The 101,621-nt window shown below is 38.6% G+C and overlaps 5 protein-coding genes and 1 long non-coding RNA gene across 10 annotated transcripts; 2 read left to right on the top strand and 4 right to left on the bottom strand.

The window, feature by feature from the left end:
• Positions 1 to 326: 326 nt before the first annotated feature.
• On the bottom strand, positions 327 to 4,275 carry gpr184 (G protein-coupled receptor 184). 2 transcript variants are annotated; one of them, XM_041993882.1, is made up of 2 exons: positions 3,975 to 4,275; positions 327 to 2,304 (listed from the first exon to the last, which is right to left on the bottom strand). In XM_041993882.1, exon 2 carries the CDS (start codon positions 2,263 to 2,265, stop codon positions 1,240 to 1,242), a length of 1,026 nt encoding a protein of 341 aa, XP_041849816.1. In that variant the 5' UTR covers positions 2,266 to 2,304; positions 3,975 to 4,275; the 3' UTR covers positions 327 to 1,239. The 2 variants fall into 2 exon arrangements, with proteins under 2 accessions (XP_041849816.1, XP_041849817.1); XM_041993883.1 differs by having other exon boundaries at positions 3,980 to 4,275.
• Positions 4,276 to 14,297: 10,022 nt separating this feature from the next.
• prkd2 (protein kinase D2) lies at positions 14,298 to 49,888 on the bottom strand. 3 transcript variants are annotated; one of them, XM_041994953.1, is made up of 19 exons: positions 48,912 to 49,887; positions 24,431 to 24,569; positions 23,939 to 24,070; positions 23,568 to 23,767; positions 22,311 to 22,494; positions 22,142 to 22,213; positions 21,966 to 21,983; positions 21,626 to 21,785; positions 21,110 to 21,221; positions 20,333 to 20,410; positions 19,916 to 20,234; positions 19,699 to 19,751; positions 19,539 to 19,611; positions 19,281 to 19,387; positions 18,210 to 18,371; positions 17,851 to 17,949; positions 16,851 to 17,118; positions 16,086 to 16,171; positions 14,298 to 15,845 (listed from the first exon to the last, which is right to left on the bottom strand). In XM_041994953.1, exons 1-19 carry the CDS (start codon positions 49,236 to 49,238, stop codon positions 15,621 to 15,623), a joined length of 2,814 nt encoding a protein of 937 aa, XP_041850887.1. In that variant the 5' UTR covers positions 49,239 to 49,887; the 3' UTR covers positions 14,298 to 15,620. The 3 variants fall into 3 exon arrangements, with proteins under 3 accessions (XP_041850887.1, XP_041850889.1, XP_041850888.1); XM_041994955.1 differs by lacking the exon at positions 48,912 to 49,887 and adding an exon at positions 24,958 to 24,977; XM_041994954.1 differs by lacking the exon at positions 21,966 to 21,983 and having other exon boundaries at positions 48,912 to 49,888.
• On the top strand, positions 33,197 to 33,698 carry LOC121646072. Its single transcript, XR_006011553.1, has 2 exons — positions 33,197 to 33,244; positions 33,637 to 33,698. It is a non-coding gene; the product is annotated as an uncharacterized LOC121646072 (long non-coding RNA).
• Positions 49,889 to 51,762: 1,874 nt separating the features above from the next.
• Positions 51,763 to 73,720, bottom strand: strn4 (striatin, calmodulin binding protein 4). 2 transcript variants are annotated; one of them, XM_041994785.1, is made up of 18 exons: positions 73,249 to 73,720; positions 61,897 to 62,000; positions 61,658 to 61,734; positions 61,407 to 61,485; positions 61,097 to 61,279; positions 60,154 to 60,331; positions 59,897 to 60,053; positions 59,220 to 59,315; positions 58,809 to 58,927; positions 58,538 to 58,713; positions 58,304 to 58,351; positions 58,102 to 58,223; positions 57,827 to 57,994; positions 56,941 to 57,081; positions 56,696 to 56,794; positions 56,299 to 56,385; positions 55,907 to 56,095; positions 51,763 to 54,871 (listed from the first exon to the last, which is right to left on the bottom strand). In XM_041994785.1, the coding sequence occupies exons 1-17, from the start codon at positions 73,558 to 73,560 to the stop codon at positions 55,926 to 55,928; spliced, it is 2,316 nt and encodes a 771-aa protein (XP_041850719.1). In that variant the 5' UTR covers positions 73,561 to 73,720; the 3' UTR covers positions 51,763 to 54,871; positions 55,907 to 55,925. The 2 variants fall into 2 exon arrangements, with proteins under 2 accessions (XP_041850719.1, XP_041850720.1); XM_041994786.1 differs by having other exon boundaries at positions 59,978 to 60,053.
• A 941-nt stretch (positions 73,721 to 74,661) lies between these two features.
• On the top strand, positions 74,662 to 77,388 carry LOC121646725 (fukutin related protein). The gene is made up of 2 exons (XM_041995893.1): positions 74,662 to 74,849; positions 75,248 to 77,388. Exon 2 carries the CDS (start codon positions 75,362 to 75,364, stop codon positions 76,961 to 76,963), a length of 1,602 nt encoding a protein of 533 aa, XP_041851827.1. The 5' UTR covers positions 74,662 to 74,849; positions 75,248 to 75,361; the 3' UTR covers positions 76,964 to 77,388.
• Positions 77,389 to 79,051: 1,663 nt separating this feature from the next.
• On the bottom strand, positions 79,052 to 88,113 carry slc1a5 (solute carrier family 1 member 5). The gene is made up of 8 exons (XM_041995253.1): positions 87,433 to 88,113; positions 83,954 to 83,996; positions 83,762 to 83,830; positions 83,471 to 83,637; positions 83,129 to 83,362; positions 82,768 to 82,962; positions 82,473 to 82,607; positions 79,052 to 82,316 (listed from the first exon to the last, which is right to left on the bottom strand). The coding sequence occupies exons 1-8, from the start codon at positions 87,963 to 87,965 to the stop codon at positions 82,079 to 82,081; spliced, it is 1,614 nt and encodes a 537-aa protein (XP_041851187.1). The 5' UTR covers positions 87,966 to 88,113; the 3' UTR covers positions 79,052 to 82,078.
• Between the last annotated feature and the right edge of the window lie 13,508 nt (positions 88,114 to 101,621).

The raw sequence follows: 101,621 nt of genomic DNA, 5'->3' as shown, positions 1-101,621 counted from the left end.
TTTTGGTGTTGTTATTGTGTAATAATAAAATTACTTATAAGCTTATGTTACTTTCATATGGTGTGACATTGGCTGTGTAGACAGATGCAAAAAGCACAAAACAAGCTTAAGGTAAACATTTGGCTTGTTTACATGTGCATATTACAGAAGTATTTCATTTCTGAGTAAAATAGCCAATGTTCAGAAACACTGAGATCACATGTATCATATAGCTACTGCTATTTCTTTTTACTGCATTTTGTCAGTAGACATCACAAGAGGAACAAGGAGTTGACAAAAAAAACAACCAAAAAACAACAATACTTATACACAATGATAAGACAAAGGTATTTTAAAATTATCTTTATTCTTTTTTACATCCCTACACAAAAACAGAGTGGGAGGGGGGGGTCTCATTGTGCCCTTCTCTGTCACATGCAACTTCAATATGAACAGAACAGGAAAATGAACTTCCCAACTCAAGTAACTATTCACAAGTCTAAAGAAATGTTTATTTCCAGGATGGTAAACTTCTTTTACTTTTTTAAACCATGAGTAATTTCCTAAAGCAGCTGGATGCTCTAGGCTTTATTGTAGACAGACAATGTTTAGATTGTCTGTCTGAAAAAAACAAGAAAAGCAAGTCATTGTATGAATAAAAGACAAAAGAAAAGCTGTAATGTTACTGATTCATGTTCCCTTTTTTGTAGGTTTTCTTTCTTTTCATATTTTATGTACCTTATTTAAAATGTGCATATATTTACAGAATCTCAACTTTATTTTTTCTCATTCATCTCTTTTCAGATGGGAAAAAAATTATCTCTCCATCACATTCAGTCTGACACCAAGAACTCAGGACTACTTCCTCACCCAATGCATGCATGCACCCAATGACTCAGTTTTTCGAACCTTGAGAAAACAAACAGATATGCAGTAATCAGGTTCTCAAACGATTCTAGCTGTCCATACAAAAAAGTTTTTATGGGATATAAATAAATCTTGTACTTGCTGAGTTAATTCAGGTATAGATAATGGATGGACACCCTGTAAGGGTCACAGGGAAGTTGGAGCCTAAACCAGCAGTTAGCAGGTGAGAGGTCACCTGCACAGGTAACTAGATTAACCACTTAAGCTAACATGCATGTTTCCGGATTGTGGGAGGAAACCCCTCCAGCAGAGGAACAAACCAGTGACCTTATTGCTGTGAGGCCGATGTGCTAAATACCACACCACAAAGCAGCCTACAGATATATTTATCTTTCATATTAAGCTGCTACGAACATGTTTTTCTCCAATTTGTGAGAGTACAGCAGAGCCCTCCGTGGGCTTCCATCCGCATCCTCCGCAGCACAGTTTAAGTTTATCTTTTACTCCATTAGTGACCAGCACATACAGCACAGGATCCACCACGCTGTTCAGACCGGACAGTGCCAGCGTGCATGAAAAGTAGAAGTGTATGCCTTGTTCAAATTGGCAGTAACTTCCTTTAGATGAGTGATCATTGCTGTTGAGAAAGACTACTGAGCGAATGAGTAAAAGAATGTGATATGGAGCAAAGCAAATTGAGAAAATAATAATCACCCCATAGCAAAGCAGACGTACTTTCCTCTGAGCCTGGGCACTCATTCCAGGACTTTGGCCCACAGTAGCCATTACCCTCCAGTAGCTCACTGCCAAAACTAGAAGGGGCAGCAGGAAGCCAAGAACTACCCTGACTAGATTAAATTTGGCCACAGGTGCTTCCATAGGGTAGGTCTCATAGCAAGTGTCCTTTTTCTCATCATGGGCATCTGTGAGATTGTCATTGTCCAGCACAATGATGTGCAACACCGCCACTCCAACATAAATAATTCCACACTGTAACCAGGCATAGAGAGATGTTCGGTGGGTCTTGAAGCGCAGTGGGTAGCAGACCACCAGGCAGCGATCCACAGAGATGCAGCAGAGCAAGTAGATGCTGATATACATGTTGGAGTAGTAGAAGAAGCCAATTACATTGCAGGACATAACATTTAGCTCCCACTTGTGGTCATTTCTGTAATAATGAATCCAAAGGGGCATGGTAGCAATGAAAAGCAAGTCCGAGATAGACAAGCAGAGCAGGAAAACTCCCAAAACATTTTGCTGCTTCACTTGTTTCAAAATGGGGAAAATAGTCAGCACGTTGAAGATCAAACCAAAGATAAAATTAAAGATGTATGCTGACATCAAAATGTGGCTGATGGCACTTTTTTCAATTTTAACACAAGTTTCATTTTCGAATCCTGTCAATGTCTTATTCATCATCACTTCAGTCTTCTCTCTCTTTTCCGGTTAGAAATTTACCTGCAAGAGGAATTTAAGAAAAAAATAAATACAAGTAGAGTGATTATTTTAGAGTTGAACAAGTTTAAGACAAAAAATAAATAAATAAATAAAAATTCATACAGTTGTCCTGATGTTTCCAAAAGCAAGGTAATGTGGTTCTGGACTACATTACCCTAAATCTAAGTAATAGATCAGGGTAGCAACGACTAAACTGAGAGTGAGCAATTACATGTAGCAGCAATCACTGCTTAATGCAGTGCAAATACAATTTTTCTGCAAAATAAGAATTTGTGATTCTGTGGAGACTAACCAAAATTAAAATTTATCCCCAGCGACAGCTTGATACTGTCTAGCTTAAATCTAACGTGATGACGATCATACTTGATAGATGCAGGTGTTGCCGTTGTTTTGAAAATGAGTAATGTAAGTGTCTAGCATGTTATGAGTAACAAATTATTCTCACCCTGATTTAAATGCATCATTAGAACACAGAGGGAAGGGATGGGCTGATAGTTTAAAAGCTGCACTGACAAACAAGCAGCCTGAGTTCACCTCTTGGACATCTTTGTTATTAATTAGAATTGCTGATGTGATCCATTCATGTTCAGTAGACATGTATTTTTGTTTTTTTTGCCTACTATGCTAAATTTCCAACTCTTAGAACAGCACAGAAAAACTGCTACAACAGAAAAAAGTCACCACAAAATGGAAAACAGCTACCACCATGCTTTTAGCTGAGATCCTGTTAATCATATCAGCATTAATATAATATAATAGTAATTTAGTCTCATATGTTTAAAACGGAAGATTTTCTGTGGTGTTATTTTATATTTGTCTCCTGTCTATGGTTGGTTCCATCTGGCTCAGCTCCGTGTTTTATGGGCTCAGAAAGCATCTAAATGCAATTAACCTTGGGAAAATTCAATAATGAGGCAGCCATCCAAAGTCAGAGCATCTTAAGTGAACGATAATGTGGAGCTTTACAAGTATGCATCTGTGTGTGCTGGTGTTTTTTTTATGTAATAGATTACTTGTTATTTAGTCATAAATAAATAGGAAATGTGCATGACAAAACTATGGTTATATTGGAAAGTTTTAGTAATTCTTACATAAGAGATTTTTTTCAAAACCTTCATAGGCTGCGTCACTATTAGTCTGTATTATATGATGAACAACATTTTGGGATTCCTCTTTTGGTCCTGTCTGTAACTAGTCCATGCACATTTTTTTATTTGTTTAAAAGAGCCAGCTATGTGTTTGTTTATGATATATGCAAACATAAAGTGAGTTTGTACTGACTTTGTCTTACTCTCTATGTGTTTCATGCTAGATTTCCTTTCCCTACCAAACTGAAAAATGCTGCACTTCATGTTTTAAACTTAGCCCCCTGATACCAGAGCAATGTGTTAAAAGTGATATAATCCAACTATAAATTTCCACAATTATTCCTTATCAAGCAGCTTTCTAATGGACTCTCAAAGGTGCTATAGTGCCCACCACTGGGAAAACAGCTGATAAACATTCACCAATGCAGAGAATCAACATTTCAACCTAATTTCTTTGAAACATTTGCTCAATCTCAAGTATGATCTGTTTCCCCTTGGCAGTAACTAACTTAGGGTTTGAAAAAACTAAGCAACTGATGTTTGTTTTAAAAAGAAAGTGTTGTACTAATTAAAAAACATTACCTCACATTTGTTGCTTCCAAGAGGCAAAGAGTTTCAGACAAATTCCACAGCTGCTTCAGCTTCAGTCCAGGCAGCTCAGAAAACACGTTTCAGGAAAGAAGACCTCCAGAGCTGCTCTTCAGAGCAAAAAGACAAGCAGACAAACAACCCGCTCAAACGATCGCCCAGGAAAGTTAATCGTCTGTGCTAGAATCTGCAGACAGCTCCGATTTCTCCCTCTGTGTGTTAATTTTGTTTTGGCTGAGATGGTTTCCTGTTGACAGCAACAGCTGAAATGTCAGTACAAATCCTACACAGGCAATGAGACACAGTACAGGAAGGGAAGAAAATATGTACAGCAGGAGGAGAGTAGTTTCATTTTGCACACGTATAAGACAGGAAGGACTGAGGTGTGGACCAACTGAAGCCCATGATGAAATATAGTGCATACATGCTTCTACTTTACATACACGATAACAGAAATGAGTTACAATAATGCCCTGAAAGACAAAGGAAAAAGCCACATATTATAATGAAACTTTGTGGGCAGACAGCTGTATACATGTTTTATGGCTCATAACAATGTAAAATAAAAGGGCAAGTTTTTTGCAGAATAACCTAAACATAGAGCAGAGCTATTAACTTAGTTTTTATCTTTTTTTATCATTTTTTTTTATATTTCTTCAGTCTAATTTTATTTGACACAGAGTGTGGCTGATCACTCTCAGTATGAAGCTGCATCAGAAAACTAAAGCATCTATTGTGTCAATGCAGACTGAAAATGTGATAAAGAGATGGGCTGAGACTGATTTACATGCAAGGGGTTCAGTACCAGGGGGTATGTACCTTGAGTGGGGTGTTTAACACCCTTGCCAGCTATGAATACTTTGTATTTTCTTATTAGCAAGATCACATTAAGCTATACCACTGAGAAGCAGAACCACAGAAAAAGAATGATTCATTTTGGAAAATGTTCAACTTCTTTTTGATATGATGTAAAATTATCCAAACTGGACTTCCCCACTATTTACAAGAAGCTTCACTTACCACATGGTTCTTTCAGAATACAGATTACCATCTGTATTACAGCTGATACTGGAGATTACTTCCTTCATTTCAGAAGTCTTCAAAAAGCATTCAAAAGACATTTTTGCTCTGAAAAATGATTTTCTTACAAATAAAGTAAAATATTCCCAACCTTGGTATGACTTTGGAGAGTGAGGCATTAAGAATAATAAATAAAGGCATACAAATAACACTAAGATATATGCTGCTATCATTCTGAAGTGATTCTGATTTGTATAAAAGCTTTTCTATTTACTTTGCACTCAGCTCATAGTGTTATATTTAGTTAGTTTTACAACCTTCCAGAGTGACTAAAACTACATAAACTTGCAAAACCACAGTTTTATCTTGTCTCTATTGTATAGTCAATAATTGGTCCCAAATTCTAATTTCTTGTTAAAGATAAGAGCAAAACACATTACATTTAGACAGTTTTAAAAGCAATGCTATTGCTCTGAAATGGTCTGTGGTTTAACACCCTGTGCGTACCAATGTCATTAACTGAAAGTTTTTCCAGGAAATTGGTTGACTTCTTAAAGCATCCGTTTGTGCTGTGTAAAATTATATAAAATATATATATATTTCATATAAATTATATAAAAGGTGAAATTTGGAATATAGCAGGGCTAATTGTTACCTATGACATTCTTGTTATTACTCCTACATGAAATGCAGACATGTAGAGAATAGAATGTTTTGCAAAATTTAGGAAAAGAACTAAACAAAGCATTTTGTTGCATCCCATTTTCTAATAGCAATGTATCTCAAACATGACATTTGAGCTTGTCACCCATTGACAAAAAACATAAAATATCATGTTTCAAGTTTTCATTGCATTTGTATGTGAACATTATCTAACAGGTAAGAATTGTTTTGGTTTACTCTATTTCTGGTGAGTTCCTGTCTGCCTGTTTCCGTGGTGCAGCGTATAAGATAAAAAAAAAAACTGACATAATCAGAAAAAACACAAGTAAGCCATGGGTGTTGTTATAAGTTATGATGATGTATGGTTCTTCAATGAAAATTCTTCACATTCATTCAGGTCAGGTCTGGAGAACACTTTCCTTTTATTTCTCTGCACAACATGTACAAACAGGTTGAACACACGAGGGAACATGCTAAGAGGCTGGGCAGACTAATACACAGGTTTCAGACTGTAACAAGTACAAAGCAATGACATTAAGAACAAAGTGTCATCATTTTATTGGATAATTTTCAAAGCAATTATCATTTTCCAATTTTATATATATATATACATATCTATGTGTGTGTGTGTGTGTGTGTGTGTGTGTGTGTGTGTGTGTGTGTGTGTGTGTGTGTGTGTGTGTGTGTAAAATTCTTTTTTTTCTGTTTTCTACTATTTCATCAAATAAAGATACAATATAAATTTACTTCAACACTAATTCTTAAATTATGTTCTTTTACTGAATCGTATTAATTTTCAAAAGTTCTCTACATGAGTCAATAGTTCTACACGTGGGTCAAGCCACATATGCTGTCGGGTGCATATAATGCGTAGGTAGACATGTGTAAGATGGAAAAAAAAAATGGGTAGTTCACATTTGTAGTTCTACATTTGGCTCACATGTCACATAGAATGTGATTCATTGTTTCCTGCCACCATGAGGGAAGCACATAGAAAATTCTACGTTTTAAATGCATAAGATGAAAAATTACGCAACTTCCTGCAAGCCATTTAGAGATCTCCCACCATGACGGAGAGTGATTTCTGAGGAAATGTGTGAGAAAACACCTAAAATTCTGCCACACAATCCCCATCACACTACATCTGTAGAGGTGTGAAACTTATAAAAAAAATCCAAGCAGCTGTTTCCATGAAACCGAAACCTTTTGTTAAATTACACAAAAGGAGCTGAATGGAACAGCACGACTGTTCAACTCAGTCAAACTGGACTAAATAGCTTATTATATAGTTTACATACTAAACATTTGCTTCCGCTCAACGATTCACTGATACTGCTAATCTATGCATCCAGCACAGAGAACAAGCAACCGCCACACAGATAAGCCTCAGCTGCTGTTCAAAGAGTGTTGCTATAAAGCAACAGCGCTGACCACCACACCACCATCCTCGCTGATATTGATAGCAATGCAAAAACACCATCATCATGGTTATGTCAGTTTATGGTACTAGAGATGGTGTAAACCAAACACTGTGGTTTAGTAGGCACTTTTTGCACCTATACTGCAGCTACGTTTTTGTTCTTCAGTTTCCAACCACAGTACAGTTCTTATAAAGCCAATAATGCCATTTCCGCTTCTGCTATGGAGGATAATGCTACTTACTGGAAAAATGGGTGCCACTGTTGACTAAGACAGAATTTTGTGGAAGGAAGAAGTAGAGGTTGGTGAAGTGCATTAAACCTGTGTCCACCAAACCAAAGTTCAAGTTCAATCATCTAGGCAAATTATTTCCACAGTTTTGACGGCCCTGCCGTCACTTGTCTTTTTTTTTTTTTTTTTTTTTTAACGTTGGTTTGCAAGAGCTGTGTAAGCTCATTAGTGGCATAACCAACACCTGGGCTCTGCCCGTTTAAGATCCTCACCTGCCTGCAATTGGGGTGCATTCCAGGTTGTACTGGAAAATTATCTTGGCTCTGGCATGTTTGCTGTATTGTGCTCTACACACATTTCCATGCATACATTCACAACCTACAAGACTGATACTGACCTGTACACATTTTCATGGTTTTTGTAAGTATATTTATGCTTTTCTAAGAAAGCACCTCTGGCCTCCTTTCTATTTTGTTGTAGCTTTGCGCCAGGCTGTAACACTTTCTACTTCAACTGTACTTACAGAATACTTACTTTTCTACTTTGCTCCAAAACTGTGAATGTTGCAAACAGCCCTACATAACATGACTGTAAACACACAAAATCAACATGAATTGAAATATTGGAGTCCCACATGATTCCTAACCCTTTTTAAGTATGGAATGTAACACAGCAACATTTTAGACATGTAGACAAATGTTACCATTTAATAGTTTTTGCTCAGACTAAGCTGTTTTGCATTATATCCTGTTACCTGTATCTTCTAGATAGAAGAACCCCAGAGTAATAAAAAGTAGGAAATAAATCAACAGCCCTTAACATCTCCAACCAGAGATTGTTGCTAAAACTGCTTATGTCCATTCTATGAAACGTGCTGCGAAGCTACAGGAGGAGACATATGTTAGACATTGTTTTTTTTTTTTTGTTTTTTTTTTATTTGTTTGTTTTTCATTTTTGCTATATATCCAAACATTACATATGTGGCATTAATCTGTAGAAGGGTGACAGTTTACAGTCTATGAGAACAAGATTTTAAAATGAGCAAAAACCTGAAAAAAATTAATTGCTGCACCTTTTTCCTTTTACTAAAAACTGAAAAACCAGTTGAACTGAAACAAACACAAGGGGAAATTAACAAAAATTTATAGCCATTCTTTATGGGTCAAAGCTGTAAAAAGCTATTTTAGAATTTTAGTACATAATATACACTATTAGTCAATAGTTTGGACACTTTCCTATTAGAGTTAATGGGAAAGTGTGTCCAAATATTTGACTGTTACTGTACACCTCATAATGATAAGTATTTCATACCTCCTTCCAATTTTAAATAAAGTTATAGTTTTGTCTTTACCTGACTCTTTGTATTTCTTTTAACACAGCATCTATCTGATAACTACTGCTGCGTTGCAATTTTCTATAATTTTGTAAAGTGTTTTACACAGTTGATCTGTTCTATTTTAAAATGCATCATGCCGCTTTGGTCTCTTAATGCACTTGATGGACAAACAGCAGGTCACTGGTTCTGTTGCCAGCTGCTGCTGATGAGAGTGCAGTCAAAATGTATGTTACACAACCATGGACGTGACTTAGCCAGAGCTAACGAGGTTTTTGTTTGTTTTGTCTTTTACTTGATGGCTATCTTAGGAAGCATTTCCCAGCTGACCTGAGTTGATGACATGAAAGGAATAAAACCACAACATTGTTTACTTTAGTCCACATTACAAATTAGGGAGGTTCTTTCTCTGAGAGCCAGGAAACTCCATTTCTCCAGAAAGAAAATGGCATGCGATGCTAAACCTATTCAAGTTGCAGTTGTGTAATGAAAATGGGCCTAAAGTGCAGACTCTCAGCTTCTACATCTTAACTGTAGAAGGCATTTAGTATTTCAGGATGTTAGAGTAAGCAGAAGTTGACAGTTTACAGTTTCTCCCTTAAGCTTGGGTAATGATTTGTGGTCTCACCTGCTCTGCACAGGACAGGATGTGGTGATCACAGCTCTGTGTGATAAGGGTCATGAAGTGATGTATGCTGATGTGTTTTCCTGTTTGAACTTTGCTTGCTCTACTGAAGTGCGAAATCTGCTCAATAAAGAGGCTGCGCTGGGGTTGAGACTTCAGAGTTGACACCAGACACTCTCTGAGTGCTGAACCACCGTCTCTCCCCATCGCGATGAAGCTGACTTCACTCTGAGTTCTTTGTGTCTTATTTTATGATAGAAAAATACCCATCACAGGACTTTATGTTTAATTTGACAAATTAACATGTAAATGTTAGCTGTTAAATCTTTGTTGATCCATTGCAGACCAAGACTCTCTGGAGCCCATGAGCATTTTCTTTGTTGTGCCTCTCTGCCAGACATTTATAGTGGTATACTGCAGCAGTTTGTTTGTTGTAAGATTATGAATCTGTCTGTCTTTAATCTCCTTAGTTTGACTTACATTAGAGATTCTGCAGCTTTTGGGGGTTAGAAGGAACCAATAAATAGAAATTATTCCTGTCCAACAGCTGTGTTCTGAAGAAGTTCTCAGATGACTGTGATTGTTGGACTGATCACTGAGGATGACGACGTGGAATACAGAGGACTGACGCAGAACTTTGTGGACTGGTGTCAGCAAAACCTCCTCCTAATCAATACAGGGAAAACCAAGGAGATGGTGGTGGATTTCGCAGACACCAGTCTGTTGTCCCCTCCCTGGTGAACATCTAGGGAATGGACATTGAGAGAGTGGACTCTTCTACCTGGGTGGTCACCTAAACAATAAACCGGACTGGACTCACAACACGGACACACTGTATAGGAAGGGTCAGAGCCTGCTGTATCTTCTGAGGAGACTGTGGTCTTTTGGAGTCTAAAGACCTCCTATGACTCTTTGGTGGAATCTGCAGCATCACAGAGAGGGAGAGGAAGAAGCTGGACAAAGTCATCAGGAAGTCCAGCTCTGTCCTGGGCTGTTCTCTGGTGTAGGAGGTAGGTGGCAAAATGGTCCTGGTAAAATGACATCCATGCTGGCTCATGAGTCCTACCCCCTGCAGGACGCCCTGTCTGCTCTGGAGAGCAGCTTCAGGGACACACTGATCCATCCTCGCTGTGTGAAGGAGAGATACTGCAGGTCTTTCCTCCCTGCTATTTGTCAGACTTTACAATGAACACATATAAACTGTGTTTATATATTATTTATATACATGTTTATGTACAAATTTATATACTTTACATATTCACCTGTCAGACCATATACTGTACATATTATTACTTATTGTGTGTGTTCTTTTTACATCACCTGCATGCTTCTGCTTATTGCACCTGTTCTGTACTGTTACTTATTCTTATTATTATTATTATATACATATATTATATGATGTGTATATATATATATATATATATATATTATATATATATATAAATATAATTTTAATTTAAATAAACAAAATCTCTTCTGACACCATCAAAAGGCAGTGTAAGTCTTCAACAAGTTCCAGAATTTAGTTATGGTGCAGACAACCAAATATGTGATATGAGATGTATAAAGAAAGTAGGTGTCAGGAAGTTAATGTTGTCTTCTATGGCTATAATACATCTTAGTCAGTGAAGAATGGGCGGTCACTGAGCCATTGCAGAATATTGCAATTTTTTGCCATTAAAACATCTGGACTGTGTGGCATTGTTCATCTGTGCTGTGATGTCCCAACAAATCCACTCTGCTGCACAAAATAAAGAAAAGAATATATACATATACATACAGTACCAGTCAAATGTCTGTACACTTTTTTCCATTAGATTTAATATACTGTAAATAAATTGTTATGTGCAGCCAGTATATCCCCACATGCCTCAAAGTTTTAATTAATCAAACTGCTTCTGACTTTGGTCATGTCATCAATTAACTCTAACAACCCAGTGGCATTTGAAGCCATGCACTGTAATCACATTGTCTCCACCTTATGCAACAGCGTTTTTTCATCCATCCATCCACTGTCTACACACTTACTCAATTGCAGGACAGGACACCCTGGACAGGTTGCTATTTCATTACAGAGCCAGCACAGACAGACCAACAACCAAAATTCCAATTAACAGTTTGTTTTTTTTTATTCTGAAAAAAACGCTTACATCAATGACATACAAAGACAAAATAAACATCTTTGAGTTACCTGAAGCTGGTGTTCTCTTAAAGATTTCATGCATGCTCTGGAGGAACATGCAAACTTCCTTAAGAAATGCCCCAGATGAAGTTTGAATCATGAACTTTCTCTGTTATAATTTTTACAAAGTCAAAAACCAGCCAATGCCATTTGAATGTCCAGTGTAATCTAGCTGGGGTATATAAAACAGCAATATGTATAAATAAATTCAAAGGGTGATGTGAAAGTTTTGTCTTTTCCCAAACTATCTGAAGGGAGTGTGAGACTTTGAAAACCCCTGTTTTAGAGCCATCTGACAACCTTCCTGCCTGTGCTTCTTGATGTTTCAATGTTGGACTTTGTAACCCAAAAGTTGGTTTAAGTATGTGTAAAAATATATAAATAAATAAAACAAAACAAAAAACAAAATTACATAAGTTACCAATTAACATGAACTGATTTTGTATTCTGAAAACGTATCATGGCAGGATATTTTTGGAGATGGATTATCTAACGATGAACTGTTCTGAATCTTTTCAATGCCAGCCTGTTTCTGTTGTTCACAGTTTTAATTATCATAGTCTTGGGTCATATGTCTCCTTCAAGGAGTCTGGTCTTCAGGAGGCCAACTAGCCTATGTATGCCAGCAACTCTGCAGCTCGATCATGCAACTCCAAAAAATGATGACCAGTCACATTAAAAGATGAAGCAAAATAAACTATGCTTCATAATGCTGCCAGTGGGCAGTACTGTTTATCTCAGCAATGTTCAGCAAGCAGAAATGTTTTTATATTTTTTTTATCTTAAGCACAGCTTCATCTGCACACATGGACAATGACTCTAAGTAAGCACTGCAGATGACATTTTATGTGCAGCTCTGGTTTTCTATATATTAAGAAGTGATGACAAATCTAATGTTGCTGCAAAGGATTCTTAAATAAGCTTTAGTATATGATGGGTTGGGAATGAAAAACTATAGGATAAACAACTAAGATAAAAAAATTCAAGGACTCAGCTTTAAAACTGAACAGGGCTTTGAATGGTCTTGCAGATCAGTGCTTTGCATAGCAAGTCTAAATTAATTTTAAAAAACAACATCTGAAACCTTTCGTAGTAATTAAGGAATTAACTAAGGTAAAGAAAGTATTTACCATTTAAGACATGCACTTTTGGTGTCATTCGAGTTAAATGATAGTCCTGAAACCCACAATAACCTCTTGAGCACATAGGCAATTGACTTTTGATGAAAATACCTCTTTCCCACAGACTTTATTGAAATAGCCTCTTAACAAAACCCAACACAACATTGAATTGCTCCTGCTGGAAATAATCAATTTGCATGCAACATGCTGTGTGCATGTGTATGGCTTTTCATCCCAGGCAGAGCTACAGAAAACACTAGACTTAAATGAAGCTGACAATAAATGAGCATGGGGAGGTCTCAAAGGTTAAGAGGACCAGAAATAGGCTACAGTACAAAGAAATTGCAGTACTGCCTGTCTGGAAGCTTCACAAATTTAGTAAATGCCAAAATGAGCACTTCAGTTCAAAGAAGCATCTTTAAAAGGATCATATTGATAATGTATTTTTCTTTAGAAGCGTATGTGTAAGTTTAGAAAGGAAGTTATTTTCCTTCCATTCTAACCACCATTTTATGGTGGTTTCACCCTGCAATACTTGTGCTTTGTTACTTCCATTTTCCCACACTGACAATCTAATCCTTAATCTTTGTAACTTAAATATAACAAAAGAAAAGAAGGCAGAAAAATATTAACAATCCAATAAGCAATAAGCTCAGGTTGATGTGTTAATTTATTATCATCTACACAGACAGAGTACAAAGAACCCCCAACAAATGCATTAATTTGATACAATAAAAATTCTTTATGCTGATGACTATCAGGTATGCCTCTTTTCATTATTTCCCATTAAAATTATAGTCAATTGCATTTGCTCCAGCAGATGAGATATATTTTCATAAAAGAATTACCTTTCGTAACTGAAGATAAATCAAACCAGACCAATACAATGGCACTTTTAGCAGAAAGCATTCATTTGTCATCATTGGATTGAATGACATTTCTTTTTAGTAAATTAATTGAGGCAAAATAGAAACTTTAATTCTGGTTTCAGGTAGAAGATTTGGTTCCATTTATTTTGCTGACTACGTGGCAGGTCTTCCCTGGCATTGTGAAGGTAATGGCCAAGAAAAGTGTATTCCATCGCAGAGAGATATAACTGCCATCAACTGACAGCGATAAAAGCAGAAACCGTGTATCATTTGGCCATGATGATGGACATGGTAAAGGAGGAAAAAGTATGCATTTTCGCCTGAAGTGTGCCCATCATAGAATAGAAAAACCTTTGCCTCTGTACTCACAGGGTCTTCTTCACTCAGTTTTTGTTAAAAAATAAATACCTGTCCATGGACAGCTTTTTTTTTTGTCTGGGCACACAAATTCCTAAATTCATCTCGTCTTTAAGTCCATGTCAGGTCCATAGAGCTGTGCTGCGGCACTGATATCAGTAAATTTGAACAGAAATTACTAGTGGCACATCTAGAATAATTTGCTCTCCTTCAGTGAGAGAAAAACAACTGTCACTCAGTGAAGTAAGAAGTAATTTATTGCTGCAGTGCAAATGCTCCCTCTCTCCTTTGTTATGTTCTTTTCAAAGCATCCTATCCATTATAGAAACCCTGAGTGACAGTTATTTTTTAATATAATGCTGAAAAAAGCAATTGCCTGAATTTGGCTCAGAAGATTTTTATTTGTAGATCTGTACACGCTCAGGTTTGTGCATGTTTTCTCTTGCGAATGCTGAAAATGTGTACAGATAGTAAAATGATACAAGACAAAAAGAACACTGTTGAAGGTTTGTATTTGTTAGGAACGCCAGGATCATCATTCAAACATGTTGTACACAGCCTAAACATATTAGACAGCTACATTAACTTCAGGTTACACATTTCTATACTAGACCATCATAGCTACAGAATGTTCAATGACATATCTAAATAATTCTACTTCACAGAAACATGCAAAATATAGACAAGAAAGGTAGTCAATAAATGATCTAAATACTCATAAAACCTAGTTTAGGGACCCAAAATCTAGCATTTTTTATCCAAAATCAAGAAACTTGTCTGCTTCTGCTGTAGTCCAATTATCTGCTTGTTACTTACAGTAAAACACAGATGTGACAGTGTGTTAGTCATCATTACAATGAGCTGCTTTGATTTAAAAGATTAATTACAGTCAGTATTTTGTCACAATGGGAGCATTTTCAACACTCACCAGCAACTAGTGAAGTTGCATAATCTGTTGGCTGGAGGTAGAGCAATTTCTTTGAAAAAATGGTAATTGGAAGTAACATACAGCCCAGCTGCAGAGTCCATTTAAACCTCAGATGTCATTTGTAATTATATATATTTTTAAAGGAATATACTGTGGCTCAAAACTAGCGGAAATTACTAGAAGATTCATATCAGTACTTCCAGTCTGATATGAATTTACTGCAGGATATGAATGTATGAGTGCATTTGAAAGTAAGAATGACTTTAATGCATGCATTCACTTAGGTAATTACTAGAACAGAGGAAGTCTTTTGTCACTGTAAAGGGCCCCATCACTGATACTATTAATAGTATTTTATTGAAGGCATACATTAAGAATGTCTGAAATTAATATCAGCCTGCAAGCTGGTTTATTTGTATTCGACTGTAAAGAAAAACACCTGCAGTTCTTGGTTTATGGTGTGCCTCACCTTGAGGACTGTGGCAGCATGAGAGAAAAAAAACATACTGCTATTTATTTCTGTGAAAGATTCAGGTTTAAAGTTTGACTCTGATATTATCTGTAAAGATTTGCCATGCTATACAAGGAGAGAATGTGAAACAGAGTCAGACAGTCTCCATGATAAAGAGTTCAGTAATTCAAAAGATGATAGAACTCTAATAAAAGCAAGGGTAAAGGATTAAAAAGGAGTCTCGAGGACCCCTGGCTGGAAGAGATTTTCTTGCAGAAAAACTGGCACACAGCAGATTCTGAGCATGGAGAGTCGAAACAGCTGGACATTTTTCTTCTTAGAAGCCTATGATTTTCTGCAAAGTGGTGTCTGTTCAGAGTCTGTGTGTAAACCACAATCATTTCTGTCTCCCATGTAAATGAGTCCCATGTCTCTCTGTGGTCAGAGAATGCTGACCCTCTCAGTGAGGCCTTGCAGATCCGCATCCTCCCCACCATCCTCATCATCAGAACCTGTTGCGGGGGGAGGGGGCACAAGGTGAGCGGGGTATGACAGGGTGTGCTCACGAGCAAACATTTGCCAGCGGCTGTCATCACTCTCGTGGGTGATGTAACGTTGGCCAAGTTTATTCTCCAGCTCTCGCAAGTCCAACCACGTCTGGTAGTCCTGAGAAATGATGAATAAACACAAGGATGAAATTTGTCATAGTTTTAGGGACCTGGTAGTTAGATTGTATCCCAAAGGGTTGTTATGGATTTGATGGGATTAGCATAGTGTCTCTGGAAAGGTTGCTACATCTCTACATCGACAACTAATATTTATTAGTGGAGTTCAACCTCCTTCTTCATAGGTATGAAAGAACAGTGCTCGTGTTTGAGTGCAAGTGAGCTGTAGTTTTTGTTCTACCTGTAAATATGTGTGGCTCAGACTTTTGTCCACACTGTAACGTTTCCTCATCTTCACTTGCAGCAGATTGTTGATCAAGTCAATTGCTGGAAACAGAAAAAGTATTCACACCATTGACAAATACTTCTTAAGAATACCTCTTACTCTTTATGCCCTCCTCAAACATTTGTGTTCATATTTCTCAACTATTTTGTCTACACGCTACAGCTTGTGGCATGGACTTTTGCAAGCACTTCTCCTTTTAGTCTATTTTCAAAATCTAATGTCTTTAACTCTTACATGTCTTTTTAACACTATTCCAGCGATGAGCAGGCGAGAGGCAGCTGGACAGGTCGCCAATCCACTTTAAATATGTTTGTGTCAGAACGTAAACACTCACAAAAAATAAAAATAAAAAAATGCTATCAAACCAACATCAATCAATATTTCTTTCAGATATCACTCAAACAACTTCAGACTTGATCAAAGTACCAAATATTTAATCATTCATTTCCAACAGGATGTATTACCATTAATTGCTAATTTCATTATTTAACTATTCATTGCTAAGTGAAAAAAGAAGAAAAAAACTATATTCTGTATAATAAATAATTATTATTATTTATATAATGTACGATACTGACTGACTACTGACTGTGCATGTGAAAGTTCTTCTTGATTTCAAGTCTTTCCTCATTTACAATGACTTTACATTTTACCAGTAACAAGTAAAGTTAGGTTCCTATGATGTTTTGTGACAATTATGCCAATAATTTGTAGCATTACCATCGTTTGAGATCTGCCTCCAAGGGTTGGGAGGGTACATGAAGGCTGCATTGTGGATCTGATCGTTGATATCCTCATCCTCATTGAAGGGGAATGTCCCACTGAGGCTGACATACATGATGACACCAACTGACCACATATCCAGCGACCGGTTATAGCCCTGGTTCAGCAGAACCTCTGGGGCCAGATAGGCAGGTGTGCCAACCACAGAGCGACGGAAAGACTTCTCACCGATGATACGAGCAAAGCCAAAGTCGCACAGCTTCACCTGAGAGAGGAAACCAGCCAGGAGCAGGGAATGAGGCAATATTACAGGACATAAAGATGAAAAATGGAAATGTCACCACCAATGTGCTGACATTGCAGCCTTGTTGGGGACATCCAGAACACCATCCATCTAGACCATCCAGTGTAGCAGAGCATATATCAAAGAATATCAGCTTGGCCAAAACACATCCTTATGCACAACTGCAGGCCTTTCGGGTATCATGCATGGAAGAGATCTGGGATTCCAGAGACACCAGCAGCTTCAAATACCTGCTTGTTGCTCGTAAGCAGCCTTTAAAAGCTGCTCTCTTAATGTGATGTCTGAGGCCTAACTGAGACTTCCCTTGACATGCATTTTATTTTAACCCAACCCATTTACTCTGAATCACACACACTTTTTTTACAGTACAATGATCTGACTTAAGTTTTCATGAAATGGAAACTCTGACTTGCTTTATAATGTAGAACAACCATTTTAAATAGTTTCCCTTTAATTAAATTCACCTGGGAAACTATTTAATAAACCAGTCTGAGATTATTATCAGTGATCTAAACAGATAGGGGAAACAACACAAGCAACATCTTCCACAGAAAAACCATACGCAGATGTATAACATGGTGTAGATGAAAAAAAAAAGGTGCTGCACACAAACTCCTCTAACGTCATCATATGACAACCAGAGTTGTCACTTTGGTGTTGAAGTGTACAAATGAGTGGTTTTTTTGTGTGTACCTGTGGAAATGGATCAGCAGAGGCAAGAAGCACATTCTCTGGTTTCAGATCACAGTGAACGATGTTCTTGAAGTGCAGATGTCTGAGAGCTGCAAGAATCTGCACACAGACATGCATGCACACATGTGTAACCACCAAGGTATAAACAGGATATGGCTGAGTCACGAGAACCAGCAAAAACACTTTTTCATATTAATATTTCATCATGAAGCAAGGTCCCATATTATCAAAATATCTCACCATTCTTGCAGCATACACTACCAGTCATAACTTTCCTATTAAATCCAATAGTAAAGTTCCCTAAAACCGGTAGAGTATATGTAAAGCTAATTCCTCATTTGCTGGGAGTGCATACACACCTGCGTGATGAGGAATTTTGTGAGCCTCTCTGGCAATCTGCCTTTCTCACTGGAGAGGATCATCTCCAGCATGTCACCATGCAGCTTCTCCATCACCACAAATACTTTCTCTGGTGTTTCAAACATGCACTCCAAGTTGACAATACCAAGGTGGCGTAAACTCTGAGAAATTTCACACAAGAGGATAGGTGTGAGAAAGAGGAATTGTGAAAAATTTTAAAGAAGATCAACATTCAGTGACAGGGAAGTCAGAGACAGTAAACCACATAAGAGTGGATGTGAAACAGGGAAGAACATTTATCAGTAATAAAGTTATGCTCCAAAATATTCCATAAATGGACATTGCAAGTCTCATATTTATCAGAAAAGCTTCATTTCTAGGACATATTTTACTTGAATGGTGAATATTAAAGACCATCTTAAACTATAAGGTTAGCTGACTGAAATGAGTCACCACTTGTGACTCACGTCTGTAAACAAGTTTAAAGAACAAACAGACTTCTGCCACCATCTGCTGGGGTATAATGTTATGTACAGGTCTTCCTGTTGGGACATTTTTAATTGTTAAGATAACTCATGCACTTTGATTTAAAAAGACTTATAAGCCATATCCTGTTTGTTTAAAAAAAAGGTGTTTTGCTCATCATAACAAGCAAAATAAAGTGAATTTGAAGTTCTGCAACTTTGAGAATTTCATGTGCCTGACAGCAAATAAATAATCACTGTGTCAAGTACAGTGTAGACAGTATGTCTTATAAATATTAGCATGAAATTGTAAATATTGAAAATTTATCAGCAGAAAAAAAATATGAGTAGCTGAAAAGAGTTTTTAGACACTTCTCATCTTTGCAATGTGACTTTTTAGATTGTGTATTGAGAACACTGTCAAAACAACTTTGATTAAAAAATATTTATTTAAAATAGTGAGATTTCTTTTCCTTTAAAGAATTCTCTACAAGTTGTACTTTTACCTTAAAATCACTCATTCACCAGAAAGATTTTTTTGTTGTTTCTTTGTTTTGTTTTTTACCTTCTGTTAAGATGAAGAAAAGTGAAATTGTGTTTGTTTACCTGCAGGATGGCCACTTCATTCCTCAGCTGGCTCTCTTGCTTGGTGGGAAACCTAAGTTTGTCTATGACTTTGACTGCAACGTCTCTCCCCGTCTTCCTGTGCTTTCCTGAAGAAATGCGGTGTTAGTAATGGACAAGATTGTGAGCTGAACACACCTTCATGATGTTCTTATAAGTTGGAATTATGTTTTAAAAATACATAATCTGGTCCCTGCATTACTCCTGCCCATATTATCATCATTAACCAAGTCTACATACCTCCATAAACTACTCCAAATTGCCCAGATCCCAGGACTTCATCAGCAAAAATCTGGTACACTGTACCAATATCCTGTAAGAAAGTAGTACTCTGTTTTGTCAACATCACACTTGATGTACAGTACAAGATTAAAGGACATTGCTGAAATGAATGTCATACCACATTTTCTTGGATTTGACTGTTGGACACAGAAATGCTGATAGATGCTTGTCCTACAAAAACAATAAAAGGGACAGGTTATTCAGGATTATGGTAACTTCTGAGTCATGTTTTTTTTTATAATAACTGAATGTCTCTAATCATTATCTTACATGCACTTTGTCCTAGGAACTTTGAGGTGTCTGCTCTTTATTTAAGCAGCACTTTCTCTACTTACTGTGAGGTGTATTCCCTTCAGCCGGTGGTGCATCCTGAAAGATGACTGGCATGAGTGCCTGACGAATGGCGCACTCCCATGCCTTTGCCACCTCACGCCCGATGCCACTGTTGGGCGCCACCTGACTTGGGGAAGGAGGTGTCTGAGGGAGGGTCTGGGGGTTGCTGGGGGACACAGAAGGGAGGGTGTTGGGGTCCTCCCCTACAAAGTAGCACATAGTGCCTGTGATGAGCTCAAAGCAGTGAGGATTGGTGCCTTGTGGGACAAGAGTGAAGTTGCTAGCAGGACGGAGCTCCAGAATCTCAGAGAGTGGGATCTCCTGCAACAGCATGAATGGATTAGTTAGGAAAAATATAATTGCATATTTCCTATGTATATATTTGGATCACAGTATATCCTAGAATAAATTAAGCTTACCTTATAGTATTTGTTGGAGGTGTTATTCTGGAAAAGGATGATGCACTTACAGTCTAGACGCCAGTAGTGCCTTTTTCTCTGTTTGGGAGTAGGGTGGGATAGGAGGGGATAATAAATATAAGACAGGACAATAAGGAGTGTGACGTACAGAGGACAGAGAATGAGGGACTGGATAATGATGACCAACAAAATTCATGGATCAGTAGGAAAAGCCAGATGTGGCCAGATGAGATGAAAACAAGTAAGAGTATAAGCTACAAGATGCAAGGGGGGGAATAAGGAAAATGGGAAATGAGACAAAGGTAAAAGAAGGAAGAAAAAGAGTGTTAGTGTAGCCAGAAAGGAAAAAGTATCAAGAAGAATACAGAAGCAAACACATTTCTTTAAAGGTAAAATACAGACTTTAAACAGAAGGTAAGAGCAGAAAATTGTTTTTTTAAACCAAATATCTGCTGAGTGCTATTAAGCTGACAACTCTGTCATCAATCCCCAGCTTTTCATACTCCATACATGCAAATACAAACACACATTCCCACTTTCACACCAAAATAAAGAAAAAAGAAAACGGAAGGAATGAAGGCAGAGACCAAAGAATTGAAGTTGAAACTGCTGCAAGAAAAGCTGTTGGACAGAAAACATAGATCAATGATTTTTTCAGGTTTCAAGTGTCTGGAATTAAATGAAAAAAGAAGGAAAGGAAGTTCATCCATGCATTTGAAGTGATTTAGACTGGGATTTACAGGGAAACTCATGTGGGAATTATAAATGGTATTTTACCAGTGTGTCTTTGTTACTGTAGTGAACCATCCAGCCTTCCTTGATAGCTGTGCTGGATCGTCGGGTTGTCTGCCTCACTGACTGGACCACTCTCATTAAAGGGATGTAAACACTGAAAAAAGAAGAAGAGAATTCAGAAGGACAGAAAGTGAAATGTGTGCTTGAATTTCTTTTTGCATCACTTCGTAAACTGGTGTCTGTTGGTGTTAGGGTCTGGGGCTTTGAGTTAAAACTGAGGTCATGACCAGAGCCTGGGGTGGTCACAAATCCGTCACAGAGCATACAAAGATCAAAGACAAACATCATACACAAACTTGCGCCTACAGTCAGCTCTGAATCACTGGTTAACCTAACATGTATGTTAGAATCCATACTTGCACAAAGACATGTGAGCTACACACAGAAAGGCTTCAGATGAGATTAGAACCAATGATCTTCTTCATATGGCGTGACAGTGCTGAACACACCACCGTGCAGGTGCAGTAATTTATCCAGATATTTAAAATCTTGTCATACCTTTGGTCTCCACTGGTTCCATCCTGGTTATTTTCAGGAGAAAAGGACCCAGGGATACTGCAGGCCTCATCCGAGTCATCCATTGAAGATCTGTCTGAAGAGTCATACTCAGTGCTGTAGTCCATGGGTACCTCAGGGTCCGTACTGGGACTCAACATGTCTGAGGTAAAAGCAAAGGATGTAAGGGGCTAAGTGTGACCTTAATTAAAGGTGACTGTGTTTAATGTGATGTGAAAAGTACCACTACTTCCTAATGCAATAAAAACTACTACAACCAGCTATTGTGTAAAGAGAGAGTGCAATTTGGTATGCGTCAGTACGAAGTACTAATAATACTTACCAGAGTTACTTCTGTTGTCTGAGAAGATAAAAAGATTAGTGCCAGTGAGGTTTTTTTTTTTTTTTTTTGTTAGACAATGACTTATTATGAAAGCATGCACATGAGAAATTTTATCAAATATATGCACACTTAAGGAGTTCCCCAACATTAAGAAAGCGGTTCATATGTCCTCTCACCTCCAATGGTCTCCCCGAGGCAGTCATTAGGAACCTTGTATGCACAGCGTTTATGGCAGTTAAACTTGCAGTCTGGGAATAATGCAACAAAGTTAAATATGAATAGATTAGCTAATATTCTGCATTACCTTAGACATACAGAAATAAATGTGTCATTTTATAAACTTACCTTTGCACTGTAGACCTTGCCTGAAAAGTCCTCTAAGAAGCCTCTTGCAATACTGACACACTGTCGGTCGTGTGTATGAGTGAACGGCAAATGTGTGAGGCACCTTCACTTTGCTCATCAGCATTTTGTCCAGATGAACTGGTCGGCCTGTATAGAAGCGTCGCGTCTCACTGGGAGTCCGTGGCTAACAGAACAGAGAGGACATCAAGAATATCAGTTCAACCGAAGGTGAAAAACTACTAAACTGATTATGAAACATATAATTATTGTTTATTTAAAAGGTCGCAATCAGGATTTATAATTTTTAAGTTGAAAATTAAAATTTAAAGTCTTAAATATGTTCATTAACTAGTATTTACAGCAACCCTCAAGTTTGACACTGTCTAAACAAGTTTAATTTCCTCAAAGTTGCCCTTGTTATACACATATAGTAAGAGCTATTTATTTATAGAAATAAATTATCCAAATTTGACTACAGTCAACCTATCTCCCACTTATTGCTTAATAATATTTTTTATAAAATAATGAAATAGCTATTTTTTAATAATAGTTTCCTGACAAAAGAAACAAAGTATGGGAATAAGAGGAGCTTATAGAGAAAAGAGCAGATGTAAAGGACTGGAAAAAAACAGAGCTTACATAACACAAATCAATTTAATGAACATTTTACCAAACAGGTGGTTTGTTTAGAGTTCTGTTTTGCCCACTCAATCTCATTCAACTGTTTTTGGTCTCTGCTTGTTGCAAAGTAACTATTACCCAAGCATTATTCAAATTCCTTCCCTTGGCCCTTCCACTTTGTTGTGTAAAGTTAAACTGTCTCTTTTCTTTTATGCACCAAGGAATAGGGCCACCTAGCAATCCAAGTGAACCACAGAGCCCCAGATGTTGTTGTTTTTCAGGACTTCGCATGAACTGCAATGGCTATAAAAACACCTACAGTGGAATGCAGTCCTACACGCTGTTTTATTGGTTTTAAGATGGCTATCAGAAAACCTCCACAACTACATGTGTTTAGAAATAGTTTTATAAGGGCCTGAACAAAGATGTCTGTGTTCCTTAAAAAAAAAACAAACAAAATAAATAATAATAACTGTGTTATTACAGTGTGTCCAAACCATTTGAAAACTCTAAAATTCTGGCTAACGTGAGTAAAGCTGGTTTACACATTTTGCAACATTATGTAAAAACATAAATGCTCTCCACCAGATGGCTCACTTGGTGACTACAGCATTGTGTGAAAGAGTTAAGGAATACCATTTGAGTGTGAGAGCGAATAAGACTGGTGTCTTCAGCACAGGTGGAGGCCGTCCCCACACTGTACACCGACTCTGTGGTGGAGAGACGCAGGGACTGGTTGCTGCTCAGAGAGGTGGTGGACAGACGTCGCTTGCGAGCTCCGCTGCAGTTGTTTGGGATGCTGAATGCACAGCGCTTGTGGTAGTTTAGACCACATCCTACAGGGGGCAGCATCGATCAAAGAGTCAGCGAACAGGACATCAGTCAACCAGCCAAGTGCAAGAAAGTGAGCATATTTTAATGAGTGTTAAAGTTAATTTCACAGAGAAATTCTCATAATCGTCAAAGAGTATTTTCTAATTCACACTTAATCTTCCTCTCTTTCTCACCGTCACACTTGAGTCCTTGTCTAACCAGTCCAAACAGCATCTCTCCACAGTGATCGCAGAAGGCCGGGGCCCGGTACGAGTGAACATTGAGTGCGTGGGGCCGAATCTTGAAATCTTCAAATGTGGCTGCCGCTAAATGAGATAACAGGGGCACAATGTGGTTACAGTGGGTGTTAAGATCCAATCATGCATGTATAATTTGTCAAAACACGACTAGATGGATAAGATGGAACCAGGATGTGAAAATAGATTGAGTTCTTTCTGATGAAGGAACAGTGTGGTTTGAAACAATGAAAGGAGAGATAAACCTTGTGGGAGAAACAGTCTGTAGTAAAATTAGCTGATGAGGACTGATCTGCAATAGTAGACAAAAGAAAAACAAAGGAAGGAAGGAGGAAGGCCATTTAGATTTTGATATGACCATTTTCCACTACAAAGGGACGTGACAGTCATAAGAGATGAGAAGAGAAAAGATGAGAAGAGATTTCTTACCAGAGAGCACCACCTCTACCAGATCTCCCTCCTGAATGTCACTTGCCCCTTTAACAAGTTGCAGGATGTTGTTAGTGGATGTGTCATGCTTGAACAGCAAAATCTTGTCATAGATGCCATAAAAGCCACACTCTGGGAACTAGAGCATACAACAAAGAAAAAAGGATTTATTAGCATAATAATAAAAATCATTAAACAGGAGGCATTCTCTTTCAACTTCTTCACCTACACAGATGTTGCTATGGCATTATACATTATCAAGCAAGTACAATACAATGGGGGCTGGATCCTTGCCTTGGATCCTTCCTCACTAAGTGAAACCCATTGTTACTTATTGTTACCCCATGGTAAATTTGTCTATTGAAACTGCAAAACTACAGACAAAGAAATAAATTCAAAATCCACATAACATCTATTGCTTTTTTATCAACTACAACAGCATCACTGTTGCTTTCACTCCCAGAAGCTTTTTAACCTCTTCCTTCAGCCCTTTTTCAAGGATTTAGCATTACTTCTCCTTTATTTACCGTGTTTATTGCTACATCCATCACTAGTGCCCTCTTGTGTAGCTTGCTGATTACCATGACGTCCGATTGGTAAGCCATCACCAACTTATGAGTCTGGATCTAGAAACAAGCACCACAAGATCTTAACTCTTCCAATCTCTACTGACTTTGGTGGCATCTTCCACCTTGACCCTAGTCCTTCCAGCCTAAATGCGGTACATATTTTACTGTATACTGTTCCAGCTACTAGGTTTGAAACTCCATGTATGCCTTACCTGCCTGCATCTTACAACTTGCTACTACAGTATGCGTTGGACTGTCTCATTGGCTTCTTTGCACAGCCTGAACCACAGGTCCTGTCTAGTGAGGTAGACCTCAGCCTAGTTTTTGTTCCTGTGCAGCCATGATCAGTGCCCATCCAGTATGGCTTAATTTTTTAAGGGTGCTGGAAGTTGCCACGACTGGGAATAATATGCATGCCCAGACCAATGGCAAATCCACTGAAAACCTCCTGCTACTTTTTAAAATTGCAAGTGACATTTTTTTTAAGTATTTTTTAGTATATTCAGTCAGGTCAACTTCCAGCAATCTCAGGAATGAAGCCATACACTTTGTTCCCAGTTGTTGTCCCCACAAATACAGTAAAACTAGCCCGTGCAAGCATACAAAGGTAACCACTGATATGTAAGGAGCACTGGCTTAATTCCACATATCAAGCAACTCGATCAATGTGGAAGGCAAGACAAAAGAGAAACTTTATCCTATCTTCCTATTAGTCATACAGTAGTACACACACACGCACATACACACTTAGATGTTTCCATGAAGCTCTTCCCCAGATATGAGAGATGAGAGTGTCAGTCAGAAGTCAGTAGAGCGAGGGAGGCTGTGATAGGGAAACCCTGCTCTCCTGAATAGTTAATACCGTCTGGTTTCCTACAGTGGCCTTAACACACAAGACACCACCACACGCACACACACAGACGTTTACACAAAGTAATACTTTCAGAAGCTTCTAAATCAAATCATTTTTAGTGAGTACAAGAGAGACCAGAACAAGGAAGAGAAAAATACTTTAGGCTTTACAATTGAGAAATTTACCCTAATGCTCACATAAACAAAGTAGTCCTCACTGCGCTCTTGTTGTTTTTACCCTAAGGGAGTCAAGATTCATCATTTCACCCTGCTATAAAAACGTGCCGGAAGGGGGGAACCTAGTCTCCACCTTGGAATGATACAATGATACATACACACACTTCATCGCTTAACAACAGACACACTTTCCTAAACTGCAAAACACACCCTGTCTTTCCCTGTTTCTCCTCTTTTTCCTCAGCACATACACAGCCTGTCTCAGTTTTCCAACAGACTCTCCACACCACATCTGAAGAAGAAAAAAAAAAAAAAACAGGCCTGGCTTGTGCTGCTGCCAAGCTACACAGTGACTCCACCACTCCCCAGCTGTGGGCTACTGCTGCTGACCACAGTCGACAACAAGACACAAAAAGGCAATAAGGCACTTTTTCCTTGTTTTTTTGCTTCAAAATCTAGACACTCCTTTAGCTAACTTAAAGAATGCATCCGGATATGCTAGACTAGGACACACGCAGGACTTAATGACAACAGGACATACGATTTAATGAAATCTGAAGGTCGTATCAAATCAGTGGCATGCAACCAACTAAATAATGCCATTTTTGTAAGTTAGTTTGTTTTTCTGGAAATAAATGTTTTCATGTTTGCACAAAGCACTGATGAGAAGTACTGTAAAGTCACAGATCATAAAATAATGCTAATGTTCTAAAACCGAGTAAAATTTAAAGGGACACTGTGTAAGAATTACTGCCATCTAACGCTGGAATTGTGTATCACATTCTAACATGCAGTGCATTCTAGGGGCTCACTTTCTCAAACACATATTGCAACAACGGTAGCCGGCGTGTCTCAAAAAGCCTTGACAAAACTGATGAAAGCGATTCATCCAATAGTTCATAGAGTGTTCACTCAAGTGAAGAGGTTTGTGATTTCATAAATCTTGCAGACTGCATACCATCAAACTGTCAGTCATTCCTCTTTGTTTAGAAGGAAGAATGGTTCTCACGGGGGGAGGGGGGTGGATCTTGACGGGGAAACTGGCATCGACACAGTTCCGGCTTTTTGTCACAGTAAAAGCTAGCTTATAAAGTCTTCCCACCGGCTTTTAGTTCAGATTTACCGTGACTAAAAGGTGGCGTTTCCCATGACTATGAAAGCGACTGAAACTATGTAAACATACAAACAAACATACACTTCAGAGGACGTTATATTTTAGCAGAAACTGCTACTGTTATGCTGTCCATAGTAACGAGCAACACTGTCTACCCAAACTAAATGAAAAAAAACTAGCTTTGGGCTAATTTGGGTAATATGAAGCTGGAAACTTTAGCATCCCTTTTAAAATCTTTCTCCTTCTTGAGTTCCTTCCACCTGGGGAAGGCTAGTGCGATGTTGATCCTTCAAGTCTGGTCTCGCTTTCAGTCACTGTGCTCTGGCTCGCGTTGGTGCTATATGTCCCTTGTCAGCAGCTGTAGTTTTAAGATAGCAGACCGTCATGGCACTTCCTTATCAGCTTACCCGTCATATGTATGAACAAATCTAAAGTTCTTCATGTGTCGGATCATTAGTGGAGGTCATAATACACCATTGATAGTATATTTATATATATACACTACCGTTCAAAAGTTTGGGATCACTTTGCCATGGGATTCAATAGGGAAGTGACCCCAAACTTTTGAACAGTAGTGTATACACATGCAGACATTTTTTTTTTTTCAAATTCAAGAAGACATAAATTACACTGTAATACAAAATACTCATTAGCTTCTTTAGAGAACAATGGCTTTGTTTACCTCTAGTAGATATAAAGGTTTCAAGTTGTGCTCATAGCTGTGGCTTCTCAGCTCATGAGATATCCATCTCTGGCTTTTCATTGTTGACATGTTCTCTGAAAAAGTGGATTTTCCACTTGCAACAGAAGCTACGTGTGAACTACTGTTTTCACTACTGTGAAAACAATACAAAATAATATAATCCCAAGCACAAAAATCTTAAAATAAAAAAGAATACCAAACTAGGCCTGTCACGATAACAAATTTAGCTGTACGATAAATTTTCTCAGAAATTATCGGGATAAACGATAATATTGCGCAAAGCGCTAATGTGTCATTTTGAGACCATTCTCAACTAATATAATGACATATGCCATAATAATGCAAGTACACATTTTCAAAGATCAATAAACTAAATAAATAAAAGCGCCTTTTCACATACGCCGGGACGCCGGCCCAAAAGTAATGCGGCCCACTGGGAATCCTCCCAAACCTCTCGATTAGCCGGCATTGCTCTTAATGTGTATTTTGTCAAATACGCTAGTATATAGGCTGACTCTATTTGCGTAATGTGCCTGCGGATTACAGGGGTTATTACGGTAGACCAGGAAGTGGGGGCTTTGTACTGACGTCGTAAGCTAGAATGTGTGTGTTCTGCTTACATGTGGGGAGCAGCGAAATGATAAAAGAGGAGGTGCTTGCATCTATTATTTCTCCATTCGACTAATGTGCCTGCGGATTACAGGGGTTATTACGGTAGACCAGGAAGTGGGGGCTTTGTACTGACGTTGTAAGCTAGAATGTGTGTGTTCTGCTTACATGTGGGGAGCAGCGAAATGATAAAAGAGGAGGTGCTTGCATCTATTATTTCTCCATTCGACTTATTTACATATTTCAGCATGAGAATCGGAGGTTTAGCGCAAGAGCGTGAGAAGCCACTTAAATACGCAAGTCTCACGGCCATTGCGTGTTGGCAGCCCTGCAAAACAAATGCGGCTTACCGGCTCGTGCTGCAACATGCTGCTGTCAAGTATGACACCAGAGAGATCACTCCGCAAGAAACCAGAGCGTTTAGTCGAAATACTCCATAGTGAAACCTATTGTCATACACAGTCTATGGTAAAGGGGGGACTAATAAAAATTATCGCGGCCGGCAAACTTATCGTGCTCTTATTTTCTTATCGTTCAATTAATTGACTTATTGCTTATCGCGACAGGCCTATACCAAACAACAAATGGTGTAAATGGTGGTTGTGTATCTTACCGGCATTTTCATTAAATCAATGTTTCATATCACTTTATGGGCTTAGTAGTGTAGTAGGACCTCCAAGCTGTTTTATCTTAGGGTATTTTACCTAAATTGGGGACCTTGCATCGATTAGCTACATGGTCCTCAGATGGATGTGGGGCCTCAAAGGCAGCAGAATGCTAGTCACTACTGTATACAGAGCTTTGTCATGGCTTGGTGAAGCAAATTTTTAGCAAGAGAGCTCATATAAAATGGATTATATGTTAAGTGCACTGAATAAATCCCAGGAATCAAGGGTCTGATAATGTCATTTGTCATAGCGAAGCTCCAAGCTCAGCAAAGCAGGATCGGGTGTAAGTAGTAAAGAGTGAGGTCTATTGCTGCCAGTGGCTCATCCTCTAGGGGGAGTGGTAGATGATGCGGCTGGAATATTGGGGTGGGTGCTGGCCCACGCCGGGTGGTTGTCTGGAAGGCCTGGTCCTCCTGGGCATAGTGCGGGCCCTCTCCATGGGTTGGAGGGGGGTTCCTTTGTACTATTGGGGCTCTCTGCCCTTTGCTCTGGCCTCCCTGGATGGCGGGTTAGCGCCTGCCGATCTTGGTCCGTTGACCACGGGGGGCTCTGGCTGGGGCCTTCCACTGCTGCCCTCGGGGTGGGTCCAGGGTAGTCTTTGTGGTGGGGTGGCTTGGGTTTTTGCTCAGGGATTGCTACTGATCGCCCCAGGTCTCAGGGCCACCCTAGTCTGCTTTTAGCCTCCGTAGAGGCGTGGTCGCATTTGCACGATCACACTAATCTCTGCTCACTCGTCATTCCTCACATTCTGCATGCTAACACTGTCACAGAGTTGTCCAGTGGGTTTATACACAAGCTACTTTATTTGTTATTATTTTATGTGTGTGTCTTTGGTACTTTGTTGTCATACATCTTGTTGTTGCTGTCTTGGTTATGTTTTTTTTTTTTTTTTTCTTTTTACAAATTCCTGCTTAGTTTACTTGTAAAAGCTGTAAATTCTCTGTTGTCTTTCTGTACAGGTGTAGCAGTTGGTTGTCTGGCGTTAGGTTGGATTGAAGGATCGTTGCTTCCATCTATGTTATCTTAGTCTCCTCTTCCTTTTTCTACTTTCCTTTTTACTTTTTTCTACTTTCCCCTCTGGTCTGGTCCAACAAGATTACATAAATTTCATAAATTCAAATAAATAAAACAATATATTTAAAATAATTCTAGAGATAAAAAAAATAGATTATAAAGAGGAGCCTTATACCCATAAAGGTCCCCTTGGCAAAGCAAATTTATTCGGTACAACATAGCAGCCAGACCATCATTCTATTTGCTGCAATGCTAGACAGCACAAGTTTAAAAAAAAAAAAAAAAAAAGAGAGAGTTTATAGGTGGCTTTTACTACCAACAACAGAAACTATAAGTGACCACAAAGTTTTCTGACATGCAGTGAAAAAGTGACCAGGGCACTGGTGGCTTTCCCTGCACTTCTATAATCAAAAGAATAGATTAAACATGTTTTGCAGTGCAATGATGTGACAGACTTCACTTCATTAATGGTGATTCAAAAATTTAAAACAATTAACAGCATCAAGTTTTCCACAAATCAGTACAATATTTCTCTGAATATTTCATACAATATGCTGCCCACATTTTTAGTGGTTGTGATTGCTGTAAAAACCTCCTGTTTTAGGCCTGTGCATTCAGCTGAGTAAAGCTGTAAAGAAATGCTGCTGCTTGTTTTTGCAAAATTTCAATTTGTTGCTTTTTTGGGGGGGAGGGGGCTGTAATTGGTCAATCAGATGATACAGACACCAACAAACAGCGGCTCCAAACTTTTCCAACAGACGTAAAAGCCTATAAGCTCTCTGACAGGAGTGATTCATGTAATAACTATATACACAGTACTTGGGATTGCCACAATGAATATCAACTGCTGCCATTTGCAATTAGAAACACCCACAGAACCCAGATCAGAGGAGACTTCCAGTTCTGCTCAAATCCATCAGCAGGCATTTTCTGCAGGCAGGCACTGTTTAAAACCACACTGTCTGCAATTAATCCCAAACTGTTACTGTCACTGCTTACTTCTTTCTTACTGAGAAACTCCAGAAACAGGGCGGGTCAAATTATCCTGAACTTACTTTCCAAAATATACACAATGCATCAACCACAACTGCGGCTGCCACATCTGTGCAGACCATAAATCTTTGCAGCATCTTTACTTTCTCCCTCTAAGAAAATCATAATTTTCTCCTTCTCTTCTCTGCAAGTTTCAGCTTTCAGTTTAAGGCAAGGCAAGTTTATTTGTACTGCACGTTTCATGTACAAGACAATTCAAACTGCTTTACAAAAAAAACTTTAACAGCATTACAGTAGTAAAAGTAAAGTAGTAAGTAAAGTAGTAAAAGGCAGCAAAAAGTACCAAAAATCCCAATAAAATCATAAATTACATTAAAATAATTAAAAACAAGATAAGTTAAAAATTACCCTGCAGATTACATGCATAGGCACATGAGAAATGAAATGTTTTTAACCTGGATTTAAAAGTGTGTAAGTTTGGTGAAAGTTTAATCTCTACTGGTAGATTGTTCTGCTTGTTTGCAGCAAAGCAGATAAATGCTGCTTCTCCATGTTTAGTCTGGACTCTGCTAGGTTTATATTCTCTGAACATATTACAGATGTATCCTGGGCCTAAACTGTTCTGGGATTTGTAAATGATCAGAAATCTTTTCTGTGACTGACTGGAAGCCAGTGTAAAGATTTTAAAACTGGTGTGATGTGTTCAGATCTCTTAGTCCAGGTTTAAACTCCAGCAGCAGCGTTCTGGATAAGCTGCAGATGATTAATGCTCTTTTTATTATTGTGTGGAATGAGCACAAAAAGTACTTTTCTGTACAGCAGCATGGTGAGAAATAACCTTATTTAATTTAGAATTAAGTAATCTGCACTGTCTATTTTGTATGTACTGTATATTTAGCAGTGAGGGCAAAGGTTAGGAGTATTGTTAACATGTGTGTATGTGTGTGTATATGTGGGTGTGTGTGTGCAGTTTGCAAACAAAAAGCTGGAAGTATTATCATATGGAGTGGTTTAGCTTGCCTGGAGATGGGGTGGGTCTTTGGCTGCTTTCTTCAGGTTGTCAAGGATCAGGTTGCCCACTGTTGCCAGCACTATCCCTGCAGCTGTTCAGGCCAATGAACCCATTAGAAGTAAAATGAATTATGAACTAGTCTTTCTCTTCCTAGTGCATTGCCTTTGTTTCCCATCCCTTTTATTTTCCCTTTGGGTCTAACTATTTCTAGTATTTTTTTTTTGTATTTTTTTTTACTATCTTTAATTTTCTTCTTTAAATCAAATATTTTCATTTTGTTTGAATTTCCTATACATTAAGTGTAGACAAAAGAAAACAAAACTTTTTTTCTCACATTCACTATTAAAAACAGCCATGAGTTCTATGGCTGTCCTTTTTTTTCACTCTAATTTTACCGAATGTGTAAGTGATCATCGATCACCATCATTTACAATGTTTTTCCAACCACATTTCTTCCTGGAAGACAGTGGGTCCCCACTAGCCTTCCAGTTTTAATAATGCGTTGTTCAGCTCTTAACCCAGTTTTAGTAGTTTCTGCATATCCTTAGATGTTTTCTCTGCTTGGTGAATGCCAATGATTTGACCCTTCTTAAATAGACAAGCATCTTTTCCATGACCAGGGGATGTGCCTTTCTACATGGTTGTTTAGGAAATTAAGCTATTTATTGCATCAGTTGGGGTTAAATAACTTGTTGCCAGCTGAAAGATAATTGCCCATGCAGTAATTATCCAAGAGGAGACTTGTAGCCAGGTGGCAATTTTTTTTCTTTTCTTTTTTTTGGCCAGGCAGTGTATTTTGGTTTATCTTTCCCTTAAAGTTACTGGGATTCTCTTTTTTTAATTGTCAAAAGTTACTAACATTAGCTGTCGGTTCATTTCTGATAGAGGCCTAACCAGCATCATCATCCACACTGATAACTCACTCCCCACTGTGTCTGAGAGCTGTTGCTACTGTCAATAACATCAGCAAGGACAAAAAGAAACTTTCTCCATAGAAATTGTAAGTCATTCTTAAGAACAGAAACCCACACTGAAGGATTTTAAACTAGGAACAAGGGTTATCACACTTGATGCAACCAAACATCCTCATCTCATCGTAGCAAGTGAGTGAACTCTGAGCTCATAACCATTGTATTCAAACACAGTTTTAATACAGTGCTGACCATTTCCTCTAACGCTAGTGCGCTTATTTCTTTGTTGTCCACCTCAGTATAGTCATATGAAAAAGATCACATGCAGGTAGTGACTAAGATATTTTGCCTCACAGTAACAAGTACAAACAAACTGGAACCTGTAGCATATGAAACACAGAACTAACACCTTCTTCCTCTTCTACTTGAATTTGTGTTTCTGCCCCTACATCATAGGACCATATGTGAGTTTAATATAACTACGAAGTCTTCACAGAGACTAGTGAATTATTGGGAGTTTTATTTATTCAAAGACAGTCAAGAAAAAAAACGTAATGAATTAAAGCACAGGCACTGATGTCCAGTTGACTTACTTTTATTTGAAACTTTTGGGCATGTTAAACAACTACAAGGTGGTTCTTCTGAAGATTTTTTTTTATATACAAGACGGCACATGTATGAAGAACACAGAGACTGAAGTCCTGCTGAGAAAACTAGTTGCTTCTGCTTTTCATCTGTCTTATCACTTCCCCTCAAATAGCTCAGCATGAGCCATCTTCGACCACCAAGTTGCACATTCATACCAGCATGCATATTCAGGCACACACACAAAACTATTGATTTAACTTCTATGTCAACAACCCATTACTATTAATTGAATGGACAACTTATGAAGGTAGCTTTGCATCAAAACCAAGCCTCAGAAATGCAAGAAAAAGGACTGGAGTGACAAATTTCCCTAATTGTAACATCATAATGACACACATTAGGTATAATACTTAAGGTGTAGCTTATACCCTTGCCAACAGCTTTTTTTTTTTTCTTTGTAGATATTAGCACATTTCCTAGAGGTTTCTTAGACACCATAATTTTCACACTAGAAGAGAAACCTCATAGGTTTTAGAGCAGATAACAAGGTAACTATTATGGTACTGCATGTCACTTTGGTAAGTGAACATCCACTTATAAGTTGTTTGACATCTTTATAATTACCAATTTATAAAACATATGCATAATAACAGTTGCACATTCATGCAATGTGTTGCAGCAGTCATCAGAATCAATAGAGCAGTAATTATTTTTGCATGTCTGTTGTTTGTTTTAGCAATAGTGTTACTTTAATTCGTTCCATGACACAGGAAGTTGAAGCCTTGATCGTGTGGTTTACAGCTCATCATAGGTGCAAAGCAAAATGTGCGTATGGGTCACCAAGAGAAACAATTAAGGCATGTTAAAAAATAAGATGCAGCCACAGGTAATAAGAGCACAACAAACATTAACAAATACTACGCCACATAAAGACTGTAAATGAGGCTACTTTTATGATTAAGAATAAACGCCTATAATGGTTTAAAAGGCATTCTGCCTGCACAGAGAAAACTACTGTCACTGCTGAATTTTCTGTTTTGTTTATAGCAAGACCTTGATTTGTCACCTCTTGGTCAAGGACCAGGCTTGTGTTTACACAGCATCCAACATAAGAGAAACAAACAGTTATCCTGAATCGATTAGGCAATCTTCAGTAATGACAGCACATGCTTAAAACTGAGAATCAACTTGGCTAAAATACAAGACATGCTGTGTGTGACACTAAACACTGAACCGTGTAAACATTGTGACCTCTACATCCCTACATGGTCCTCTTCACTGAAGGGTTTCTGCAACAGGAGCTGGTTATCACAACAGGAACCTGATCCAGCCATTTTATAGTCAAGAGGAAACACACTGCATCCCTTCAAACAACAGACATTGTTTAAACATCCACGTCTTACTGTGTAAGAAATCATACACCAACCCCCAGCACACGTGTGTGCGTAACACACTCACATTCTTATAGACATGTGTTCAGATACACCTGTTTTCACTTTGTGTGAATTAATACTTTGCAATCACCTTATTAATGAGTCAGGCACGGCACTTAGAGAGAACCTCACCTTTCTGAAAATGATGAGATGTTTAATGAGGGATTGCCCCGGCAACCAGCATGTAAAGACGTCAGTGTTCTGCCCTCATTAGCTCCTGACAACAACTTGGCGCAACAGAGGAATTTTTCCTTTTCTGCTGACGAAGTCAGTGATGGAACAAATGAAATACTGGCCCGTTGTTCTATTTTTAACACTTGTGAGGTCACACGCTGGTGGAAATATGGAGCAGGTGATAAATATGACAACCATTTCTGCCTTTGATGAGCCATCAATTACCTGTCTGCACTAGTAACAGTACTGGCCTTACGTAAACAAAGGGTGCAAATAAGTTGGCTTCAAAAAACACTCACATTACACAATAACTCACAAGAGCGAGTGATGGCTCTCTGCCAGGAGAAAAGGGAATAAAGTAATATCCATGACGTAAGCTAACCTCAGACAAAAGGAATGAAAACAAAATGACAATGAGTCATTAGAAGGTGACTGAAAAGTTAATTCATGCAGTTAAGTAAACCTTCCCCCAATGATGTCACAAACATTTTTAAATCACCTGTACTCTGGGAAGAATGCTGAAATGGAAAAAAAAAAAAATTATTGTATTTCACTGTCAACCCACCTCATAGTGCCAAGAGCAGTCACACAGTGGCTCGAATGAGAGCTGACAACTTTAACAGAAGCGTACAGTTTATCAGTGCAAATAATGGAAACTGATTTAGCATACCGTGATCTTTGCATGCTATCATTAAAGTCCAAATGCAAAAATATTTCTTCCAGGACATGGTGCATTTCCTGTCTAACCAGTACCCAGTGAAGAAAGTAGAAATGCCTGTGGGAGAAATAATGTTGCTTTTTTGTTGTGTATTCTCTGTCATCAAGATAATGACAATTCCAAGTGTCTAAATAAAAAAATATCTGCTCTTCTTTTTCTTGATTCTCAAAGATGCCTCATTTTTCAGATAAAAAGGTTAGATAAAAAAAAAACTTGAAAGTTAAAGATGCACTACATAACTTTCCGACCTTAAAACTCTACGTTCTGAATTGGTTTGATGGCACAATGACATCTATTAGGAGTATTTCTGGAGCCATCGTTGCCTAGCACTGTCCTGAGGCTGAGAAACCACACTATTCAACATTTCCTGGCTGGAGAGCTCACAGTACAGGTAAAATGCAAAATGGATGCCAAATTCGCCGTCGACAGGGAGCGCATCACTGAGAAAATCTGCAAAAGTTCTGTAGTGCGTCTTTAAGACTTCATTCTGATTCATGCTGATTTCTCTGCTGAAGTGGGTGTTTACACATGCTCATTGGATTTGTTGAATCATGCTGCGAATATGTTTGTCATTTTGCTCCTGACTGGTCAAGCACCTCTTAATGATGTATAATTGCTTTGATTGTTAACTGGTAAAACAAGGATTTGCAGCATGAAATTTTCTTTGGTCAGCTGGCACAACATGTGAAATAACAGTAACATTTAAAAGTAGCTCAACCAGAGACAGCAAGGCAGTCTGCAAATTTTCCAAAAAGCACATGTCTTTCTGGTGGTTTGTGCTGGTTTCCAACCCTCACGTTACAGCATGACCACTCTACCCACTGAGCCACGCCCCCCTTAAATCATACTCCATCAGTTACAGTGATCAACGTTAGGATTAGGGGCTTAGGGCTAGCATGTATAAGTGAAACAAAAGGGCTGTGTCATCCTTGAGACCAGAGAGAATAAAATTTGCATTCCTAATCAGCTAATTTATACATAGCATAGATTACTGTTAAAACCTGAAGTTACGTACCCTTGCCTACAACTAATGGCATACAGTCAATAAGACATACAGATGCATCTAGATTAATCCAAACTCTGTGTATATGTATATACAGTACATAATCATTTGATCTGTTTTATGATTTGTTCCTGCAGAAATTAAATAGATATACCCATATAGAGAATGGATTTAAACAGCCAACTGAAAAAGTGCTGTCCCAAAGAGTACTGTACAGTCATGTGTGCAGTGGAAGGAGCTTAGTCTCAAGCAGGAGCACAAGGACAATGCGTCTCATTCTGCTCCCAGCATCAAGGCGGACAGAGAGGTAATATGAGAGCCGTAACCAGTCATGGGAGAGGGTCAACTTTTGCTCTGAACCAGTCTTTGTTGGTAGCACCTACCCTCTCCATCAACCCTCCACCCTCCCTTCATCCTTGGCTAGGTTCTGAGCAGGTAAGTCGATAGGAATACTGGACTTAGTCCACTTTGTGTGCACTGAACAAATGACTGTTTCATGGCAAGAAGGGCAGACAATAAGCAAAACTTTATGCAAAGAAAACACAATCTTAGTAAGAAGGAAAAGATAAATGGTACTAAAAAGCTAAATCTTTTGGTTTTTTGTTTTTGTTGTTTTTTTACTTAAACTCATACAGTCATTGTAACTTAAAATGAATCCTTTTTTTTTAATCAGCATCCTTGAAATTAAAATAAGAATATGTGAAATGTGTTTCTCAAAATAAAGAAAATTGTCTATTTAGCATTGCTAGATACACTGCCCACACCACAGAAAAAAAGAGTACACCCTGGACAGGTTTTTAATATGAACATATGTATTTCTTGTTATTATAAAAGTATGTTTGTCTTCAAAATACTGATATAAAGTGTAAAGCTCTCCAGGCATCAGGTGTGAATGGAGTATTACTATTAATGATTACCTTGTATAACATGCCTGAGAGCTACTGATAAACATTAACTGTTCACCAGTTCTGGTGAGTTTTCTGAAAGTTACATAGAGATCCTTTAAAAGGTCAGATTTAACTGGTTAGATCTCTAGCTTAGCTGATACTTAACTGTTACATGTAGGAACTTTTAAGTGTCTCCAGTGTCACAAAAATGATCATCATCATTTCCTGTTTCTATACTGAAATATGAAAAAAGTAAGGCAATAAAACCTCCTTACATGACTTCTTATTTACTACAATTGCAGCCATGTTATTGGTGAAGCATCTGTAGCTTCACTAACATCAGAAAAATTCCAGGTAATAACAGAATCAATAGAATTAGTGATTTAGATCAAAACTGAGAAACTATTTATTTGAGCAAATGTCCTTGGAAGGCACGTTGTTCTATCTCTTTTTACATTTATTATTATATTTTACATGGCCCATCAGCAAATATATTAGTCTCCCTTTTCTCCTTCTACCATTTAATAATGTATTATTCCTTTGGTTATTAATTAATCCATTTATTAATAACTTAAAACGTAGATAAGTGACTGTGTGGGAAGTGTTTGCACATTCTCAGTGTGCCTGGAGAACCACGAGATCACAAACAAGCAAAGCTGCCTGCTGATGGCCACAATAGGCCACATTAATGCATTCTGAGTCATCCCCTTCTTCTTTATGTGAACCCCCCTCTCCTTTCCACATGCTTTTTCTTTGCTTGCTTTAGAGAAGAGAGAAAGTGTCAAGTGCCAGAAAAGAAATGGAGAAGAGGAGAGATAAAGTGCTACCAGCTATGCTCTGAACTCTGGTCATATGACAAGTGCATGATTATGTTCATAGAGATGAGTTTCTGTGGCCTAAACTGTCAACAAACTGTTTAAAAATGTTTGAACAATAAAACTCAACAAAACCTTTCTACAAATTGTTAGTTCACAAAATCTAAAAGATTGCCCTCTTTTCAGTCCACATCGCTGCTATCACGTAGCCCAAACCCTGACTCAGCACATGCTATAATGCTTCCTTGAGTTGGTGGCATTCTTTACTTTAAGTAATGCAAAGTTCAGAGCCACATATATGTCAGCACTTCCTGATATTCGGCATATTCGGGGGGGGGGGGGTCTATTAAGGGACAGAAGACAAGTATCAGATTATGTTCATCAGGATTTTGAGCAGAGTTTATACCATAAATTGAAGCAAAATGTCTCAGAAAATGTATGTGACAAATATGTCACATTGGGCTCTTATGGGTTAAAATCTTTTATGGCATTTTGTGCAGACAGCAAAATAAGAATTTCATTGTTCAGGGAAACTTGTTTCCTTACTGGGCAAATGACAATAAACACTTGAATCTTGGCATGGAGTAGCAAGATGGAAAAGATGAGCCAGGTGTCTTCATCAATGGATTTTAGAATAAACGCAGCATTAATGGAGCAACCCATGGAAGTCACCCCTGTGAAGAATGGGGGTGTTTTAACAACCCACTCTTCCCGGTTAGAGGGTTCCACACCCGCACTTTTCCCACTTTTTTTTTTACTTAACTTATTCTGCGTTTTGTACCAAAGTATCTGCTCTAATGGCTCTCTGGTCATCTCCATGTTTGTGCATTAGCTACTTCCTCCCTCTCCTCTCACATTATTCCATGAATCATGACGGCTGTCGGTGATCAGCTGATCAACTTTTCTCTTTTGTTGTGTTTGTTTATTGTTCAGCAGATAAGGTGGAAACTAGCGGTTCATGGTTCACACCATCACATATTTACCCCAAAGTATTGTTTGTGGCAGGACCTTCTCTAACACAGTAGTTAGCTGGTGGCAGACAGGGTTTATACCTCAGCTATGCAGGGGCGGGTCTAGAAAAGTTTAGATGGGGGACCCAGCAGGAGCACTGACCAAGAAAAGGGGGGCACAAATTAGACCTTTTTTTAGGTCTAGATTTTCTGAAATATTGAACTGATTATTACAACTAATGTGATTATCGAATTTAAAAAAAAAGTTACATGAAGAAAAACTTGTAAAACAAAGAGCCAATGATCTAGTTTATCAACAGGTGTTTTGGGTGATGCTGCTGTAGGACTTTTATCACTGCTGCATAAACAAGTACACTTCATTGATAAAAGGAAAAATGTAAGCTGTGATTAATCATGATTAATTAATTTGTAAGTTGTGATTAATCTGAGTAAAAGTGGTAAAAATTTGACAGCCCTACTTTTAATGCATTAACTAGCTTCTATACAGCAACTGTGTCATTACAATTGTTTGTATAATTACAAACTTGGACTTAATAATTTAGTTTAAAGAAACACAAATTTGTTTGTAGAATTTGAGCAGGAAGCACTGCAAAAAGAAAAGACATGTTTCACCCAATATCTGTTAATGAATTTGCTTTAAACAAACACTGTGTCTTTCTGTCAATACTTTTGGACCAACATGTGTCATTTTATTATGACAGCCTAAACGATGCAGACACGATAATGGTTTTTGTCATTTCTAATCTGAACCAAAATAGATCAAGATTATCATAGGAAGCCTTACATGGACTTTGAAAGCTATTTATAAATGGCAACCAATTAAAAATGGAAGAAAATCTGCTAAATAGGAAGTGCGATCCTACCTCAACAAATGTTGTATGTACTGCTACTAGACTAGGGCTGTCTTTGTTTGGTTTGTCTCACTCAGTCACTGTACATATTCACAGTTGCAAAAAACAAAAATCACACCAAATGTGAGATGATGGAAGGTATCACATGATGAGTGTGTAATACATGATATGGAGAATGTGAAGGTAAGTCACACTGTGTTGTATGTGGGTCACACTGTGTTGCATTCAAGGATGGGAGTGTCATCCTTTAAGAACTGTTCTCCGTTTACTTCTGTTTACACCCATTGCTGTCTGGTTGGATTTTGTCTTGTTTCACCAAAAACAGACAAGTGAATTGAAGAATGGACTTGAAGAAAGAAAGATGAAGATCAGACTTATCAGGCGTAATTGAAATGCATCCTTCAGTGCAAGACCTGCTTATTAAGAAGCCGGTCTTGGGCCGATGTGTGACGTCCTACAAAATCAAGCCAACTCTTTTGCCCAAAAAAACAAATTTTAATATGTTCAAATATATTTAGCCATGTGTTTATCGAATGGAGTCATATGCAATGGACTTTATGAGTTACAACATTGATAACACACATAACTTTTGTGTACAAAAGTGAGTCTTTTTATGTAATAATTCAAGTATTCGGTGAAGATTAAAAAGATTCCTCAGACCTCATATCAAGAACTAAAGACCTATGGACTACACACTGTTGAATGTTTTTCACTGACCAGTCTTAGTAGCCTTATTGATGTCATGTGTTTATCTACTGAGGTAAGACTGTGGTTTTCCCATTTCCCCTCATAACTGTACCCTGCATGAAGACATACACAAACACACATCTCATGTGTCTAAGCTATACTAACACCCGCTGCACTTATGCCCCTGACCGGCCAAACCCATCCTGTCAACTCTCACACTGACCCCATTGTCTGCTGTTTTCCCAAGAGCAATGTCTCGCTCTCTCTCTCTCTCACCCACACACACATTTTAAACACAGAACAGTACATGGTTTCAAGCTCTATGAGTTCCCTGTGATTTCTAGGAGATCATGCAAGATTTGTTAGTGCACCTCTATGTCTCTCTCACTTGGAATAATTACCACGACTATCACCTAAATTAAAATCAAATTTGGCTTCAGTTAACAAGCTGTTCAAAGAACCAAAAGCATGACACAAATTACTGATAAGTCATTCAGTTTTGGGGCATTTCAAGGGCTTTTATTAATTGGACTGTCCTTCCTCCTATAAAAGTGCATGTGTTTATCTATCCTTGATCTCAAATGTATTCTCCTCCGTAAAAACAAAAAAGCCTTGTGATGTTGCTCTGACATGAGAAGAATTTTTGCTCCATCCTGATCACAAAAACACTCCACATTGTTAAATACCACAAAATGCAGCTGAGCTCTGCTCTGCGGTTTCCAATTGGATTATGGCACAAAACCGTTTTCAGCATTACTAATAACTGGATTAGTATCATAAGGTCCCCTTTGAACAGAACAAGAGAAGGAATGCAGGGGTCTGAATAAGCCCTGGGAACACATAAAGTAAGCTGAATGTATAAGTTAAAAGAAAATCCTATTCCACAGAAGCCATCTGTTTTTTTGTTTCAAACACTTAAAACATCTTCATCTACCATCATCATTTTCCCTCTGTATAAATTATCCCTGTTGATGCAGTCTGGGCAACACTGTATGCTTTGACTAATTAAATGTCCTTGTGTGCAGACTGAGCTTCCCCTGGAACACTCTGCCAACAGCTAGGAGACACCAGCATGGCCAACCATGCAAAGCTGGCCCGCTACCATGCAAATCAAGAGAGAGAACCAGAGCGTGCACATACACACACACAAACACACACTCACACACACACAACATAAGATACAGGGATGGTTGAGCAGAACTGATACATGCTGCTGTGGGACTACCCCTTTGAAAATAGATATAATTTCCTTTTCAGCAGTATGATTTTAATAGATAAAGTAATTATAGTTGCAAAAAGGTGCAGCAGGTTTGACTAAAAGTATTTGGTTCAATAAGAAGTTCATTTGCCCAATAAAACCCATATATGAAGCTTCTCAACACAAGATCAAAACTGTGGGAGAAAGTGTACCTTTAGTTTGTTATTTATTATCCTCATGTTGTTTATTATTTTATAATTTCCCCATAAAGTATTTTTCATTTAATTTAATGTTATTATATGGTTTAAATTAAGACTTATAGGATCTTGAGCAGTTTTAATACAAAGATTATAACCTTGTGTGTCACACTGGGCCCCTTATCTGGTTGACTTTTGCATTACTGAGCGTGTGTGAAGAATACATGTACAAGTAAGTGAGGTAAACAGGAGGCATTGTGTATGATCGCATTCCCAGGGCCAAACATCTTCTCCAGGGAATGAGATAAAGAAACAGCAACTTCCAAAACGGAGGTGGAAACAATGGTCAGAGCAGGGGCTCTCAGTCACAGCTGCATGTGTGTGTGTGTGTGTGTGTGTTTATGTATGCGAAGCAAAGAAAATATATGTGTGCAAACGTTTCATCTCCCTATGTCAGAGTTTAATGTCACAGCATAACAAAATAAGTATATTTTTGGAGCAGTCTTTAACTGTCTTTCATTTTTTGTGCAAGACAAAATGTTTTATTTTTTTCAACACAATCACTTCTGGATTCTCCTAAGTTCACTGATAGTTTGTTCATTACAGATTAATTCGCAGACACCTTCAACAATCTGGTAAGGTGACCGAGCTTGGCAAGTTCTTGCTTGTGCTCATACTCACACACGCACATAACACACCCAGTGACACACACCAATAACCGGGCATTTCCTATTGACGAAAACAGCAAGCTGTTGGCACAGAGAGACACTGCTAAGTTGCCACGCCTTTTGTCAAACGAAGGGCCGGAAATATCTAAATCTATCTTATTTTGGAGCACCTTTTATTTTGCAGCAGAAGTCATTCTGACTGAAGTAATCATTAGATAACTCAAAGTGTTTCTAGAAAGCACACAACTTCTACACTCAGTCCCATTGATTCATGCAGTACAACAAGGCAATATCATGAACTACCCCTGATTTCTCTACTTCTTTGAAGTCCGTGCAAGAGGGAAAACAGCCTAAAGGAGAGATAATGCAGCAGTGGCAGTAGGCAGAGGCAAAACGATTAAAGTAAAGATGGGGTTGCTAACAAAGAAGAAGAGGAGTCACATTTTAAGGGATGTTGAAGGTAAAGAAGGATATAACAACGGATCGGTGGATCATAAGAGGAGGTTAGGAGGGAAAAGAATAAGAGGAGGAAAATATGAGGTTGTTATCTTGAGAACAGCGAGCAGAAACTGACAGAGTAAAGGGATATTTACAAGACTTTTATTTATCGACTTTTAACACAACCCAGCCCCACGTTTTAACCATAAGACTCTTACAACTGTTTAAAACAAGCAAAAATCTAATGGGCTGGATTATAGACTTTTTACCTGACTGGTCACAAAGAGTGAGAATAAATGGGATTTTATATGATCCAGATTCTCATTCACAGGTTCTCTACAAGCGAGTGTGTTGTCACCTTTATTATTCATCCTCTATACAAACATGTGCCAGAGCGGATATGTAAACAGGGCCATCATCAAGTACACACATGACTGTTATTCTCAGCTTACTTAAAGACGGTAAAACCAGTCATGAACCAGTTATTGATGACTTTGTAAAGTGGTGTGAGGAGTCCTACCGCCAACTGAACATATCTAAAACAAAAGATGTGGTTACTGATTTTAGGAAACAAGAAGACAGGAACAAAGTCACTTTAATTAAAGGTCGGAAAATTGACCAAGTGCAATCATATAAATATCTTGGGACCATAATTCACAATAAATAAATAAATAATAATAATAACTTTGATGAAAACTGTAAATCCATCTGAAAAAAAGGCCATCTGTGCCTTTACTGCCTCAGAAAACTGGCACATTTTCACATGGACCGAACAACCATGACTGTTTGATTCGGTCAGACCTCTGTTACAGAGAAAAACTCACTGAACCAAATAGTGGGACAAGGCGTTATAACAGCTTTGTTCATGTTGCCGTCACTAAGATCAATAAGAAGTAGAGACATTTGCATGTTATTGTTGTGTATTTAATCAGCTTATTTATTTTATTTTATTTTTTTAGCTCTATTTATCATTGTGACTCTAAAATTTTATGTTCTTATCCTGGTTTTTATCCTAGAGATTTTCTATTGAGTTTTTTTTTCTTAATCTATTTTGAGCTTAGTTGTTGTATTTTATCTTTTTACTGATCCCTGCTTCTATATTGATTAATAGCAGGACACTAAGCACTTTTTTTTGTTTTTGTCATTTATGAAAGTACCTGTTTTTCAGGTTCAATGTGTGTTTTTGTTTTGCTGGGGAATGCCAAATGCTACCATTGTTTCTGCAAAACAATGCTAACCACGGGTATTAATAAAGGAACTTTGAACAGTATATTCAATTCAATAGTGAATATCTACATTTACAAAGGAGGGGAGATGAAAGGAAAGGAAAGATAGAAAAATAGACGGAGTGAACACAGAGGTAAATTAAGAAAAACTATTTAAGAGAACAAGAGGTGACTCAGTGAGGCCTGTCCTAAAAAGAAGTGAATGAGCTGTACCACGGTTGAATAGAGACAGACTTCTAGTTTCCAGACCCCACAATTTATTCTTGTTGGATCAAGAGTGAGAGGGGGTGAGGCAAACTTACAAAGATGTGGGAAGATTTTGACTGAAGTCCCATTTTAACTGTTGCAAAGTTCACTGTTCAGATCAAAAAACTGCAATTTATGGCCATCAGTTTGAGGAGGTGATGCTGTAAGTGGAAGCAATGCAAGGGCGAGTGTGCTGCTCTACTGAGATGAGAATGGAAAATTTGGGCAATGGAACACAAGGAGGGATCCTGTGAATAAACACAGGCGATGACTCACCCTTTCTGGGATTGGGGAGATGACCATGGGTGGGGGGTGTGGGTAACAAACTACCTCCAGTAAGCCTCCAAACACACTAATGTAGGCATTCACGCGTACACACAGTCCAACTCATGTGCCACACTCAGTTGGCCAAACCAGGACAAGCTACCTATTGTCCAACTCTCCCACCTAAAGCTGCAGCTCCAAACGGGGTAGGAGTGTTGCATTTAGGAGATTTTGGGGATTGCTAAGTATGTGTGTGTGTGCTTGTGTGTGTGTGTTACTGGAATAACAAGATTTGAAAAAGATCAGGCTATGCATGTTTTTTTTTTCTCTTTGAGAAAATGAAGTTATGTTTTTCTACTTTTTTCTCTTGCTTCAATTTCCAGAAAATAAACAGTAAAAGCCATGAAGTATGAATAACAATGCACACCTCCACCTATTCCCTCTGGACCACACTTAACAAAAACACACCTATAGTTGAAGTGTTTGAAACAGGGACCTTCACAAGACTTTTATTCAAGTTTGAACAGAATTTGTATTGTACTTTGATAAGTTTAAAGTTTAAAAAGAGATGCTGGAGTATCCTGAAACACAACATGTATATGTTGTGGGATGTGTGTCAACCTGAGCACCAAGAGGGACGAAGGGAAAGCAGAGAAACCCAACACAGATCATTTTAATGTAATCTGTGGTGCAATTATCCCATTGACCAATCATCCCTTTTCAGGGGAGATGCATAAAAAGTCTAACCTTCATCTATCAAGTTGAAAAATAGACCCTAAGTTAAATGGTTTAATCAGCCTATGTCCATTCAAATACCAAAGCCATTTATTCCCTTAAATTGTAGATAGGTTTTAACCCTATTGGCACAGCCTTTCTGAGTTTTCAGATGACACATAATGAGTGAACTAAGCAATTAACATGAGCATTTTTCCTAACTTCTGACTGTTACAAAGTCACAAAAACACAGATTCAGACATCCGACATTAGAGATCCCTAGTGATCCTCTCCAGCCGGGCAGGCAATAGATTTAGAGCCGAACGCATATTGACAGACCATATTATGTGAAATGTGAGCATATTAAACTAAGCAAAGCTGTAGAGTTATAGCTTGGCTGTGTTAAGGCAGGAAGGGGTTTTTTCATGGCTAACTTTAAAATACGCAACTTAAAACAAAGGGAGTTTAAATCATTTTAAAGATGGGGAAGTTATCTTATTTCAAACAATCTTCAATGTTTTTAATATATTAAATAATATATTGCATATTTTCAAATTGTGTACGTTCTTAAAAATCCAATATTTTATCTTGTTTTTCCCATTTTCTCTTTGATCTCATAAGGTTTTTTTTGTTTGTTTCTTTGCATTGTCAACCACATTTATTTTTCAGCTGTGTCTCATTACACCAGAACCTTATGCTTCTGGTGTTTTCTCTTCCCTCTTGTCTCCTGTGATCCTTTGTCGGTTTCTCTCTCTTTGAAGACGCAAAGATGTGTGTATGTACATGTGCGAGTGTGGCACTCTCTCCTACCTTATGATTAATCATAAGCCAACACACCTGGCACCCATCACCATGGTAATATTTAAACTCTGATTGTCATCCAAGTCTTAGCTATTTCACTGATATTACTGTAATACTGCAGGTTTGCATTGATTTTTGTACACTGAGATCTGTTCATTTTCTTGTTTTTTTACCTTATCTTTTCCACACTACTTCCAGGGCTTTATGTTTCTGCATGCAAAGTTCCCTGCTGCTTCTGTATTTATCTGTCTATACCCAGGCCTGAGCCCTTGGCCCCCAACCTTAACCTGGCATCACTACTTGGCCTTTTTTGCAGACATCTACTTACCCTGAGTACCTTTAATTACCTGCATCTACATCCGCATGTGTGATTGAGGCATCTCAACGCTAACAAACACCATTTAACTCACAATGGAAATAAACTGAAGTTTCAGCAGGACTTTAAATTCTCAGTGCTCAAATGTCCAGTTATTTTTGATTTACATTTTCAAAAGTACATGTTACACTACAAACTTTTGCTCAGCTTTATTTCTTCCCACTAAATGTAGGCACAGCTGGAATCATGGCACACTCCACCTGTCATTCCAGCCCCTGTAGCAGATGCACAGCACCACTATATCACAGCAAGTGCATGACAGAAAAGAACTCATAATAGGGGAGAAAAAAAAAAATCTGTTGTACAATGAAATAACCGATTAGCAGATGGGCCGAGCTGGTTGGAGAGAGAAGTCGCTGCTTCCTGGAAAATGAACATTTGCGGGCAGTTTTACTAAACTGTAAGCCTAACTGATAAATAACACATGACCTTTACATGCTTCCACCTTAACAATGATGTTATCATCTGCAAGTGGTAGCTACAGTTCTCTTAAAAAGATCAGATTTCCCTTAATGCACATTGCTTCCTCTTACAGAGAGGATGTTACTTTTTCTCCCCCTCCCAACACTTATTTTCTGCATGTTTGTTTTGAAGTTTTCTCTTTCAGTTGAATAAATTTAATAAACTGTTGAGGAGAAAAGGTTGTGTGTGTGTGTGTGTGTGTGTGTGTGTGTGTGTTGGGGGATGAGGGGGGTGCACCTTTTTTTCATTTGCAAGACTAATTTTAAATTAGAGGCAACAAAAACTTAAAAAGATCATAATATTTTGTTGGTTTGTATTATGTTAGATCTTTACCATCCTAGGCAAAATATCTGTATAATTTTAAGGTCGGTATTAACTGATCAGAAAAATGAAAAACAAATCAATGAAGCGTTCAGCATAGAGACTAAAATTTGACTTTTTGTGATCTTATGGCATGAAATGCAAAACTTCACCCAGGAGAAGTGAAAGGTGCTTTTGACAATCAAAAGATCAGAAAAGTGGTAGAGAAGTTCTTCCTGCAACAGAAGCATATTAAACCTCACTTATCTTCATTTGCTCATCTAACATTCAGGAATTAATTTCACACCCCTAGAATGTTTTGCAAACAAAAATCAAGAGAGAAACAATGGTGCCTTGTTTGTTTTCCTTCATACTGCTAAACTAAAAAAAATAAAAAATCTATCCACAGTGGCACATGTATTTGCAACGTTCAATAAACTGATGTTTCCTGTACAACACATCTGTGGCCCCAGGGGTAAACAGCTGGATGAAACATACTCTGAACCAGTCAAACACCCTTCTGCTTCTCTGCTGTGCTTAATGTAACAAAATCATAGCCTAATTTAACAGTTTTCTTCCAACAATGTCAAGGAAAAATGCTAATTGTTGTAATTACTGCAGAGTATGTTTCCCCAGATGGGAGATAAAGGACACGAGAAAGAAGGGGAAAAACAAGCTAAACTTTTCATCTCACACAAAGATGGAAAAAGAAAAGGGGAAAAACAAGCTATGTGAAAATGTGGCATGATGATCTGTGCACATCAGCAATTTTCCATCTGGAGAAAGCACTTGCTCATTTTCACCATTTACATGCCCCCTTCCTCAGTCTGCACGTTTCTTACCTTGGTGTCAACAATGGAGCAGGCGATTTGTTTCACGTAAGCCAGATCAGCAGTCTGAGGCAACAGAACAGACTCTCTGGTCAGACCAATCTGGATGATGAAAGACACCCCGGCTGGGGTAGGAGGCAGGGAGGGCATCACAGCCCCACCAGGACACTGCCCTGGGATCAGGTCCATCACAGGAAAACCACCCTGAACGGGCACAGAAGGCAATGATATCTGGGTTCCCTGCTGCACCACAGTTGAGACAGGGTGAGAGGTGCCCCCAGGGGGGAAGAAGACCTGGGCCATTGCCCCAGAGGGCATACAGGGGCTAGCATTAGCCATTCAGAGTCCACAGGCTCTAGTCTGTTGGCTGCCTGAGACAACGACGAGCACACGCCCAGGTGCAATGTAAACTTCTCAGAAAAGCCACAGTCATTCAAACTGTCCCAGTGGAACAGAGGAAACGTGGACGCAGTGCCTGTTCCTCCGGGTCCTCTGTCTACTCCCTTCCAGTGGATCAAGGAAGAAATCCCCCTCCAGGAAGCAGTGCTTCTGTCTCCTCTCTCACACTTCTTTCTCGTCGTAAAACGTCTTCTATTCTCCTGGCATGACAAGCATGAGCAAAACGTATGAGACACTAAGAAAGATAAACTGTGGGAGAGCTATCCTCCTGCTGCTGTTGCTTCTCCCCCTTTTTGGTCCAAAGACGTTGCTCTGCAGAGGAGAAAGTCCAAACTTGGTTGTGAAAGTCCCACCCGTGGATGAGAGTACAATGAAAAAGAAAACAAAAACAATGCCAAACTCTGCTGTGCTCTATTCCAGTTGGGTTGGGTAACAAAATGGCCTCCTTAGACAGGAAACCGTGAGAATAAGGGAGAGCAACAAAGTGCACTCCTTTTACAAGTCTTACCCTGTTTCAGTTTCAAACCCAGTGCACTCTTTTTAGTCAAAAAGCTCAGACAGCGCCGTCTGAGGGTACCTCCCTCTACCCTCCCTCCTGCCCTCTCATCTGTGCTCGTGCCAAAGCCAAGGAGGAAGTAACATGACTGACACATCCTGAAGCCAATAGACGTTCACTAAGTTCCGCCTTCTGACTTCTTTCTCCAAGCTGCCCCCCTCCCTTTCCTTTTTCTCTCTTCTTTCCTTGGTTATTCGACTTGTTTGCTCCCTCTCTCAGACGAGGTCAGCAAAGATCCTCTTACACTGCCTGAGGGGGCAGCTCCATGGTGAAAAAAGCCCTCCCATCACTTCCTCATCCTCCCTCCAACTTTACTGGCCACTTTCAGGCCAACTGTGAAGCTGCGTTTCCTGCCTATTTTTTTTCTCCTGAAACATCAGTTTTCTTTTGTATGTTTGGACAGCACAACTTTCAAAGTCGGTTTAAGTAAAAACAGAACTCCCATAGGCTGAGAAGGGTGGGGGTGTTTCATAACATAAACAGTGTGAATTACAGGTTTGGTTAACGCAGTCATCAGCAAGACTGACTCCTTATGGTAATCTTATCTGCCACAGAAAGAATGCATGTAAAATTGTAGTTTTCTAGGTCACAAACCACTTTAGATGCTAAACTCAGCACATTCTGTTTACTATTTCCTGCTTAACCTTTTTCATGACACCACCCTATCTTTAATCTCATCTTTCAAATTAGATGAAAACAACATTAACCACAGACAACTGTTAAAACATGCGACACCACACCTGAAAAACTCAGCATATTGTCAGAGTATTATTTGTCCACCACAAGATGGCACTGTTTCTTGAATCAAATTTCCAAGCCTTGTGGTCGTTTGGTCTCAGAAAGACCATTTTAACCTTATCATTGTGCTGCATGCCCTCTTTGTTTAGGAATTGTCTGCATGCTGCCAGTTCTGTCAGGATTAATGCCACCTCATGCCATTAGGAATGCAACTTCTTCTCTTCAGTCCAGAGGAAGTCTGACAATCTCCTCAGTTTAAAATTTGGATTCCTCTGACCACAGAACAGTTTTCAACTTTGTCACACTTTATTTTAAATGACGTTCAGCCCAGAGAAGGCAGCAGTGTTTCTGCATTATGTTCACCTATGAATTGTTTGCGCCGGAGACCTTTAACCTGCTTTTGTTTGTCATGGTAATCTTTGTTCACGGAGTGATTTCTGGAAGTGCTCCTGTGCTCATGCACCAATTTCCATGACCTTGTCTGGTTTTAATGCAGCTCTGCCCGAGGACCTAAACATCATGGCAGTCTTATTTAACAAACAGCATTCTTAAAGGTCTCCACATTTTTCAGTCACTTTTTTTCCAGATTGGAGAAACTTTACTTCTGTAAGGGGCTCTTTTTAGACCCAGACTTGTTGCCAAATAACCTAATTACTTCTAACACCTTTCAGGCGTTTCTTATTGGCACCATTTCTTTTTTTTCCATTTTAGTTGCCCTCATTTCAGCTTATTTTTTCATTACATATGTTGCTAAAATGACTCCCTATGAACATTTGATTTTTTTGTTCTGTTTTGAAGAAATTAATGATTTATTGAATCTGCAAATGCAAATTTTTAATTATATTTTCCACACTGTCCCAATCTTGTCAGAACTGAGACTGTACTTTCTGTATCAAGTAAAGTTTGTCAGGTCTGGTCATTAAACAGATTTGTAGTCTAATACGAATCAGTTTCAAACTGTATAATCAGAGCTTCAGTGTTATTAGAACTCAAGAAACATTTCTACTAAAAATCTGGGAATTACGACATAATTTCTGACCATTTTTAAAAAATCCTTTAACCCGTGCAATAAGTTGTTGAAACCCTCCTAAATATCCCTTCATTCTTCTTTTTTTTTTTTACTTTAACACATTCCATTTATCATATATCAAGAAAGACACACAACACTCATTTCACTGTACAAAATTGTCATTTTTTGTCTTTTCTTCCTTAATGACATCCAACAGGGGACCCGTAAACAAAAAGATTCATTTGATACAAGCTAGAATGCAGTTCAAAAATATATAATAAAACAAAATCAATAAAAAGCAGGTCTCTTATCCCTTGTAGTTAGAGTAAATTGTTTGAGTACAGCTTAATATGATGTACAAAATATCACACAGTGATAAATTGCTAATAAAAAAATAAAAACACAAAGAAATGAGAGTCCTTTACCTTGGCCTCTGACTGGTAACAGTTTTTTTTTTTTTTTACATTTCAAAATTTTTCTTGCTTTTTATCTATTTTACTTTTTTACAAGTTTTACATTGCCATTATCAATCACAAGCAAGTTCTATGCCTAGCAAGGAAGAATGATTCACTTATGATACTACAGTATTCTTACATATTAATAATCATAATTAAAGAAATGCAAGAAAAAAGAAGGAAATGATAGACATTTACAGCACATAATGGCAACTCTAGTCATCATTTACAACCTCTGTTTCGATATCATTTTTTGATGTGTCATACTTTTTTTTTTTTTTCCCCCCCTTAGTGAGGGCACAGTAGCTCAGAGTGAAACCAGCAGTTGACCATCAGTAACTTGATGTCAAATGGGTGTGAGCAACAGCAGGTTGCACCCTCATGGTACTCACTGCAGGCTGTAAAAGAAACATCTGCAAAGCGTTGCTTCTTCACCCTGTTTGTCCATTCCTAAACTAAGCATCCACCTTTAGATGTAGTGCAATATGGATCCAAATAGCAGTTTAATGTGACAACAGGATTATGATCTGCTGCAGAACAATAATGTAGTGGCATCTGGTTGTTTTCTTTGGCAGATTTATGCCAAAACAACAGCAGATTGACATGTTGCCTAATCCCACACATTAGTCCACCACCCTGTTTTGAAAAGCATGTAAATTCAGCATGTTAGTGTTAGGGAATTAGTTGAGGACTATTTATCTGTGAGGTCACTTTAATACTCTTACCTGACATCTGAACCTATATATGACCCTGTAGTTTTAACAGCTGATTTCACATCATGTTCGTGCAGTTTTCTCGAGACAAGAAAAATATTCACTAAATAATTTTAAAGTCATGGGACAACTTTTACTTTAAATAAAGATGTGCCCGATAGTTTTTTGTATCAGTACAATTTGGGAATTAATCAGCAGTCGACTAATGAGTAACACTTCTGGACGGCAATGTTTCTGAGCTTCCAGAGTAGTCTGTCAATATCTGGCGAGAGCTCAGGCGACAGTACTTCAGTCTGTGTCTTCTGTGCCTTCTAGTCTCCAAAGTTTTTTTTTTTACCTGCATACAAGGCTTGCATTCATATGCAGATCTCTGTAGAGATTTCTATAATACAGAACACAAAAAGATAAATAGAAGTGTCTCAGAGTAAAACCATTTCTACCAAAAGAAAAACTGAGCAATCTCTGGGTTACTTTCTATATAAAATCAGCAAATTGTGTCACTAATATGAAAAGACAATGATATTTTTGTGGCAGAATTCCTGTTTTTCCCCATCATACCTCTACAAAAAGAGACTACCTTCATTAGCTTTCTGAATAATGTGCCACTTGTGCAACTGATGCACTCCATGAAAAGAGGGACCCTCAATACACAAGCAAAAGTGCCATTAGCGCTTTTCCAAAGCCTGGATAAACAGCAACAAACCAGAAATGCCTACCATCCAAAAAACTGGCACCAACTTGAAAAATAACATCTTATCTGAGGGAAAACCTTTACCATCCAGCAGATCCTCACTGTTATTTAACCCTTGCCTCTGTACACTCATGAAGCCTGAAACAATCAATGTTCACATCCCTCTATTTAACAGTGACCGTTAGTTCTGAAATGTGAGCACATTTAATGAAATGACTCAATGATTAAATGCAGTTTAAAAAGGTGATTTTAACATCTGCAACCACGTGAGTGAGAACCACACTCTCTCTTTCACACACAAGTACACTGAACAGGTCCCTGATTCTGACTCAAGACTGACAAGGTCTTTCATAGCACCATGGTTTAACTAGTGCACTTACAAGCACATGTACAAACACATATCTGTACAGTAAAAAGCACCAAATGGCAGAAGGTGTGCCATTTGTTGAGCACACACCAGCGTCACACCTCTACAGTCTGACTTCAGCTGCACTCTCATGATGCCCATCTGTAGCTTGTTAATGTGGTGTGAGGGCATCAGTCTGCAGAGCAGTTTGAAATGGATAAGGATTGTGGAAATGTGTTCTTTTATCATGTACAGCAAAGTGAGATTTGATCTCAAAGACACACACACAAGCAGAGGCAGAATCACAGGGACGATAATGAGTCTTACAATGAGACTAGATGTCTGACAAATCTGAAATTAAAGCTATTTGTTGAACACTGGCCAACCACCGTCTAGTGCCTCCTCACACACACAACTAAGTTAAACATTCTCTGATGTAAAATATGAAATCCCACATGCACGCACGCACGCACACACACACACACACACACTACCTGGAGTCTTTGGAATGTACTACATTGATTCCCAATGCAGACTGGGTCGGGTGTTTTCTGTAACCACTGGGAACTGGAACTGCTTTAGGTCATGCATATATGTTATACTAGCCACAAGCACTTTCTCAACTATTTAAAAGAAGCTGTAAAATGTAATGTGGCAGTGTGTGTCGTGTTTCCATGTTGATTCACTGGGAAATGGGGGTAGTGTGTGTCAGCAGCTGAAGTGCACAATCATATACACAAAGTGCTTTGGAATAATAGTTGGCAGACTGGAAAAAAAAATAGCAGAACAGAATACTGTAGTGTAGAAAAGTGGTACTTCAAATGTGATTACTTGAAAAAACAGAGCAGCCAGGATTTTAAAGTTATAAAAAAGCATTACAAGATGTGATTAGTATAACAAGAAGTCACTGAGGCATCGGAGAACTGTGAAGAGTTGAATGTGGGAGGGTGATGTCCTGTGGTGATGACCCAGCCAGTGGGGTGCAGGACAAGTGTGAAAGTGGGAGAGAGCAGGTGAAATGTATCCATCTTCAACCTCTTTTGTCCGAGTTGTGGTTGGAGAACTCTAAATGCAGAATAGCAGAAAAACAGAGTTAACTCCTCACAAAACAAACAGGGAAGGCAAAGATGTAAAGTCCCATCTCACAATGAATTCAAGCCCAACATACTGGAGCTATATATGGTCTAAATGTGCAGACTCGGCTTTAATTAAATTTAAGGAGCCCTTTAAAAACAAAAGCTCTAGCTAGTGGCTACGGTCTAACTGGACAAGTGACTTAATAGATGTTTTGTGGATAGGTGTAGGCCACTGGTTTATTAATTCTTCATAACTTTGACAGCTAAAAAGTCTGCAGCTGGTTCCAGGTATTGTATTTGCATCCAGAAGATGTTCCTATATACCTGCAACAGACAGTCAAAGAAGCTCTTAGTGCAGGTGAAACCATTAGATGGTAATATCCATATTAGAGTCTGACAGGTGAAAAAAGAAACCTCTTAGGGTTTCTAAAGTGAACTCTTTTATCCCAAAAAGGAACCAAGCATGAAACAACTTTATGAAGCCCAAGTTCCAGAAAAAAGATTTTCTGAGACATAAACATTATTATCTGACTAAAGTTCAACTTGGATGACTTTTTTTTGGCTTTGTGCCTTCAGACGAATTAAAAGTGTACACCAGGGCTACTCAATTCGGTCCTACAAGGGCCACAATCCAGCTAGTGTTTCATGTATACCTGCTCCAACACACCTGACTCAAATCACTGGGTAATTGTGCAGAACTTGATAGGCTGTTAGATTAATTTAATTTGATTCAGGTGTGTTAAAGCAGGAATACTTGAAAAAACCTGCTGGATTGAGGCCCTCGTAGGACCAAATCGAGTAGCCCTGGTGTACACCAACAGTTAGTAGTTTAATTTCCATAATACTGAGCTCACTGTCTCACTTGTAATAGACAAAAATAAAAGGGTTCAATTGTTAAAAAAAAATCCTTTTTATATTCTCTGACCTGCACCAAAGCTCACTACATGTGGGCTGTTAAGATCTGTAAACTTCAAAAAGGTCCACTCTGAGGTCAGCCCTAGTTTCTTGTCACCCTCCTACTCACCAGAACAACAACAGTGCTGTCACACAAAGATCTTGGCGAGTGCGTCTGCACCGGCGCTGGCAATGAAGGGCTGGGAAGAGTGGAAGGCCACATCATGAATGGCCTCATCATGCTTCTTCCTGTGGGCGGTGATCTCCTGCACACATGTCCTGTTTTCCAGCATCCACAGGCGCACTGAGCAGTCGTGGCCTTGAGGAAGAAAATGTGACAATGACAATGTGTTACGATGGGTAAAAATTACAATAGAGTACTGTGTATAGGAATCTAAAGTATAGCTTCCTCTGCAATAGACTTTTACACTTTATTTGGGTTGCCCTCAGAGTGAACAGAATCTATATAATTATTTTGAGTGCATTTACTCTGGAAGAAGTTTGATTTTGAGAATTACTCACTGCCAGAAATGAGGTAAGTGCCTTTAGGATCTGTTGTAAGACATGTGACTGCATCCAAGTGGGCCACCATTGAGTGGACAACTTTCCCTGCACATAAAAACAAGGCAAGCATAAATAAATTAATTCATGTATAAAAAGAGAAATTTCACTGAGTTTGTAGAGGTAAGTAACAAACAAGTTACAAAATAAGATTAAAACATAAATGTCATCTAAAGAAATTTCTGAAGAAAGAGCTTCCTGTAAACGGGAGTTCGGCCTTTTGATCACGTTGTATGGTACCTCGTCAATTTCTGAAAGCTGTGTTATAGGATCATAAATTTACCAGTGTACAATATATTAATAAACAAATCACAACAGCAAACTTTCGGCAAAAAATGGACTTTCTACAACAACATACCCGTCTTGTTATCCAGAAAGCGGATAGTGCGGTTCTCATGTGCAGTAATGGAGACGGGCTCCGTCGGGTGGCTGACAACACGGTTGATGAGTTCGCTGCCTGCAAAATAAAAACAAACAGTTGAACTGATTTTTATTTAGTCATCCATTTGTCCTTGGGATACTTCCACTTTTACACTTGATTCAAGAATCACCAGACTCTACTTGTGGTGGACAATTAGCTTCTTCATCATGTTCGGATCATACCATCTTTTGTCTGGGTCTCCAGTGCAGTGACGCTCTGCTCTGTGTTGAGGTCATACAGAAGCGTCTCGCCAGCATCAAAGGACACCACCACCTGGTTGGGGTCAGTGGCTACAAAGGCCACTGAAGTGGGCGTTCCATGCTCTGAAAAAGGCAAGACATGATGAAGTTGTGGAGACTGAACACAACAGATTTACGTACCCAACAATACAATGGGTCTGAGGTGCAGAATGTTTGATGGAAGACAACAAAACCTAAAGCGCAACACACAAGGAAAAAATACAAAACAGACATGTATAAAAATAAATCCTCCTCCTCAGCTTCCTTCACCTCCTTCCTGTGTTCTTAGCAAATAGTTCAGATGAAAGCCTGATTTCCTAAAATCCAGCAGGAGGAGAGTGAGGAGGTTTTCTGGAGGAGCTATAAGCAAAAAGTTATAGCTGGATCGTATGTGGAAGTCTTTTTGGCAGCTACGCCATCAAAGGGGGGCATAGCATATAATCCCTCACTGATGGACAGGGACAGCCTGAAGATAAACTCAAAGATCTTAAGAAAGCCCAGAGAATTATTGTTCAAAGCCAGTTTAGAAATAAAAAGTAAGTTTGACTTTTTGGGAAAAAAATATATAAAGAAATTAGATTTGGCTCAAATGAAGCTGTATGAAGCTGTTAACTCCCCTTCTCTGACCCCATGTCAGCTTTGTTATATTTTCTGTAAAAGAGCTGCGTTTTCTATTTTGTCGTTTTGTAAAAGCTTGTAATGTTTTCTGAAATTTGTTTTCTTGCGTTTCCTGTGTTATTTTCTGTTTGGCTGTTGATTTGCTTTATTGTTTTGTGATTTGTGTTTTTGGTTTTGTTGCTATTTTGTACCATACAACACAGATATGTACCTCTTTCTTTATTGAAGACTGACACACAGGGAGATGAGTTCTGAGGATCCCAAATGCGAATGGTTCCATCAGCTGAGCATGAAGCAAGACGATGGTGAACTCCTGTGTAAGTCAGACCCCAAACGCTGTCCTCGTGGCCGGCTAGCACGCTGCTCTCAATGCCAGGATCTGAATAAAAACAAAAACCAAAAAATTTTAATGCGACAAAAAAAACACACACAAATAATCCACAAAGTAGGGGTAAGATGAACACTTAACAGCTGGTTAAAACTCACCATAATTATCGTAAGGATCTATGTTGAGGTCAGGCATCTTCCAACACCTGACGGTTCCATCCAAACCTCCACTGTAGCAGGATTCTCCATCCTCACTCATAGACAGTGACAGAACAGCTCCACTGAACAAAAAGAGTGAGATGGTGTGTTGGATGTGCACAATGGATAAACTGGTTTCAGTACTGTTTAAGACTGAACTCACCTGTGGGCCCTGAATGTGTAGATGGGCTCAACATCCAAAGCAGCGTTCCTGTGAACAGATGGATAGCCACAGTGTTTCAAATACATGAGGTTTATTTCTCTGCTCTGTTTGGGTTTATATTTGCATATTTGTGTGAAATAAAAAAAAGTAGCAAGTTATGTATAAAAAAGAAGAAAAAAAAAAGCTTCAGAAATGAGTTTGTGTTATGATTTTCTTTGCTAAGAGAGGTCTTACTTTTTAGAGTGCATGGCCTTGTTGAGGTTCCACAGTTTTAGTGTACCATCCTCAGATGCTGTGAGCAGCACTGCTTGGCTGGGGTGAAATGTCAAAGCCCGGATGGCATCAAAATGGCTGCGTAGTGTGAAGCGAGGGTTCCACGTCTTCTTGAATTCCTCCCTGTTATCCTGCATCTGATGGAACACAAACATGAGAGGGAAATATTCATAACTGTAGAACACACATGCAGTATTTTACACAGTGCTGATCAGACAGGATCTGTATTTACATCCATTGAGAGATCATTGTCATTGGCCACAGTGAGATCAGCCAGTTCACCCAGGTTCATGTCCCCTCCTCCAACTGCATCCATAATGAAGACATCGGAGGAGAAACCTAAAGCCCCACCTGCAGGTTGGAGGTGGAAAAGCACAAGCATTTCATTCTTGATAAATGTCATGCTATGTATGGCAAATAATCATATAAAACAGTGACCATTCATCCTGTTTCCTTACTCCCACACTATGTATCAGAGAAAATATTTACAATTGTAGAAATAGTCCTGGTAGTTCACCCCCACACAGGGTTTATAACACTATAAGCTACAGTCCTATGAGTGGGATGCAGAGGAGAATGAATAATATTAGGTAAGGATAACCTATGGGTTTTTTTTCTGGTATTTTTAATGTGGAAGTCTTACCTTCCCCGGAGCGAGCTTGTCCTGATACAGAAGGGGGTGGGGTAGGTTTAGGGGGGAAGTCCGACATCATGCCTTGTAACTTGTTCCTGCGATTCTCTGAGCCCGGCAAGGGGAGAAAGGGAAAAAAAAAAAAAAAAACAGCCAGTCATGCCGACAGGCAGGGGATGGACGGAGAGGCCAACAGATGGACAGATGACAAAAAATGCAAGTAGAAAAAGGCAAAAAGATATACTATTTTCTTAAAATATAACAAAAAGAAACTTTTAAACTATTTTGATTCATCTTCATGGGAGGTGAACTCTTTAAAACCACAAAGCCATTGTGTAAGTATGATAGAAAGAATGAAATGTGAACACGTAACAAGAGAAGGGAGCATGCGTGATAACCTTTAAAATGGCCCCTGGAATACAGAAAGTAGATCTACAGACAGAGACGATAGCCACACAGCTCTACGAGTCACAGACTGACAGCTCGTGAAACAGGACAGAGAGACATGTGGTTGGGAAAAGAGGCTGGTTTTATTGACAAGAAGAGATGCCAAGACACAACGAGAAGTAAAAGGTAAAAAGGTGAGCGGGAAGGAAGAAGAAAAAAAAAAGAAGAGAAAAAAAAAAGACGGGTACACTGGTGGCAGTGATTCTGGCAGTGCTGGTGATGTTGCTATGGCAACAGCGTACCTAACTCCCGTCCATCCCCTGAGATCCTGGCCTCTCCCGCCCCCTCCCCATCCTCCCCTGAGCCAAGAAAGTCAAATTCACTGAGGGCGTCTTCTGAGTCATCTTCGTCCTCCTCATCCTCAGGGTCCAGACCTGTGGTCATCGGCTCTGAACTCATCTGGATGGAAGAGAGAAGCATGGGCAAGTCATCCACATAACTCATGGCTGCACAAGCATACGTTTTCCAGGTGAAGTAATTGATTTCATACTGATCAGACCTTCACACGAGACTTTTTATTCTTTCGTGGACCATCGATGCAGTCAGTGGCTATGCCTTGGAAATCATCTTCCTCGTCACTGTCATCTTCATCATCATCCTCACAGCCATGAAGGAAAGGGATCTTATCCAGGACTGAACCACTCGCACGTACCTTGGAGCTTTCTTTGCCAGCATTCCTGTGAGCAGATACATAGTTCATTAAATTTACACAAGTGTTATTTAGGACAATACCCACACAGTGATTGGAGGGATGACAGTGCAAGTCCTTAGCTTGAGGTTCGGAAGTCATGAACTTCCTTCCTTGAGATGCTTTGTTAAGCCTTTACTGCAGCTTCTATTACACATTGCTTGATTTTGGGTCCCCTCAGTTTTGTCCTCAATATGTGAAAAGCAAACTTAGTTGATTTGGGATCAGCTGAGTGACTTTACCATCTGAGAACATTATAATTTTCTTTTTTAATTAAAGAGTTTTTGGGCTGTAACAGTATGTTTCAAATCATTATCCATTTGTACTGTGGAGATATGCAGTTTAACAGCTTTAATTGAATCTGAGGATAAATTAGAGCTCAACACACTTCAGACTTCATTCTGCTGCTTTTATTAGAACTCACATAATCAGTTAACACAAGTGATTCAGTTCTTTATGCAGCAATGCTTGACACTAACATCCCACTACTTTGACCATGTTGGACGCTTTAGGATTATGGGCCTTTCCATTTTATTCCTCGTTAATATTTTCTTCCCATCATTCTGGCACAAATTTATACTTTGTTTTTTTTTTTTTTTTTGGACAAAGACTAGATATTTTGTTTCAGTCATGCAAAATGTCATGACATGTTCCTTGTACTTGTACTATGGATGTTTGAGTCACAGTACTCATATTACTATATTTATGTGTGAAGTGAACAGCAGAAATGGAGAGTCAGTTTTCATGGGCTCACCTTTTAATTTGTTCCTCTATTTGTCTGACCAGCAAGGACTCTCCTGCCCGTGGCTCTGGCTCAGGAGAGCTTTCGCTGGGCGGGGGCCCATTAGCCTCTGGGCTGCTCCGCCCCAGCAGGGATCTCACACGTTTAGAGCGCATGTCCAGAATAGTGTCTGAATAACCAACTTCCTCAAGATATCTACATTCACAGAAAAATATAGCATGCATACATCACAAAAATATACACACACCAATAAAAAGAAACAATGAATAAAAGGCTCTGGACACATTTGTATGATAAATATCAGATAATAGAGAGGACTTACTTGCGTAGTAGTTGACGTCCCTCTTTCCAGGACATCTGATTGGCTGGCTCTGAGTCTGACTCTGCTGGTCCATTGGGAACTACAGAAAATAGAATGTTCAGTAGTGATGCAATAGCAAGGTATGAGCAGAAAAGGAGAAAAGCAGAACTGAGTTTCTCTGAAAGTACAGCTGCAGAAGTAACAGGTCCAACAGCAGCAGACAATGGAAGTTATCCAAACAATAAAGCAGATAAAAGCTACTTTATACATACGCTGATCTGCCTCTATCTCTGGCTTCTTGTCTCCGGGACTCTGGTCACTCCCCGTCTTCAGCTTCTGGTGCTTAGCCCTGCAGAACCACAGAAGACCACATGAGGGCAATATTACAGGCCAATACAAAGCAAAGTTTCAATACCAAATCACTACTACAGGGAAAACAGACACAAGTAGATGAAAATATTTTTATACAGACATTAAAAAAAAAAAAAAACTTTTTTAGCATTTCTTTTACCTTTCTTGTTTGAGAGCATACTCCAACATTTTGATCCGCCTAACCAGGTCCTGCTTCATATTCTCCTGTCCTTTCCTCTCACCCTGTAGGAATGCCACCTGAGCCTGAAACAAATGCACAGGATGCAAATGAACACATTCAGAAAGGAGCATACATCCCACAACCACTATCATAAGTATCTATAAGGATGCCCACAATTATTCATAATTATACCTAAGTTTGACTTGCATTTAATTTTTTATTTGAACAGATGTATTTTGAAAGGAAATGCTGCAAAAAAGAAAAAAATAAATAAAATACAGTAAGATGCTGTGTGAGAGACATTAAAATCCGTCCATCCATTATCTATATCGCTTCGTCCATTAGGAGTCGCGGGAGAGCTGGAGCCTAACTCAGCATTTAGCAGGTGAGAGGCAGGGTACACCGTGGACAGGTCACCAGTCCATCGCAGGGCCCTATTTCTATGCTTTCTTAAAAATTCCATGTTAAACAGATTAATCACAGCTATTTAACTGGTCATAAACAAGTTTAAAATATTCTGCACCTGATGAGATTCAGGTCCAGAGAGGGGCTGGGCAGTGCTGTTCTACTTTAAGCAATTCTTTTCAATGAAAATGAAATAAAAATACTTTATTTATTCCAGAGGGAAATTACAATGTTGTTTTGTTGTTTGTTTTGTTTTCTAAAACATATAATAATAAAGACTTAGAAAAAAATAGTGACTTGGGCTGTGTCCACATGGCACCGAAGCCAGTTCAGGTGTGAAAACTATTCCCACATACGGTATAGGACTCAAACCTATCCACTTTGGTACCTGGCTTCAGACATGGTCGGTTTCATGGAGGCTAATCCTTGGCTTCGTGGGGATGAAAGGGTGGTTTGCTAAAATACTTTTGCAGTTTTGCTGCAATCCGGCGTTGTGGGGACGGCCCCTTGTTCCAGAGGGTAATGGCTACTGACAGGAATGATCTCTAGTACCTTTCCTTTCTGTCTTGCATTGGACTTGACGAAGCCTCACACTGAACACTCGCTCTTGTTTCTTCACTGTGTTGTGTAGCAGATGCGAAGATCGTCCACTATTTTCAGCAGCTTGTGCAGCATTCTTTTCTGGACAATCAGCTCCAGTGGCTCCAGAGTTATTCCCAGCACATGACCAGCCTTCTTGATCAGTTTGTTCAGTCTCTTTAAGTCTCTGGTTCTGATGCTGCTGCCCCAGCAGATGCTGAAAAGCTGACTGCACTTTCCACAACAGACTTATACAACATCCTGGTGCAGACATTAAATGATCTCAGCTTCCTTAAGAAGTAGAGTCTGTGCTGTCCATTCTTGTAAATGGCTACTATGTTGCATTTCCAGTCTAGTCTGATGTTTAGCTGAACTCCAAGGTTTTTGTAAACCTCCACCACCTGCACGTCTTCTCCCAGGACACAGACAGTGCTTTGTTTACTGTTGTTCCTCCTGAAATTTACAATCATCTCTTTCTCTTTGTTTGTATTCAAGATGAGGTGATTGTTGCTGCAACCATCTCAAAAATTGATACAGCTGTATACAGCTTCTTGTCCATCGCTGATCCATCTGCAAAGCCATCAGAGTATTTCTGCAGATGACCGGATTTGGAGTTGTATTGGAAGTCTGAAGTGCACACTGTGAAGAGAAATGGTGCGAGTACAGTCTCTTGTGATGCTCCTGTGCTGCTGACCACCATCTCACCCTCAATTTCCACCGGATGCGTGTGCGCTGCATTACATCTAAGCCATGGTTTTGTTACGACCTCCTTGATCCACACCGGGAGTGTGTCAAATATAGAGCGCCTGCAAGTGCAAGATCCTTTTTTTTCCCCAGATGTTTCAAATGTAAATTATATTGTATGAATGGATCCAAATGAACATAAAGTCTATATTTGCGCACATTTACAGACCATTATAAGAGTGTGAAATTGTACTCAGAAAATGTGACACTGTTCTACAAATAAGTTAATTTTGAAAAACGAACTGGTCTCAACTTCCTGTCCGGTTCTACTGCTGCTGACCCAGAGTAGCAGCAAAGAAATGACAGAACAGAGTAACTGTCACACATTCCATGAAGAGTGGTCTCTTTATGTGCAATGAACAACTGACCCTGTTATTTCATTTTTAAAGTGAAACTTCATGAGTGGCAGGGCGGGGTAGTGGATGGGGCAACATCCTTGTATTTAAATGCCAAATGTGATGTATACATTTTTCTCAGCACCTCTATCAGCTGTTCATTAAATACGTCTCATAAAAAGCCTAGTGGGGGAGAGAAAAGTGGAGGCAGCGCAGGAGAGTTAGCCAGGAGAGAGCAACAGAGAAGCTATGGCCAACTGTCTGTACAGCAGAACCTAGAGCTCTTCAGAATAAGAATCAGACGTACTTTATTAATCCTAGACTGGGAGATTTCAGTGTTAGAGCAACAATATAAAATGACACAGAAGAAAAAAACATTTAACGCAAAAATATTGTATACAGGACACACTTAACAGATATCCAGGGCAAAAATTAAAAATGATAGGAGAAAATAAATAAATACGCATACGTATGTATATATACATATATAGAAATATATATAAGTATCTACATAAAAAATAATATATACTATTTAGAATATACAGTTCACAAATAAGTATCCAGGTAAAAATGAATAATGAGACAATGTGGAATACAAGATCAAAAGCATAAGTACGATGGTGAAAGAAGAAAAAAAAAACAAAAGGAGGACAGAAATCAAGTGCTCTCAGCCCGGCTGCAAACTGTGACATTTGATAAGGCTACATTAAGTTAACCAAACTGTCTTTTTTTTTTTTTTTAAGATCGCATATTGTCCTGACAGAGGCCCTAGTGCTGCCCAAATTCACTTTTTTCCCCCGTTGGCAGCCAAAAAAGTAATGTGATCACTTCTCCATAGACATCACCACCACCATGGTTGCTACGATGAGCCAGAGCATTTCTTTTACCACAATCTCACTGCAAATACACCACACATGCAAGACATGATTGGTCTCCATGAACACCAACATTATTTCTCCATGACAGAGAACAAAAAGCTCATCTAACCTTCCAGAAGCTCACTTTGATAAAGAAACACTTTAAACCAATTCTGAAATGGTATAAACAAAAAAAGGTTCAAATGTATAATGTAATAATAAAAATATTATTATTATTATTATTATATAACCACACAGAGATTAAAATTTCTTTTCCAATAGTATCCTGGCCAAAACAGCATCAAGGCAGTTACAAATTTTACAGACACACAACAAAACACATTCAAACTGGCTAAAAGCTTTAAAACAAGGTAGGAACAAATTAATAAATAACTATTTCAATCTCTAAATCAAGCAGAACATCTACAAACAGACAAAACTGCTTCTAATAAATCCAACATTTTCTTAAAAACCTCCAATGAGACAAGGGGCCTCATTTATTAAGCTGGCATACGTACAAAAACTGGCACAGGCCAATTATAGTGAACTTTTGGGATTTATAAAAACTAAACTTGGCAGGAAAATGTCCCTACCCTCCACAGCAACTCAACATAAAATCTGGAGAAACAGGAAACTGCGACACCAACAGCACAGAATAAAACCAAAACAAATTATGTTCAATATGAGATCTTTATGCAAAATCTAATATTACCTTTCACATCACATGTTATATATTTAAGTTTTTTGCAAAAATGAATAAAGATGCATTTTTGATATTGATAGTCCTGGGAGTGCATGTGCTCTCACAAAAAAAATAAAACTGAATTTCCAATGTAGTTATTCACTATTTGTAGCTATTTAGAATGTAGCTATTTACTGTAGCTATTTGCAAAATTGATGGTTGGATATAAAAAGGCACCACTGTGCATAAAATGCACAATGGCTTATCTGGCAGTGGTGGACAATAGGACGAGAGACTCCGGAGAGAGCGGCTTTTCAGATACCAGCAAGACTTACTGAATGGCTCATGAACCAGTTCAGACTGCTGTGCCAGTCCCTCTGCAAGTGCTAAAAAACATCAAATCAAACTTTTCATACATAAGTAGAGCAAAGTACTTTACATAATAAAAAACACACAAAATAATTTAAAACAGCAATTAAAAATCCACACCTACTCTTTCTCTCTCTCTCTCACACACCGAAAGTATAGATCCTACACAAATTTTAGTATAGATTCTAATCAATGTTTGATAAATGAGACCCCTGAACGCCTCAGCTGCAGAGTTTAGTTTTATCTGTATTTAGCAGGAGTTTTAAATTGTATTTTTTGCTGCACTGCACTGAAAGCCAGCTGTAACTGGGTGAGTATCTGGGCTGGGATGAGAGCTGTGCAATAGATCACAGTATCATCTGTGTATAAATAAAATTTTGTTTTGGACACATTTTGGTAAATGTCAATATTGAGGATAAAAAGGAGTCATCCTAACACTGACCCCTAAGGCACTCGTTACTTGGAGGTGCCCGGAGGTAAAACCTTCTGCCTGTACACACTGTGTTTTGTCTGTTAGATAGTTTTCAAACCAGCAGAAAGCTTCAGGAGACAGACCAGCTCTAGCTAAGCTACACATTAGCAGTGAGTGGTCCACTAAATCAAAGGCTTTAGAGGGGTTGATAAAAAGGACAGCACAGTGTTGTTTATTGTCAATAGCATGGATAAAATAATTAAATACTTTTAGTGCTGCTGTCGTACTGTTTCATTTCCTAAAACCAGATATAATTTTATTGCCAATTAAAAACTCTTGTAACCAGGGATCAATGGGTTTGGCCAAGACACAGAGATAGGCCTGTAATTATTCAGAAATAAGGGATCAACCCAACAAAACTGACAATTTATATCTCTAAAAACAACCTCTTATCATATTTTCCAAGCTGTTTCCGTCATTTGCAGCCAGAAGGTTTCTTCTGGTTAAATACATTTCACTATTAATGGAAATGGTTATCAGAGGCAGAGAAAATGTTTGATCTGACAAGCAAACAAACTTCTAGAAACCCAGACAAAATAAGTAGAGGGTTGTGGAGCAGGTCTCTTATTTTATATTTGCCTTAACCAAGGTTTCAGTGCGCAGTTGAGTAAAAACAAGACACAGACCAGCCAAATTCAAACAGCCTCTTTTAAGAAACATCCTTCCTCTCATTTTTAGTTCATTTCCTTCCTCAGTGCTGAGAAAAGCTCTACAACTTGAGGAAAGAGACTTCTTTATGCCCCAACATCCAGGCCACTTGTCAAAGAAAGGGTTTTGTAAGAGAAAAAAAAATACTAATTTTAAGTTTCTTGAGGAACAATTCGAAGGTAGGGTTGTACTTTAAGTAATTATTATAAGAACAAAAAATCATTTACAAAAACATGGAAGAGAAAAATTTAGAACAAGTATAAAACCTACTGCACATCAGCATAGTTTAAAGTTCACTTCAAACAACTAAAATCTTGCACTCTGTTGAAGGAGAAAAAACAGGAATGCCCCAGAATCCTAATTAGAAGTAGGTTAAAAAGACCTAACCCAGTTTCTACTCTAAGTATTTTCATGCAGGTGACTGTACAATAGATTTTCACATTTCCTCTCCCTCCCTCTCTTTCAGTCTCAGTGCCAAGTGGTGCTGGAGCATTAATTCAGCTCATTTTACAGCCCATTTCTCCTCTGTTCGCTCCTGTCTGTGTCCATGAGTCTGCTCCCACATGCAAATACAATTCCACAAAACTAGAACAATCTAAAAATGTCTTCTCATGGGGCAGACTCTTGGTCTGCTTCAGAGTACAGTTGAACTAAGAAGACAGCGCGCACACACATACACACACACACAAACACACAGTCATGTAACCAGCAAGGAGGGCTAGTGGAACAAGGGATTATCTGCCAAGCAAACCTTACCCGACTGCTGAGTAATCCTGATTAATGCAATGTTATTGTATATGCTTATCTGTGAGTTTAGAAGATCACTGTCATGGCTAGCATATCAGCATGCTGGTGAGCTCCAGAGGTTTTGAAATATGGATTAATTTGTGTGGTTGAAACTTCACTTAATTTATGTGGGGCAAGTTAGTTCATGTAAATTATCAAAAGGTTTTTGTATAAAATGGAACATCTAAAATATTAACTGTGTTTAATGAAATGGCCATAAAGTCTTATGAAAAATATAAACATTCTGCTTCACCATGCTTAAACAGCTATGTAAAACTATAAAATACTATTTTATGTTGTTATGTGGATTATAAGAGCAGCTTGTGTAAGACTGGCCACAACAGTTTAAAGAGCTTTAAATTTAAAGGACTTTAAATTTTCAGTTATATGCTTTGTAATGGTAGATGCAATACTGTATTTCTAAATTTCATACAAGCAGAAAAGACTTGTTCCAGTGTGATATAAGCAGACCTACATACTAAACTAAAACCCAAGCCAAACAGAGCACTGCTGTTATGATAACTGGGCAGTGTGATCATGTGGGAGGCTTAGTTACAGGAAGAAAGATGTCAGTGTACTATAAATAATGAAACACAAATCGAAATAGTTAAAGGTAAAAAAATAACAAGCAGGGCATTTCATAATATAGTGCATCCTGAAAAAGCAGGAGGCACATTTTTACCCTTGTTCATACACAAGCGAGCTACTACCTGCTCTCACTCACTGATAACCATCAAACCCATGTGTGCCTGTCTCACACTCACTCCTCTGTTTCCAGTGACAACATAAAATTCCTGATACAGCTTTGTTGACCAAGTTAAAGGGTCCATTCACACCAGTCTTTGTGATTCAAGTCCGAGTCCGTTTGTTCGCAAAGTCTGCTTGTTTTATGGTATTGTGAATGTGCCAATGATTTCTAATTCAAATCAAAGAAGCGGGCTTGGTCCGCCTACAAATGAAGGTCTCAGTATGTTTTAAGAGGAACAAATACAGGAAGTGGACTACAAAACAAAGTGCATTGTGTGTTCCAGTGCACGGCATTGCAGGTAAACGCAACCAAGACATACGTGCATGGAGGTGATAGACAGCTTTGGACACAAGAAATAGCTTGTGGTCAACCGTGGAAGACTACAATAAATGTTCTGATAGAAATCTGATCAACCCAAGACTGCTTGGATCTGATGCAGCTCCAGCTTTAGCTGCTATCTTCTAGAAACCTAAGTTGTCCTGCATTAACCAACAGATGAACGACTTTTCTTCCATGTTGGTTGCTTCCTCTTTCTCTTTCAGTAATTCTTGGTGCAGCGATTCTTAGTGCTCTCTGGCAGAAAGTTAAACAAGTTATTTAAAAGGTCTTATTTGTTTGAGAAGTGAAGCGTGAACGCAATCCTGGTCCGGAACAATATTGCACCCCACAACTGAACCGAGTCTCCAATCGGACCAAGTCTACCAGACTATCATGGTGTGAATGCAAAGACAACATTGCATGTGTAAAAGTAGCAACAAATATACTGTAACAACTGGCTTTTCCTGACACAAAAACATACTCCAAAACAAGAGGGTCAAATGGTTTTGTCAAAGCTCCACTTTTATTAAGACAATGTTTAATTCAAGAGATGGAATGTTGTTTTCTTGGCTTGTTTTCTGCCCTTTTCCTGCCTCAGATCTAGGAGGTCATGCTTGTTTTTAACATGTGTGACCTAAGCCAACAGACGTGAGACAAGGCAGTCCATTAATCAGCTATTTAAGGTTTGTTATCAACTGCTGTGGAGCAGCAAATCAAAATTCATCCTTACTTCTATAATGAAAGCCAAAACCAAACACATTTCTATCCATTAAAAACAAAACAAATCGATGAGTAACAAAACAACCAGTCTTGTAGAAGATGATTTATGATATAGCCCTGCTAACAGTGATGCTGTGATTATTTTCTTCATACCATGTTGGTAATATAACAAAACCTAGATTACAAAGGAACCTTGTTGTGAGCAAACTTGTCATGCCATCTGATCTATTTTGCCTGTAGGTGGGTGCTTATCCATGTAACTTACTGTCACTAACCTTTCTAGGATTTGTAAAAGCATGGAGACATTCAGGGTCAAGGGCAGCTTTCTTCCTCCACTGGCCACCCTTCATCTTTTCATCCCTTCATCCCCAGGAGAGAATCCATGAGCCAACAAGTAGAGCAAGAAACTTTTCTGGGACAGTCAGCTTTGAGGGAGTATGTCAAAGAATGTGTGTGTGGTACTTCATCAATCAGTACAGAATGGCATACTAAAAAGTTGGGCTATTAGATTAGAGGGTGCTTGACTAAGAATGAAAAAATGCTGATGATGTCATTAACAAAAAATGAAGGAAATGCTAATAAGGAAATACTTAAATGCAGAAAAAAAATAAAGACTAAATACTAAAATGCATCCGATACATGAGTGCTATAGGTGTGTGTGGGTAGAAGGCAGACAGTGTAGTAATGCATACAAATGTCATGTGTGTCATGGCTGAGAGGGTGAAGTTGTTAATTAGAGATGTGTACCCAGAGGCCCTTGAGCCCATATTCAACAGGAAGTGATGTCACCTAGGTTACCAGTAATCTATTCTACACACTTTTAAGACGGTTAATAAAATTAAATAGCTAAAATAATATAAAAGTACAAAGAGGGAAAGGTAAAGGCCTGTGATATGATGTGGTTCAGTATGTGCAGCACAGTTAGTTTATTGAAATTTACTGAGGATCCGACAATAACAAGCAAAGGAGATTTTATAGCTGCACTGTAATTTGAACATTTTAAATTGTGTTTTTAATAGTGCCTGAGAACCAGAAGAATATGTCCATTACCACCTGTCTCCTGTCCCATGTTTGACCTGGGATGCCCCACCTAGTCCAGAGATTCAGTGGGGAGGAGTCGTCCTAATTCCTAGTCTTTCAGTGGAGACATGGCACCACAGGTGGTGCAGACTAACAACATGCTAACAGAGACGGCATGTGTGTTATGGTCTCACAGAAACATGCTATGCCTTAAAGCAAGACATCTACACTGTCACAGGCAAGCCACACAGTTGTAAGTTGATGGTATTGATCCCCTGTCAAATACTGCCCCCAACATTTAAGATTTTGTATGTTTCTATTATAATTTTGTCAGTTTAAGTGCACAAAATGCCATGTGAGCAACGTGTGAGCCAACTATACTACCCACACATGTACAATATGTTGTTAACTGTGCAGGATTTAGCCAGCGGGCATGCTAGCTGGCATGCTGAGAGCTGTGTGAGCATGCTGGCAACAAAAGCCAGAGGCCTGTGGCCTGTGGGTGTTAAAATGTAAGCTAGGTCAATTTTTTAGACTGGCACTCCAGTGATCCTCCATTCCCTCAGCACAGGATGTGGTGCTAATTGTACTTGTGAAACCAGATCATGTGCAACAAATGCACACATGAAAGCACAGTTCCACAACAAGAACTAATGACATGCTGGACATGTCGAAGGCCCGCTTCTGATTTCCATTCCCACTCTTACACATGTCTATAAAAGCAGCTAGTGCAGGGAGTTTGTTATTGTTCATCCATATTTTATCAAGCTCCTATTTATAACTACATAGGCTTGAGTCAGGGGCAAAGTGAGCAGCAGAGTAACAGAAAGATATATGTTTTCTGTGGTTTTTGTCAAGCTCGCAAATTCCAGAGGAGAGTTCAGCCTACTGTAATTACAGGCGATCTACAGTAAGAGAAGGAAGGTCACGTTTGAGTTTAAGAATGAAAAGCTGAACTGTTACAAATGCAGTGAAGAAACACATTGTTTTTTGTGTTCATGTTTTCCTAAGCTTTCTTAATCTCTGTGCTAGCAATGCTTTGCCTCAGTTGCATCCATGCAAAGAGTTTCATAGTGCAGCCTCTGTCTTCTGCTGTTGACATCTGAATCACTGGGACAATTAGGGGACTAATGCCTTGCTCAAGGGCATTTATATGACCCTGAGTCATACATTCATATAGATTGTCCTAGCTATTTTACAGATTCAGATCAATGACCTTTTAATGATGCACACCCATTTATCTAACTTGCAGGCAGAAACTGTATTGACACATTTTAAACAACGAAACATTTACAAAAACCACCAACACGCCTGGTAGTAGATTGATCGGTGCTTGACTGTATTATAAGACAGTCAAGGATGGACTAATGATACTAAAACATACAAATACATTACAAGCAGCCATGTAGATCCCCCACACCACTGACTCACTCATCTGCGTGGCAGCTCAAAAGGTTGCTTTTGTTTTCAGAGCCACAACATATTGAGAAATATGCTTTTCTGCAGACCACCTTTGGTTATGAAATAAAGAATTTGGGGCATAATTTGATGTTAAAACTGACAGCTGTCCTGTGTGGATGTAAAGCAGAGAGGCCTTTAATCAAAGGTCACCCCAATCATTTTGTTTCATTGTGCCAATTGTTTTATGAATAAAATAGCTGAGCCTTTGAACTACTATGCACTTTAAACTATTCGAGGGATCACCAACTCCGGACCTCTTGGGCCAGTTTCCTGTGGGTTTTTGATGTTTCTCTGCTGCAACACACATAACTCAAATCTATGAGTCATTAACACGCATTAACATTAACAACATTAATTATGCAGAACTGGACAACAAGCGGTTGGAAAACCCTTTCATTTGAATCAGGTGTGTTGCAGCAGGAAAACATCTACAACCCACAGGACACTGGTTCAAGAAGTCCAGAGTTGCTGATCCCTGGTCTATTCATTCCATTCATTCAAATAACTGTTATTCCTCAAAGCAGGGATTTCAACTCACAACTGTCTAGCACTGCCATAATGTTCAGCCACAACTGAACAACGACAAATAACTTAATTTGTCCCTGTGGGGTGTAAAACTCAGATAACTATCTGCTTACAAGCTAGTTTTGCACATGAATGCCAAAATACAATTATCTTTAAACTGGCAGTGGCCTAGACATTTCTTTGATGTGTGCCTGTATAAATATAAAGAACAAGAAAGGAAAGGTAGCCACACCTAATGTGTTTAGCTCTACTTTACTATGGCATTTTCAGGCTGACACAGAGGTTTATTACTTATTCTATATCTTTGGGACAGAGCTATATGGGAGTCTGAACCTCGAAAAGCACTGATAATACTTTCTTAAACTAATGTTTAATGCATTAAGGCCAATGGTTTTCTTATTAGTGAGCACCAGTTAGAAGTTGTATAGCTTCTTTACATTAATATGTTGCTTTCATTAATTAGAAAGCAATAATGCATCCTGGTCGATACAATAACAGAATGTATAACGTTAGCCCATTAGCATGTTGACATCCTGAACTAATTGCTGAGCGTATAAACATCCACAAACCAAAGCTGAAATACCTCTGGTAATTTCCGTTTTGGTCTTAACTTGGAATTACAGCTACAAAAGTAAATTAATTTGTTTAAAATAAAAATGTACCCTGAGTTCGTCTCTCTCTGCCTCCCAGCGATATTTCTCGGCCTGGAAGCGTCCCCACTCGTACTGGATGAAGTGCAGGATTCCGGGAAGCGTCATACCCGAGTCCCCGTCCTGTGTTTCCCGAGGCTGCAACGACCCTGGAATGGCCCCGGCTGCTGCTGCTGCTGCCGCCGCCGCTGCCATCGCCCCGACCGCCGCAGCTGATGTCGCCTGGCCCGGTGTTGCTTTGGGCCCGTTTGGGTTGCGCCCCACTCCGCTAACGCCGCCTCCGGAGTTCGGGTTTGGCCCTCCGCCGGATCTGTCCGCCTCCATTTTAACCGTTCAACCTTTCGCCAGGATAATGAGATGGAAACAATAAAAATGTGTAAAGAAAAATTATAATAAAAAAAGTGCTGCGAACCCTTTTCCAACCCAGCTGTTCTTCTCTATCAGCTACCCTCTATTCTTCCTCTCCTCACACGGCACACAGCAAAATTACTATTCACTTAGTAGAATACTAAATTTCCGCTTTCAAACCTTCAACATAAAACGCAACTTGATCACAGAGTTGAGACGTCTTGGCAGCTTAAGAAACAAACAGATCACATTGAAGAGAAGCCTTAATCAGAAACTTGGACCTCTTATTAAAACAAAGAAACACCGATGTATCACCACTTACTCCAAACAAATGTTAGCACATGTCTGCGCCTCTTATTTTGTATTAATCAGAACTGTTTCCGCATCCCTGTGTTTGGTGGTAGAAATACCCACTGTGGGTGACAAATAAAGGACCGCGTTTTCTGTTATACACAATCAGCGCTTCGCCAAGGGAGTGAATTTCCTGCCATTTTGTGAGCAGCGATTTGTCACGACAGATCTACCCAATATTTTATGTGATGCTACTTCCCGTTCTAGCGACTTTTTAAAAATGTGTTGTTTACATTTTATATTTAGTAGTTACTTTTAATATATTGTATAATTAATTGCATTTGGGGAAAAAACATAAATATTCTACATAAAAAAACATAATAGATAAATCTTAGTTTAATCACTCAGTTTTTTCATAAAAAACAAACCCATGATGCTTATATCCCTAAGCGATGTACATTTTGAAGATTAAAGATCATTATGAAATGTTAATTTGCTTGTGTTTATTTTAGTTAAATATAAAATACCGATCAAAAATAAATTACTCGTTTTGAAAAGGGCAAAACTATACCTTGGTGATACCTATGTTTCCACATTTCTTCAGTCATTCTGTGAATAACACCATTAGATAACAGACTGAGAATTGGATTTATTTATTTATTTATTTATTTATTTATTTATTTATTTATTTATTTATTTATTTATTTATTATTTGGGGCTAGGGTTAAATGTGGTACTTTTATTGTGAAGAAAGATAATCGGAAGTTCTTCACTTGCTGCGGGTAACGGAGATGGAAAGCGTGCTAGCATGATACTAAAATTGTGCATTGAGATTTCTTGGTTGGACGTTCAAATCATGCAAATGAAATGTCTTTATGACCAGTAAGTGGTAGGGCTGTATTTTTAATGTAGGAGACTCGTACCACAGTTGTAAAAATGCAGATAAATTTCTGTATTTGCCGCGAACCATTCAGGTAGGTTTCTGCTTCTTCATCACAGCTGACTGAAATAGACCTCCACACATCCATAGTATTGTGGTTACAAAGTCTTTGTTAAACGGCTCACTGGTGGTAAATATTCTGGTAACTGTTGGTTCGTATTGAGAAGGAGCTATAAATTTAAATGAAGTTGAGTAGGGTGCAGTTTAAACCAACGGATGCTGCAGCTGCATGCATGCTTATTGCTTGGGCAATTTTAGAATGACACTATGCTAATATTTCGAATATACAGTAGACATCATCACTTAGATTTTGTTTTTTTCAGTTTAAATATGAAATTCTGTAATGTTAACAGCATATTCATAAAATGTACATAAGGCTGTGGAATGTGAGTGATTTTTTTTTTCTTCTTCTTCTTCCTTTTTGTCTTACAGTTTGCTGCCAACTCTCATTCGTCTACTGTGACGTGGGTCCAGGACCTGCCACTTTATGTCTTTATTGAAAATTAAATTATTCCTCTGAGAATCCCTAGAAAATTATCAGTTGCAATGCGTATCAGTTTTTGTCAAGGCCTGCTAACCGGTGCCATCATCCTCAACCTCCTCATTCTCTACTATGTGTCTCGGGCTCAGCACCAAATGATGGAGAAGAGGAAGGAGCTCGGCAGGGGCACGAGGAGGGCTGCTCTGCCAGTTTCTGGTCTCGCTGGAGGAGGTCTAGGGGTAGTCGTAGGAGCTGGAGGTGAGCATGGAGTGGTTGGAGGAGAGGGACACAGTCGAGGCCCACGTGTGACCATTATTCTTCGAGAATTTGAAAACTTTGAGAATTATGTTGGGGATGTGGCTAATTCCTTCCTCCGTCATCGCCCAGAGCTTCCCTTTCTGGCTGTAGCCGACATGCCCCCATACCCTCCGCTGGTGCTTCCAGAGGGTGCTCGGCTTCTAGTGCTCTCCCCTAGCCCAGATCAGCCACCGCAAGCTCACAGGCCAGAGTTTCATGTGCAGACAGAGTTTGTCCTGCTGGTGCCTGATGGAGTTGAGCTGGAGCAACCTAGGGTTGTTGAGAGGCTCATCAGGGAGTTGGAAGGTGAGGGCGGGGGGCCTGTGAGGCTGGTAGCTGCACCTGTGCTAGCACGATCTGCTGTGCAGTGCCTCCACCTCAGGGTGAACCTTAGAGAATGGACAGCCACATACTCACCAGCTGCATCTGGCAGCAGCGGGAGTGTGTGTACGGCTTTACAAGGAGATGCGATTGTGTTAATTCGTACAGAGGATCTTTTTAACCTCTCTGTTCCTCTGGGTCGGCCCATCTTTTCAGCACTTTTTATCCAGACTGCCTTGAGAGGTTGGAAAGTAAAACTGCTGGAAAGCCCATGTTTCTCCGCAAGCCATCGGCCACTTTTCAGCTCTGCGCACAACCAGTGGAAGGCTGAAACACGGCTGAAGGAGACCGCAGGTAAACTTATGAGGAGCTTTGGTTTGAAGCGCATCTTGGTGCCTGAAGGAAAAGAACAGTGGTATGGCTGCAGTAAAGAGACACCACGTTGCTTTAGCACTGTGCAAGATGACACACCAGACTATCTTTACCTGGATCGTTGGACACCTCCTTGCTGTCTTCGAGCACTCAGAGAAACCACCAAATATGTTATAAATATCTTGGAGAGCTCTGGTGTGCGCTATTGGCTAGAAGGAGGTTCTCTTTTGGGTGCCATTCGTCATCAAGACATCATCCCATGGGATTATGATGTAGACCTGGGCATCTACCTTGAGGACATACCTAATTGTGATCACTTAAAGAATCTTGACTCAGGCTCTTTGGTGGATGCAAATGGCTATGTATGGGAGCGTGCAGTGGAAGGAGACTTTTACAGAGTCCAGTACAGCGAAGCCAACCACCTGCATGTTGACCTGTGGCCCTTCTATTCACGTAATGGTGTCATGACCAAAGACACATGGACAGAGCACAAACAAGATGTGGAGTTCCCAGAACATTTCCTGCTGCCACTGGTGCCCATGCCTTTTGCTGGCATCACAGCCTATGGCCCCAACAACCACAGAGCCTTCTTGGAGCTGAAGTTTGGAGAGGGTGTTATTGAGAACCCCCAGTACCCCAACCCTGCAAAAAAAAGGCTGGACAGAAGCAAATTATGAGGGATACTAGAACTCACAAGCCCTTTTGTTATGTTTTTGTTTACCCAGAACATGGTGCATAAAATGTTTTTCTTTACAGATACTGCCAGAAAAACTCAATCCTTATATAGTGCCAAAGTGACTGCATTTGCTGTTGGTTCTTCCAGAAAGTTCTATGTGAACAGATTACTGTAGACTCATAGTTGGTCAGATTATTTCTTTAATTGTTCTTTTAACTAGTATTTAGAAACGAAGTATTAGATCTGGGTGTTTTTTATTTATTAAAAAGGTGATGTTGCTTTTTTTACACATGGGAAAGGGAGTCATCAATGATGTAAATCTTTACACTAATGTGTCAGCATTGAGGGTAGCTTAAATAGTCAGACTGATTTTACTGCATAATGTGCTGGATGTGTTGTACAGTGTATATATCACTATTGTACATATATATATATATATATATATATATATATATATATATATATATATATATATATAATTTGATCAAGTATATGTTAAAAGCTACATTTCAGATCACCTTAAGCAGGATTTAAGGTATTTATAGGTTTAAATAAGTGACTTTGTCATACCAAGTTTTTTTTTTTTTTTTATGATTTTTTTCAAATCTTTTGTCTTATTTTACAATGACTCACTTAATTTCAGTTTTGCACACTTTATGAATGAATGTTAGTGTATCATACCATTTGACACCAAACAGCTGAACGCCCCCTGGATACGGATGTATAAAGGGTTCTCCAGTTGTCGCACAGACAACAATGATACACAAAAATAAAAGAAGCACAAAACAACCCCAAACCACACAGATAGGATTTACTCACACTACTTTGTATTTATTTATTTTCTTTATTTTCTACAATTATATTTTGTGTGGTCATTTCACACTCTTGGCTGCTTTTGTGGCTTAATGTAGTCGTTTGATATTTTTTGTGGATATCTGTTTTTGTTTTCAGGCATTTTGCATCTCCATCCAGATCATGTATAAGACGGCATTTTGCCTCACATTTTAGGCACATTTACTAAATTGAAGAATGTCTTTGCTTGACATTTAAATAAGTATTAAATATACTTGTTCATAACAAGACAAAACAATTAGAATCAGAAGAGCTGATGTAAAATAATTCTTTGAAATTGTGAAGCATCTTATCAATTCCATTTCTCTTTTATAACATTTTACATTTGTCACATTATTTACATCTCTTTTGCATCAAATTTAGGTTGTCTTGTGTCTCTTTGTAGGTTATTTATCATTTTCTGGGCTGAAACCAGGGCACCCAGACTTCTTGAGTCCCTGGGGGCAGGTGACCATTTAGTAATGTAAAAAGTGAAATTCGATCTGGGAAAGTAAGAAGCACACCATTATTCAGGCTATTATGGATGAGTCGTTACTGTCTAGCCTTAGTGATTTGTATACATCTAAACGTATTTATGTCTCATAAGCACATACACATCTTGACTGAAATGGAATTTTAGTTTCACGGATACCTAAAAGAAAATGTTTTCTGTTAAATTATTTTAATTTTGTGATTATTAGGGTTTCATCCCATATCATGAACAGATAAAATAAAGGAATTTGCTTCACTTCTATTTATTTTGAAGACTAAGACCAAATCTGGAAATATATGCTACTGCTCCAGGTGAACACCAGGTGGCACAATACAGCTAATAATCCACTACATGGGTGGAGGATTTTACCACTGAATAAATGTCCCAGGAACATGACTCAAATTGTAAATAACCCTCCACAGAGATCACCACTGTTTACAGACTGATACTACATGAAATATTCACATTGGTGTTTTACACTCATCCTACCAAGACTGAATACTGGCAATGCTCATATTTGGTCTGGTTGTCAGATCAGGCATCTACACAAATAAGAGGCTGTGTGGTTATTTTTAGATGTAAAACAGACTTTCAACATGTCTTTCCACTTGCACACTATTTCAGTGCCAGAGTGACTTGCATAACATAGCTACAAAGTTCTTAAACAGCCAACGTTTATAGGACTTGCTAGCTTCAGTGTGTGCAACTGCACACTGAGACACCCCCCCCCCCCCCCCCCCAAAAAAAAAAACAAACTCAGCCAAATAATAAAAAAAACCAGCTTTATTTTCTTAAAACCTACTAACACCACAATTAGATGATAACCAGCAACATTTTTTATGTTTAAAATAGTCAATCCAACTATCATGTACAAACGTCCAATATGATTGAACCATTTTCATTTCATGAGATTTCAGAAAGGAATGATAACATTTTTACAACCTTGCACCAAAAAAAAGGAAGTGCAGCACCTGTTGAGAGGCAATGCTTAATGTTTTAGCACTTTCCTATGACACATAAGACTACACGAGAAATTATGAGACTTCATGCCTGCAATGAACATCTTTAAGATTGTCTTCATAAAAAGATGATGCTGCATTTACTTCCACTTTGAGCATTGAAGATATGGATTAAAATAAGAAAATTCACTCATCTCACTGCTGCTTGCTAACACGGCCAAGTTGTTGTGCGAGGACAAAATGCCAACTTCATGTGAGTAGTGTCACAAAAAAGTAAAAAAAAAATCTTTGGACTTTGATTACAAATAAATATTGATAGAAACAAACTAACATCTGAGTGAAAGGGAATCCACACAAGAATTATTTGATTTCTATGTACAGCTAAAACAAAGCAGCAAAATTATTAGTCGAGCTGTCTCGCACAAGTCCATCAAGTATAAACTAATCATCATTTAACTGCTGTGGTTATGAAGTTAGTGAAATTTAATTTCTTACTTATATGACACATACACTGCGATGGACTGGTCCCCTGCCTCTCACCTGTTAAATGCTGGGTTAGGCTCCAGCTGCCCTGCAACCCTTAATGGACGAAGCGGTGCAGATAATGAATGAATGACACATACAGCACAGGTATGCAATATCAAACAGTCCGCATCACATTGTGCTTAAAACATATATATTTGTGGTTTCAGAAGCAGAGAAGATATAGCATGTGTAAAACAGGGTCTATATATATATTAAATAAAAAAAAGAAGAATTTAACATTATCAGGAGTTCATTGTCTCCTTCCTACTAGCTGAGTTTGTGTGATGTTTGGTTTCAAAGTATTTAAGGAGCAGCGGTAGAACGCCTTTCACAGAAAAGTCATTCCTGAGGTTTAATACTACAGTCTTCGGGTGTAGCTGAAGAGGCTGAATTTGCTGTGTGTGCGTCTATGCTCCTTCGTTCAACTTTGGGACGATAGTGAGGCTATTATTTCATCTGTTTCAAAAAACAATCACTCCATTACTCTTCTGCAAGATGGAAAAGACAAAAAGAACCAATGGCTTAAGTTACCCACAAATTAAAGAGATTTAAAAAAAAGGATTCAGTAATCCCTTCTCTCCCAAAAAGCTCATATTTGTGCATTTTTCTCAATATTATCATGGCCATTTTCATGCAGGTGTAAGGCATACAGTTAATTATATCCTAGCAGTGACAGAGATGTGCATCTATATCACTGAGGCCAGTAGGATAGGCCTCAGTGTACAGTCTGCACACACTAAACATGCATATAAAAGTAACTACCAATGCAACACGATACCATGCAATGCAAACGAATAGTAAGCTGTGCAGTTCTATATAGTATAGATAAATACAGAGGGAACATTTTACCTTTGGTTCTTATGCATAGGTCAAATCCTAAATCAACCCAAAAAAAGTGCATTTTTCATTTTAAAACCCTAAAAATGCCTGGACTTTAAAGAAGTCCTTTCCTATTTCTTTGTCACTTTCATAACACCTTGTACCAGTAACAGTTTAACTTTTAAAGATAAAGAAAATAAACAATGAATCACATGACACTGCGCGCACACACACACACACACACACTGCTCTTACTGAGCAGGGAGTGATGCTGCCGTCTCCACATGAACAAATAAACTTGTGTAAAACAGCAGCAAAGCTTTGCTCACTAGGTCAACTTTTGGGGCCACTGCTGTGACAACACAAAGCCTAATCACAGTGTGAAGCAGACATCTCAGATGATATTAAGTTGGTTTTGGACAGCTTGTGTATCTCCTAACAGTATGGGATATTTCACCGGTTGCGTTTGCTGTGTCGAAAAAGCTTATCTCAATTTAAAAAATGTAAATTGTCATTAAATATTTAGCTATTCCTTCTCTATAAGCTAGACCTTGGCCTCAAGAGCAGCCTAAACTATTAGTTATTGCACAGAGATTTAATAGAAAAAGACAAACTAAAAATCATTGGCCACATTTTGAAATTACTAAAAAGGAATAAATTCTCTCTTAATAACAAAGGAATTGGAACTTACAAACGCAAAGATGGCGCAGAAAGAATACAGCATCTAAAATAATCTGATGCATGGTTTAGGGGAAAAACAAATTATATGTACATGATATAAAATACTACAGCTCTGCATGAAACCTGCATGAACGTGGCTATAATTATAGAGAATAAAATGCACTTATATTTATTCCTAAAACATGAATGAGTCATTTGGAAGAATATATTCATATTATTGCATGTTTTGTATTGCTCAACTTCAACAAGGTGGAAATCTAACATAGCTGAACATTTGTGGTAACTAATTTTGTAAAGTGACAAATACAAATTAACTCAATTTCTTATGTGGACTGCAGCAATCTACATGGTGTGGAGACCATTTTAAAGTCATTAGCAGGGACAATGCATTAGCAATAGCAATGCATTTTTACACCTTCAGTATCTCCACCATAAATAAATGTAGCATTTCTTCATGTGTTAAAGTAACTGGCCTGGCTTCTGGGGAGAACTAGCTGTGTGGTGATTTAAGAAAACATCCAACGCTTCACTGGTTTGTGACAACATTCTTCAAAGTTGACATAAACCAGTGAAATTTATCATTAGACTAAGCCAACATAGAAATTAGTCTTACAATATGGCTGCCCCACCCCCTGTAAGAGGTAAGGTAAGGTAAGAGAGTGTTTCTTTGCTTTGTAGTGTGCATATCCATCCTCTCTCCTTACACCTTCATCTTCGGGGCAGGAAAAATGAAGGCAACCAGGGCTTGAACTTCAGGTTCTTCTTCCAGGAGTGTAGGTCAAAGGAGTTCATCATATCACCAGCAGGATTACATTGCTGACTCTTTTTCACTGGAAAGCATCATCTTGCCACCTTCTGCAATGTCCACCTCACCTCTTTTTTCAATGAGAGGCGAATGTTCAGGTGTGGCAGCTGACATTTCTCCCTCCACCCTGATCTCGCTCATCTCTGCTCCTTCTTGTCTGGATGCGCGGTCCACAAAGTGCTGCAAGATCCCGGCACCAAATGCATCACCCTCCACATTCAGCACTGTGCAGGTACGGTCGCTATAGTAGGAGACAACGGATGGTAAACTCAATATTGTGATGCTAAAGCTTTACATGAGGATTAACTGTGGAGGTGCACTTCAATTAACACAGGTTTGGATTCAGATTTGTCATTGCTTAAAAGCAAGACCATAACTACTAAGACTGAGTACTCACACAAGCCAGTCAACAGCCAGGATAAGAGAGATGTCAGTGGTGGGAAGTCCTATCGCTTCCAGGATAATAGCTAGGGTCAACACACCACCTGCAGGAATACCTGCTGCCCCAACACTGGATGCTGTAGCTGTCACTCTAATAGATAAAAAAGGGACAAAACCACAGTTAAAGAGAGAAAATCCAAAAAGCATTAAGACAAACACATAACTCACTAATCAGTGATAATTAAAGAGATGTCACAAGCCCACAATCCTTTGTCTTACAGGAGATATGCTCAGTGGCTTTTCGTACTCACAGGATTGTGATGACTTGGATGAAGTTGAGGGATGTGTTATTCAGCTGAGCAATAAAAACTGCAGCTACACACTGAAATAGAGCCGCTCCGTCCATGTTCACCGTTGCCCCGATGGGAAGGATGAAACGGCTGATATGCTTGGACACGCCATTATTTTCCTCCACACACTTCATCATGAGGGGCAGAGTAGCAGAGCTGAGAAAGTAGGAAATAAGGTGAGTGAGTGTATGAGAGCAGAATGCATGTAAATGCAGAGAGAGCAGTGTGTTTATTTAAGAACAGAGTGAGCTCAGTATTTAAAATTTAACGACCTGACATAGCAAACGTAAGAGAGGTACAGAAATAAGTAGCAGCTGAATACCTGGAGCTTGTTCCAAAGGCTGTTGCCAGAGCTGTGAATATCCCCCAGAGGAAGGTGTAGGGGTTCTTTCTTGTAATGATAAAGTAGATTCCCGGCAGCACAAGAAAACCATGGATGGCATGTCCAACCATGCAGCAGGCTATATATTTTCCCAGACTGGCAAATAGTTTGCCAACATCTTCCATCTCCACAATCTTGCCAGCAACAAGGAACATGATACCAAGAGGGGCATACCTGCAGACACACAAGGAAAAAGAGAGGGAATATACTGTAGATTATCTTAAAGAACATAGCAGGAAAAAAAGTTGCACATTGCACATTACCATGCAGGTTTCTCCTTACCACATGATCCAAGAGACCAGCACCATGGTGGCCTCATTAAAAGAGTTAAAGAACTTAATCAGGATCTCTCCTTCCTCGCCCAGCTTCCTCAAGGCCACACCAAACACGATTGCAAACACTACCAGACCGAGAATATTCATGCCATCCTGGTCTGTTCCAAAAGGCACCTGAACAACCAAACAAGTATGAAGAAAATAACAGATTATCATCAGTAGCCCAGTTTAAAATCACAATGTGTAGAGCATTTTTGATTCATTATCTCAGAAAAACTCTGCAATTCACTTCGCTGACCTTCTCCGCTGTGATGCTGAGGTTGCCGTCTGTCCCGTTCTTTGTAACCAGCTTGTAAGAAGTTGCATACTAGTTGGAGGAGAACAGTTAGATTAGAATACTAATCAGTACACAATCAGCTTATTAAGCCGTTTTTGTTACATAATGTCTTCATAATTGTGCAAAAACATGGAGGTAAGATCCGGGACTCACAGACTGAAAGGCAGCGGACACCAGGTTGGAGGGAAAGAGGTTTCTGTGGATGAAAAAAGGAGAACAGTTTCTGTCAGATAGCTTTGGGAAGTAAAAAAAATGAGGAAGCAAAACAAGATATAAATGTTTAAGCTTTATTTTTCCACATAAAACACTAACTTCTTTCATGCAGCAGCACACGGAGTAATGGCTACAATGTAAACACATTAAGAAACCATTAACTGGCCTCTTTTGAACACTTTCTGCTGAGGTCTGCAACATACAGGAGTTTCAATGAACTACAAATCATCTCTATGTCACAAAGAGTTGCAGGACTGCAGCCAATTTTTCTGGTAGTCAGTGATGCTTAAAACAGACAGAATCACAAGGTCGGTCATGTGAAAATACCTGAGAACTAAACTATTAATCCCTTCCTTCATTTTCTTGGTGTTGTTAATAATTCTCAGCTAACTAGTACACACGTACACACGCTGGTACATACATTAGGTCGAATTTCTTATTAAATCCCAAAGAACTCGTGAAACGCTGTGTACTCGATAACCCCCATACTTAACTGTGTGTGATAGATTTAGGGTACCAAGGAATTAACTTCATAAGCTCTTTCCAACCATTCATTTAGTTTTATCATAAACTGCATTAGGCTTTAACATCATGTGGTCAGGCTGATAACCTCAGGTTGAATTCTGATTGTATGAAAAAGGGAGAAAAAGTCAAGTCAAGTCATTTTTTACATCTTGATTTAAGTAAGATGACTAGAAGGGAAATAAAAAACTTTGGTGGGGAACAAAAGTCATTAGGCATGCTGGATGTGACAGAATCCTCATATGATACGCTGCATTTGTCATTTTGCTACAGTTTGTTATGAGAAACACTTTCCTCAAATCAATGTTAACAACATATTTAAAGCTATGAGTTGAAACTGTTTGAACACATGAAGTTTCCTGTAGCAGAATTTCCCCACACAAGGTTAATACTATAAATAGAAATATATAAAAGCACTGGCCAAACAAGCTAGAGCTCTTGTATGCAATGCACCATATTGTTGAATATTATAATTACAATATGATTAGCTGTAAAAAAAACAAATACTACATATGTATTGTTTATTTCAGATCTGTTCGTGGTGGTTGGTTGTAAATCCTGCAGTAAAGCAGAACTTGCCTTCATTGGAATGAAACCCTCATTAATACAGCATGCTAGAAGTCTACACTTACAATTCACAACATTACTTTTTTGGGAGTATATTTGTATAACAAATGTCTGCAATAGAAATGGACTTTTTAAATATTGTGTAGCTCCATAAAAATTGATCACAGTGAAAAAAAATCAACATTGCCAAGGCTCAAGAACATTTGGCTTGTGGGAAAAGAACTCACAGGAGATTGGGAATGTCAACAAGGGTGTGTAGGAGTGTCATTTACTGAGCATACAGAGCCACCCATGTGTCAAAATTTTACAAGTGTGTCCTAACAATGATAGCTAAGCCCTACACTGAGTTTGTGCCTGTGAACAATGACCAGGCCATTTTTATGCTTTGGTGAACAGCTCAGTTACACCGAGCAAGTTCGACCCGGTCTTTGTTGAATAAATTCACCAGGACACCCAACTGAGAGGGCTCGCTCTAATTAGAGGCCTGCTGTCCAGTTAGGATAATGTGGAAACATTGTGTGTGTGTGTGTGTGTGTGTGTGTGTGTGTGTGTGTGTGTGTGCGTGCATTAGTTGAAAGTAGAACACAAAACATTACTCCCCCATTTTTTTCCCCCTTTAAACTGAAAATGCATGACAGCTGTAGTGAGATGCAGAATTCAGGCACTGATTCCTGAACCAAACTTCTTATTATCCTGGAGGCCTTTACAACTGGAGTGTTGTTTATCCCCCCTTTTTCTTTTCCAGCACATTAAAAAAAAGGTTGAACAATCTTGTTAATACCTAAATCTTGAGTAAACCAGACAAGTGTTTTGCAACTTGTAGATCTGGTTATGTAAGTATGTTAATCTGTGAATAGCTGTTTGGTCATTTTGAATAGTTGTTAGGTGTATGAATATTACATTAAGCTTTACAATTATTGGTTATTACCACACCTTTTTTGACTATGTAAGTCACGTGATGTAAAAGGACCTGCTGTTATGCTTCACATTTTGTGCATCACAAACAAACCTTAAAATACACAGGAATGAGGCGTGAATGTGTCCAGATTAGTGTTCTGTTCATATGCGAAACCAGACCATATTCATTAATTATATGCAAATCTCTCATGTTCTCATGTAACTTGAATCTGTTTTCAAGGAACAGAATGTCCTGCTGTGTCTTTGTTACACAGCTGGAGCAGAAGTTGGAAAAATGGCAATTTTATGGGGTGTAAATCCACAATTCATGGCTGGCAGAACCAATTGCTCCAAACACTATATACAAGAAGAATTATGTATCTCTGGAGGAACACTAGCCTAAATTAAGGAAATGTTTACTCAGATGTGTATTATCTTCCCTCCTCTTCTCACTGGTTGATAAAAATAGAGGAGGCAAGAGAGGATAAACAAACAAACAAACATGAGAGGGAAGCTGTTGTGTAAAACGTTTCTTTAAAAGGAACCGTGTCAGCTGATCATTGTGACATCTCACACAGTATCTTGATTAAATTGTTTTAAATTGTTTTCCTATTCATCAATTCATTCCGCCCATCCCACAGCAGATTAACTAGCACTTCTCATGAATATCCCATGAATGTTAGAAAACAAAGAAAAGGGTGACGCAGAATAAGAACAGAGTATCCAAAAAGGAATCAAGCCTTTGCAAACTGGTTCCACAAAGTCTTGCGCCGGCGACACGTGGCTACACGAGCTCAGTCTAAAATGTTATCAGCAGACAAAATATTCTGCTTCCAAAGCTTATCTCTTCTTTTTCAGGTACGGAATGCTCTTTAAATGGGCCCTATCGTACCGGAAACTTGAGAAGTGAGAGAAATGACGTGAATGGGATTTTTTTTTAACAAATGGGACAGGAAGATTTTAACCGCGCCTCCCCGGTGTAGGAAATAAAAAACTCACACGTGTTATTTCCACATATGAAATGCTAGTTGTAAAATAACTACAGGAATAAGGACTTTTTAATCACTTTGAAAATATAATAATTATTATTAATATTATAATTGAAAACTATAACGTGTTATAACGTTTGGGCCCGGAAAGAGCTAGTACTGTGTTTCAGGAAATAAACCCATGTGAAGACACAGAGGCTGATGCAACGAAGTGTTGCCATTACTATATTACTCGCTAAGCCGGTACACGCAGTGAGCACAATAACCCGGGTGATGGACATTTGTTCCCTTCTGGGGTCAAAGAATAGTGATAAAGCCTGTGTTTGTTAAAAGTAGCCCCGTCTCTCAAAGAGTACCATTCTTAAGCAATTACGCACATGTACGGGCGGCAACTCAGCAACTTTTAGAGTCCAGCATGATGTAGGGTTTGTGGGTTCCACTCACCTTATCAAATCTAAGAAGGAGTCTATAACTTCTTTATGGGCTGGCACACTTTCACCCAGGTTTGTAGGTTTGCTGACGGACACTGATCCAGGCGTAATGATGAAAGCCATCACAACCCCGATAGAAGATGCTATCAATGTGGTAACCAAAAAGAAGAGCATTGCCCAGCCGCCAAGTTTACCCAAGGCTTTGGGGTCGATGCTCGCTGCCCCGGACACCAGACTGCAGACAACCAGGGGGATGATGATCATCTTCAAAAGCCGGATGAGCAGCTCACCTGGAAAACCGATGTAAATGATCTGTGTTCTCGTCAGAGCCACATTGCGCACACCAAGTCCAATAAAGACACCGACGATGACTCCGGCAACGGTGAGAATAACCAGCAAGTTTGCCAACACGATTCTCACCACCCGCTTGGAGAGCGGCTCCGGGCTGCTCTTCATGTAGCTGGTCAGTCCGTTTCCCACCGTTTCGTCAAGGTGCGCGTCGCCGTTGGATGTCTTTGTTTCCTCCATGTTTACCTTTGTTGCCATTGTGAACGATAAAAGTTACACTGAAACTTATCGCAAGAGTTTAAATAGTTGTGAACAAAAACAAATGTCAACGAAAGAACGACCAATTGTAATAGTAAGCTCCGAAATAAGCTTCAGACTTCGTGTGGATGCTGAGTTGCCGCGGTAGTTTATGTAGCCTACCGGTAGTCTAACCCCCCCACCCCGAGCCATGACGCAACTCTAGGGCGTGTTTAAAGAGGAAACGCTCGTCGAAATGTTCCATTATTATAATTAAATGAAAAAATTATGCGTTTGGCGAACTTCTTTTAAATACTTGGTACAAACTCGTCTTTTTAGTTGCATTTATTTCAGGATTGTTAACGTTTGGTACAACATTTTCTTATAAAGTAGCTTTTGTACTGACCATGTATGGAGAACAACATGTGTCTAACTTTCCTGGAAAGCTGCCTCGACAGAGACGTATAAATGCCATGTGCGCGTTAAGATAAACAACATAAAAAGTGTATAATACATACTGGAATATAGCTACAGCCTTTAGCTATAGCAGCAATCCAATTTCTTTCTATTTAAAATTTAATACCCTGAAACAAGTGACATGTCTTGCATCATGCAGTTTAACTTGTCAGTTCACCACAACCTTCCCTTGAGGACAAAGTGTGAAGCAATCCAACTGACACAGAAGATAGTAAAAAACATTTTAAATAATGATAATGATAATGATAATAATAATAATAATAATAATAATAATAAATCTGCTTCACGTTTCCATAATCATATTTTAGAGATGGGATTTATGGCTCTTTGAAGGGAGCCTGATCTTGAGGAGCCGTTCCTTTCAAAGAGCCATTCAAAAGACTGGCTCGTTCTTACAATATCTTACAAATTTTCACAATATATAAGAATGACAAACAATCAAAATATGTACCTATGTGAAATCTACTATACAAGATTTAAAAAAATTACAGGAAATATATAGATAAAAAAAAGGATAAACCTGAGCAGTCTGTGCAAATTCTAGTAAATGTTTTTGATAGAACTCACAGTATTTGTTTCCAAACAATACTCTCTGCCCATAGATGCTTCACATGAATGGAGCGTGTTGGACATCAGACTTCTATGATGTCACAAATGTCATTTATTTTATTTTCATTTTACTCAACTGTACTACTTCTTATTTATTTATTTATTTATTTATTCATTCAGTCATTTTTAGCTGGAAAGGGGGTGGGGGGGGTGAGATTGAGCTTGGCGTGTGTGTGTATACGTGTGTGCCTGTGACTGTGTGAAAGATTTCATTGAGTGTTTTTATTATATTTTTAATCATGTGTTGTGTTGCCTATGACATGGAAAGCGCTTTATAAATAAAGTTTGATTTGATTTGATTTGATGAAGGCAGTGTCAAAAAAATTTATATATGAAAAGAATGGCTCACAAATGAACGGCTCACAGCTGTGAATCTGTTCCCATGTTAATTTAAAAGACTCGTTCAAAAGAATCGATTCGTTCATGAACGTCACATCGCTATCATATTTGCAAAAATATTAATCTCCTGCTAGTTAATTCCTTTTTTTTTCTTTCTTTTTCTTTTAATCAAAGAGGCTGCTAAACTAGGGCACATTAACTGAGGAGCTGATGTAGATGCTTTGCCGGTACAGCTGTGCAGACAGCCACCGGACTTTGATGTGACCTCCCTCCTTTGTGTGCTTATTTGCTCTCCTCTCAAGTGTCAAATCAACAAAGAATATCATTTTTGTTGTAGTTGTGACATCAAAGTGAAATCCACATGAAACTAACATCTAGCATGTTTAAATGCCTGACAGATCATTGAGAAGCAGCATGTCTTTCAGAAAATTCCAGCTGTGCAGTTTCTCACTCACTCATTGCTGTGCTTAGAAAATGAGTGAGGCAATGCAATACGCCACATCCTTCTCTTTTAATTGTGATATTCTACTTGGATGTATGATGTAAGAAAAATCTGTGAAATTAGTGAGACTCAACGAATAAGAATGAAAGTTAGAGAATTAGAAGAAGTAGAATAGGGGTTTAGAATTTCCTTGAGATGATGTGTTCCTGGATATTATCCTGCAATCTTTCACAAGGTCCATGTTAAACTGTAACAAGAGACAGACCTTCATTGTCTGGGATACAGAGGCCTGCAGTCTGATAGCTTAAAATGTGGGTGTAGGGGTCCAAGACATGCTGGGGTTAGCTTACACTCAAACAACAATCTAAGTCTTTTCTTAAATGGGCTCCACTGGCAGTAATTTGTGGGAAAAGCACCTTTAACACTAAAGAATGCCCACAGGACCTGAACACAGGCTGGTAGGGAACTGTCCTCTAAGCCAGTTTGTTTTATTAAGCTTGTCCTTTGTTCCCTCTCCCCGTGTGAATGAAAAAATCGCTGTGATTCTGTGAAATAGTTCTTTACTGTGTGAGAAAGGAGAACTTCAATGACTAAACCCATGCAGAGGCACACAAGAGCTGCAAGTTTTTCTAGAGTAGGCACCTTCTATAAAAATATACACACAGTCATCACACATGCTATGAAGAGTTTCTGTTAACATATCAAAATTTCAAGGCTGACCTGTAGAAATCCTCTCATAAATCTACTATCACAACTTAACTGATGTTTGAGTAAAAAGCACTCTTGCAAAGTTGTGTGATACAACAATAGAAGCAAGTGTATTTAAATATAAAGACTGCTTTTTTTCTGGAATATGCAGTGTAGTTTTTTCTTTTTTTAAAATTTGACAGTCAAAAGTACACAACACAATGAGGTAAGTAGATCCTTCTTGTGCCCACATAAACATGGACAAGGAAACACTTAGGTAACAAAACACAGCTGTCTCACGTACTATGTGAGCAACAGGTGAGAAAAAGGGAGACTGACAATAAAGAATAAGTGAGCAAGAAAACTTAAAACCCCATCTGAACAGACCAGTGAAGGAACACTTCACCCTTTTCCTCAGTTTTGCTGTGTCATGTAGCAGCGTTGATGTATGCTAGAAATAAAAAGGTTTTCCTTGACTTTTTAAATGTTTTTTTTTTCTCTTCTTCTCCTGCAAAAGATGAAGGAATAATGCATTTAATGAGAATGTTCCTGACAACAAAAGATAACATCACAGGAATGTTTGGCCAAAAAACCACAGTGGACAAAGGAAAGTGCTGAGTCATAGTGAAAATGCATAGCTGAATGTTAATCTAAAAGGAATTCTAGAAGGAGGAAAAGAAGACTTTAAAATAGTTGAGATCTTTTTCATCTTTCTTTGATATACGAGGAAAAATTCAATAAATCACATATTTGAAGGGTTCTGTTTAAGGTTTAGGAATGACACAGATGTGAACAACTGCACAGAAAAAGATGTAGAAGAGCGAGATTTCAGAAAACAAGGATGGAGAGAAAGATAATTAGAATTAAAGACATTTTATATCATCACTGTTGAGGCAAGCCTCAATAAAACATTTGACTTCTTTAGAATGTAGAGTATAAAGCAAAATTGTTTACACTACATGTGGGTGGAGCAGTAAGTACTGCCATTCATGTGGTCACTGCTGTTAAGCACTAACTTGTGTTGGAAATAATGCGTTTTGGCACTAAAACTACTAGAATTCAGATAAACACAGTGATGCATGTTAAATACACCCTTTGATAATGATAACTAGATATTACAAGATTTTCTCTGCAACAAATTTCTCCGTTTTCAGTGTTACCATAATCACAAGACCAACATCAACGGTGTCATAATTGAAGAACATTTGGCTACTGTTTATTTTAACACTGAGGGGATTCTAGCATCGCCAAAAAATGTTATATGTTTTTGCCTTTTAGTTCCTGGTATTTCCCAAAGCATGTCTGTTTTGCCATCACTGTTATTTCTGTAGGCAAGAGGTGATGGGATGGCCCCTAAACCCTGTCTGATCTCTCAGAGCTTTGTATGACCGTGAGAGGCCTCCTGTAGTTATTTACAGATTTACACTGTGTAATCAGACTCACATGTCCTGCCCACAGCCATCCTCTATCTGTTACAGCCTGCTTTTGATTACCAAAACAAGCTCTGTTTGAATCTAAATATCTCAGTCACTACAGTGTGTTAAACTTTTAGTATTATATGCACAACTAAGCTGCTAAGAGCATTTTCAGCCATGTGGTATGTGCCCCAACTGCTAAGCCACTGAGTCACCCTAAACTAAGTGTTCTCGGAAAAATAAATAATTGAACTTTGCATTAAACATATTAGGCAGGGAAAATCAATTAGGCATTTTATATGACTGCATTTTAAATCTGCAGAGCTGACATGATGCTTGGTTGGTAGTGAGGTCTGTACAAAATCTTTGTAAGTTAGCCCCAGGTCACCAGTGGGTTTGATTTGTTCCAGTTGCATCTGTTTCTTCATATAACTGCAGTCAGATTGCACAATACTGGTATTAGGACTTTGTGGCCACAACACCATCATTAGAATTCGTTGTTTTCGTTGGAAAAGCATACAAGTGCAGGGATTTAAAAATCTTAGGGGTCTAAAATATATGCATCATCTAATGAGCATAGGGTAAAATCCTGCTTAGAATCAGTGGGCTTCTTACAATAAACATACAGACTGTGGTTTCCTCTTGAGCACAAATATCTACCTTTATATCCGTGACCAGAGTGTTTGTTTGTTTGTTTTTTTGACAAGCCTGAAAGGCTGACCTGGTATGTAGCCAACAATTGTATCTGCCTTTAAATATCCGTGTGCCTTTTTAAGCCTTCTACTGCTATTACACATTTGAGCTAATTATCAACACACACTGTACATCCACAGGAGGAATTCATTTAAGAGGAACTTGTTTAAAGTGCACCACATGTTGGAAAGGCGTTATTATGCCCCACACACACTAGCAATAAATGTTTAACTCTGCACAGACTCTCCCTTTAGATCTCCTTAGTTTTCTTTTCTTTTTTTATCTTTTTTTGTTTGTTTGTTTTGTTTTTGTCCATCACAAGTCTTGGTTTAGAGACTAGTTGGACTTCTGTCCTGTTATGTGCCCATAGGTAATGTATTGAAGCCCATGCTGACTTTCTAAAATTATAGTGTATGGTAGTCAGCACTATGATCTAAATACTGATTCATTGTTCATTACATTTTCTTCAAATAATCCATCTATTCTTTAACTGATAGAAATAAAGGAGCATACAGCAAATTTTCCTTCCTCTCCCGCTCCCCACAGTTCAGTAATTTGATCTCTCTGCACCCTCTCTGCAATAGGCAGAGTCAGTTACCTGCTAGAGGTCGAATCTGTCTGTAAACCAGCCTGGTGAAAATACTCGAGACAGTGACCTTTCCTCAGCCCCACTGTTCGAGTATATACCTCACTGTTATGTGCATACATTTAGGCATTGTGCCACTTTTTGCATTTTGGTATGTTTGGATCTAAATAAGATCATGTCAGTAAGTATAATATACATATACATATATGTATACTGTATATATAATCACCATCTACCACTTCAGGGCATTTCCATTGTAAATGGAAGCTTACATGATGCCCTTTTAATCTTGGTTTATGGAGAGAAAATTGACTCATCATTGTGTGTATGTGTAACACATGGTTTGCAAACTGTGTAAACTATTTTGTGTGTAACTTGGGGTACCTGCAAATATATATTCAACTGCACACACAAATATCTGGAAATCACATGCACAAAATTAAAAATACATGCACAAATTACAAAAATGCACAGACATAAAAACTCTACACGCACACACTTCTATCCACCCATCCATCCATCCATCCATCCATCCATCCATCCATCCATCCATCCATCCATCCATCTATGAGTTACACACACAACTACACAGATGTTGCCTTTAAGTTATTTTAATGGAGATTAAACTCCATCTATAAAGGCCTAGACACAAGAGATCATACCTACCATGTAATGGACAAGCATACGCAATGTCTCATTTCCATCTAATCTGTTGTTACTCTCATAGTAGTAATCACACAATAATGCTTGCTAGTGTTGAAGCTTCTGCCACATACTGTAACACCTCAGGTCTGCAAAGTTATTGAACAGTCAGAAAGTACTGGCTAAAGTAGGTCTTGTCAAGCAGTTACTGTAAAAAGAGCAACAACTAAAACATGCAGTCTAATGTTTCAACCACTTCACTAAAGGTTAAAATGCTCTTTTTTCCTTTATGTTTTTATTTATTTATTAAAAGCTAGCACTACAATTATATGTATTAAAGCAGCTGGTCTCAGTAACGAACAATTTATAGTTATAGTATTTTTGTCCATTGGAGAGAAAAGTTCACTGAGGGCTGACCTACGAGCATGAAGATGAATGTGAGTGGCTGGGAGAGCAGGCAACCTGTGTACTAAAACACTGGCAGAACACAGTCTTCCAACAGGACATCTGCAGGGAACATTCAGACTGGGGCAGTACAAACCAGCCTGAACAAGCTCTGATTCGCTGAGATCATCACGCCCTTCTTGTCACGCCTCCCATTACCTTTCCCAACTCCTTTACCCACAGCTCTGCTATGGAAGTCATACGATACTGTACACCATGAAGGAACACACAATCTGCTCTTTTCACCAACCCACCATCTCCCTGTCTCATTTTCGACCTCCTACTCCATTCTCATACAGTAGTTTTCTTTGTGTAGATAAGAACTGAGCCAAAATAACATGGAATTTAGTGGGAAACATGTAACTGTACCGTTTCTTAAGACACTGTCTGTCTTAATTCTGAAATTTAAAGAAATGCCATAAAACCTGTGTGACAGGATAAAGTCTTCATGGTGAGGTTATGAAGGGAGTTTTACTGAAATGGACTGAAATGGATTGTGCACATGCAAAACTGGCAAAATACATCTGAATCATTCTTACTTAAAAAATTGCTGTCCAGTCTTTTCAAGAAGAGCACGCACAAGCATCTGCATGCTACGAACAAAGTTTCTTTTTAATGGCTGCAAACCCACAGGCATCTGTTCTCTGCAGCTCCTGCTTTTGTTTGCCAATAACTTTGTGGGGGAACAAGGAGAAAACTACAGAAGTGTCACCTCTGCCTGTTTATTTATGTCAACATGAAAACCTGAAACCTGACTAAACTGGCTGACTGGCTTGAAAATGCAACAAACTGATAGTTTGACATTCAGTTATATTAATATAAAAATACAACAAAACACCACAAATACATTCAATATAGATACATGTGTTTCACCTCAGCAAGTTTATGTACAGTATTAGAAAATGCATCTTCACTGAGAATAGTAGATTCAAAATGTAATTTCTTAACAGGATATGCAGCGTATCCTTGAGGATAGATACTAGGAGATATAAGGTGAAGCCAAACACATGGTAAAGAAGTACAAATACCATACCAAGTTCACTGAATGCCATGTGGATGCTTACTTTATTTATTATGCACCATTTATTGAAAATACAGCACTATGCAAGAGTCTTGAGTCACCCTCATGTCTTTATATTTTGCTTCAGATGAGATTTCAAGTTATTTTTAATCTTTTAAAGAGTCTGTACTGAAAATAGTGGAGTAGTCCTTTAAGTATCAGGGGACATATCTCACACAGTTATCTGTGAGCTCATGCAGCTGTCTCTGTAGCAGTGTCTGCACGTGTAAATAGAATGCACATGTCTACATATCCATGCTGTTTCACCACTGCCTGTTTCTCCATGAGAATATTAAACTTGTAACACGTGAATATTACAGTTCTGTTTACACAAGCAGTGACTGGCTGTGACAAACTTGCTCCCAAAAAGGTCACTCAAATTTGCAAATGAGTTTACACAAGACTTGAAACAGAGTTGAAGGTGTGACCATCTTGTTTACTGGTTCTTGGTACTTCAGCTGTGTTTTACCTGGCTTGCTTCTTTTTCTTCTTTTCTTTAGGTTTAAACACTAAAAAGGTAGGAGACATAGATAATACATAGATACCTCCACAAAACATAAAAACAAACTTGGCTGAATTTGCTCAAATTGGAGATGGAGATTTAAGAAACTGGTGGATTAATGTGGGCTTAATTACTAAGTCCCTAACTAAGAGGATGCAGCTGAAACCGTCAGTGCTGCCATGGCAATGGCGATGTCATTAACATCCTCTGGGAGACCTGGGAGCAGGGAAGACAGATGTATTTAACATGCATCAGTGTGTTATTTCTGAGTTATTGTAGTTTTAGTGCCAAAATGTGACTGGAAGATGTGGCAATAGGTCCAACACTGAACTTAGATTACCTTGCAAATCTATTGACTGCTGTCTTTTGCATTGTGAAGAGTAAACCGGAGTTAGGAAAGCCAGGTTTTAAATTTAAATATTTCCTTTCCTCCTGCCTCTAGACTTTTAATAATTGAAATATTTTCTCATCCTTGCTTATTTGCTTCACAATCCCTCAGTACATTCTCAGATACTTTTCTCATAACCATCACTGCCATCTTAGTCCTTTAAAATTGAAAGCAGAAGTCTAAAAAGATGGTAACTCCTGAGTAGTTCAATATAATTTCAAGTGATCCGCATTATTTAAGGAAACTGAATAATTGAAAACACAGTGGGAGGTCTTCATCCTGGACAGGCTGCATAAACTAGAGAAATTGCTTTCCCAGTAATGAACTGAAAGCCCAGATTACTTTGTACTCTCTTTTTCTGGGGTTTCAGTGTCACAGAGAGTACTCTGAGCAAATATAATGAATATTTGAATTAAAAAAGAGAACTCTCTCAATCTCAACTCCTTTAATCTTGAGATCCACCAGTATTCCTCTCCCATACATTTCACTTCCTGTCCTTCCCTCTTCTCCCCCTCAGTGTGAGCTCACATGGCAGCCTTTAATCCCCTTACTGTAGCCGATAATGCCTGTCGGCCTGAGCTGTTGGCTGCAATAGTAGATTGGATCAAGTTCAGCATTGCCTTAATGGTTAGATAAACTGTTCCGGCTCCTGCTGACACAGTTTCCCTCTGTCACCTGACAGATGTATTTCTCCCTAATCTGAAAAGCTCACATTGAAATGATACGCCCTATATCTACTAGCCTGTACAGGTAGCTTTGTGTTGCTTTACCTTTTTTCTCTGTCCCAGTTATTTTACTACCATAATCCTCCTTTTTCACTTTTGTAGGTCTGGATGAGTACTTACTGCCTATTCAAGCGCCCAGGATTTGGATGGACGATAAGCTGATGCAATAGGAGCGACCAGTCCTGGACCATGCCCCTGTTTCTTCTCTCGGATTGTGTGTATTTATCTATTTATACTGTTCCAGTGTGCAGTCCTCTTTTGCCTTCACATGTAAACCTGAGACCCATCAAACGGAGCAAGTTTTTACAGTACGTACCCTTTAATCTGCATGCACAGGCCTTTGGAGGCAGCAAAGTCAGTGGTTAAATAGCAAGATCAGTCTTGTACCACACTGAAATATTCAGAATATTTCAGAGCCGATGCATAGCTCTTGTGAAGTGGTGTAACGTACAATCCTACAGAATCCATAAGCTTAAAAAAATTTGGAGAAAAGCTACTTTTCTATTTCTGAATTGGAATAAATCAAGTATATCATATGCTGTTGCATGAATGTTTTTTAATCTTGCCAGGTGTCATCCTTGATAGACTGATGCTTCACCCAGTCACTTCCCATATTTTTTTTTTCTTTTAACCACCCACGCTTTCCTCTCTGATTTCTGTGGATATCACACAAGGTTCAGCGAAACAGACTGTCAAATCAAACTTCTTTTTTACCTGCTCCAATGCTACAAAGATCCACAAAACAGCAAGTCTTCACTCTGAAACACGTTCATGTCAACAGATTGTACAATGCAATAACTGTTTTTCACTCAGCCGAGCAAAAAAGAAAAAAAAGAAAAAAAAAAAACAAAAGAACGTGTTACTACATATATGAGTCTGCCATAAATTCTCACACAGTCAGTAGACACAAGACATCCATACAGGCACATGGGACTAATTGTACCGGAAATGTATCTGTTGTACATAACCCCATTTCACAAAAAAATTAAGCTGCAACCAAAAACAGCACAAAAAAACTCAACATCCATATTTAAGCTTTAGGAAAGCAGAGCAGTAACTATCATGAGGATGCTAAGCAGGTAGGATGTTTTCCATGATTTTAGTAGTTTGTGGAGACATCTGAATGCACCTGAAATCATAAATTTACAAGAATTTGCTTGTAGAGCAACATCTGTCTCAGGCTACACCCATTTTGATTTAGTCTAAGCTGTCCGGGTAGCTTCACTTTATTGCAGGGCTACTAATGCACTCTTTTAGAAGTTTGTGTGCATGCAACATAACTATCCCCCACTGCTTTTATAAATCCTAGACCTGAAAGAATCTTGCCAAGGGGGCATGCACAGACAGACACCAATAGAGAGAGAAGGTTTGTGGGGCCCATTGGAGGACCAGTTGGGGGTCAGACGGAGGGGTCAGACGGTCTAAACCTCTCTGTGTGCTGGAGATGGCCCTGGGATACATGCTCGGACACACCCCATCCCGTGAGAACGATCACACTGCATAGCTCCCTGGGACACAAAGACACATACAAGTCAGCAAAAAAAGTCTGCCTAGCCAACCATCCTTAAGTTTGTCTGTCACTCTAAATACACTCACTGACATTACTAAGCTTTTTAAATTCCAAACATGCTACAGACAAAGACAAAAAATTATTTAAAACATAAAGATGTACAAGCAAGCACAATGTGGCCACATACTGATTTCGTCATAACGGATACATAGTGCAACAGTAAAGCAAAAACCATCAAAGATCTTTTACTATGATGTGTGCAGGGCAGGATATTCATCACCATAGCAACTAGATATTACATTAAATTAGAGGACATGTACTGTTTATGCAATACAGTATATCATGATCACAAAAACATACAATAATATTTACATATATGTGGTATTTGTGATGTAAAGATATATTCATAAGTGATGCATCTTTTTTTATTTATTTATTTCTGTATCCTTTGTTTACCTATTGTTTATCTACAGGTATCTATTACAATAAAGTTTTGCAGAGAAAGGATGGAGAGAGGAAACCAAAATGATATGTTTTTGATGCACAGACAGGACAAAGTGTTTTTTTTTTTGTGTGTTTTGTTTTGTTTTTTTGGCACAAAGGAAACACACATTTTCCGACATTTGTCACTCATGACTCCCATAAAAGCCAAAAATACTCAACATGTAAACAAAAACAATAAACTTAGAAAAACTTTTTTGACAATAACAAAATAGGTTGACCACCACAGATTTCATACCTTAACTCCACTGAGAATCTTTGAGATGTGAAGACTGCTGAAGAAGACTTTATGCACTCGATCATGGTGAAAATTAATGCAGCGCTAGATAGAAATAAATGTTGTGACATAGTGTAAGTTTATCCAAACGGTGCAAATGTGCTATCAAAGACATTGTTTTTCTTCTTTAACCAGATTTTGTAAGTAGCTGCAACAAAGAAAACAAGCATTTGTTTGACTGCAACAGTCAGAAACATAATATTGATATTGATAATTATAAACAGTAAACCTGAAACTGGGGTTGAAAAAAAAGGGGGCAAAATTTCTGTTACCATGAACACTACGAATAAAAAGTAAAATGTTAAAGATGAAAAAAACAAAAACTACTAGCTTACATTTTTACTGAAGCCGAAGGCTGCCGTTATCAAATCCCTTTCTTTTTTTAATCGTTTTCTGAAGATAACGAGTTCATTTTCTCGTTATCTCGAGATAATGAGAGCTATTTTCTCTGAGCATTTCATTGCTCAGTTTAAAACTGCTGCACATATGACAATAAGAATCACAATCAGAATGTCTTCATTGTTGCTGTATGAAAACAACTAAATTAAAATAACATAAAAAAACATCTTGAAAAAAACTCCAAGATTAAGTCAGTAAAAATTTTTAAAAAAGTAGTTTAGATTTGTGACTTCGTGTGTTGTTTTTTGTGTGTGAAAAGTTAAGTCTCAAAACCAGTGGCAACTGTATAAACAAGAGAATAGTGTTTTTCAACACAGATATCAGTTGCCAAGGAAATATTAAAAAAGCAGGAAACACATGTTTTGTCGTAATGGTGGGTCAGAATGAAACCATGACAGTTACCAGATTTCAGAGGAATTAAGAAATATCCAGTTTTGGAAAAGGTGGTTCACACACACACACATACACACACACACGAAAGCAATGGAAATAATGAAAAACTGCATCACCAGGAGATCTGTTTTAATACACCAGATGGGTACAACCTGTTCTCTTTCCCAGAAAGTCAAATATAGAGTTTTTTTTTTTTTTTTTTTTTTTTACCAGAAATGTCCTTTCATTTTGGCACATGCCAACCACAGCAAAATGAGATGGCAAAAGTAAATGTATACACCATCATTTACCAAATGGGAAACATTTAGAGATTTATTTCTTTTAAAAAAACAAAATAATGTTTCACCACCAAACTGGTCAAAGTATGAAAACTGATTTCACACGTCCCATGCTCCGCTTTTGTTAGAGCCAGGTTAATATTGTCAAGAAAAATTTTAACCAAATCACAATTTTTATTTTATTTTATTTAAGTTATTCTTTTATTTTCCTCCCTATTTTAACTAAGCAATTTCTCTGGTTAAACCTAACCATTTTTGATATTATAAAAAAAAAAAAAAAAAACGGAAAAAAATCTAGTGGTTGCTGAGATTTCATAAATAAATAAAAACATTTAACCTGGACCTGGAAATGACAATGACCTTTTCTTCTATACAACTAAGTCTGTTTAATTTAAAAAAAATTAATACTTCAGGAGCCGTTGAACCTTTAAAACTGACTGTCTTAAACTCACTTCTGATGTCAGGTTTACCGGAGCTCCTGACGGGATCACCAGCATGCATAATGTCAGGAACAATCACGATCCCATCAGGAATGCCAGTGCTGCCATTGGTCTTAGAGGGTTAATGGAAACCAGAAAGCACCTAGCAGACAATTAACTCCCAATCTAATTGTCCCTTTTTCCTCACACTCTGTCAGCCTTTCAGTCCTCTATCAGCTTGTGTCATAAAGACCTTTAGTTCAAAGTTCAGTTTTAAAAATCTCATGGGTGTAGGACACCAAAAGGAAAAAATTCTTCAAAAGCTTGAAAAAATAAGAACCAAAAGACAGCAAAATGCTGTGAAGCACTTTGTAACTTTGTTTCGAAAAGTGCTATACAAATAAAGTTATTAATTATTATTATTATAAAATTATTGAAAATCAGCTGGCACCATCTTGACCTATTGCAAACTGTAGGTATGTCTGAGGGCCCATTCACACTGGCACTGTTTGGCCTGCTTTAAATTACATTTGACCCAGTTCTATAGATAGTCTGGTTGATTAAAGTAGTGTGAATGTTCATTCACATTCTGGTACAGATCAAAGAATTGAGCTCTGGTCTTCTTGGAAATCATATTAGGTTTCAACACCAACATAAAAGCAGAACCTGAAGACGGAAACATGATGTTGCTTCATTGTTTAACTGCAGTGAATAAGCCGCTGTGGTGGAACGGTATATTTCTGGCTCTGGCTAATTGATGAGGCAAGTTTTCTTCTTCATCCTGCTTCTTTTCTTCCCGTTCTGCAGTTGTTTCGGGAATATTGCCCCTTTCAAGCTGCTGTTGTAACTGAGTGACACAGTCTGTTTGGTCCACCTCAGTTAAGCTTATCT

Source organism: Melanotaenia boesemani, chromosome 9 (assembly GCF_017639745.1).
Source record: "Melanotaenia boesemani isolate fMelBoe1 chromosome 9, fMelBoe1.pri, whole genome shotgun sequence".
Taxonomy (NCBI): Eukaryota; Metazoa; Chordata; class Actinopteri; order Atheriniformes; family Melanotaeniidae; genus Melanotaenia; species Melanotaenia boesemani.
Note: the sequence above shows the minus strand (reverse complement) of the source record. Positions and strands in the feature narration are given on the sequence as shown.

Bases quoted from the DNA above. Each gene is read 5' to 3' on its own strand.
- LOC121646725 (XM_041995893.1), top strand. From the start codon at position 75,362: ATGCGTATCAGTTTTTGTCAAGGCCTGCTAACCGGTGCCATCATCCTC.
- gpr184 (XM_041993882.1), bottom strand. From the start codon at position 2,265: ATGATGAATAAGACATTGACAGGATTCGAAAATGAAACTTGTGTTAAA.
- slc1a5 (XM_041995253.1), bottom strand. From the start codon at position 87,965: ATGGCAACAAAGGTAAACATGGAGGAAACAAAGACATCCAACGGCGAC. The intron at 82,963-83,128 runs GTATTCAGCTGC...CTACTTTCTCAG, and splicing joins GCCTTTGGAACAAGCTCCAG to CTCTGCTACTCTGCCCCTCA. The intron at 82,608-82,767 runs GTGAGTACGAAA...TTTATCTATTAG, and splicing joins ATCCAAGTCATCACAATCCT to AGTGACAGCTACAGCATCCA.
- strn4 (XM_041994785.1), bottom strand. From the start codon at position 73,560: ATGGAGGCGGACAGATCCGGCGGAGGGCCAAACCCGAACTCCGGAGGC. The intron at 61,486-61,657 runs GTATGTATAAAG...TATTTTCTGTAG, and splicing joins AGAGATAGAGGCAGATCAGC to TTCCCAATGGACCAGCAGAG. The intron at 58,714-58,808 runs GTAAATACAGAT...GTGTTCCATCAG, and splicing joins ACAATGATCTCTCAATGGAT to ATGCAGGATAACAGGGAGGA.
- prkd2 (XM_041994953.1), bottom strand. From the start codon at position 49,238: ATGGCTAATGCTAGCCCCTGTATGCCCTCTGGGGCAATGGCCCAGGTC. The intron at 22,495-23,567 runs GTATTCCTTAAC...CTGTTCTGTTAG, and splicing joins TTCGCTCTCACACTCAAATG to CCACGGACTCCCAGTGAGAC. The intron at 16,172-16,850 runs GTAATGCTACAA...TTCTGTTTCCAG, and splicing joins GAGGCAGATCTCAAACGATG to CAATTGACTTGATCAACAAT.